The 144,179-nt window shown below is 39.0% G+C and overlaps 2 protein-coding genes across 2 annotated transcripts; one reads left to right on the top strand and one right to left on the bottom strand.

Annotated features, from left to right (window-relative positions):
• Positions 1-56,660: 56,660 nt before the first annotated feature.
• NHLRC2 (NHL repeat containing 2) lies at positions 56,661-108,819 on the bottom strand. The gene is made up of 11 exons (XM_068961700.1): positions 108,560-108,819; positions 102,170-102,322; positions 88,083-88,538; positions 86,279-86,400; positions 77,052-77,181; positions 69,209-69,308; positions 65,824-66,055; positions 64,909-65,031; positions 63,810-64,019; positions 62,564-62,783; positions 56,661-56,931 (listed from the first exon to the last, which is right to left on the bottom strand). Exons 1-11 carry the CDS (start codon positions 108,735-108,737, stop codon positions 56,675-56,677), a joined length of 2,181 nt encoding a protein of 726 aa, XP_068817801.1. The 5' UTR covers positions 108,738-108,819; the 3' UTR covers positions 56,661-56,674.
• A 1,591-nt stretch (positions 108,820-110,410) lies between these two features.
• On the top strand, positions 110,411-133,194 carry DCLRE1A (DNA cross-link repair 1A). Its single transcript, XM_068961576.1, has 9 exons — positions 110,411-110,876; positions 113,653-115,344; positions 116,958-117,091; positions 118,158-118,276; positions 121,491-121,631; positions 125,068-125,213; positions 125,986-126,140; positions 130,987-131,128; positions 132,671-133,194. The coding sequence occupies exons 1-9, from the start codon at positions 110,411-110,413 to the stop codon at positions 132,829-132,831; spliced, it is 3,156 nt and encodes a 1,051-aa protein (XP_068817677.1). The 3' UTR covers positions 132,832-133,194.
• Positions 133,195-144,179: the final 10,985 nt, after the last annotated feature.

Here is a 144,179-nt window from a genome sequence, read left to right as displayed (position 1 = left end):
GAATTTTCTTCAAATTTTAAAAATAGAAAAAATACTTTCTTATGTTGTGAAATAGCTTTGTAAAGCAATTTCTGTAATAATAATCTACTGTATAGATTTACTCATCTATTTTTACTGTTCACCTGTTACTGGACATCTGAACTTTATTAGTATTGCTGTTATATGTTAAGTAGCCTTGCTTATTAACTCTCCATATGAATCTTTTAAAATTCAAATTCATTTTTATTTTATATTGAGTATGGTTGATTCACAGTGTTGTGTCCCCATACAAATCTTTGTTCAAATTCCTGATAGTTTCCTTATGATGGGTTCCAAGAAGGGATCACAGGAGATGAGTTTTGCATTCTTAATATTTATTACCAAACTGCTACTATGGGGTGATTTGCACAAACCAGATGTGGTTTTTACTATAAAATAATTATGAACATGCTATAGGTCCTTCTACTCCTTAGATTTTATAATCCCAAACTTAAAAGAGGAAAAATCTTTATAAGATAATCAGAAACACCTGCATAATGTCAAAAAATTGACTACAAAAATTCAATTTTTTGTTATTGCATCTTGAAAATAACATTATCATTAAGCTTGTCTTACTCAAGATGCATATTAAAAAATTGAGTGTTTTATTTTCAAGTCTAGAATTTTAAATCCAGTCCAAAAGGAACAAGGAACTTTAGAAGCCACCTGCCAGCTTTATGGGTGACAGAATTGCAGGCTAGAGAAGTGGCTTTCTTAAGGTCATACGGTTACTAGTCAAAGATCTGGGGTTGGCAGTTGTGTCTCCTGAGTACCAGTCTTGTAACTCCTCTTACAAGGTGCAGGTTAAGGCAGTGAATAGCAACAAGCATATGATTTATTCTTAACGAGTTCCAGCAGAGCTATCCCTAACTCAGCTGCTCAGAAATGCCTTTCCAAGCACTTTCTGCTAATTGGTTAATTAGGAAAACAGTGGTTTTACAAAGAAGATTCTAAAATAAGGAGTATTTCTAAGTAAAAGGTACAATTGGAAATGATGGTCGTCCACTACAGAAACTACCATAGCTTCTTTATGGAGGAAAATGAGAACTTATCCTCCTTTAACTTGACTAACTGACTGGAGTCCTGTGCTTACCTCCCTTCTCGGAACTTTTGGAGCCAGTAACTAGCAAGACATAAGGGATTGTTCTTTCTCATCTTGCAGTCTGGGAAATGTGGATTTGAATATCCAAGGAAGATGCGCAGGGCAAAATATTAGTCTTCTTTGCTAGAATGTAGAGACTAGAAGTAATTCTAAGAAAATAAGAAATTTCCTCTCCCAGGGACATTCATCTTCCCCGGGAACTTCCTTCAGCTGAAAGAGAAAAGAAAAAGCACAATCCATAGAATGTAATGCGAGCCATATACATAATTTTAAATTTCCTAGTGGTCACATTAAAAAAGTAAAAATTAATTTCAGTCATCTATTTAACCCGATATATCCCTAACATTATCATGTCCACAGGTAATCAGTATAAAGCTTACTACTTTTACATAGTGGTCATATTAAGCCTTTGGAACCTGGCGCATATCTACAATTACAACTGATCTTAGCTTGCAGTCACTACGTCTCCAGTGCTCAGGAAACCGTATGTGGCAGGTGGCTTCTATATTGGATGGCGATTCTGCCCTATACAGCAGAATTCAGCCCCTGGTGGGTTCAGGCCTGCAGGTTTCATTATTAAAGTGAAAGAGGTGTCTCAGATTAGAAAAGATAGTATGGTCATTTTTATCTTTTTAAAACACATGGTCTAGCAGGCAATGTGTATAAGTTGTTATTAAAAAGTGGGTCTGGGAGAGAGACACAATGGCCTTGCCAGGGAGAAGAGTAGCAGGCGGGTCTAGAGCAGGATGCCGCAGTTGGCAGAGGGTTTTTCTTATCAGGGACTCACAGTCAGAGAAAGAAAATCTTCTTGTCCAGGGAGAGTTTCTTTTGTTTGCTTTTTCTTTTCTCTTTTAGCTGAAGGGAGTTCCGGGGGAAGATGAATGCCATTGGAAGCGGAAATTCTCTGCAATAAAGAAAAAAAAAAAAAAGGAAGCAAAAAGCTTGCCCAGGCAGACACTTGCCTGCCACCCTCTTCCAGCCCCAGCCCCAAGCGACAGTCCCAGCTTCAAAGGATTCAGCAAGTGTTCAGGCTCTGCTGCTTGGGGTTGCATGAGAGCCAATCGTGGGAGAGTTGGCCGGGGCGGCCAGTGTAGCCTATTCATTTCCCTTCCTCTCTCTGGGGCCAGCGCTGGCTGCATGGAGAACAACAGTGCCGCGTGGCCCTTGCTGATTTTAAAACCAGGTGTAAAATAAAAATTAAATAAATAAATAAATAAATAAAACCAGGTGTGACAAGGAGGGTCAGTGAGATCTAAGTGTTCTTTGTTCTGCAAGTAAGCAAGACTTAATCAAAAGTGAGATCGAGGAAGCTGGGAGAGGTCTGGAGACTATCATGCCCAGAGGAGGGTCCCAAGAGACAGAGGGCCCTTCCCCAAGGTACACATGCCTAGAGAGAGGCCAACCTGGGCCTGGGATGCGGTTCTGACTGGCAGCCCAACTGTCCTGCTTGCTAAATCACGTGGCACCTGGGCAGAGACGTGGCACCTTTTCTGCGCTTTACCTCTGAAGTGTGGCTGCGTATTTGTGGGTGCTGGGGGTGGGGGTATGGAGAGGGGAGATCTGTCCACCAGAAGCCACACCACCCAGACCAGCATATGGCGGTTCCCATGGCCACCAAAGGTGACACCGAATCCCAGATTTGCCAATTCATCATTCAGTACATATTTAGGTGCCCCTCCTGTGTGCTAGGCACTGTTCCAGGTTCGAGGGGTGAGGGGGTAGGACAGGACACAGCTGTGAGCAAGATGGGCAGAAAACCAGCCTTTGCCTCCCCACTAGTGAGGAGAACAGATAATGTGCAAAGTGAGTAACTTACAGGGTAGGTTAAAAGGTGACAAGCAGGGAAGGGAGACAAAGAATACAAAGAAGAAAAATTCCTGTTTAAATAGGGTGGTCAGGGAAGGCTTCATGGAGGAGCTGACGATTGAGTACAATCTTCCTAGGTATGAAATGTTGAGGCAAACTCCTTATTCTTTTGGATTCATAAAATAACAGCAGTATAGTAATAATAATAGATAAATCTATTTAAAGCGCTTCCTCTGTACCTTTTAAAGGTCTTTATACACATGAAACTCAAGCTCCATAATTCTATGAAAAAGGTGCTATCAATAACCCCATTTTACAGAGTAGAAAACAGAGGCAGAGGAAAGTGAAGTGGGTTTGCCTGAGGCTACACAGGTAACCACTTAGGAAGGCAGGTAGACTCCAGAGCCCACCCCTTTCTTGTCAGCCCTAAAAGGGGTGGTCTTGAACCAAGTTCTCTTCAGTCCTTCTCAGTTTCAATGAGGAAAACCAAGAGGAAGTGTCTGCAAGCCCGTAGCTTGTGATTTATCTGGGTAGGTTGCTCTTGCTGCTTCCATTTCTGTTTCCAAAGTTGAATGACTGAAAGCTCTTCAAACATCTGTTTCTGAAGCATCGTGCTGTACTTAGCAGAGAAGATAGAGCGGCATCAGATGTGAGTGTGTGTGCGTGCTCAGTCAGGTCAGACTCGCTGTGACCTCATGGACTGTAGCCTACCAGGCTCCTCTGTCCATGAAATTCTCCAGACAAGAATACTGGAGCAGGCTGCCATTTCCTACTCCCGGGCATTGTCCTGACCCAAGGATCAAACCCACGTCTCTTGCATCTCCTGCCTTGGCAGGCGGATTCTTTACCACTTTTCACCACCTGGGCTTCCCCACTGGATGTGAGGCCAGTCCTAAAAAGCAGCTCTTTTCTTTGGGGAGAAAGAAGCAAACTTGTTTTACAAGGTAAGCAGGACAAGATGCCACCAAAAGGCTACACGGCCCAAGTCCCAGGAGGTCAGACCCCTTGGGGTGTTTAGGGGATCTGGCAAGACTTGTTCACTGGCTTAGTGGGGCCTTTGGTAGTAGTGGGAGGGGGTGGGTACATTTCACAGATGAGGACAGCATAGGTATGAAGTGAGATGCAGCAAGGCATGCCAGGAGAGTGGCGAATTTGTGTACTTGAAACGCTATTCTGATGTCTGTTTCTCAGAGGCGTTGAGATTAATAAGTACAAAATTTCTTCCAATTCCTGACTATCTCTTCTAGTTTAGCGGGGTAGAAAGCTGAATAATCAATATCAACGAACCCGAAAGTAGTCTCCAGCTGGTTTGACTTCCTAATCACATTGGACGTGCATCATCTTGACCGGGTGGGAAACCATTGTGGAAGGCGAGCATGCACATGGTAGAGAAGGAAGAGCCTGGAAGACGGAGCACAGACAGGTGAGTCCTATATGCCTCGGTATCTAAACTGTGACCTTGGGCATAGCTTCTCTTTATCTTAGCTCCCACATTCTATAAATCAGCGGTCCCTAAACTTTATGGCACCAGGGTCCTGTCCTATGGAAGACAATTTTTTTCCACGGGGCTGGGGCAGGAGGGTGGTGTCAGGATGATTCAAGTGCATTACATTTGCAGCCTCACCTCAGAGGCATTAGATCTGACGGCTGGGAACTCCAGACGTAAATGGAGGTTGTATTCTCTCCTATCTCCTAGAGTTGTTTAAGGACCAAGCAAGGTAGCCCAGGTGTAGCAGACCTTGTCGGTGCTGTGCCCAGGCCTCCTTAGAGCCTTTTGACTGGTTCTGTGTGCCTATCCCCCAGTTGCTTAACGTTGTACTTCCAAAGGCTCCAAGCTGAGACCACCTTTGGAGAATGGCCCTTGGATTGCTGGAGCTGCTTCTCCCAGCCCCTGGCTGGTTTCTCCTGGGAGCATCTCCATTGTAAATCACTTGCCCATAAACCTTCTCCTGAGTCCACATCTGAGGGACCCCATTGAAGACAATTTATGAGCATTTTGAAAATGTACAAGTGAAACATAATGTGAGAAATTGCCATTTGAATAACTGCAGAACTGACTGCAAATCTTCCATCTCGGAAGTATTGGGGTCAGGACAGAACAAAAGTTCAAAAGGTGACCTGAAGCTAATTGTTCCATAACATACTCAGCACAATCGGCCCCCGTGTGCTGTCCCAACAGCTAGGAGCTTTCATCTTCCTGGGTCTCAGGGGACCTCCTCCACTGTCTGTCTGCTAAGTCGGCACCATTTTCCACCCAAGGATCATCAGTATGTTCCCACTCCACTCTCTGTGTGACCTTTCTCAGGGCTCCAGAAGAAAGGCAAAGTCCTGAGCTTAGGACAAGGACCCAGACTAGATTCCCTTTTGAGAGTTCTATCAGGATGGCACTTACTTTTGGAAACTGGCAGGGGGGTAAATGGTTAAACCAGATTTTTTAATCAACAAAGTGTAAATATAAACAAAGGCCATTTTGTTATATCACCAAATTTAGTACTTTTCACAAGGAACACATTTGTTGTTTTTCAGTCACTAAGTCATGTCTGACTCTTTGTGACCCCATGGACTCAGCATGCCAGGCTCCTCTGTCTTGCACTATCTCCTGGAGTTTGCTCAGATTCATGTCTAGTGAGTCGGTAATGCTATCTAACCATCTCATCTTCTGCTGTGCTCTTCTCCTTTTACCTTCAATCTTTCCCAGCATCAGGGTCTTTTCCAACTAGTTGGCTCTTCGCATTAAGTATTGAACCTTTAGCTTCAATCATTCCAATGAATACACAGGGTTGATTTCCTGTAGAATTGACTGGTTTGCTCTGGTTTGCTCCCCTTGCTGTCCAAGGGACTCACAAGAGTTTAATACAGTACCACAATTCAAAAGCATCAATTCTTCGGCACTCAGCCTTCTTTATGTTCCAACTCTCACATCCGTACGTGACTACCGGAGAAACCATAGCTTTGACTATACAGACCTTTGTCTCTGCTTTTTAATATGCTCTTTAGGTTTGTCATAACTTCCCTTGCAAAGAGCAAGCAACTTGGAGCACATACACACAGGCTTAAAAAACATGTCCTCAGAATTCAAAGTCTTGTTTTGGTATCTTTCCTATGGCTGAGTTTCCACACGTCGGTGAGATCCATCTGAGTCTGGGGGCAGGACCGACCCATCACCATGTTCAGATCCTCAGTTTTCATCTTCATTAAGTGGGTACATTTCTACTCCCTTTCAAATCACTTTAAAGACAGTAATAAATAATCAAACTCACCTCAGGAGACCCAGCAGCCTTGTTTTTCTAGTTGCCAAGTTTTTCACTCTGTGTCTTGTATGCCTCTCATGCCAATAACCAGAGAAATCACACATGTGCTTGCGTGTTTGTGTATGTCAGGACTTCTTTAAGTCATGGTGTCCAGCCTGGACCCCTCGGCTTCCATAAGACAGAGTGGGATTAATCTGGAATTAAACCCATCCAGGGGGCTGAAGGAATGGGAGCAGTAGAGGGGGCCAGGCAAAGCTAGCTGAGACCAGGAGGGAAGCCAGAGAGAGGGTGAGCCTAGTGGTTCCCAATCCTGATGGGACCTCAGATTGGGAACCTGCATGTACACAGGTGTACAGACTCTGAACCACCATGTGCTTCATTTCAACCCAGCCAGGTGAGGCTTTGGCACCAGAGAGGTCTAGTCTAAGATTGTTCCTTGTTCCCAGAGGTTGGCAGGACTTAAGGGCAGGGGATCCAGAACCCAGCTCTTAGGACGTCTATCACAGACAGGGTTGTGGGGAAGAATGAGTGAGTGTTCAGGGTAGAGCAGAGCAAGGAGCCTGGTAGATGATGCCGAGGGCACAGAAGAACAAAGCACAGATGCCAACCTAGGAAACAGGCAGTTGGCACAAGTCAAAGCTGAGAGCCCAGGGCAGAGCTGCTTACATCCCTCCTGGCTTCTATAAGCCAGGCTAAGACTGAAGCTTTCCAAGGGAGCCAGGCAGGGATGGACCAGAGCCACACTCAACCCCAGGTCCCCCTAACTTCTGGTTCAACGGCTCCATTAACTGAAGCCACCAGAATCAAATAGCAGAAAACTCTAATTCTCATCTGCTGCTCAGCCTCAGCCTACCTTAGGGAACCAGAAGGTATTGGTCAAGTCAATCTTTTCTGGGGGCCACAGAAGCAGAAGAAATGGGCTAGATGTTTGTGAAACATTTACCCAGCATGAATCTGATAAAGGAATACTCAACTGGGCAAACTCAATAAACAGATCACTTATATAGAAAAGTCAAAGAGCATCTTTCTCCTACTGGACACATACAACACCATGAAAGGAAATGTCAAAATCTCTAGGTTCTGTTGGAATGCTGACATAGCAAATACAGACTGAAATTGGTGGGCCTCTAACAGGGTCTATTCCATGTTTTGGTTATCTGGAAACCCGGCTGAATTGTAGTGAGCAGATACAATTTTGGATGGGGGCCAGGGAGTCAGGAGGCCTGGCTGGGTTCCAGTCCCATCTCTGTTACCAGCCAGAAGGTTTCCTTCAATGACCCACTTCAACTTACTGCTGTAGGATGAGGATGTTGTCCTAGAAGATCTCCAGGATCCTTTCTAGCTCTAAGAATGCATGATTTTATAACATAAATGGGGCACTGTGGCTAAAGCCAGCTGATGTTCCTTTGAACTTAAAATCATTCCGATGGGTGTTTTCAGGCTTGGGAGGTGGCCTGCCATGCACTTGCCAGAACCAGATTGCCCTCTTCCAAACCCCAAGTCCACACGAGCTTTGTGGCCTTGGGGAGTCATTTAGAGTCTCCAGGTTGGGCAGATGGTGCAGAATTTGGTGCCACTGACAATAAAGTTTGGTTGGTATCTGGCTGGACCTTGCAGTAAAGAACACATTAAGTATTTTCTTTCCCTTTTTAGCTGGATGGAGCTCAGTTCAAACACAGAGATGGAAACTCCAAATGAAGACATGAGTATTTTAATAGTCTGTCAAGAACATTAAAACTCCTCCAAAGGGTGCTTCAGACCTGGAACTCCTGGCATCAGCCCGAGTCCGAGCTGTCAGAACAGCCTCTGAAACCTGGCTTTGGAGACTCTGGGGAGAAGCAGGACAACTCCCATGTGGGAACTGTCTTGTGGAAAAACTGGTTTCTGGCAGCAGCATCTGACCCCACATCAAATGTTTGCTGCTCTCCTTCAGAAAAAAAAAAAAAAAAAGGGAGGGGGTTTGGGGAGAGAATAAAGTAAAAATAGTTTTTCTTTAAAAAAAAATATTATTGGACTATAGTTGATTTACAGTGCTGTGTTGGTTTCATGTGTCCTGCAAACTGAATCTTTTATACATATACCTATAGCCACTCTTTTTTGGATCATTTTCCATATAGGTCATTACAGAGCATTGAGCAGAGCTCCCTGTGCCAATTATAGGTCATCATTAGTTACCTGTTTTGTATCTAGTGGTGTGTATATCAATCCCAGTCTCTCAATTTATCCCTCCCATCTTACTCTCTTATAAGTTTGTAGTATACATGCATTATTCTATTTCTGTTTTGTAGAAACAGAAGTTCATTTGTAACCTGTTTTTAGATTCCACATGTTAGCAATATATATTTGTCTTTATCTGACTTTGCTTAACATGACAATCTCTAGATACTTCCTTGTTCCTGCAAATAGCATTATCTCAGTCTTTTTCAGTTCAGTTCAGTCACTCAGTCGTGTCCGACTCTTTGCGACCCCATGGACTGCAGCATGCCAGGCCTCCCTGTCCATCACCAGCTCCCGGAGCTTACTCACACTCCTGTCCATAGAGTCGGTGATGCCATTCAACCATCTCATCCTCTGTCATCCCCTTCTCCTCCTGCCTTCAATCTTTCCCAGCATCAGGGTCTTTTCAAATGAGTCAGTTCTTCTCATCAGGTGGCCAGAGTATTGGAGTTTCAGATTCAGCATCAGTCCTTCCAGTGAATATTCAGGACTGATTTCCTTTAGGATGGACTGGTTGGATCTCCTTGCAGTCCAAGGGACTCTCAAGGGTCTTCTCCAACATCACAGTTAAAAGCATCATTCTTTTTGATGGCTGGTTGATATTCCATTGCGTGTAAGTGTTGCATCTTTATCCGTTCATCTGTTTCCAGTTTGATATAGTCCCACTCGTTTACTTTGCTTTTGTTGCCTTTGCTTTTTGTGTCAAATTCAAAACCAAAACCATTTCCAACATCAGTGCCAAAGAGTTTACTGTCTACGTTCTCTTCTTTATGGATTCAGGTCTTCTATTAAAGTCTTTAACTGATTTTGAGTTAGTTTTTGTGTATGGTGGAAGATAGTGGTCCAGTTTCATTCTCCTGCATGTGGCTGTCCAGTTTTCCCAACATTTTTTATTGAAGAGACTGTCCTTTCCCCCATTGTATATTCTTGACTCGTTCATCATAAATTTATCATGTGTGTGTGAGTGTGTGTGTATGTATAGGAAAATGTTTATTTCTGGGCTCTCTCTATGCTGTTCCATTGGTGTATGTGTCTTTTACGAAAATACTATACTGTCTTGATTTCTATAGCTTTATAATACAGTTTGAAATCAGGACGCATGATATCATCAGCTCTGTTCTTTCTCAAGATTGCTTTGGTTATTTGGAGCCTTTTGTGGTTCCACACAAATTTTAAGCTTGTTTGTTCTATTTCTATGAAAAATGTTATTGGAATTTTGGTAGGGATTGCATTGACTCTGTAGATTTCTTTGGGGAGTACGGACATTTTAACAATATTCTTACAATCTATGAGGATGGAATATATTTGTTTATCTGTGCCTTCTTTGATTTCTTTCACCAATGTCTTATAGTTTCACCTTTTTGAAGTGAAGTGACAGTCACTCATTCGTGTCTGACTCTTTGCAATCCCATGGACTATACAGCCCATTGAATTCTTTAGCCAGAATACTGGAATGGGTAGCCTTTCCCTTCTCCAGGGGATCCTCCCAACTCAGGTATTGAACCCAGGTTTCCCACATTGCAGGCGGATTCTTTATCAGCTGAAACACAAGGGAAGCCCAAGAATACTGGAGTGGTCACTTCCTTAGTTAAATTTATTCCTGGGAACTTTATTCTTTTGATGCAGTTCTAAATGGGATTGGTCTCTTAATTTCTTTCTTTCTATAGTGTATAGAAATGCAACTGATTTTTGTGTATTGATTGAATATTTTTGTAAAATTGATTTTGTATCCTACAGTTTTATCTTATTTATTTATTCTAATGGTTTTTCTTTCTTTCTTTCTTTTTTTTTGGTGGAGTTTTTAGGGTTTTCTGTATGTAACATGCCATCTGAAAATAGAGACAGTTTTACTTCTTCCTTTAAAATTTGGATGCATTTTCTTCCTTTTTCTTATCTAGTTGTCGTGGCTAGGACTTTCAATACTTTGTTGAATAAAAGTGGCAAGGGTGGGCATCTTTGTCTTGTTCTTGATCTTCGAGGGAAAGCTTTCAGCTTTTCATTGTTGAGTACATTAGCTGTGGACTTGTCATATCTGGCCTTTATTATATTGAGGTATGTTCCCTCTATATCCACCTTTTAAAGAGTTTTTAATTGTAATTTTTAAAAATTAATATGCAAAAATGGGTCTTCCATTGGGGAGGGTTTCAGTTCTGTGGTCTTTCATTTTGCTTGGACCCCACCCCATCTCCTTCCTCTTGTTTCTCGTTTGTTAATTGCTTTAATCAGCTGCATTGATGCGTCGGTCAGTTCTGGCTGCGATAACATAATATCATAGGTTGGGTGGCTTGTAAACAGAAATTTCTCACAATTTTAGAGCATTAGAATTCCAGGAACAAAATGCTGGCTGATTCAATGTCTGATGAAGGCCTGCCTTCTGGTTCATAGATGACTGTCTTCTTGGTTATGCCCTCATGTGGTAGAGGGATGAGGGAGCAGCCTGGGGTCTCTTTTAAAAAGGCACTAATCTCATTCATGAGGGTTTCACCCTTATAACCTAATCACCTCCAAAGGCTCCACTTCCTAAATACGTCTCAGTGGGGATTAGGTTTTAACATGAATTTTGGGGGGAGACAAAAACATTCAGCCCACAGTAATTTGTTATCTAAGGTTGTATAACAAGTTACCCCCAAGTTAGTGACTTTAAATAAATATTATTTCATAATTTCTGTAGGTCAGGAATCTGGATATAGTCCTCTGCTTAGGGTCTCTCATAGGCTGTAATCAAGGCGTTGGCCTGGTTGCAGCCCTCCCAAGGATAACTGGGGAGAATTTATTTCTAAGGCCGCCTAAGTGGTATTGGCAGGATGCTCCAATTTCTCACAGGCTGGAGAGAGGCCACCTTCAGTTTCTTGCCATGTGGGCCTCTCTGTAGGGCAGCTTACAATGTGGATCTGCCTTCCATCACAGGGAGGGCGTATAAAAGCAAGAGAGAGTAAGCAAGACAGAAGCCAGAGCCTCTTCATAACCTAATCTCAGGATTCACATCCCATCTCTTGCAAGATCCATTAGAAGGAAGTCACAGGTCCAGCCACTACACAAGGGGAGGGGATTACACAAGGATCTGAATTCTAGGAGGCAGGAATTACTGGGGACCGACCTAGAAGCCGCCTATCACCTAGAGTTCTGTGGCTTCTGGTTTAGCCAGCCTGGTGGTGGCCTTGGAGGCTGCTATTGCAACAAAGTACCTCTCACACCGCAGACCCTAGAAGCAGTATTATCTCCTTGGAAAAAGATTCCAGCCAAACCTCCCCAGTGTCTGCAGTAAGTCCAAGGGGTTTCTGACAGTGAGTCAAGATGCACAGCTGCCTTGGTTTAGGCCCCATTTACCAAGCCCCTGGAGGATCCATCTAGCGTTCAGTCTCCTGGTTCTTCTCTGGGGAGGGGCATCCTGTCCTCTCTAACTCCAGGCCAGCAGCCCTCACCCAGAGTTGGGGAGGAGACGGGACACAGTAAATAGGTTCTTTGCCTGTGATCTCAGCTGGTGAACATCACAGGACACAAGCATGGGTACGTAGGATTGTCTCCTTTCTTCCATGTGATAGGCCAAAGATTAAAATCCCTCTGCCCTTCTCCCCATCATATTCTTGAACTTGGATGGACTTGGAGCAGTTTGTTCACAGCAGCTCTTGTATATGTGAGTGCAGAGTTTTTGGTTGGCTCAGCTGCCTCGTAATCATGCCAGTTTATAATAAGCAGCAGAGGTCAGGGTTCAGCGGGAATAGAGGTGGCTGTGAGGAGGGGAGTGGCTGTGCGACACGTTCTGTGCATCCAAGTTGGCAGGTTCACACAGAGGAATCAGCAGCATTGTGCAAAGGAGAGGGAGGCTGAAAGGATGTTCTTCAGATTTAATGCCATGCGAGGGGCTCATGTTCATGTTTGCAGAGTCTTTGAACTGCAAGAATTTCAAAGGAGGACAAATAGCTCATCATGAGGATTATGATTAAGGCTTAAAGGTTGTCCTTAAAATAATGCTCAGAAATGATTGCCGCTCTCCAGTGCATCCTCTGGTGAGAGAAGCTGGGCCATTTGCATCCACAAGGGCCCAGTGGCTAGTAATTCACAATCTGTGATCCAAAAGGCTCTCAGGCTGCAAGGGACCTTATAGTGATCTAAACCTACTCACTTGGTGACAGAGTAGTGAAGGCCCAGAGACCCTCTTCAGCCTTCTCAACCTTTCCTGTCCTACCCCCAAACCAGATGCACCAAGGGCTCTGCTCTGTTTCTTGTAGTACTTGCCTCTCTGCTGTCTTCTTCTTAAATCCAATCTCCATTCCTACAGTACCTACAGTTTAAGCTGTGGGCTCCAGTGTGTGTAACCAGCCTTCCATCATCCATTCGTCCACCCATCACGTAACAGTTGAACAAACTGCTGTAAGGCTTCCACTATGAACCGTGGATGTGGAGATTATTAGGGCAAGAGTCTTGCCTAACAAGCTTATAGTCTTATCAGAGAGAGGAAACTTGTATGCAAGTAGCTAGACCTCCAGCAAGGCTCCTACAATGAAATACAGACTAGCTCCCCATCTATCAAATCATTTGAAGAAGTAGAGAAGAAATGGAGGATATGATAACTAGAGGACATGGTCTTCTATTAACCTATATTATATAAAAGTTAGTGGAATGTGTATTTATGTTTCAATTTTTCAAAGTAGCTCTGATTTTAAGTGTATTATTATCTTTTCAGTTCGTGTGTCTTAACTACTGGTCAGGAAAAGCTGGAGGTCATGTAGTCTAGAGTTTTCTCTACCTATCTTCTCTACCTCAGACAGATTCATTCTTTGAATTTCAATCTTGTTACAACGTATATGTCCTTGGAAGGGTAACACCCTAAACCATATATTAATATCAGGAGCACCTTCATCAGTTACCTGAAGCCCTGCTCTGGATGGAGCTTAAGGTGCTTAAGTGTGTCCAGGAGTACTGGGCTATTGGGCTGAATAGGATGGAATCTTATAAATATCAAGAAAAAGGCACCAACTGAACACTTGTGGGATATTATCCCTGAGACTTGGAACAAGTATTAGGGCTGACTGGGAAGGCACTGAGAGAGACTATAGGAAGTGAAAGAGAATCAGAGATTCTTCTGGCCATTTCATCACTTTGTCCCACCTCAGCTCTGTTGGACAGCTCACAGCCTCGGGGCATGGAGACAAAATGTTACAAGGGAGCATCTTCCAAGTCTTTGCACTTCAGTTTTATAGATAAAGTGCACCCTGCTCTCTAGGGCTTCCCTGGTGCCTCAGACGATAAAGAATCCGCCTGCTACGTGGGAGATCTGGATTCCATCCCTGGGTTGGGAGGATGCCCTGGAGGAGGGCATGGCAACCCACTCCAGTATTCTTGCCTGGAGAATCCCCATGGACAAAGGAGCCCCGAAGGCTACAGTCCATGGGGTTGCAAAGTGTTGGACACAACTGAGCAACTAAGCACAACATAGCTCTCTCTTTCCCTAACAGTTTAGAAAGAAAAATATATCAGCATTGCTTTTTAGGTGAGTGAAAACACCTTTTCTCTTTGTATAGGGACAAATAGCTCCCTGAGAGGCAAAAATTCACTCAATCATGGAAACACGTAACCAGAAATCAGGGAGCATGCCAGGGAATGGCCTCAAGGCATCAGAGCTTCCTCCAACCTGGCAGCCCTGACCCATGTCCCTGTGATGTCACAGTAGCCCCTTTCCCCCCAGAGACCTTGCTTACTGGGGATTCAACTCCAGTTGTCAAGGTAATTTTCAAATATGCTCTATAGCATGCATAGCTGAAGTGGATACACAAGCTTAGAATAGGCTTGTTATAAACATTTTCCCTCGAGAAAACCTATTTTGTTCATTTAAATATATTTTGGGCACCAACTGTTTACCAAACACAGATGTGGCTGAGAAGGCAAGAGTGACCAGTGTGGGTGAGTTGTGCCTTCTGGGAACAAGCAGGACTGGTGACTTGTCCTTGCTGGGGGGCGTTCCTTCTTTAGACCTCAAACTGCTCTATAAGACACGCCATCAATGCAAGCCGCCCAAGAGACTCCCTTAAATCCACGACAAGGAATCTAAGGTGTTGTCCCAACGTTCCTCGCCATCGATATTGTCTGAAACAAAGTTCAGAAAACCTCTGATTTATCAATGATATTTTACATTTAAATATTATTTGATTATTGGAGTAAAATCGCTTTACAATGTTGTGTTAGTTTCTGCTATATAACAACATGAATCAGCTATATGTATACATGTATCCACTCCCTCCTGGGCCTTCCTCTTATGCCCTGTTTTACAGTGTTTTGACTTCAGTCATCTGACCTGTCGCTTTCCCCCTCGGTGGTGAGCTTGCGTCTGTCTGCCCAGTCTGCCATTTGACTGTGGATTACAGGAAAGACCTTCGAGCAAAGCTCAGAGAAGCTCAGGACCTCGTCTGGTTAGACGGAGAGTGAGGCTGCCAGGCATGGCCTCCCACATAAACCAGTTTACCAGGCCATATGTTTACCTCGCCTCTGGCTGGGAAGGACCTTAGACGTTGTAGTCATAGCTATGTGGTCAAAAACTCTCACTATGTGTCAAAGCTCTCACTTTTCAGATATAGAAACAGACCAGCGTGGACTACGTATTGTTCAAAGCCATGGAACCTTATGCTTTCATTCACTTTCATTGTTTTTAATTGGAGGATAATTGCTTTATAATGTTCTGTTGGTTTCTGCCATACAGCATCACAGATCAGTCATAACTGAGCCCTCCTCCCTAGTAAGTCTCCCTCCCACCCACCCCCACTATCCTGCCTATTAAGCCTCTCTATTGAGCCTCCCTCCTACCCTACCCCCCACCATCCTGCCCCTTTAGGTCGTCACAGAGCACCAGGCTGGACTTCCTGTGTTACAGAGCAGCTTCCCACTAACTCTTTATTTTACACATGGTAGTGTATATATGTCAAAGCTGCTTTCTCAATTCATCCCACCCTCTTCTTCCCCCACTGTGTCCATAAGTCCATTCCCCTACGTCTGTGTCTCCGTGGAATCAGATGCTTTTAGAGATGGAAGACCCCTTTGGTCTTTTGTGATCTAGCTTCATCTCTCACCCAAAGGAGAAACACTTTCCACACGCTCTTTGCCAGGTGATCACTCAGCCTCTGCTTGAACACGTCTGGCTGTGGGGCGACACGATTTTCCCTGTCCATTCCATTCACAGACATGTTTAATTGTTGTCTCGCCCTTCTCTGTAATCAGAGGGCATCTACTTTCCTGCTGTGTCTGCTGACAGCTGCTTCCAGAGCTACCAGAACAAAACCCGGAGCCTTCTGTGTCCCAGGGCAGTTACCCTCCCTCCCTGCCTCCAACCCCCCTCTTCACCCCCCACCTCCCAACGAATCCCTTTACTGATTTGACTGCTAAGCTTGCCCTGCCTTAGTTTCCAATGAGGGTTAGGTCCAGAGAGACTTCCTTTAGTGTAGCTTAGCATGTTTATTTATTTTGCTTTTATGTATTAATGATAACCATTACCTTCTAAAAGTCCCACCCATTTTCCATTCCTTTCTGAAGTGCAGAAGGCTCTCATTAGAACATGAATGAGTTCACTGCACTCTTTAAAATTGGGCAACAACTAAAAGCTTGCATGTGCTTCCCCTGACAAGCCTGCTTAAATATAATCATAGATCTGTCACCAAATGTGCAGGCTTATGAGAGGTTGTCAAAGTCTTTGCTGAAGTGGGAGATGTTGGAGGGTGGAATTTTTTTTAAGTTAACTGGAAAGGAACAAAGAGGAACAAATCAAGGACCAAATAATTTTATGACAGTTTTGCATAGCTGCAATGTAGCAAGCTTCACCTGGATTCATGATATTGCAGAGGATTCCTAGAAGAGAAAAAAATGAAAGCTCTGTGTTGTGCAGGTAATTGGTCTTGACATCTCTGTTCTTTTAACCTAGGGAGGAAGCAGGTGAGGTAAAAGAACCAAGTGATCAATTTCACTCATTCAGATGCAACCTGTGGTACTGCCAGGAATAGACCACAGGGCAGCCACTGAATACACACTTGGGTTTCCTTAAGTAATGCCCTGTTCAAATGATTCTTATTATTAGTCGCATTTCACATCATGATGCCAGAGGGTGATGGGCTCTAAGGATTTCTTTAAAAAGATTTAAAGTTTTCCTTGTTAGGCCATTTGGATTTGCATCACAACATGAAGGGAGAACAGTTCAGATCTTTCTGGGTTCTGTAGATGGGATCAGTGGTTGTTGTTCAGTAACTAAGCATGTCTGACTCTTTGAGGCTTCTCTGGACCTCAGCACACCAAGATTCTCTGTCCTCCACTATCTCCTGGAGTTTGCTCAGATTTGTGTCCATTGAGTTGATGATGCTATCTAACCGTCTCATCTTCTGCCACCTCCTTTTGCCTTCAGTCTTTCCCAGCATCAGGATCTTTTCCGATGAGTTGGCTCTTTGCATCAGGTGGTCAAAGTATTGGAGCTTTAGCTTCAGCATCCTTCCAATAAATATTTAGGGTTGATTTCCTTTAGGATTAACTGATTTGATCTCCTTGCTGTCCAAGGGACTCTCAAAAGTCTTCTCCAGCACCGTAATTCCAAATCTAGCATCATAATTCAAAAGGATCAGTGTTTCAGCACTCAGCCTTCTTAATTGTCCAGTTGTCACATTCATACATGACTACTGGGAAAACCATAGCGTTCACTTTACAGACTTTGTTTGCAAAGTGATGTCTCTGCTTTTTAATACGCTGCCTAGATTTGTCATATCTTTTTCCCCAAGGAACAAAACATCTTTTAATTAAATGGCTGCAGTCGCCATCTGCAGTGATTTTAGAGCCCAAGAAAATAAAATCTGTCCCTGTTTCCACCTTTCCCTTTATATATGCCATGAAGTGATCAACAGAAGCTGTTCTAATTTTCTTCATTTTGGGGGGCTGCTTCTTTGAGGTCCTGTGGGCATCACCCAGGGTTTCTAAATCCCAAATGGATTCCTCTCTGGCCTATGCATTTAGTTGTTTCGAGGGCTGGTGTAGACACAGCGCCACCTTGTACAGTTGTTACAGGAGAAACGCCCACTGAAGAGGGGCATGTGACTGAGCTGGTGCATGGGCTCCTCTGTGTCTGTCAGGCTTTTCCATGGACATTCCTGCATCCTTCCCTCAGCTTCCAAAGCTGAATCTCCCAGGCACTCTGTTTGGCAATGCCTCAGCAGAAATAAGATTTCAGAACTCTGCCTAGTTTTAACATGTACTTTCCACTTTCTCACGAGCCCACTGCTCTGACATGCCTTGCCTTGAATGAGAAGTCATCAGCAGGAAACCTCGCAGTTCTCAGACTGCTCCAGTGGCATATTTCTATCTAGTTCTCCAGAGAACTTCCCCTTCCTTCTTCATGCAGCCAGGTTAAATGAGGGCATCTCATTCAGACATGGCTAGAATGCCCTGCCCTCAAAACAGCATCATGAAAATCTGCTTACCCTTTCCTCCAAAGACAGCAATCCCACTCTTTTAAGCTCCCAGGAGTGATTGGAATGAGGATTATGAACAAGCGCTGCAGATATCAATTTCATTTGTAAGAACGCTATCCAGTACCCTAACCCTAAGGGTAACCCTAAGGGTAATAAGTAAGTGTTAGTCGCCCAGTCATGCCCGACTCTTTGCGACCCCATGGACTGCAGCCCACCAGGTTCTTCTGTCCATGAGATTTTCCAAGCAAGGATACTGGAGTGGGTTGCCATCTCCTTCTCCTGGGGATCTTCCAGACCCAGGGGTCAAACCCAGATCTCCTGCACTGCAGGCAGATGCTTTACCAACTGAGCTGATAGTCCTTCTTCGAAGGGTAGACTAGAGCAGTCTTATTGGAGGTGGTTTTCAAAGCCAGGCTGATGATGCCTGGAATTAAGTTATATCTGCACGTGCAAAGGAAAGGGACATCAAAGAAAGAATGGATTTGGATAGCAAACAGAAAGAAATATGTGCCGGGTGTAGACACTGAAGACATCTGGCTTTTCTGGAGCCTGATGTTTATTTCTTGAAAGTGAAAGTGTTAGTCGCTTAGTCGTGTCTGATTCTTTGTGGCCCCATGGACCCACCAAGCTCCTCTGTCCGTGGAATTATCCAGGCAAGAATACTAGAGTGGGTAGCCAGTCCCTTCTCCAAGGGATCTTCCCAATCCAGGGACTGAACCCCCGTCTCCTGCATTGCAGGCAGATTCTTTACCATCTGAGGCACCAGTGAAGACAATTAGGGACTTTTTGTGAGAGCTGGGTGTGGCTTTGTAATATCCTCTAATTTTACTGTAAGCCTCTTTCTGAAACCTTTTTTTCTGGGCACCAAGGATGTATCAATTGTCTTATTTTGTTACTCTTTAAAACTTGTTCTTGTACCTGAACAAGGAAAGTAATCTTTCAGATGAGAAGTCAAGGTTCTCCTGAAGAATGCATACAAAGTCAGGGTCAGGTTATTATCAAGGAAATGCAACTTCCTTACACTCAACCTAGAGAAACAGCAAATCACTTGGGAGAGGGAGGTCTTTAGGGGAATTGCTCAAATGAAAGAATAACAAATATTTGTAATTAGGGACTTCCCTAGGGGCCCAATGGTTTCCACTCTGTGCTTCCACTGCACAGAGAGGGCAGGGGTTTGATCCCTGGTTGGGGAACATGCCATGTGGTGCAGCCAAAAAAAAAAAAAAGATAATTAATGTCATTTGTCCTTTTTATGGACTTTGTGTTTTGGAATTTATTCTCGGATATAATTTTAATGCTACCTCCTAAGATCTTTTTATACTTTCATTTACCTATCTAAAATGTGTCAGATGCTAAATTGACAGTGTTTCAATAAAAAGGGTTTTGTTGCCCACTATGAAGCTTTATCAGCAGCTGCAGAGTTGCACAGACCTAGGTTTGAATCCTGGCTTGGCAGCGTTGCCCAGGTGATGTTGGGGGCGTGACTCTAAGGCTCCAAACAGTAAATGGGGGATAAAAACAGCCTCACTTCCTGGAGGTGCTGTGAAGGGTAGGATGACATACTGTACATAGTCACTGATACCAGGGCTGGGCACCTGATGTCAAGAACATTAACTTGTATCCAGGGATTTCAGGGGAGAATGGGACTGAAAGTTTATGACTCATCAGGCAAATTCTTGCATCTGTAAATGTCTCTGCTCTCTGCCACCCTTCCTAGGACCAAACCAGACAGCCAGAACCTCCTGGTTGTGCCCAGGTTTAAACCCTAAGTAAATATCAGATATAATCTCACAGGGAGCAAGAGCATTTTGTTATGGGTACAGAAATATTTTATCAGTTTTCAGACAAATTAAACAGGAGATGAAAGGGCATCATTTTTTCCAAGTTTTCTGATATATAGAGTGAGAAAATACCATTATGAGAGTCTCAGCAGCCTTTGGGGCATCTGGGGTATGGTAAATAAGACCATGATGGTGTTAAGTGTAATGGCCTTGCTAGATGCCTAGGTTCTAAGCCCAGTGCTGCCACTAACAGTAGGACTGTGTTAAGTCACAAGCTCCGTGGGTTTGATTTTCCCTGAGAATATGATGGCTCAGCTAGTGGGTCTCCATGGCCCTGTGAACTTGAGTCCTCATCAGCTCTCCCAGGGTGTCACTTCCCACTCTGGAGGTCAATAAAGGCACTCTATAGAGCCGTAGAAAAAGGCTCAATGCAAGATGTGTTTTTCTTCCCAGATAAATGAGTCCAGGGAAAGAGACTCCTCCCCCTGCCTCACTATGCTCTGGGGTGACACAAGGCAGCCCAGCCAACACCTCTCATGGGGGTCTACTTGGGGGGTCCTTTCAGAGTCACCCCCCAAGATGAGGCTGGTGGGAGCCATAGTTAAACAGAGGCATCTCCATTTGGAGAAGAAACATCTTTAACTGAAGCCGGCAACGATTAACCAGATGGCCAAAAAAATCTACCCCGTCTCCACTAGTGTGATGGAAGGTCTTCACAGGGAGTTTTAGGACTTTCCATATTTAGTTCCAAACTGCATGTCCTTGTCACCATTCTGCAAGCCGGCCAGCTGTCTCTCAGTGGGAGTGCGTGCTGCTGTTTCTTCCTGACGTGGGTTTGCTTGACACTGTCGTGCTTGCTCTGTTTGAAGGCAGAGTCCACTGGCCCTTACCAGAAGAGCTGGAAAATCCAACACAGATCTCTGTGGTTCACAGATGCGGGGAGCAGCCTTTTGTTGGACAGTGGGCCACTAGTTCAGTCATGTGTCTGGTTTAATTGCTCATAACTTGTCGAAGTATAGATATCCTTTTCAAGAGATAACATAAGCACCATAAAAGCAGAATTCACACAAAGAATGCCTTGTTTCCCATAATTCAGTCCCCGAGTAAGTTGTTTACTATCCATCAACCGATCAGCTCCAGTGACATCCGTAGTAAGGGTATCATGAAACAGGCTTTGCTGCCATGATGGGTGGGCTTGCTTTCCACAAAGTGAGTTGACACTCTGGCTGTTTGCTTAATTATTTTTTATTTTCATTCATGACATAAATGAGTGAGTCAAGTTTAAAGAAAAAATGGCTTATTTAATCAATCATATTTTAAAAGCAAAGTCTGGTACTGAGACTCAGGGTTGAATGTGTGGTTATGAGGGGCACACTGATATACTGGGTGAAGCAAAGGGTAGGATGTTGGTGAATAAAGAAAGCGATGAACTTGAGAAACCATCCACAAATCAGTGAATGCTTTCCACCCAGACTGATGCTGGTACATCAAGCGAGTTAATCATTCTTTGACAAAGACCAATTTTATGCCCTTGCTTTAATCTTTAATCTGGTCACCATATGTTGTTTCTGAAGAATTAGTTAATTAAAAGACCTTATTTTGAGGACAAGCTGGATTGGCAGTGGCAATATGCTGGAAAAAAAGAAAAAAATTTCAGAAATGTCTGCAAAAATGCCTAATGATTTCTTTTATTAATAAAATTTTTGAAAACTTAAGCTGGCCTGGACGAAGAACATAGATTTTATTCCAAATTCTTGAGCTTTTAACTCACGAGAAACAAATGCCCACGATTCTTTTAAAACACACAATTAAACGTCAACTGATAATAGTAATTTGACAGTGCCCATGGGGTAGAGACACCTCTAAATTAACTATATCTATGAGGTAACATTTAAACCAGTAAGAATTCTACCTTGTTAGAATTCAGTATTGCTTTGTTGTTATTTTTTTATACAATAGTAAATATTTGTATAGAATTAATTTGTATCAGTTTCCTAAGGCTGCTATAGCAAAGTACCACAAACTTGGTGGTGTAAAACAAGAGAAAATTTTCTCTCCCAGTCTGGAGGCTGTAAGTCCAAACTCAAGATGTTGACAGTCCAAGGTATTGACAGGACCATGTTTCCTCTGAGTTCAGGGAAAGATCTATCTCATTCCTCTCTCTCTAGCCTCTGAGGGCTTCTGGCAACTTGTCGTGGTCTTTAGTTGGTAGGTACATTACTCCAGTCTCTGTCTTTGTGTAGCTTTATCTCTGTGTATCTCTGGATCTCTATGTCTTCTCATGGTCTCTCTCATGCGTCTGTGTCCAAATTTCCTTCTTTTTAAAAGGACACTGGTTGTTGGATTGTGTTGTGATATGCTTAGTTGCTCAGTCTTGATTGATTCTTTGTGACCTCATGGCCCATACCCCACCAGCATCCTTTGTCCATGGGGATTCTCCAGGCAAGAATACTGGAGTGGATTCCCATGCCCTCCTCCAGGGGATCTTCCCAACCCAGGAATAGAACCCAGGTCTCCGGCATTGCAAGCAGATTCTTTACCATCTGAGCCACCAGGGAATCCCATGAATACTGGAGTGGCTAGCCTATCCCTTCTCCAGCGGATCTTTCCAACCCAGGAATCAAACTTGTATCTCCTACATTGCCGGCAGATTCTTTACCAGCTGAGCTATCAGAGAAGCCCTGGTTGTTGGATTCAGTTCAGTTCAGTTGCTCAGTCGTGTCTGACTCTTTGTGACCCCATGAATCGCAGCACGCCAGGCCTCCCTGTCCATCAGCAACTCCACAGTTCACTGAGACTCATGGCCATTGAATCAGTGATGCCGTCCAACCATCTCATCCTCTGTCATCCCCTTCTCCTCCTGCCCTCAATCCCTCCCAGCATTAGAGTCTTTTCCAATGAGTCAACTCTTCACATGAGGTGGCCAAAGTACTGGAGTTTCAGTTTTAGCATCATTCCTTCCAAAGAACACCAGGACTGATCTCCTCTAAAATGGACTGGTTGGATCTCCTTGCAGTCCAAGGGATTCAGTTCAGTTCAGTCGCTCAGTCATGTCCGACTCCTTGCGACCCCATGAATCGCAGCACGCCAGGCCTCCCTGTCCATCACCAACTCCCGGAGTTCACTCAGACTCATGTCCATCGAGTCAGTGATGACATCCAGCCATCTCATCCTCTATTGTCCCCTTCTCCACCTGCCCCGGATCCCTACCAGCATCAGAGTCTTTTCCAATGAGTCAACTCTCCACATGAGGTGGCCAAAGTATTGGAGTTTCAGCTTTAGCATCATTCCTTCCAAAGAAATCCCAGGGCTGATCTCCTTCAGAATGGACTGGTTGGATCTCCTTGCAGTCCAAGGGACTCTCAAGAGTCTTCTCCAACACCACAGTTCAAAAGCATCAATTCTTCAGCGCTCAGCCTTCTTCACTGTCCAACTATCACATCCATACATGACCACAGGAAAAACCATAGCCTTAACTAGACGGACCTTAGTTGACAAAATAATGTCTCTGCTTCTGAATATACTATCTAGGTTGGTCATAACTTTTCTTCCAAGGAGTAAGCGTCTTTTAATTTCAGGGCTGCAGTCACCATTTGCAGTGATTTTGGAGCCCAGAAAAATAAAGTCTGACACTGTTTCCACTGTTTCCCCACCTATTTTCCATGAAGTGATGGGACCAGATGCCATGATCTTTGTTTTCTGAATGTTGAGCTTTAAGCCAACTTTTTCATTCTCCTCTTTCACTTTCATCAAGAGGCTTTTTAGTTCCTCTTCACTTTCTGCCATAAGGGTGGTGTCATCTGCATATCTGAGGTTATTGATATTTCTCCCGGCAATCTTGATTCCAGCTTGTGTTTCTTTCAGTCCAGCGTTTCTCATGATGTGCTCTGCATATAAGTTAAATAAGCAGGGTGACAATAAACAGCCTTGACGTACTCCTTTTCCTATTTGGAACCAATCTGTTGTTTCATGTCCAGTTCTAACTGTTGCCTTCTGACCTGCATACAGATTTCTCAAGAGGCAGGTCAGGTGGTCTGGTATTCCCATCTCTCAGAATTTTCCACAGTTTGTTGTGATCCACACAGTCAAAGGCTTTGGCATAGTCAATAAAGCAGAAATAGAGGTTTTTCTGGAACTCTCTTGCTTTTTCCATGATCCAGTGGCTGTTGGCAATTTGATCTCTGGTTCCTCTGCCTTTTCTAAAACCAGCTTGAACATCAGGAAGTTCATGGTTCACGTATTGCTGAAGCCTAGCTTGGAGAATTTTGAGCATTACTTTACTAGCATGTGAGATAGGTACAATTGTGTGGTAGTTTGAGCATTCTTTGGCATTACCTTTCTTTGGGATTGGAATGAAAACTGACCTTTTCCAGTCCTGTGGCCACTGCTGAGTTTTCCAAATTTGCTGGCATATTGAGTGCAGCACTTTCACAGCATCATCCTTCAGGATTTGAAATAGCTCTACTGGAGTTCCATCACCTCCACTAGCTTTGTTCGTAATGATGCTTTCCAAGTCCCACTTGGCTTCACATTCCAGGATGTCTGGCTCTAGATGAGTGATCACACCATCATGATTATCTGGGTCATGAAAATCTTTTTTGTGCAGTTCTTCTGTGTATTCTTACCACCACTTTTTAATATCTTCTGCTTCTGTTAGGTCCAGACCATTTCTGTCCTTTATCGAGCCCATCTTTGCATGAAATGTTCCCTTGGTATCTCTAATTTTCTTGAAGAGATCTCTAGCCTTTCCCATTCTGTTGTTTTCCTCTATTTCTTTGCATTGAATGCTGAAGAAGGCTTTCTTATCTCTTCTTGCTATTCTTTGGAACTCTGCATTCAGATGCTTGTATCTTTCCTTTTCTCCTTTGCTTTTCGCCTCTCTTTTTACAGCTATTTGAAAGGCCTCCCCAGACAGCCATTTTGCTTTTTTGCATTTCTTTTCCATGGGGATGATCTTGATCCCTGTCTCCTGTACAATGTCACAAACCTCATTCCATAGTTCATCAGGCACTCTATCTATCAGATCTAGGCCCTTAAATCTATTTTTCACTTCCACTGTATAATCATAAGGGATTTGATTTAGGTCATACCTGAATGGTCCAGCGGTTTTCCCTACTTTCTTCAATTTGAGTCTGATTTTGGTAATAAGGAGTTCATGATCTGAGCCACAGTCAGCTCCCAGTCTTGTTTTTGTTGACTGTATAGAGCTTCTCCATCTTTGGCTGCAAAGAATATAATCAATCTGATTTCGGTGTTGACCATCTGGTGATGTCCATGTGTAGAGTCTTCTCTTGTGTTGTTGGCAGATGGTGTTTGCCATGACCAGTGCATTTTCTTGGCAAAACTCTATTAGTCTTTGCCCTGCTTCATTCCGCATTCCAAGGCCAAATTTGCCTGTTACTCCAGGTGTTTCTTGACTTCCTACTTTTGCATTCCAGTCCCCTATAATGAAAAGGACATCTTTTTTGGGTGTTAGTTCTAAAAGGTCTTGTAGGTCTTCATAAAACCGTTCAACTTCAGCTTCTTCAGCATTACTGGTTGGGGCATAAACCTGGATAACTGTGATATTGAATGGTTTGCCTTGGAGACAAACAGAGATCATTCTGTCGTTTTTGAGATTGCATCCAAGTACTGCATTTTGGACTCTTTTGTTGACCATGATGGCTACTCCATTTCTTCTGAGGGATTCTTGCCCGCAGTAGTAGATATAATGGCCATCTGAGTTAAATTCACCCATTCCAGTCCATTTTAGTTCACTGATTCCAAGGGATTAGGGCCACCCTAATACATTATAACTGCATCTTAACTAACATTAGCAAAGACCTCCTTATCAAATAAGGTCACGTTCTGACAGTTACCATTTCATTGTCTCCAAGTTTCCATCCATATAGTGGGAGTCATATTTCTGGTTCGTGTTTGGTTTTAGGGCAGTGGATGTATTATTAACCATTCTCCAATAAGATCTATTCTTTGAGTCTTACTCCTGAGGTCTGGTAAGATGGGAAGCCAAACTTCCTGTGGAATTATTTTCATGGAACGTGAAAATTATTAAGCGAGGAGTCTTTTCTCATGTAAACTCTTCAGACTTGGATTTCCTAGAACACACCTTGAGGAAGATCAATTTAAGAATTTTGTCCAGTTAAAGGAATAAAACTAGAGATGTAGGGATGTGGTCTTCATGTTTATGTCTTTCCCAACACCCCTCATTCATATATTGAAATCCTAACCCCCAAGGTGATAGTATTAGGAGGTAGAGCTGTTGAAAGTTGCTGAGATCATGATGGTGGAGCCCTGGTGAAATGGATTAATGCTCTAATAAAAGAGACCCAGAGAGTTAGCTCCTCCATTGCATCATGTGAGGACATGTGAGACACTGACAATCCAAAAACTAGGAGAAGGCTTTCACTTGAACCCAAGCATGCTGGCACCCTGATCTTGGACTTTCAGACTCCAGAACTTGGAGAAGTTGATATTGTCTACAAGCTACCTAGGATATGATGTATTGTTGTAAGCAGAATAAACAGATTAATTTCAGTTCAGTTCAGTCGCTCAGTCATGTCCAACTCTTTGCAACCCCATGAACCACAGCACTCCAGGCCTCCCTGTCCATCACCAACTTCTGGAGTCCACCCAAACCAATGTCCATTGAGTCAGTGATGCCATCCAACCATCTTTCTCTGTCATTCCCTTCTCCTCCTGCCCTCAATCTTTCCCAGCATCAAGGTCTTTTCCAATGAGTCAGCTCTTTGCATCAGGTGGCCAAAGTGTTGGAGTTTCAGCTTCAACATTGTCCTTCCAGTGAACACCCAGGACTGATCTCCTTTAGGATGGACTGGTTGGATCTCCTTGCAGTCCAAGGGACTCTCAAGAGTCTTCTCCAACACCACAGTTCAAAAAGCATCAACTCTTTGGTGCTCAGCTTTCTTCACAGTCCAACTCTTACATCCATACATGACTACTGGAAAAACCATAGCCTTGACTAGATGGACCTTTGTTGGCAAAGTAATGTCTCTGGTTTTGAATATGCTATCTAGGTTGATCATAACTTTCCTTCAAAGGAGTAAGCGTCTTTTAATTTCATGGCTGCAATCACTATCTGCAGTGATTTTGGAGCCCAGAAAAATAAAGTCAGCCACTGTTCCCACTGTTTCCCCATCTATTTCTCATGAAGTGATGGGACCCAATGCCATGATATATTAGTTTTCTGAATGTTGAGCTTCAAGCCAACTTTTTCACTCTCCTCTTTCACTTTCATCAAGAGGCTCTTTAGTTCTTCATATCTTCAAGTCCTAATCCTTCACACACACACACACACATTGAAGCACTGAATGCCACTTTGAGCTTTTGGTTTTAGGAGACTGTTTTGGAATTTCTACAAGTACTGTATAACATTTTCATGAACTTTTGAGTAAAGGCATTTAAAAAAAATCTTTTAAAAGATTCACGATGACTTTGGAGATGGCTGCTGTTGACAGTTATAATGGAAGAACAATCTCATGAGTGCAAGGCAGGGAATGATGGTCCTTGCCTGGAATACAACCCAAGAGGATGGGGGAGAGGAGGTTACCCTGTGGCAAGATGGTCCGTAGAGCTCAGCTGACTCACTCTCCGAAGAAACCAGTTAAAATTATAAGAAAGCAGCCATTAAAACTTCTGGAAATGGTCTTCAGAACAAACAGTAATGAAGAATAATCTACACAACTCAGAAATTCAATGAACTTCAAGTAGGATAAATACAGAGAGATTCACAAATAGACATATCATGGTAAAAATGGTGAAAGACAAGGGAAAAAATCTTGAAAACAAGAAAAAACCAAACTTGTTACATTCAAGGGCATCTCAATAAGGTTAACATCTGACTTCTCAGCAGAAATAATAGAGGCCTGAGGTTGGGGAATAGCATATTCAAGGTGCTCAAAGATAAAATATGTCAACCAGACAGAGTTGCTATAGACCTCAAGTTGAAGGGTATGGTCCACAACGAGATTGAGCCTATGTCAGATCAACTGACTACAAGCCAGAAGGGTTCAATAACTTACCAGAACAAGCCACAGAACTCAGGACAACACCACAGTTAACCTGCAAATGAAGATAGAGGTAGTGCGGGGTCTGGGAGGATCCCAAACACAGAACTTCAATGCCTTCTCCCCAGGGAATCAGTACATGTCCCCCTTCAGGCACACTGATGTGTTTGCTAACCAAGAAGCTCCATCAGTCATGCCTAGAGTTTTTATTAGGTTACCATTGCATTGAGGAGAAGGCAATGGCACCCCACTCCAGTACTCTTGCCTGGAAAATCCCATGGACGGAGGAGCCTGGTAGGCTGCAGTCCATGGGGTCGTGAAGAGTCGGACACGACTAAGCGACTTCACTTTCACGCATTGGAGAAGGAAATGGCAACCCACTCCAGTGTTCTTGCCTGGAGAATCCCAGGGATGGGGGAGCCTGGTGGGCTGCCATCTATGGGGTCGCACAGAGTCGGACACGACTGAAGCGACTTAGCAGCAGTAGCAGCAGCATTGCATTGAACATTGGCCATGTGAACTCTTGTCTCCAGCTCTTTCCTCCCCTCTCTTCCCTGAAGATCAGGAAGTCAGGCTGATATCATGTGGCTCAAAGTTCCAACTCTCTAATCACAGGGTTCTTTCCAACATGACCAGTCTCCATCCTGATGCTAATCAGGGGTTCACTGTGAGTCAACTCATTGGCACAAACTTAGGTGTAATCCAAGAGGCTCACAAATAACAAAGGTACTACATCACTCAGGAAATTCCATGCCAGGAACCCTGGGCAAAGAACAGACAGATCATTTATTATACAACAATCATCATGTGCCATTCTTTTTATATTAATATGTTCCTACATTCAATTTGTTGGTATTTTTAATTGAGAATGTTTGCATTTGTATTCAAAAGAGATATTGGTTTATAGATTTCTTTTATAGATGTCTTTGTCTTGTTTTTGGTATCAGGCTCATAGGATGAACTGGGGAGTATTCTGTTACTTTTTGGAAGAGTTTGTGAAGAATTAATGTTAATTCCTCTTTCAACATTTGGTAGAATTTACCAGTGAAGTCATCTATTCTTGGAAAAATTTTTGTGAGCAGTTTTGCAATTAATAATTCAATCTATTGATTTTCTTAAATCTTTTAAGACTTTCTATTTCTTCTTGAGTCAGTTTCAGTCAGTTTTGTCTTTATGGAAATGTGTCCATTTTATCTAAGTTGAATTATTTGTATTTTTCATTCATAATCCTTTTTTTAAAAATTTTTGTATTTGTAAGGCCAGTAGTAACACCTCTCTTCCATTTCTGCTTCTTTGTACCACTGTTTGGTAATGAGGATACTGCCCTTTGTTTTTGGAGTGACACTCATGGTTCATGAGCATGGCGGTGGGCAGGGTGGTAGCCTCTGGTCTTCTTGGCTTGAGTTTTATGCTATAGAACCTCTGCCAAATGAGTGAGGTGGGATGAGCGGCTCAGGCCGCAGGGTTCTTGGCTTGCTGTACCTGGAGTAGAGCCATCACTGTATAAGTGAGGCTGGGTAAAGGAAAGAAGTCCATGATCTCTTGGCTACACTAACCTGTAATTTCAACAGAGGCCGGTGGGGTAGGCAAGATAGACATGCAGGCAGCCTGCCTGCCTGCAGAACCACTGCAGGTCTTTTTGGGAACTAGGGAGAGGTGCTTCAGTCTTCATGGACTGCCAGAGTGAGCCTTCTGTCACACTGATCTGGGGCAAAGGCTGCAAGAGTATGGGTCATAGCTCTAGTGCCACAGATTCTTGACATTTAAGTAGATTTTCTTGGTTCAGTATTTCTGCCTTTGCTGTATGCAATTGGACAATTTACAGAGATGGTTATTTATAGATAATTCCACCAGTTAAGGTTGTTCACTGGAAAGAGGGTCCTCAGGACTCCTCACATGAAATTCTAGAAGTATGCCCAATCTCCAGCCTTGCTGCAATGCACTTCAAGTCTTGGCTTTGTAACTTTAGGTGGATGTGAACAGTTCAGGGAAGGCTGACAGAAAATAGGACACAAAGACCACATAGGAGACATATATGTGGGGAATTAATATTGAATTGGAGAAAATGTTAAAATATGGAATAATTACGTTTGAAAAGTAAAGTTTAAAGTTGTGAAGAGCTTAGGACATGTTCACTGAGCAACAAAAAATGTGGAATGCTTGCAATGGAGAGCAAGACACATAACTTAGGCACAAATAATCTCTTTATAAGGTTGTTAAATAGCAGAGTGTGCTGCCCATAAATCTTGTAGAATAGCACTTTAAAACAAACTGGATCCTCAGATTTAGATGATTGATCTGAGTAAGTAAAACGCAGCTTCCCTATCACCACATTCATTACGGAAGAATTTGACAGAGGTACTTTATTAACATAAATTATAAAAATAGCATCAGTGTCGTACATTTTACCTGCAACATTCAGTCGGAGCAAAATAAAAATATTAAAAAAAATTTTAATATGTGTGTGTGCTCAGTTGTGTCTGACTCTTTGAGACTCCAGGGATTGCAGCCCACCACGCTCCTTTGTCAATGGGATTCTCTATGCAAAAATACTCCAGTGGGTAGCCACTCTCTTATTCCAAGGGATCTTCCTGACCCAGGGATCAAACCTGGGTCTCCTGCATTGCAAGCAGATTCCTTACGACTTGAGCCACCAAAGTTTTTAATAGCAAAGTGCAATTAAACCAAATGATGTTCTGGGCCAGACAGATGAGTATTTTGTTCTTCCTCCAGGAAGTTAAGGATTTCCCTGGTGGCTCAGATGGTAAAGCGTCTGCCTACAATGCAGGAGACCTGGGTTCAATCCCTGGGTCGGGAAGATCCTCTGGAGAAGGAAATGGCAACCCACTCTGGTACTCTTGCCTGGAAAATCCCACGGACGGAGGAGCATGGTAGGCTACAGTCCATGGGGTTACAAAGAGTCAGACATGATTGAGTGACCACTTCACCAGGAAGTTCAACAAATAAAAACAGCTATCTTTCCTTCTTGACTTCTGGCAAGGATGTTAGCTATGTTGCTGCCCAGACTGGTGCACAGGGTAAACAACCTCATTAGATGCCTGGCAATGCTTGGGTTCTTAGGGCATGTCAGCTTCCGGAACATGGGTAAGCTATTGTTTTTCCCTTTCCAGGATGAGATAAATCATACTTCAAATATTTATCCTCCATATCTTGCTTACTCTAGTAAGGCACTTGGTTGTGCTGTCATTTCAAATGAAATGCCAAATATAGAATGATTTCAAGTTAAAAATATATACATATTATTTAATGAGATGCCTTTTTGCAAGTTAAAATCTAAAAATCTTAAAGGAAATGCATGTTCTCACGTGTTGGCAAGATTATAGAACTTGGTCTTTCTTTGGGATCCTCCCACTCTTCCAGTGGCAGTTCAGTAATTTCTTCAATAAGAGGAAGAAGTAGCAGATACAGTGATGCTATCTGACAACTTCTCTTAGCAACACAAAGTATTCTGAACATATATTTAAATGATCATTTGCACAGTATGGTTAAAATGACTACTTATTAAAGTTGTGCTCTGGGATACTAGAATTTGACTGTTGAGTCAAAAAGGGAAAACTAGGAACTACAGTTGGTGAAATACACAAAAATTATATGTAAACTATGAATTATATATGTAATTTCATATGTATATTATGATTATATTCATATAGATATATAAATAGATATAGTGATCAATATATATTTATACTGAGTATTATAGCTCCCTGGTGGCTCAGATGTTAAAGAATTTGCCTGAAATGCAGGTGATCCGGGTTCTCTCCCTGGGTCAGTAAGATCCCTTGGAGAAGGAAATGGCAACCCACTTCCCTATTCTTGCCTGGAGAATTCTATGGACAGAGGAGTCTGGTAGGCTACAGTAGTCCATAGGGTGGCAAGGAGTTGGACACGACTGAGCAAGTAAGCCTTTCACTTTCAATTCATAGAGCTAAAAAGCTAAATTCTATCTGAGCTAAAAGAAAGTCAACTTAAAGTGCTTTGATGAATAGCAAAATGAAGTATAATACTCATTAATGTGAAAAAAATTCTCATCCTAGTTCACTAAAACCTAATGATTTAAAAGGGCTTCCCTCAAACTCTTCCAGAAAATTGCAGAGGAAGGTAAACTTTCAAACTCATTCTATGAGGCCACCATCACCCTAATACCAAAACCTGACAAAGATGCCACAAAAAAAGAAGACTATAGGCCAATATCACTGATGAACATAGATGCAAAAATCCTTAACAAAATTGTAGGAGTCAGGATCCAACAACACATTAAAAAGATCATACACCAAGACCAAGTGGGCTTTATCCCAGAGATGCAAGGATTCTTCAATATCTGCAAATCAATCAATGTAATACACCACATTAACAATAAAAGCCATATGATTATCTCAATAGATGCAGAGAAAGCCTTTGACAAAATTCAACATCCATTTATGATAAAAACTCTCCAGAAAGCAGGAATAGAAGGAACATACCTCAACATAATAAAAGCTATATATGACAAACCCACAGCAAACATTATCCTCAATGGTGAAAAATTGAAAGCATTTCCCCTAAAGGCAGGAACAAGACAAGGGTGCCCACTTTCACCATTACTATTCAACATAGTTGTGGAAGTTTTGGCCACAGCAATCAGAGCAGAAAAAGAAATAAAAGGGACCCCAATTCAAAAAGAAGTAAAACTCTCACTGTTTGCAGATGACATGATCCTCTACATAGAAAACCCTAAAGACTCCACCAGAAAATTACTAGAGCTAATCAATGAATATAGTAAAGTTTCAGGATATAAAATCAACACACAGAAATCCCTTGCATTCCTATACACTAATAATGAGAAAATAGAAAGAGAAATTAAGGAAACAATTCCATTCACTATTGCCATGAAAAGAATAAAATACTTAGGAATATATCTACCTAAAGATACTAAGGACCTATATATAGAAAACTATAAAACACTGATGAAAGAAATCAAAGAGGACACTAATGGAGAACTATACCATGTTCATGGATCAGAAGAATCAATATAGTGAAAATGAGTATGCTACCCAAAGCAATTTATAGATTCAATGCAATTCCTATCAAGCTACCAACGGTATTTTTCACAGAGCTAGAACAAATAATTTCACAATTTGTATGGAAATACAAAAAAACCTCGAATAGCCAAAGCAATCTTGAGAAAGAAGAATGGAACTGGAGGAATCAACCTGCCTGACTTCAGGCTCTACTACAAAGCCACAGTCATCAAGACAGTATGGTACTGGCACAAAGACAGAAATATAGATCAATGGAACAAAATAGAAAGCCCAGAGATAAATCCATGCACCTATGGACACCTTATCTTTGACAAAGGAGGATTAAAGACAACCTCTTTAACAAGTGGTGCTGGGAAAATTGGTCAACCACTTGTAAAAGAATGAAACTAGAACACTTTCTAACACCATACACAAAAGTAAACTCAAAATGGATTGAAGATCTAAATGTAAGACCAGAAACTATAAAACTCCTAGAAGAGAACATAGGAAAAACACTCTCCAACATACATCACAGCAGAATCCTCTATGACCCACCTCTCAGAATATTGGAAATAAAAGCAAAAATAAACAAATGGGACCTAATTAAACTTAAAAACTTCTTCACAACAAAGGAAACTATAAGCAAGGTGAAAAGACAGGTATCAGAATGGGAGAAAATAATAGCAAATGAAGCAACTGACAAACAACTAATCTCAAAAATATACAAGCAACTCCTGCAGCTTAATTCCAGAAAAATAAATGACCCAATAAAAAAATGGGCCAAAGAACTAAATAGACATTTCTCCAAAGAAGACATACAGATGGCTAAGAAACACATGAAAAGATGTTCAACATCACTCATTATCAGAGAAATGCAAATCAAAACCACAATGAGGTACCATTTCACACCAGTCAGAATGGCTGCAATCCAAAGACTACAAGCAATAAATGCTGAGGAGGATGTGGAGAAAAGGGAACCTTCTTACACTGTTGGTGGGAATGCAAACTAGTACAGCCACTATGGAGAACAGTGTGGAGATTCCTTCAGTTCAGTTCAATTCAGTCGCTCAGTTGTGTCCGACTCTTTGCAACCCCATGAATCGCAGCACACCAGGCCTCCCTGTCCATCACCAACTCCCGGAGTTCACTCAGACTCACGTCCATCGAGTCAGTGATGACATCCAGCCATCTCATCCTCTGTCGTTCCCTTCACCTCCTCCCCCAATCTCTCCCAGCATCAAAGTCTTTTGCAATGAGTCAACTCTTCGCTTGAGGTGGCCAAAGTACTGGAGTTTCAGCTTTAGCATCATTCCTTCCAAAGAAATCCCAGGGCTGATCTCCTTCAGAGAGATTGGTTGGATCTCCTTGCAGTCCAAGGGACTCTCAAGAGTCTTCTCCAACACCACACTTCAAAAGCATCAATTCTTCGGCGCTCAGCCTTCTTCACTGTCCAACTCTCACATCCATACATGACCACAGGAAAAACCACAGCCTTGACTAGACGGACCTTAGTCGGCAAAGTAATGTCTCTGCTTTTAAAAATGATATCTAGGTTGGTCATAACTTTTCTTTCAAGGAGTAAGCGTCTTTTAATTTCATGGCTGCAATCACCATCTGCAGTGATTTTGGAGCCCCAAAAAATAGTCTGACACTGTTTCCACTATTTCCCCACCTATTTCCCATGGAGTGATGGGACCGGATACCATGATCTTTGTTTTCTGAATGTTGAGCTTTAAGCCAACGTTTTCACTCTCCTCTTTCATTGTCATCAAGAGGCTTTTTAGCTCCTCTTCACTTTCTGCCATAAGGGTGGTGTCATCTGCATATCTGAGGTTATTGATATTTCTCCCACCAATCTTGATTCCAGCTTGTGTTTCTTCCAGTCAGCGTTTCTCATGATGTACTCTGCATAGAAGTTAAATAAGCAGGGTGACAATATACAGCCTTGACGTACTCCTTTTCCTATTTGGAACCAGTCTGTTGTTCCATGTCCAGTTCTAACTGTTGCTTCCTGACCTGTATACAGATTTCTCAAGAGACAGGTCAGGTGGTCTGGTATTCCCATCTCTCTCAGAATTTTCCACAGTTTCTTGTGATCCACACAGTCAAAGGCTTTGGCATAGTCAATAAAGCAGAAATAGAGGTTTTTCTGGAACTCTCTTGCTTTTTCCATGATCCAGTGGATGTTGGCAATTTGATCTCTGGTTCCTCTGCCTTTTCTAAAACCAGCTTGAACATCAGGAAGTTCACAGTTCACATATTGCTAAAGCCTAGCTTGGAGAATTTTGAGCATTACTTTACTAGCATGTGAGATGAGTACAATTGTGTGGTAGTTTGAGCATTCTTTGGCATTGCCTTTCTTTGGGATTGGAATGAAAACTGACCTTTTTTCAGTCCTGTGGCCACTGCTGAGTTTTCCAAATTTGCTGGCATATTGAGTGCAGCACTTTCACAGCATCATCCTTCAGGATTTGAAATAGCTCTACTGGAGTTCCATCACCTCCACTAGCTTTGTTCGTAGTGATGCTTTCCAAGGCCCACTTGACTTCACATTCCAAGATGTCTGGCTCTAGATGAGTGATCACACCATCATGATTATTTGGGTCATGAAGATCCTTTTTGTACAGTTCTTCTGTGTATTCTTGCCACCTCCTCTTAATATCTTCTGCTTCTGTTAGGTCCAGACCATTTCTGTCCTTTATTGAGCCCATCTTTGCATGAAATGTTCCCTTGGTATCTCTAATTTTCTTGAAGAGATTTCTAGTCTTTCCCATTCTGTTGTTTTCCTCTATTTCTTTGCATTGAATGCTGAAGAAGGCTTTCTTATCTCTTCTTGCTATTCTTTGGAACTCTGCATTCAGATGCTTATATCTTTCCTTTTCTCCTTGGCTTTTCGCTTCTCTTCTTTTCACAGCTATTTGTAAGGCCTCCCCAGACAGCCATTTTGCTTTTTTGCATTTCTTTTCCATGGGGATGGTCTTGATCCCTGTCTCCTGTACAATGTCACAAACCTCATTCCATAGTTCATCAGGCACTCTATCTATCAGATCTAGGCCCTTAAATCTATTTTTCACTTCCACTGTATAATCATAAGGGATTTGATTTAGGTCATACCTGAACGGTCTAGCAGTTTACCCTGCTTTCTTCCTTAAAAAACTGGAAATAGAACTGCCTTATGACCCAGCAATCCCACTGCTGGGCATACACACGGAGGAAACCAGAATTGAAAGAGACACATGTACCCCAGTGTTCATCGCAGCACTGTTTATAATAGCCAGGACATGGAAGCAACCTAGATGTCCATCAGCAGATGAATGGATAAGAAAGTTGTGGTACATATACACAATGGAGTATTACTCCGCCATTAAAAAGAATACATTTGGATCAGTTCTAATGAGGTAGATGAAACTGGAACTGATTATACAGAATGAAATAAGCCAGAAAGAAAAACACCAATACAGTATACTAACGCATATATATGGAATTTAGAAAGATGGTAACGATAACCCTGTATACGAGACAGCAAAAGAGACACAGATGTATAGAACAGTCTTTTAGACTCTGTGGGAGAGGGAGAGGGTGGGATGATTTGGGAGAATGGCACTGAAACATGTACAATATCATATACAAAATGAGTCGCCAGCTCAGGTTCAATGCATGATACTCGATGCTTGGGGCTGGTGCACTGGGACGACCCAGAGGGATTTTACGGGGAAGGAGGAGGGAGAGGGGTTCAGGATGTGGAACACGTGTATACCTGTGGCGGATACATGTTGATGTATGGCAAAACCAATACAATATTGTAAAGTAATTAACCTCCAATTAAAATAAATAAATTAAAAATAATAATAATAAAAGTGCTTCCCTTGGTGGTTCAGTGGTAAAGAATCTGCCTGCAATGCAGGAGACACAAGTTCCCACCCTGTTATCGGGAAGATCCCCTGTAGAAGGAAATGGCAACCCACTTCAGTATTATTGCCTGGGAAATCCCATGGACAGAGGAGCCTGGTGGGGTTGCAAAAGAGTCAGACATGACATATCAACTAAACAACAGCAACAATCGATTTAAAACCTGATTTGAAGCAATCCTGTTTGTTTATTTTGAGGGGTTTACCCTCCTTGGAAAATAGCTGCACTGACACCTCATGGATACTGACAAAGTGTTGTTCACCTCATTTCAGTTTAGTTCAGTCACTCAGTCATGTCTGACTTTTTGAGACCCCATAGACTGCAGCATGCCAGGCTTTCCCCTCCATCACCAACTCCTGGAGCCTACTCAAACTCATGTCCATTGCGTCGGTGATGCCATCCAACCATCTCATCCTCTGTTGTTCCCTTCCCCTCCTGCCTTCAATTGTTTCCAGCATCAGGGTCTTTTCCAATGAGTCGGTTCTTCGCATCAGGTGGCCAAAGTATTGGAGCTTCAGTTTCAGCATCAGTCCTTCCAATGAATATTCAGGACTGATCTCCTTTAGGATGGACTGGTTGGATCTCCTTGCAGTCCAAGTGACTCTCAAGAGTCTTTCCCAGCACCATAGTTCAAAAGCATCAATTCTTTGGTGGTCAGTTTTCTTTATAGTCCAACTCTCACAATACATGACTACTGGAAAAACCATAGCTTTGACTAGATGGACCTTTGTTGGTAAAGTAATGTCTGCTTTTTAATATGCTGTCTAGGTTGGTAATAGATTTTCTTCCAAGGAGCAAGTGTCTTTTAATTTCATGGCTGCAGTCACCATCTGCAGTGATTTTGGAGTCCCCAAAATCAAGTCTCCACTGTTTCTATTGTTTCCTCATCTATTTGCCATGAAGTGATGGGACCAGGTGCCGTGATCTTAGTTTTCTGAATGTTGAGTTTTAAGCCAACTTTTTCACTCTCCTCTTTCACGTTCATCAAGAGGCTCTTTATTTCTTCACTTTCTGCCATAAGGGTGGTGTCATCTGCATATCTGAGGTTATTGATATTTCTCCCAGCAATCTTGATTCCAGCTTGTGCTTCTTCCAGCCCGGCATTTCATATGATGTACTCTATATATAAGTTAAATAAGCAGGTTGATAATATACAGCCTTGATGTACTCCTTTCCCTATTTGGAACCAGTCTGTTGTTCCATGTCCAATTCTAACTGTTGCTTCCTGACCTGCATACAGATTTCTCAGGAGGCAGGTCAGGTAGTATGGTATTCCCATCTCTTTAAGACTTTTCCATAGTTTGTTGTGATCCACACAGTCAAAGGCTTTGGTGTAGTCAATAAAGCAGAAGTAGATGTTTTTCTGGAACTCTTGTGCTTTTTTGATGATCCAGAAGATGTTGGCAATTTGGTCTCTGGTTCCTCTGCCTTTTCTAAATCTAACTTGTACATTTGGAAGTTCTTGGTTCACATATTGTTAAAGCCTGGTTTAAAGAATTTTGAGCTTTACTGTGCTAGCGTGTGAGATGTGTGCAATTGTGAGGTAGCTTGAGCATTCTTTGGCATTGCCTTTCTTTGGAATTGGAATGAAAACTGACCTTTTCCAGTCCTGTGGCCACTGCTGAGTTTTCCAAATTTGCTGGCATATTGAGTGCAGCACTTTCACAGCATCATCTTTTAGGATTTGAAATAGCTCTTCTGGAATTCCATCACCTCCACTAGCTTTGTTTTTAGTGATACTTCCTAAGGCCCACTTGACTTTGCATTACAGGATGTCTGGCTCTAGGTGAATGATCACACCATCGTGGTTATCTGGGTCATAAAGATCTTTTTTGTATCATTCTTCTGTGTATTCTTGCCTTCTCTTCTTAATATCTTCTGCTTCTGTTAGGTCCAGACCTTTTCTGTCCTTTATCTAGCCCATCTTTGCATGAAATGTTCCCTTGGTATCTCTAATTTTCTTGAAGAGATCTCTAGTCTTTCCTATTCTATTGTTTTCCTCTATTCTTTGCATTGATAACTGAGGAAGGCTTTCTTATCTCTCCTTGCTGTTCTTTGGAACTCTGCATTCAGATGCTTATATCTTTCCTTTTCTCCTTTGCCTTTACCTTTCACCTACTGAAAGGCAAATTTCAGATTGCAGGAGCTTGGAAATAAATTTGCCTGTCATTTCAGTATCCAAGTTCCTTGATTTTATCTGCTCCTAAACAGCTGACTAGATAAGAATTGAGCACAAAACATTATGAATGTCTTGATGTATCCCATGTATCGTCAAAAAAATAATCACAAAATAAAGAGCAATATATTTTTTGGAAAGCAGTTAAGATCAAGGTCACAAATCTGTAAAACAGCACAATTAGCCCATGACTTTCTGTAAACCTTCATTTTAATGTATTTTAAAAATACTCTAAGTAAGGTTTTACGTACATAAAGGATACTTAAAATATTTATTGTGGTGTATTCATAAAGCAAAAGGGAAGTTATACAAAATTATTTATACTAATAACATTGCATTGGGTTATCTATAAGTGTTTTAAGTAATTTTCTGAGTTCTATTAAAAATCTGTGTATCTTTAAGTGTACTAGTATTTGAGTTGGTTTATAGTATGTATATTTCATTCTAAAAAATGTTTTAAAGTCCTAAGGCATAAATAATGAATTGTTATTATTTTGAAGTAAAAGTTAGCAGAATTTTCCATATGTATTCCAAATCACAGGCTCTTCGAGTGATTCAGAACTTGAGGTCATCTGGTTTCATTTACCACCCACTGTGATAAATACTGGATCTTACAACCTCTATCTGAAGACATTCATGGGCAGAGAACTCAGTGCTCTTGGCACATGAATGACTCAATGTTGGAGCATGGACTAGTTGTTAGTCACTGGGCTAAGTTCTTTTCTAATGTTATCATAAAATAATTCTGTGAGGTATTAATAGTTTGACAGATGAAGAAGCAATGTCAGAGGTGAAGTTACTTGCTCAAGGCCATTCTGTTATTTAGTTATAGTGTCAGGTCAGTTGACACAAATTCAGTGTTTTAGACATGCCACTATGCTGTTGACAAACTCACTCTCACTCTACGTGATTTCTCTTCACATATTCTAAGATAACCATCAGAGGCTTTCCTGACCCCTACGCCTCCAACAAAGAGTTTCTTATTCAGCACTGTTTCTCATATTATTAATACTTCTCAATGTTCTGGTTACCTTTAACAGGATGCCAATTGTGGGAAACAGAATGAGATTTTGGGAGACAGACGTGACCTTTTTCTCACTTTCATTTGCCCTCAAAGCTATAAATATTAATTTGCAAAAGATCAAACAATAGAAAAATATTTCAGGTCAATAAATACTAGTCCTTACCTATCCCCTGTATTTAACTCTATATTTTGTTGCTGTTTTTAAATCACTCAGTCGTGTCCAACTCTTTGTGACCCCATGGAGTGCAGTATGCCAGGCTTCCCTGTCCTTCGCCATCTCCCAGAGTTTGCTCAAACTTATGTGTATTGATTTGGTGATACCATCCAACCATCTCATCCTCTGTCATCTCCTTCTCCTCCTGCCTTCAGTCTTTCCCAGCATCAGGGTCTTAACTCTGTATAGTTAATTAGGAAATTATTGTGTCCCTTCTATTATCTATTTCTTGTTTCTTTCTATATTCAAGGCAGCCCTTGCTTTGAACAGTTCTGGTGTGCACAGTTTCAGGGACTACAGTTTAAATACCATCAGTTGCCCAACAGCACAACTTCAGCGTCAGTTATCATGGTATATTAGCTGTGAGTAATTTACCTATAGACAGATGCATCCCATGACCAGTGACTCATAATGCCAGCTTCAAAGCCTATTAGTGACTGGTCACTGTCCATGTTTTTAGTTCATGCACAGACTGCAAACCACACAGTTGTGCTGCCCTCTGGGTTTCTAGTCACAGAGCCATGTGACATTTTACAAAAGTGGAAAATCAAAAGAGGGAATTGGCCTTAAATATGTACAGCAATGGAACGAAAAGTGAAAACAGTGGAAGTGAAATTTGAATGGAATGTAAATACAGTTTCAGAGAAAATCACTGCCCGGGAGAATGTCTGATGGACTCTAGGTACACAACCAGAGAAGCTTTGTGAGGGTGAATTTAACATAAGTGAGGAAAGTGAATGTAATGAAAAGAATTCACTGTCTCAGAGGAAGTGACTCTGGCCAAAAAAAAAAAAAAAAAAAACACACACACCACGTTAAAGGAACTCTGAGAGAGAACACCGCACTGAAAGCACAAAGGTTAAAATGCTGGTAGCTGATCCAAACTTAGAAAGGAGCGTGATGGTTTGCCAGGGCAGAGAAAGGACACCTACTCTGTCTCATAAATTTGTGATGAGAAGAAAGCAAACACTGTTCAAATAGTCTTGGTAAGTTTTCTGCATGAAGAAATAAAAAGTTTAACTCTCAATATTTGTAAAGTTTTAAATTACAGTGTGCTAAATAAATAAAAAATAAATTTAGCTTCATTTAAAAATTTTCCCCATACATGTATAATCAACATGAACGTTTTTAATATTTTAATTAACAAATAGTTTTAAAGATCGTGGACAAATAATACTTTCTTGCATTGATTATCAAGATTGCTTGGTAGTTCCAGCTTGCATGCATGGTCATTTTTATAATCTTGCATTGCTGTACATAGCAATGACCCTTTATGTAATTTGTGTCTGTGTAAACAAAAAGTTATGACCAACCTAGATAGCATATTCAAAAGCAGAGACATTGCTTTGCTGACTAAGGCCCGTCTAGTCAAGGCTATGGTTTTTCCTGTGGTCATGTATGGATGCGAGAGTTGGACTGTGAAGAAGGCTGAATGCTGAAGAATTGATGCTTTTGCACTGTGGTGTTGGAGAAGACTCTTGAGAGTCCCTTGGACTGCAAGGAGATCCAACCAATCCATTCTGAAGATCAGTCCTGGGATTTCTTTGGAAGGAATGATGCTAAAGCTGAAACTCCAGTACTTTGGCCACTTCATGCGAAGAGTTGACTCACTGGAAAAGACTGACTCTGGGAGGGATTGTGGGCAGGAGGAGAAGGGGATGACCGAGGATGAGATGGCTGGATGGCATCACTGACTCGATGGAGACGAGTCTGAGTGAACTCCGGGAGTTGGTGATGGACAGGGAGGCCTGGCGTGCTGCAATTCATGGGGTCGCAAAGAGTCAGACACGACTGAGCGACTGAACTGAACTGAACTGAAACAAATGTGTGCCTCTATAGAGCTAGTTGTTTATTTTTAAGTAGAACTTAATACCTTTTGACCCTTCACCCATTTTGCCTCTTCCTCACCTCCCCACCGCCTATCCATTCTCTACATCTATGAGCTCAGATTTTTGGTTTGTGTTCTGTTCTTAGATTCACATGAAAGTGAGATTATATGGTATTTGTCTATCTGACTTAATTTTGCTTATTCTAATGCCCTCAAGGTCCATTCAAGTTGGTGCAAATGGCAAGATCTCCTTTTTTATGGCTAAATAATATTCTACTGTATATATTCATATATACACACATATATACATATACTATCCACACATACATGTATCACATTTTCTTAATCCACTCATCCATAAATGGACACAGGGTCTTTTTTTCCCCTCATATCTTGGCTGTTGTAAATAATGCTGCAATGAACATGAGGGTGTATGTATCTTTTCAAGTTAGTGTTTTCAATTTCTTCAGATAAATAACCAGAAATGAAATTACTAAATCATATGACAGGTCTATTTTTAGTTTTTTTTAGGAACTTCCATGCTGTTTTCCAGGGCTTCCCAAGTAGCTCAGCTGGTAAAGAATCTCCCTGCAATGCAGGAGACACCAGTTTGATTCCTGGCTCTGGAAGTTCTCCTGGAGAAGGGATAGGCTACCCACTCCAGTATTCTTGGCTTCCCTGGTGGCTCAGACAGTCAAGAATCCACCTGCAATCGGGAGACCTGGGTTTGATCCCTGGGTTGGGAAGATCCTCTGGAGGAGGGCAGGGCAACCCACTGCAGTATTCTTGTCTGGAGAATCCCCATGGACAGAGGCGCCTGGTGGGCTATAGTCCATGGGGTCACAAAGAGTTGGACATGACTGAACAACTAAGCACATAATGTTTTCCATGATTCCATGATGGCTGCACCAATTTACATCCTCACCAACAGTACATACACAAGGGTTCCCTTTTGCTACATTGTCACCAACAGTTTTTTGTTTTTGTCTTTTTGGTGATATATGTAGTTACAAAAACATAATAGGATATTTACATTACCACATTCTGTTGGCGGACATTTAGGTTGTTTTAAGTTTTTCACTATTAGGGTTGCTGACATTCTTTTGTCCACATAGGCAAGTACTCTAATGAATGAATTTCTGGAAGTGCAACTACTAGGTCAAGACATTTATGCATTTAAAACTTTGATAGACATTGCCAAATAGCCCTTGAAAGAGATGTATAATTTATATTCCTTTAAGCCATTATAAAAGTGCCCATTTCCATGTGACCTCACCAAGTCTTCTTAAATCTTGCTAATTTCATGGGCAAAAAAGTCAAATCTACCAGCAAATCTTAATGGGTTTACTTCCATGTGTCAGTTCTATCCAGTTCTCCCATACTAACCCAAATCATAATTAACTTTTCAAAAAAGTTTTAAAATACTTATTGGAGTATAGTTGCTTTAGTTTCTACTGCACGGTAAAGTTAATCAGCTATAAGTGAAAGTGAAAGTGAAGTCGCTCAGTCGTGTCTGACTCTTTGCAACCCCATGGACTATATATAGCCTACCAGGCTTCTCTGTCCATGGGATTCTCCAGGCAAGAGTACTGGAGTAGGTTACCATTTCCTTCTCCAGGGGATCTTCCAGACCCAGGAATCAAACCTGGGTCTCCCACATTGGAGGCAGATGCTTTAACCTCTGAGCCACCAGGGAAGCCAATCATTTTTGGATTTCCTTCCCATTTAGGTCACCACAGAGCACTGAGTAGAGTTCCCTGTGCCACACAGGAGGTTCTCATTAGCTGTCTAATTTATACATAGTAGTGTATATACATCAACCCCAACCTCCCAATTCATTCCATTCCCCCTTTCCCCACTTCATATCTGTATGTTCTCGATGTCTGCATCTCTATTTCTGCTTTGTTAATAAGATTGTCTATACCGATCTGTGCAGATTCCACATGTATCTGTTAAAATACAATATTTGTTTTTCTCTGACTTACTTTACTCTGTATGAGTCTCTAGGTCCACCCACATCTCTACAAATGACCCAATTTCATTACTTTTTATGTTTAATATTACTATTCCACTGTATATATGTTGTTGTTGATTAGTTTCTAAGTCGTGTCTGATTTTTGCAACGCAGCAGACTGTAGCCCGCCAGGCTCCTCTGTCCATGGGATTTCCCAGGCAAGAATACTGGAGTTGGATGCCATTTTCCTCTCCAGGGGATCTTGCCCACCCGGGGATAGAACCCACATCTCTCGTGTTGCAGGCAGATTCTCTGCCGCTGAGCAGCTGGGGAAGCCCCTGCATTTATGCACCACATCTTCTTCATCCACTCCTCTGCTGATGGACATTTAGGTCATTTCCACGTCCTGGCTATTGGAAATAGTGCTGCAATGAACACTGGGGTGCGTATCTTTTCGAGTTATGGTTTTCTCTTGGGTACATGTCCAGTAGTGTGATCGCTGGGTCACACGGTAGTTCTATTTTTAGTTTTGAAAGGAACCTTCAGACTGTTTTCCATTGTGACTGTATCAATTTACATTCCCACCAACAGTGCAAAAGGGTTCCCTTTTCTCCACACCCTCTCCAACATTTAATGTTTGTAGAATTTTGTGACGATGGTCACTCTGACAGGTGTGAGGTGATACTTCACTGTAGTTTTGATTTGCATTTCCCTAAGGGATAGTGAGCATCTTTTCATGTGTCTCTTGGCCATCTGTACATCTGTTTCAGAGAAATGTCTATTTGGACCTTCCACCCTTTTTTATTGGGTTGTTTTTGTGATATTGAGCTGCATGTTTGTATATTTTGGAAACTCATCTTTTTCATTTGCAAATATTTCCTCCCATTCTGAGGACTGTCTTTTTGCCTTGTTTATGGTTTCCTTTCCTTTCCTTTGCTGTTTATGGTTTCCTTTGCTTAAAAACAAAAGTTTTTAAGTTTAATTAGGTCCTTTTTATTTTATTCTCATTACTATAGGAGAAAGATCAAAGAAAGATCTTGCTGCGATTTATGTCCAAGAGTATTCTATGCTTTCCTTTAAGAATTTTATAGTGTCTGGCCTTACATATGGGCCTTTAATCTATTTTGAATTTATTTTTATGTATGGTGTTAGGGAGTGTTCTAATTTCATTCTTTTACATGTAGCTGTCCAGTTTTTCCAGCACTACTTATTGAAGGAGGCAGTCTTTGCTCCATTGCATGTTCTGGCCTCCTTTGTCATAGATTAGGTGATCACAGGTGTGTGGATTTATCTCTGAGCTTTCTCTTCTGTTCCACTGATCTGTATTTTTGTTTTTATGCCAGGACCATAGTGTCTTGCATAATTAACTCTTTATTGCTTGGACTAATAGCATTCTAACTGCTTCCTCTCTCTTGGCCCCATTTCTCATAAGCCGTTTTTCACATAGCAGGCACAGAGATCTTTAAAAACAAACTAGCTTACAGGACTTCCTGTTAAAAATTCCTTAATGGCTTCTAGCTTATTGAAATGCTAGAGGATGCACATCACTGAGTTTTGGCTGCCCCCTACCCTCTTGACATTGTCCCCATCCTCCTGACTCCCATCTGGTGCAGCAAGTTTGTACCAGCCTCACTGCCTTCTCTTTTTTAATGGAATGAAGTACACGCAGCTGTATTATCCATAACCCCTGGTTTTAACCTCTCTCCCTAAAACTCCTGAATCACTTAACACAAAAGCTAGGATCATATGACTCACATCGGTTGGTCACCCTCATCTTGCCTCCCTGCCTCCCCCCACCCAAACTAAGCACTATTTTTAATCTGGATGATAGGATTCCAAGCAGTAAGATGATCTCATGGTATACTTAAAACAGCATAAAAAAGAGAAACATAGCTTTAGAGGGAAAATATTTAATCTATTTCATGAAAAAAAATGTACAAAGCTTTAGAAAAGAGGCATTAGGTTTCAGTGTACAGTATAAACACATTCTGGTTTTCTATAATCACATGTATTATACACTTCTTTTGAGTTGGTAATGAAGGCCACTGCGCTCTCATTCCAAACCATCTTCTCAACACATGTACTTAAAAAGTCACTGAAAACAGACTTGAAATAAATGTAGAAATACAGTGTTGTACAAAAATATATTACTCTATCTACATGAAATGCTTACAAACGCAGACCAAGTCAATTCTTCTAGAACTCAACTAAGTCTAATACATGATCCTGTAAACTGGATTTCAACTGCATTTTTTATCTTTGAAGAAAAAATAGATATAATCAAATTCTTGGAATGACAGAGATGAAGTCAGCACAGCAGACCAACTCTATTCTCAAAGATAAAACCACAACTTTATAAACACACAAGAGGGGAAGAGTCTGAGTTTTTAAAACTTGACAAATTTATGAAATGTTACAATTTGAAAGTGATTGTGTGTATATATATGTATATGTGTATGTATGTGATATATATGTATCACAGCACACTTGATTAATCCATAATCCATATGTAAATGACAGCAATTAAAGCATTTCTAAACTGGCTCTCAATGCATCCTAACAGTGAAAACTTCAAACTTTTACAAAATATTAACCTATGTATAACATAATTAGAAACATATACCTCCAAGTAGAGTAAAATTGATTTTAAAGTCATGTAGCACAATGTTCTCCTTCTTCAGAAACTGACATATTAAGAATTTTAGAAAAAAATTTTACCACAACAAAACCAATCTGCTGTATCTGTCATTTGTGGAACCATATAGTTCCTCATTGAAACTTCTACAGACACTACTGTTTTCAGAGAGGGAAGTCTAAGGTGTGGAGAGGATGTGGTTGTGTATTTCTACAGGTAAATTTGGGTGATGAACATTAGAGGCACACAGAGAAAGTACATTCCAACTCCACACACACACACACTTGTTAGCATCTGAACATGTAATGAACACAACAGGTAGCCCATTCTGCACATGCTCACAGAACGAACACATTTCTGGAGGGACTAAGAATAATGATGACAAAAATCTAAAAATAGAAGATAGTTCCTAGACTGAGCCCTTCTTCATTTTCAGAAATTAATGTGTTGACTTCTACCCTTCACTACCATAAGCGCGGGCTGCTGCGACTGGCGCACTAAGCACGGCGGAGAGGAGCTACCCCACGTCCGAGGTCAGGGGCAGAAGCCGGGAGGGCCCCATGCTCGAAGGGCGGAGGCCAAGAGGAGTTACCCCACGTCCAAGGTCAGGGGCAGCGGCTGAGTGCCAGGCTGTGACAGCGCGGGAACAGCCGAGAGGAGCTACCACGCGACCGAGGCCAGGGGCGGCCGGGAGGAGCCACCCTACGCCCAAGGCCAGGGACGGCTGCCGGGAGGAGCTACCCCATGTCCGAGGCCAGGGGTGGCGGCCAAGAGAAGCTACCCCGCGTCTGAGGTCAGGGGCGGCGGCCGGGAGGAGCAACCCCACGTCCAAGGAGCGGTGGCTGTGCCGGCGAAGGAGGGCCTAGAGGAAACCATACTCACAGAAAACTAGTCAATTTAATCACACTAGGACCACAGCCTTGTCTACCTCAATGAAACTAAGCCTTGCCGGTGGGGCAACCCAAGATGGGCGGGTCACGGTGGAGAGGTCTGACAGAATGTAGTCCACTGGAGAAGGGAATGGCAAACCACTTCAGTATTCTTGCCTTGAGAACCCCATGAACAGTAAGAAAAGGCAAAATGATAGGATACTGAAAGAGGAACTCCCCAGGTCAGTAGGTGCCCAACATGCTACTGGAGATCAGTGGAGAAATAACTCCAGAAAGAATGAAGGGATGGAGCCAAAGCAAAAACAATACCCAGCTGTGGATGTGACTGATGATAGAAGCAAGGTCCGATGCTGTAAAGAGCAATATTGCATAGGAACCTGGAATGTCAGGTCTATGAATCAAGGCAAATTGGAACTGGTCAAACAGGAGATGGCAAGAGTGAACGTCGACATTCTAGGAATCAGCGAACTAAAATGGACAGGAATGGGTGAATTTAACTCAGATGACCATTATATCTACTACTGCGGGCAGGAATCCCTCAGAAGAAATGGAATAGCCCTCATAGTCAACAAGAGAGTCCAAAATGCAGTACTGGATGCAATCTCAAAAACAACAGAATGAATTGGGCAAGCCATTCAGTATCACAGTAATCCAAGTTTATGCCCCAACCAGAAACGCTGAAGAAGCTGAATGGTTCTATGAGGACCTACAAGACCTTTTAGAACTAACACACAAAAAAGATGTCCTTTTCATTATAGGGGACTGGAATGCAAAAGTAGAAGTCAAGAAACACCTGGAGTAACAGGCAAATTTGGCCTTGGAATGCAGAATGAAGCAGGGCAAAGACTAAGAGAGTCTTGCCAGGAAAATGCACTGGTCATAGCAAACACCCTCTTCCAACAACACAAGAGAAGACTCTACACATGGACATCACCAGATGGTCAACACCAAAATCAGACTGATTATATTCTTTGCAGCCAAAGATGGAGAAGCCCTATACAGTCAACAAAAACAAGACCAGGAGCTGACTGTGGCTCAGATCATGAACTCCTTATTACCAAATTCAGACTCAAATTGAAGAAAGTAGGGAAAACCGCTGGACCATTCAGGTATGACCTAAATCAAATCCCTTATGATTATACAGTGGAAGTGAAAAATAGATTTAAGAGCCTAGATCTGATAGATAGAGAGCCTGATGAACTATGGAATGAGGTTCATGACATTGTACAGGAGACAGGGATCAAGATCATCCCCATGGAAAAAAATGCAAAAAAGCAAAATGGCTGTCTGGGGAGGCCTTACAAATAGCTGTGAAAAGAAGAGAGGTGAAAAACAAAGGAGAAAAGGAAAGATATAAGCATCTGAATGCAGAGTTCCAGAGAACAGCAAGAAGAGGTGAGAAAGCCTTCTTCAGCGATCAATGCAAAGAAATAGAGGAAAAGAACAGAATGCGAAAGACTAGAGATCTCTTCAAGAAAATTAAGAGATACCAAGGGAACATTTCATGCAAAGATGGGCTCAATAAAGGACAGAAATGGTCTGGACCTAACAGAAGCAGAAGATATTAAGAGGAGGTGGCAAGAATACACAGAAGAACTGTACAAAAAAGATCTTCATGACCCAGATAATCATGATGGTGTGATCACTCATCTAGAGCCAGACATCCTGGAATGTGAAGTCAAGTGGGCCTTAGAAAGCATCACTACGAACAAAGCTAGTGGAAGTGATGGAATTCCAGTAGAGCTATTTCAAATCCTGAAGGATGATGCTGTGAAAGTGCTGCACTCAATATGCCAGCAAATTTGGAAAACTCAGCAGTGACCACAGGACTGGAAAAGGTCAGTTTTCATTCCAATCCCAAAGAAAGGCAATGCCAAAGAATGCTCAAACTACTGCACAATTGTACTCATCTCACACGCTAGTAGTGCTCAAAATTCTCCAAGCCAGGCTTCAGCAATACATGAACCGTGAACTTCCTGATGTTCAAGCTGGTTTTAGAAAAGGCAGAGGAACCAGAGATCAAATTGCCAACATCCACTGGATCATGGAAAAAGCAACAGAGTTCCAGAAAAACCTCTATTTCTGTTTTATTGACTATGCCAAAGCCTTTGACTGTGTGGATCACAAGAAGCTGTGGAAAATTCTGAGAGATGGGAATACCAGACCACCTGACCTGCCTTTGGAGAAATCTGTATGCAGGTCAAGAAGCAACAGTTAGAGCTGGACATGGAACAACAGACTGGTTTCAAATAGGAAAAGGAGTACGTCAAGGCTGCATATTGTCACCCTGCTTATTTAACTTCTATGCAGAGTACATCATGAGAAACACTGACTGGAAGAAACACAAGCTGGAATCAAGATTGCTGGGAGAAATATCAATAACCTCAGATATGCAGATGACACCACTCTTATGGCAGAAAGTGAAGAGGAACTAAAAAGCCTCTTGATGAAAGTGAAAGAGGAGAGTGAAAAAGTTGGCTTAAAGCTCAACATTCAGAAAACGAAGATCATGGCATCTGGTCCCATCACTTCATGGGAAATGGATGGGGAAACAGTGGAAACAATGTCAGACTTTATTTTGGGGGGCTCCAAAATCACTGCAGATGGTGACTGCAGCCATGAAATTAAAAGACGCTTACTCCTTGGAAGAAAAGTTATGACCAACCTAGACAGCATGTTCCAAAGCAGAGACATTACTTTGCCGACTAAGGTCCGTCTAGTCAAGGCTGTGGTTTTTCCTGTGGTCATGTATGGATGTGAGAGTTGGACTGTGAAGAAGGCTGAGCGCCGAAGAATTGATGTTTTTGAACTGTGGTGTTGGAGAAGACTCTTGAGAGTCCCTTGGACTGCAAGGAGATCCAACCAATCCATTCTGAAGGAGATCAATCCTGGGATTTCTTTGGAGGCAATGATGCTAAAGCTGAAACTCCAATACTTTGGCCACCTCATGCGAAGAGTTGACTCACTGGAAAAGACTGATGCTGGTAGGGATCAGGGGCAGGAAGAGAAGGGGACGACAGGATGAGATAGCTGGATGGCATCACTGACTCGATGGAGTTGAGTCTGAGTGAACTCCAGGAGTTGGTGATGGACAGGGAGGCCTGGCGTGCTGCAATTCATGGGGTCGCAAAGAGTCGGACATGACTGAGCGACTGAACTGAACCATAATTTTCAACTGTTTTGCCCTGTATACCTTAACACATATTTATGAGCATAGCACACTAGATAATCAAAAATACTATTTAAACTGGTTCTAGTCAAATTTGAGGATTGCTTTTTCCCCTCTTAGTATTATGAGGCCTCATTTCAAACATAAATATGCAACTCAGTATATTAAAAGCAAAAGGCAATAAATTCCACTGTCCCTTTAACTCATAAAAAAATCTGACAATTTTGCTTAATTCTGTATTACTGAAAAACACCAGGTCTGAAAGTTGCTCCTTTAAGGGGAAGGCATTTGTACCAAGCACTGACATGTTCCAAAAATGCCTGCAAGTGTGGCTGTCTAGTGCTTCACCATGTTTGTTCAGGGCTTTTCAGGATATGGTTGGTACAGGCCAGGAAGTAGATTTGGAAGTACTTACAATTCTTTCCTTTTGGTCACGGGGCTTTCTACAGAATAAAATGTCCTTTGGTCCACTTGAGAGCGACACGCCAGTGTGGAAAAGGGACATCCCAAACAAGGAATAACTATAGCCAGGCTAAGAGTCCACAGGTATCTAGGGTTCCACTTTCCAACTCCAACTTTTGACAAAAACTAAACCAAATCAGCACACTGAGAAACAAAGGGGATGCGGTCAGAGAAGCCGAACACGTTGCCCCGTTCTGCTTTTCCCAGGCTGTGGTCAGACCGGCAGCCTTGGCCCAAAGCAGCTAGGCTGACCCACAGTCTAATAATAAATGAAAGAGCCAAGCTGTGCAGGGCATGGAATACACACAGGAGGTTAGTCCAGCCTCTAGCTCTTAATGCCATGCTTTCTATTATGCTACTGCAAGGAAAAGAGGGGGGTGGAGACACACTTTTAAATATTCAGGACTAAATCATGATTTATGGTTACTATGAATTCATTTAAATAAACTGTGTGCCACTGGAGGAGGAAAAGGGAGAAAATCTTGGTGATTAACAGTTAATTCTAATTGTAAAGGCTAACACTCCCATCTCTTAAAGTTGATGTACATTTCCTGATAGATTTCTGATTTGGAATTTTATAACAATGTTAAAAAATTCTAATATTTAAATTAGCAGATGATAAATGAAAACCATTTACATTCTTGTATCTGGATGCTCCTGAATCATAATCAACAGTAGGCAGCATTCTACGTCATATCTTTTAATAGAAACAAAAACTGGAATAATAGGGTGATCTGGTGAAAATTTACTAGAATAGAATTGCATAGATCTTGAGTCTTGGGGGGCAGGGTGGGATGAGGTCTATATACTGCAGTAGTTATGAATCAACTAGGCAGATAATTCTGTGTGTTAACAGATGGGCCGAGTATTATGTTTCTATAGCTCACTTTGGTCATTAAAAGTTATTTTCTTAAATATGAACAAGCTTTCAAAGGTTTGAGACAGTCCTGTACTAAGAATCAAGTTATACTTGTGACAAGGTCTTATAATTACCATCTGAAGACCAATTAAAATAACATTGTTGAAACTAATACTGAATGGCTAGTTAATTCTTTAATACGTCCACCTGCCAAGAAAAACTCTTGATAATATCCGAATTTAAGAAAGAATGGTACATAAAATCTTCTGGGAGAAACAATTATACAGACTGTTCCAAACCCTGAAGGATAACTATGTATAATGAAAAGTCCAAAAAGCTGATATTAATTAAATGGATTTACTTTAAACTTCAAAAACAATCACTACTAGGACTTTTGAAGTTCTTTGGGTTGATTAGTTACTATATATAACTATGGACGATTTATGCTTAAAAAAACACACACACACTTTTAAAGGCAGGCATCCAAGCATGGTAGTGGAGTTCGGCACCCAGGTTCGGCCAGTTCTAAATGTCTGATCTCAGTTACGCTGGTCTAACTGCTTACCGCTTCTTTGTGTCTGTTTCCTCATCAGAGAAATAAGGAAAACTAGAACCTCCCTAATAAGGTGGTTGTGAGGATTAAATTAGTTAATACACAGAAAGCACTTAGAAAAGTGCCAGGCACACAGTTAGCACTGAATAGATTTAGCTATTATTCTTATAACTTTATTCAAATACTGCAAAGGCTTAAGAAAGCATTCACAAAAATAAATACTCTTAATCCCAGTTTGTTTTCACTCTACGTCTAGGAGTAGAGCTAGAAATTAGTAGGAGATCTGTGTTTAAATAAAAGATCCATCACCCACTAGTCACTCTTAACCATTCAACAAAACTGGCTGAGCAACTGCCTGCACCGGGCACCTCTCCAGCATCAGGCATTATTCGAGGAGTGCTGAACTTGAGACATGAAGCCAGCATTCTGAAGCTGCTTCCTCATCTGTAAAATGGACATAACATCTACCTGTCTGATTCGCAAGGCAAAATGCATGAAGGCACTTGGAAGGCTTGGGAAAGCACCATCAGTGGATATTCCAGGAACATGGTTTAGGGTATGTCTGGACTCTCTCAAAGGAAGTTCATCAGTAATCATTACAGGTCTTAAAAAAGTTCTTAAAACTGTAGGTTTGTTTCTTTATAACATCGTTTATAAAACAGTAATATATTTATTATAAAACTATTTCTCTTCTTGAATCCCAGCAATGCAGAGAGTATTAACATACCACACAGCTGGTAGAGAATAGTTTCCTTTAGAAACTGCGGTTGCAAAGAAAAGTGTGAAGCCATATGTTTCATGGTCATAAATTATTATCATTATTATTACTAGACCAATAACTGGCAGTTTCAGTATCTACTAATTGCTATACAAATACTATTTCACTGAGCCCTTACAGCAACCCCATAAGGCAGGTATAGTGACCCCATTTTATAGGGCAGAATCCAAGTGACTGCAAAGTCTGTGTTCATAAACATTACACTACATCACACAATAAAAACACTAGCAGCAAAAGCCACAATTATTTTTGTCTCCACCAAATCACAACCTGAAGAGAACTGGTAGATCAAAGAGCTCTAAACTGAGTTCTGATCTTTCGTGATAAAAGTGACTTCAGAAAAAGTTATTATGTAACAAGTGCTTACTGTTCAGTTCATTTTTAAGTCTTTAAAAGCATATTGCCATTTTTTTTAAATAACCCATTGCTCAATTAAAAGAAAAACAGAAAAAGTAGATAATATTCACAACTCCACAATTTAAAAAAAAAAACAGAAAAAGTAGAAAATATTCACAACTCCACAATTTAAAAAAAAACAGAAAAAGTAGAAAATATTCACAACTCCACCATCCCTAGTCCACCATATGACATAGTCCCTCTGCATATATTTTCATGCAATTCATGAGTTAAGAAATTTAGTTTTTGATGACTGTTCTTATGTCAAATATAATGGTTAGACTAATACTAAATGTTGGGCAAGTAGAAAATTACTTTATTACAGAGATATGTATTGTTAATGTCTTCCCAAATTTTCCAACTATGAAAAAGCAAGTAGAGAGCAACTTATCTCAGTGGTACTATCTCCAGAGTATACTGGCCATGTGAGAAATTTAGTTGATCTTTGTATCTCTTTAAGTATATAGACACATACATTCATCGACATATACTAAGATTTTGGGGGGCTGTAGTAAGATTTATAGCTTTCTGCAGGCCTGATAATACCATAATACTATAGGTAAATATATTATTACAATAGTTTAGGAGAAAGTTGCTTAGTCATTGAACTTTGCCAAAATTACACTTATGGGTGATTAAACTGTAAAGTTTTCCCTTGTGGACAGGTTAAATATTTGCTTGAGCATTTCCAAGATAACCAAAATTCTTTTCAGAGATATCCATCCTGACTATAAATTCAGAAAAGAAAATTTTACCATTTGTGAAGTGATATAAAGAATGGTGGGAAAAAAAACAGTGACAAAGAAGCAGAATAATTTAGGGCAAATATTCCAGGTATTGTGTCTAAGTGTATGTAATGCCACATTACTGGCATTTTGATTATGGTGACTAACACTAAAACTGCTTTTCAAACTATCACTGAACATAACTTTTGCTTTTCTTCATGCCATAAATTTAAAAACAGAGTCAGGAATCACAAAAGTTTTTAAAAATGAACTTTTTAGTGCTTCCTCTTATGTAAGAGGTTTATTATGTTAGTCCTAAATTCTAAGACCCTATTTATATTGCTTAGCATGATTTACAAAAAAATCATGTAATCTGTATACATAATATTTTATATCTGAAAAACAATGTAGATTACTGGCTGGGTAAGAACAAGAATATTCAATAGAACTGTAGTTAAAAATCAAGAAGAGCTTAAGCTTAATACTAACAGAAAACTCTATACAGACCAAATGAACATTAATATATTCTAGAAATATTTTTGGATTTTAATGTACATGAAAATATATACTGTGTGTAAGTTCATGCACAATACTGAAAAAATAATTACCAAGCATTCCTGAATTAGCAAGTTAAAAGTGTATATATTTTCTTCACAGAGTGAAATTGTTTATGTCCTTAAATAGGAAAAAATTAAGCCAAACTATTTTTATTCTGTCCAGCTGGAAACGAGAAGTATAGTAATAAAATGAGATTTTAAAAATGACTATGGCCTATTCTCCATAAAAGAGAATGTCAATATTATACATTCTTTTATTACAGAACATTTTTTTTTATGGAGAGAAAAGGTTTATGAGGTATATATATATATAATTTTAAATAGAATTTCTTTTAACTTTACATTTATTCTTCTCTTTAAAAACAGCTTTAGGAGGCTACAAATTAAATAGTCATGATCTATGCATTCCCTTACTTCATATTTAGGTAATCTGAAATAGTATGTTCAAAACTATATTTCAAAAGAATATAAAGATATGAGCAGATGATTATGCTTAAAAAATTACAATTCAAACAGCACTGGTTTTTAAGCGACAAGGTGTCTATAAATATTTACTGAATAAGTATGATTCACCTGTTGTTTTTAAAATCTTGTAAGCTGATTAAACCACAAACATGTGGAATCAGTTTTAGTAAAAACAAGCAGAGTCTTTTAAAATAGTTATAAAGAGAAAGCATCACTGAAAAGAAAAACCTTTCCAATATCTTCTGGTGACTATTTCTTTTAAGGTTAGAAAAAATACACCAAAAACAGGATCATCAAGTCACTGTATGTTTCAACCCTAATATTGTAAAGTAATATAGTAAGATATACTTTATATAATGAAAGCATAAAAGTGCTTCATATTGAAATTTTCACCTTGAAGGCTTAACAGCTATTTTTTAAAAATTACAATAATGATAATTTAAATTCTCAATATGCGAACCAAGAAACCCCCAAACCGAGCAAATCTGCATTTAATGCTTCAACTGAAATGTAAATTTCTAGTACAACATACATACCCATTTGCATCGGACTTAGCTGTAACAATTAATTCTTTACCATTAAGTGGTGTCACATGCAGTAATGTGTTCTGAAGTTCCATTCTCTTTGAAAGTCCTAATATTTCTAAGGAGTCATTCATTACTAAAGACTGTTCATTCATTACTAAACACTGTTCATTCATTACTAAAACTGTTCATTCAGAAAAACGTTAAAAGGATATGTCCTTAGAGACTCTAACTTTCAGAAATATAGAAATATATTTTCTGTATATAGAAATATACAGAATATTTAACATACCATTAATAATGGTATGCTAAAATAGCAAATAATTTATAACCATAAATATATCTCAAATGAGAAAATCGCAGAAGAGAACAGGAATAGTTTTACCACCTACATGCTCTTCAAGCCACTACTGTGATGAAGACATTTTTCTTCTTGATCTAAAACAGACCTTACACCTTGAATGGCAGGTGTCCTTATACCAACAGGTGGATCTTAAGCTCTATTTAAAGTTACTGTGAAATTTATACATTCAGGTGTGCTGCTTCATAAAAGGTAAAAGTTAGTTAAAATATTTGGTATCATTATTGTTACCAGTATTCATTGAAAATTATCTCACGATAATATTCTTTCCTATAACATGGACTTAAGTCTTGTGCCAAGTAACAGCACAGATTACAGAATCATGGTTCAAATCATGGACAGTGACTTTGCTGGTACACAGCCAGAATGAAGGAATTTGTCTATAATAAATAATTAAATAAGGAGCAAACTTTATTTTAGTATCAGTTGCTAGAACTGAACAATGGGTTTCTAGGTACCCAGAAGCAGAAATAAAGTTTCTTTTCATAAATTACAGTGACGGTGAGGATCAAGAAGAGGTGGCACTGGGCTGCTAGCCAGCTTGCTAAAATATATACTTGAGTTCTACTGGAGGTATGCAGTCTTGCTGTGTATCAGTTATTTGTAAAGGCTGACTGAACGAAATTCCCTTCATCATACAGGCACTACTGTCTGCGCTACAGTAATAGAGAAACACGCTGATAGACAGAATGGCCTCAAGTGATAAACAATCTCCAGGAATCTGCAGTGAGATTGTTGGTTGATTGGAAATGCTCTCTATCTCTCCAGATGGTATCTGTCCTTGAAGAAGCCATTCATTGCCTAGAAAATAGAGAGATAAATTATTAAGACTGCATAAGAAATTGAGTAGGAAATCAGACAAACTTTACAAACACTAGATTTACTCAATTAACAATATTTACTGCTGCTGCTGCTAAGTCACTTCAGTCGTGTCCGACTCCGTGTGACCCCACAGACAGCAGCCCACCAGGCTCCCCCATCCCTGGGATTCTCCAGGCAAGGACACTGGAGTGGGTTGCCATTTCCTTCTCCAAGGCATGAAGGTGAAAAGTGAAAGTGAAGTCATTCAGTCGTGTCCGACTCTTTGAGACCCCATGGACTGCAGCCTACCCGGCTCCTCCATCCATGGGATTTTCCAGGCAAGAGTACTGGAGTGGGGTGCCATTGCCTTCTCCAACAATATTTACTGAAAGCCTCTAAATGCCAGGCATTGTGCTCTGTGTGAGGAACACAAGATATAAGAAGTCCCTAATTTAGTCATCTTGATATCAAATTAAAATTCTTTCTTTGAACACTGCAAACATAAATTAATTTTTATTGAAATCAAGATGAATATTACAAGTATGGTTATAGATTTAAAATGTGGTAAAATTAAAATGAAAATGTAGAAATGAAACCTATTAATAAGTCCTAGAAATAAACATAAGACACTTCAGAAAATAGTTAATTTTTACCAGATAAAAGTATCTAGAAATATAATATGCAAACTACAAAACAAGCTAGGGAATACAAACGTATGTACAACTCTGCAGTGACTTTCCATTAAAGACAGTGATGAATTATCGATTATCCAAAGGTAATAAAAAAATTGATTTTTTTTCAGAAACAAGTAACACTGCATACATTATTCCAATGGACTCACTGTAAAAGACAAATCTTTGTTTACTTCATTTTAATACATAAGACTCCTCTGAGACTTAAATATATAGATCATCTATACAACAAACATCTAAAAATCACTAAAAATCTGTCTTCTAGTATTAAAGTTTTTAAAACGTCTTCATTCGCCCAGTGCCTTCTCTCCAAAGGAAAGTGTATGTCACCCTGAGGAAGCACATACCTAGGCTGACAGCGTAAGAGGGGCTTAGCTACTAAGAGCCAGTATTTGGGAAATGCAGGGCATGCTTTCCAGCCATCTGAAATAGAATACACTGAACAAAATCTAATGACTTACCAACAACTCAGGGCTATCTGTACAACAACTGGACCATCTACTGAGCAGTGATGAAACTCTATGCCTGTCTTTTAGCTTCTCTTTCTTTTTTGACCTCAGGATGAGTCAACAGACTACAGCACCTGTCTCTACCTGTCCTCTTCATTTCTCCTTTAGTTTATTGCTTCTAATATTCTGTTGATTGAAAAATTAAATTTGAGAAAATTATATCAAGTAAGAGTAAGGAAACTGTGAAAGGTGAGACTCTAAAGAGTTAAAAGCAGAGCTTTTAAACATAATTCTTTTTAAAGTCTCTGGCCTTCTTTGCTTATTTCTGGACTGAGGAATATGTTTGATTTTGTTATACAGCAGATTAGTAAGGGAACTTCTTATATTTTAAATGAAAACAGGAAAATAATAAATTATGCTATTTTAAAGTGTTTCTGTAGACAATTTTCAGATACTTCACATGAAGGATTTGTGAAGCACAATATGCCCTTGGGGCTTTTATACTGCCATTTATTTATTAATTTATTGGCTTAAAACCTTCCCATAAATGCTGGCAGCTTTAAGATTAGACCCACCAAAATTTAGTTAAAAATCAGTGTTACGGTCTCTAAATAACAGGCCAAGAAGAAGTGTCCTTTAATCACAAGTTTACAAATGTATCCTATAAAATAATATACTCAAAGACTTAAATTATTAGGATTCTTGCTTGAAAGTTTGTCCCTATACCAAAAAAAAAAAAATTGTTTCCCTGGTGGCTCAGTGGTAAAGAATCTGCCTGCAGTGCAGGAGATGCGGGTTTGATGCTTGGGTGAGGAAGATCCCCTGAAGAAGGAAATGGCAACCCATTTTCCATTGCTTGGGAAACCCCACGGACAGAGAGGCCTGGCAGGCTACAGTCCATAAGGTCACAAAGAGTTGGACATGAGCTGGCAAGTAATGCATAACAATACAATAAAAATGGAACCAATGCCTTGGATAAGTGTTAAGATAACTAAGAATTTTCTCTACAGATTATTTCATTTTCCTTTAACACTACCTATATTTTGTATTCTAATAACTCAATATTAATATCATTAACTTGTGTAACTGACAAAGTAGAGTTAAAATAAGCATGTTAATTTACCAATATCCTACTTAAAAATAATGTTTAATTTCACGGAGAGAAATTAAATTAACATGATCTCCCAGTGATAAAATGCTTTCAGACTAATGGAACTAGGCAGAACAGCTGAACTGGCAGTCGAGGACTTGCTCTAAACTTACTGAGGAATGAATGGCCAGGGTCTGAGCTCTCTTCTGCCCACAAGGCTAGCTCCAAACATCCGCTAGTGCTGCATGGCTCAGAACCCTCCTCTGCAGGGAGTGGACGCTGGTGATCTTCTCACAAGCTCAGTCGGTCCCTCCAGAGCCAGCACACAATTTCTTCTGGCTAGCCTACCAAGGGCTCTCTGCTCTCTTGCATGGATTCTAAGTGGGCAGTTGCAGGACAATAGCTGCTGCCCTGAGAATGTACCAAGGTAAGAAGGCATATAGCCTGGATCTGGGTAATTACAAAAGAAAAGTGTGTGAGAGGGCATGAGGGAGGCGGAGTAGGCCAGGAAACCGAAACCTGAGTGAGAACATGTGCAAGAGTGTGGGAGGCTCGGACAGAAGAAGACACTAGAGACAAGAAGTCAGGATTCAATTATGGACGACAACTATTTCACTTTGGAATTACGGCCTACTCAGTTAGAGAGGCTGGAAAGCGCTGCTATAAGACAAGCAGTATACTGATTACCTGTAAATTCATGAAATAAGTTCACACTGATTCAAATACACACCCAAATCTTAACATAATTGACAGTAACTGAATACTTTGAGAATAGGCTCAAACAAGAAGTGTTCTTAGGCTAAAAGACCACAAATTAGACAGGACAAAGGCTCTGCCTGGATTCTAATCACAGTAATTCGTTTATATTCAATTACACATCCTCCTCCAAAAATGTTTTTTCTTCTACTCGAATGGCATACTTTTAAGCAATGGCTTTGGCATTCATTTTCTTGTAGCAAGCAAGTTAATGGGGCTCAAGTGCTACTTTGGGAATCTCTGGAGAAGAAAACACAGATTCAGGCTTAATAACTGGTTTCAATGGACATGAATCTGAGCAAACTCTGGGAGACAGTGAAGGACAGAGAAGCCTGGTGTGCTGTAGTCCACGAGGTCACAAAGAGTCAGACGTGACGGAGCAACTGAACGAGTCAAGTCTTGATACTACCGAAATAAAATGAACAGCAATTGAAAGCTGTAAAGTATTTGACAAGAAACTATCTGGAAAAGTGAAAGATAATAAAACAACCAAAGAACTGAATTAGAATCTGTCAAGTTATTTCAGTTAAAACCAAGAATAAAAAAATTTTTTTAAATCATACTCAAGGGGGAAATCTAATTCTTTAGAATGTGAGATTTAATGGTATAGTGGTAATCACAATTAATACTGGATCAGGACTTGAGAAAACTTCTGATTAAACTACTTAGTAACTACACTTCTTTTTTTAAAATTTATTTTTAATTGGAGGACAACTGCTTCACAATGTGTTGGTCTGTGCTGTGCAATGTGAATCAGCCGTAAGTAAACACATATTTCCTCCCTCTTGAACCTCCCTCCCAAGCCCCCCACCCCACCCCTCTAGGTTGTCACAGAGCTGCTCCCTTGTGCATAACCTTGGCTGGAGAAAAACCACTTCCTTGTGGACTAGACTGACTTTCAATTCATGACAGCCAGCCTCAAATGCAGCCTTTCAGCCGTTCAGCAGTCATACTGTATTTCCCTCACGTGGTTACCCTTTCACCCTTCAGACCCTCTTTCTTCAAACCTCCAAAACCTCCCCAATCCCCTTCTCACTCTCAGCTGATGGTCATACTCCCCAACATATTAATACTAAGAAAACAAGCATACAGAAAAACACTTCTGCAAGCATTCATCTCCACAACTTCCTATCCAGATCTCTGGGTCACACCTGGAGCCTTCCCTCCTCACCATGGAAATGCTGCCCACTTCCCTGGCAAAGACCAGTTTTCCACCTGTGCACTCGAGCCTGTCCTCTCTCGTATCTTCCTAAAGGATATTCACGGCTACCACACATCATCTTTTCTCTACTGATCTTTGCCATCAATAACAGCAAACAAACACACTGCTCTCCCAACTCTGCTTTCCCCTTCAAGCAACTGCTCTCTTTCCTGTTATCTTTCTAACTAAACTCAAAGAGCCATCTACATTTGCTTTCTCCAGTTCCTTTCTTCTTTTTTAATCTGCTCTCATCAGGCACCTCTTTCATCATTCTGAAACAGCTCTGGTGGAGGATATAAATTAACTATAATGTTGAATCAAAGATCAATTCTTAGCCCTTATATTAGCTCATCCATCAACAGCACTTGACACAGCTGATCACTCTCTCCTAAAAACACCTGCTCTAGAAAACCACCCTCTCTGAGTTTTGCCTGTACTTGCTTGCTTATTCATTCTCAGTCTCCTGGGAGGGTCCCTCTTCCCCTCCTTGATCTCTATGCTGTAATGTGCCCCCCACAAAAGTAGAGCCTATGGAAGGCTGTTGGTCCACAACACAATGTGTTAACTCAACACAGTGATGAGTTAAGTGCAGAAATAGAGAGTCACGTTTGGAAACTTCCGTAAAATCCAAATGTTTATAACTGGTGGCCTTGAATTTTATATGTCTTTAGAAAATTAAGTTCATTTCAAGCACTAGTAAGCCTAGAGCTAGCTTGAGATGGAGTGGCACAGTGGAAGGGCTTCCCAAGTGGCACTAGCAGTAAAAAATCTGCCTGTCAATGCAGGAGACGCAAGAGATGCAGGTTTAATCCCTGGGTTGGGAAGATTCCCTGGAGGAGAAAATGGTACCGCATTCCAAAAGTCTTGCTTGGAAAATTCCATGGACAAAGGAGCCTCGCCGGCTATAGTCCAGGGGGCTGCAAAGAGTCGAACATGATTGAGCGACTAAGCACGGACATGCAGCACAAAGAAAAAGACACTAAATTAAGAACAAGCAGAGCTGGGTTCAAATCTCATCTTTTGACCTAATTAAATATATGCCCTTAAGCAAATAATTTCATCTCTTTCAGCCACTAGCCTCCTCATTTATAAGAGGCTTAGAACAGAGGGTGTCTTCAGATGCCTTTCAGTTCTAATATCCAAAGACCTATCATTCTAAGACCACAACAGTCTGCTTCAGGTGATGAACCTGCCTAGGAGTAAATGGCAGCAATTATGATTAACTTTGGGTGAGTTACACAGTTATTTAATAGAGAGAAAGCATCTCAAAGACTAAAGAAAACTGCTAAAGTGGGGTTAGATCTGGATCTTTTTGTGTTATAAGACCCCCTTCAAATCCAGCCTAACTATACAGTTAAAGTATCACATAACAAATGAGAAACATTTCTAGATCAAACAACAAGAATTCATGAAATATTTGCATTTGCAAAGGTTATTGTCATACCTTCAGCTGACAGAAACCAGCAACTGGAAGCTCCCTCAGTTAGCTTTGTTCCCGAAGGGAGGTCTAATCTCAGCTTGAACTGAAGAGTCTGTCCGGGAGAGGCAGCCACAGGGGAGAGTCTAATGCCTGGAGCAGACTTGGGTAGCTTGGGTAAGGTCTTTGGTTTTTCTGCTAGACATGGACCATCCACCACAGCATTTTCAGATCTGAAGACTGGGAACTAAAAACAAGAAAATCTGTTTTCTAAAGCACAGGTACTTTACAGCACTGTAGACTGAGAGAGCTTATTTTCAGACTTCAGTACAAAAGTGAGGTTCAATGTCAAGGAAACTTGATTGCCATTTTCTTCTGAATCAGAATGCGTTTACTTAGACTTCCTCATGATTATTCTGTAGGTTCAAAAAAAACTTCACCCTGGCCAAAAGACCATCAACATTTATGAATGAAATGGAATGAAATTAATTGTTCAACATGTTTATAGAAAGCAGGAAATTAAAATAAAACTTTATCAATTTAAATACAGTGGATGTAATACACACCCTCTTATACTTTTCACTGCCACCTATAAGACATCATTCATCTCAAATCAGAGATCTATGTCAGGAGAAACGAACTTATGTTACGATGGCAATCTGTGTTTTTATTTTAAAACATCTTGGAAATTCCTAGAATTTTAGACAAAGAACTCCTGCATTTTCTGGACAAATGTGACATAGAAAGGGATAACTTGAAATTTTATTAGAGACCATGTCCATTTCTTTAAAATTAGAACGTATTTAAGTTTCCTCTCATCTTATTTTTTAGTCCTGAGAAATGTGGCTTCTAGACCTTTCTTTAAAGATTATTTGGTAATGGATTCACCATAGGAAACAAAGATTACACATTAGTCTGAGGCTTGTTTAAAAATTAAAAAAACAAAACACACTCGGTTAAACAATCCAACCCACGTAGTTTGTGTGTATCAGTATGCCCATACATTTAAAAACAGATGAGTCTTTTTTTCTCCTTTTCTGAAAGTTCATCAAATTCTCTCCAACTTCTAGTGTTTTTCTCAAACACTCTTGGCACAGATGGAATTTTTACTTTAAAAATGACAGGATATCCTTGGAAAAGGCACCCACTCGTTACTCTGTCTACATGCTTCACTTTTACCACTAGCGTTGGCCTAATCAAAAGCGCCTCAGCTGTTGCTAGGGATTTCAGAATCTTTCTTAAAATGATGCCCCTTAACTTAAAGATTACTTACCACGGACACTGTTTTGGTTTCTAAATCCAATACTTTAATTTGATGGTTATTGGTGTCTGCCACATATAATAATTGACCATTCTCTCCAATACACAAGCCTCCTGGTTCATTAAAAGTTGAGTCGGTAAAACTGGAACCGATAACATTACTTGCATTACCAGTTCCTGCTAATGTCGTACAGTTTTTTGTTTTTGGATCCACAACTTTAATCTAAAAAGGACAGAACAAAAATTTATTTATCTGAAGCTCAGTTTCACATTTGTGGTATGGAAGAGTAACATATTAATAGGGAAGGCAGAGAATTCCTGATTGCTATGAGTATTCTTAATAAAGATCAGAGAAAGAACAGATACTTTCATATTTTCTTGAACAGCCAAATCAAATTAGTCTAACGGGAGATATTTCATCCTGAGAACTAAACACTATAAAATCCCTAGTTATAGCCTGTCTTCTAGAAGAAATCTTTGAAAAAAAATGATTTCATGTTATTCTTTTCCCTCACAATGAGACACAGCTGAACTGACTTCCTTCTTAGGGATATCTACTACCGGCTGAGGATTGGCTACTTACGTTAGACGCTGTGATTCCTGTGTTTCAATTACATTAGATTCATAAGCTTCTCATCACAAAATACTAATATTTATGTTCCAATGATTTTATTTTAAAAATGCAAAGTAAAAAAAAAAATAGACAAAGAAAACAGAAACGTTGATGAAAACGCATTATCTGCTAACAGGCATGGCAATTATGCAAAGGCTCAAAAATGTTCATTTGTTAACTGACATATTAATTTCCCTGTTACCTGCCTTCTCCTTATTTCCCGAAGATCTTACTAAACAGCTTTAGTGGCTTGCAATTCCCAATTTTGGGCTATCGTCATTGGGAATTTGTTTAGTCCTTTCCCCAGCTCAGAGTACTATCACATCATTTCTGCAAAGAACGGACCAAAAAAGGAACAGAAAGGCTTATGTACAGTTGTCAAAGACTGTTATTCCTCTCTACATTTTAGAGTGGCAGTTGTAGGAGGCTCACAGATCTTTCAGCATTTTAAATACCACAAGTGAAAAGCAGGGTATTATATAATTCTGTCAAGACTCACCTTGTGATTGTAAGAGTCTGCCACGTACAGTAAATTCCTTTTCTTGTCCCAAGTTACTCCAAGTGGGTGCTGAAGCCTTGCATTGATTCCTACTCCATCAACATCACCAAAAGCAAATAAATTCTTTTTTTTTTTTTTTGAAAAGAAAAGAAACAGCATGTATTAAAATTTTTTCACAGAACTTTTTTAGGGTATAAAGTGAATATTCAGATGGCTGTACATGCTACTTAAGTTAAAGGGGGAAAAGTCTGATTTCATATAAATAGGGTTGGGCATTTGACTGAAACTAGAAAAAAATGACAGAATTCTGAACCTGATTTTTAATTTGTGGGTCTAAGGAATCTTATTCACAAAAATGACACACCTGATTCAGGTCTACTACCCTGGAGCTCTTTCCACCCTCCTGCTAAATATCTACTCTTCATTTTTCCCCTTGCTCAGTAATCACAGTTTTATCCTTCCTTTCTCTCGGAAGCCTTGACATTCATACAGAATCAAATCAGATCAGTTAACTTCTCAAAGGTGGTTTTGTTACTTGTGCTTCTTTATAGTCACATTTCCTTTGGTTTGACTTCCATTTTAACATGGTAAGTCCACGAATTTTCTCCTTCCTATGTCTTACTAGGGCTTCCCTGGTGGCTCAGAGGTTAAAGTGTCTGCCTGCAATGTGGGAGACCTGGGTTCAATCTCTGGGTCGGGAAGATCCCCTGGAGAAGGAAATGGCAACCCACTCCAGTATTCTTGCCTGGAGAATCCCATGGACGGAGGAACCTGGTGGGCTACCGTCCACGGGGTCGCAAAGAGTCGGACACGACTGAGCGACTTCATTTTCTTTTTTATGTCTTACTAACGTCACAATTCAGCAAATCGCACGCTCGCTCAGCAGGCACATGGCGTAGAGGCGCTCTTCATTACCGTGGGGTCTCTCTCTCCTCCCACGAGGGGTCTCACTGCTCCGTCTTTCAGCGAGACGGCTCTCACCGTGCTGCTCTCGCTGTCTGCCACGAACAGGCAGCTCCAGGGGTCCTCTGCGGCCAGAGACAGGCCTGAAGGCTGAGCAAAGCCTGCCTTGTGAGGGTATGCATTATTCCGATTCTCTTCATTTCCACTTCCAGCAAACCGAAGGCAGGTTCCTTTTTTTAACTCACTGAAGACGACAAATTCACAGGTGAAGTGTCAACACTGTTACACTGACCCAATTTAATTACTAAACAAATGAATGTAAATGAAGCCAATGGTGATAGCATTATATATTTTTTTAAAAATCTGCTAATCTTGACCTAGTTAAATTGTGCAAATAAGCTTTCATTGTAGTTTTTCTAATCATTAACTTATTCACCCACTGTAGAGGGACCTTTCTATCTTTCTTTTTTTAAAACATACACAAAAGTGAAACTATTCTCAATGATTAAACAGGAGATCCCCGACAAAGTGAAAAATACATGAATAAAGATCACATCACTGATGGGATAGTTTTCCTCCAAATGATCAGAGGCAGGTACAGCTAGATCCCACCTTTACATCCTGGTCTCTTCTTAGTTTCATGCAATATTAGATTCTGAAAGGGGATTAAAAAGATCTAGGTAATCTCTTCCAGCTTGTGATAGTTCTGAGCTTAAATTTTCATTAAAAATGTTTTATTTTCTTGTACATAAGTAGAGACCAGGCTTTCCTGATGGCTAAGTGGTAAAGAATCCACCTGCCAACCAGGAGACGTGGACTCAATCCTTGGGCTGGAAAGAGCCCCTGGAGTAGGAAATTGCAACCCACTCCAGTATTCTTGCCTGGAAAATTCCATGGACAGAGGATCCTGGGTGGCTACAGTCTATGGGGTTGCAAAAGAGTTGGACATGACTTTGTGACTAAACAACAAAAGATATAAGAAGAGACTAGCAAAAAGAATTAAAAGAATCATTTGTGAAAGATGGGTGCTCATTTTAAAGTAATAATATGATTTCGCTGCTTTAATCAATTGCACAAATCCATTTCCTATGCATACTAGGGAAATTTCTATTTAGAGGACTATTGTAATGACTTGTAATAATTTGTAATATGGAGAAAGTTTTATACCTTGGTTTCTAAGTTTATGTCAGAGGAACTGTAAGGAAGACATGCTAGTGTCTTGTATCGAGGGGAGGGAAGAAGCTGACTTGGGATACAAAACAATGAGAGACTCTGTATCATTTTCTAATACTGTAAAACATGCAAAAAAAGTCTAAAATAACCATCAGTCACTTACTGGTTAATATCATCCCAATGCTAACGTACGTAGGGAACAAGGAGTGGAAGCAAAGGGATAGAAAATGTATAAATACAGCCATTTATTCAAGGCCTATTTATATGTAATAACAAATATGCCAAACAAAGGAGTTATAACAATTTTACAAAGGAGCTCTCTTAATAAAAGCTAGAAATAGTGGGGAGAAACAGTAACTTCTAAAAGTTCAGGAGTTATTACCACTTGAAGGTCAGTGACAAATAATGCATCCTTGAAATTGTAATACAAGTCAGTGTGATCAGACTGGACACTTTTCTATTGTGAATGAGTGACAACTCTACTTAGTGAAATTTAGACCACTCTTGACCGTCTAGGTCCAAAACAGTCATCATTGAGAACAAGGTAGTCTGGTCATCTCTGCTGCTGCTCTTTTCCTCATCTATGTGGTTGGTCACCTCACTATTCAGCTTCTGTCAGCTCTGGCCTGGATAATAGCAGTAGCCTCCTCCTTGAACCTGTCTGTAGTAGTGCCACACTCCAAATGCTACCAGTGTTCTTTCAAAAACACAAATCATATGATATCACTTCCCAGCTTAAAACTTCCCATAATGTCATGTAGAATAACTTTCAAATCTCTTAGAAAGATTCTAAGGATCTGGCTTCTACTGACATCACAAGGGTCATTTCTTGCCTGGGAAACCTCTACTCTTCTGAACTCCTTCCTACCCTCTGTCAGGTTCAGTTAGTAGCTAAAAAGCAGCTCTTAGTTAGTAGCTTCTTCCAGGAAGCCTTCCTTTAATACCTCAAATTTTATTTATATTGGATGTTCCTCTGATTTATGTAAGAGACCATACCATTTCATCCCTACTGCAAAGCATAGTGCCTTGTTTGCTTAAAAAGTATTTTTCAATGGATGATTAAATGCTGCTAAACATCTTATAAAGCAACACACACCCAGTTCAGAATATCTGATATTCTGGATATCCTCTCTACTGATAAAGGTAACTGAAGTGACTGGCACTTACTTTCTACAGTGATTTGATAGTCTTTATGGTCTATGAATTTCATTCATTTACTTCCACAGACCTTCACTGAGTTCCTGTCATGTACCAGATACTGTGCTAGGTGCAGGGGACAAGAAGTGAATGAGAAAGGGTCCTTTCCTTAAAGAGGCAGTCTAGTGGGAGAAAACAGCTTTGTAAACAAATAAGTGCAAACAAAAATACAGAAGTTAAGAGAAGAGGGGAGGATGGTGCGGTGAAGGGTGAGAGGGAGGGAAGAAGGGAAACATGGGAGGGGAGGGGAAGAGAAAGGCTGGGGTGTTAGAGGAAGAGGAAAGGCTTTACAGGAAAAATACAAGAAACTGTGTAGAGACACTACTTTTCCATCTTTATACCCCTGACAGTGGCAGCAATGCTACTTACATTCACTGCACAGGCCAGGCACTAGGCTGAGCTTTTCACACATATTAATTCTCAAAACAAAACCTATGAGGTAGATATAAATAAGGAAAACTGAGGCTTAGAAAGTTAAAGTGACTCTCCTAAGGTCATGTAGATAAGAAGTGGTGGAGCCAGGCTCAATTCCAGGCCTGACAACAAAACCAGAGCTATTACCCATTCTCCCATGCAGTCTTCAAATATCTGAATTGATCAGGGATATTAGAAATATGTGTTAAAAGATGTTTCCAGTTCTCTTTGTGAATGCTTGATGAAACTGCTCTTCCTAAGCTACTCAAGGTTGGGTGTGGTCCTAAGACATACTGGAGCTGATGAAACGTAAGTAGAGGTGATATGTCACTTCTGAGCAACAGTTTTAAGAGCCAGTGAACACCTCACCACCTCTCTCTCTCTCTGCCAGGACAACTGGCAAAGCTTCAGATGCTGCATCAGCTTGGGTGGCAGAGTAGTGCTCCCCCTGCAAACAAACCTTGTCTGAAGCCACCAAGAACCAGAGCTGTTCCTTATGGCAGCATAGCCCCGCATAGCCTGTCTAGTACAGTGGATGTTACAAAGACAGAGACTTTTGGAAAAGGAATTCTGTGAACTCCATGTTTACCCAAACTGAGATGTTACCACTTACTTTTTCTTTGGTAATCTGCCACAGTCCAACAAGAGTGCCCATATTTGATGAGTCCCTGCCATGGCTATCCACAGAATGTTATCTCTTTGGACCTCTGAACCTTTATGAAAAGAAACAGTAATTATCATATATGCATCTGATTAACAAACACCCCTAGTTGTTTCAGAAATTTAAATTAAGGGAGACAACAGTATGTTTATAAATCATCTGATAGAAGGAAGTAAAAACATTTGCAATGTTTTAAGTCGTTTTGGAAATTTTTCCATTTTCCTTGCGTAAGGTTTACTTCTTTAGACTCAAAAATAAAAATATACATTCACAGAAATCCAAAGTATTCTCAATAGCAAAATGTCCCTCTACATCTCTGGGCACAATGTTTTTAAACATTTGATTTCTTATTTTATGTGACGAGAAATGGCTTGACGCACGCGCTCCAAAGAAACATTGGCAGTTAAGAACCTAAATTACATGCTTTAAGAATACAGGAATAGTTCTTTGAACAATTTCTCATGGAAGAATTGTACCTTTTAATAGTTCAAGAAATGTATATTTCCACCACATATCAGCTTTTAGGCTTAGACTCACATCACTACTGCTATTTAAAAACCTACTGTTTAATTGCTGTGAACCTTTCTCAAAAAGATATAGTTGACATGTAATAAAGCTAAGAGTACAGTATATTATACCTGTTTTCTAAAATTAATAAATAATTGTTTTTTAAGACTGATATTATCACTTATTACAATGTGACAAGGCTCCATTTTGAAAATTAATTCTATTGGTAAAATATTTAATTATTTTAATTTAAACTGAATTCTGAGTCTACTTTTACATGTAGTTGAGATATTTTCACTAAAATAATTTGGTCAGACATATCTTATGCTAAAAGAAATATCTTGGTAAGATTATTTTCTTTTTACTTCTTTAAGTAAGTTGTGTCCAGAAGAAATTTTTCTTCATTAACCTGTATTATTTTCAAGTGTCTTTCACAGCAACAAAAATAATGGTGATGATCAACAAATTGTGGCACTGTATGCCAAGCACATTATAGAGAATATTACCCAAATCTTCTCAAAAGCCCCAGAAGACAGTGGTGTTCTTAGATCATTTTTACAGGCCCTTTAGAGAAGGTCATTTTTACAGGCCCCTTACAGAAGAAACTGAGGCTCAGAGAGGTCATGTAACTTGACAGGATCACAGAGCTAGTAAATGAAGGAACTGGAATCTGAAGCCAGGCAACCCAACAGAAAATTCTATTTAACATGTTGCTCCTTTCTCTGTTAATCGCTATCATAGAAATCTAAAGGATGACAGTTTATTTCAATTTAATTTTTCATAGTCAAATACTTTTATAAACAAAAACTGTATTAAAAGTGACAATGGCATCCATATGCTCTGGGGACTAGTTTCTGCTTAATCACTTTAAAACTAGATCAAAAGCTCTTCATTATTATATTCTTATTTTATTTTACCCCTGCCATGTGAAGACAAAGCTTAAAGGTGACCTTCTATAAGCCAGAAGAGAGCTCTCACCAGAAACCAATCATGCTGGCACCTTGACCTTGGACTTCTAGCCTCCAGAACTGTGATAAAATAAAATTCTGTTGTTTAAGCCACCCAGTCTGTGGCATTTTGTTATGGCAGCCCGAGCTAAGATATCACTCTGAGAATAGAAATGAGACAAGGAGATCTGCTATCAACACTTATTTAGCATCATATGAAGGTCCTACTTCATACAAGTAAGAAAAAGCAGCAAAAAGCATAAAGATTAGAAATAAAACTGTAATCACTAGAAGATGACATGAGTTTAAAGCCTCTCTAACTTGGCCAAAGAACTGTCTGGTTTATGCACGAGTAAAAGATCAAATCAGGTGTCCAACTTCTCCAAACAGGCCAGTCTAGTTCAACTAGGGTTGACTGTAAGAGGCCAAAGCTTCAAAGTAATATTAGTGTGAGCCTCTGTCTGTTCTTGGTTTCTGTGTACTTATTTCCATTAGAAGCTGGGGGTATGAAAAAGAGTGCAGAAGCAGAGGCTGTGTCAGATTGGGATTCAGGAGTTTATGATTCTACACACCAACTGATGAGGATAATGATGGGGGTGTGGTGGTGAAAACGATAACTATTCAGAACACTTCCTATTTTAAGGCACTGAGCTAATAATAAGCCCTTTACATGGATTATTTCATTTAATTTGACAACATTAGCAAGTCTTGTTATTATCATCTCTATTTTATAAAAAAACTGAAATTCAAAGGGGTTAAATAATTTGTTGTTATTCACACAGCTAAACCTGGAATAATAATATCTTAGTGAGCTCAACTCCCTAGTGGCTCAGATGGTAAAGAATCTGTCTGTAATGCAGAAGACCCAGCTTCAATGACTGGGTTGGGAAGATCCCCGGGATATGGGAATGGCTACACACTCCAGTATTCTTAGAGAAGGCAATGGCACCCCACTCCAGTACTCTTGCCTGGAAAATCCTGTGGACAGAGGAGCCTGGTAGGCTGTGGTCCCTGGGGTCGCAAAGAGTCGGACACAACTGAGTGACTTCACTTTCACTTTTCACTTTCATGCACTGGAGAAGGAAATGGCAACCCACTCCAGTGTTCTTGCCTGGAGAATCCCAGGGACGGGGGAGCCTGGTGGGCTGCCGTCTATGGGGTCGCACAGAGTTGGACACGACTGAAGCGACTTAGCAGCAGCAGCAGTCAGTATTCTTGCCTGTAGAATTCTACTGACAGAGGAGCCTGGCAGGCTACAGCCCCTGGGGTCACAGAGTTGGACAGGACTGAGTGACTAACACAGCAGCACGTAGCAGTGAGGCCAATCCAGATTATTAGTGTTCCGATCAGAATGAAGGAACTGCAGAAGTGAGCTTGTGCTTTGTAAACACCAAGTCAATGTGATAATATTCAGATACAAAAACACAACTGTTTTATTTTATTAAAATAAAAACACTCTAGTCACATTATATAAGATTTATTCCTCAAAAAACAATTCTGTTTTACCTGATTAGAAGATAAATGTTATTTTAGAGCATATTAATGGAAGTCAGAGAAGCATATTATCTAAGCTGTAAATTACCAGACAAGCATACTAAATAGTTGGATTTCAATCATTAAAGGTCAAATAAGTACAGCTAAATTTCTATCTAGGGAAATGCTGATTAAAGGGCCAAGGAAGGTTAATGGGATTCAGGCATACTATCTTTCCTTAAGTGATTTTAAATCAGGTAAAGTCTGAATTACTTAGAGACTAGCAGGGGTTACTGAAAAAATATTTTTTTATGATAAAAAATAATTCTTGGGTTATTGTCTTGTATGAGTAAGAGTCAGCACAGACTTAATATGCACATTAGAAACATGGCAATGTTTCTGCTGAAAAATGATTTTATTGGAGTTATTTTTAATTATTTTTAGTGGATGACAAAGTTCTGACCATATTTAGAGTGATAATCAAAAATAAAGATGAAAAAACTTTGGCATAAATGTTAATTATTTTCATGCTTTTATCACTGTAACAGCATAATTGGGTTAAATATTCAGGTACTATTTAAAATACAAACACACACATTTACATATTACATATATATTTAAAATAATCAGAGGTATTTCAAATCCCTTTCCTTAATATCTTCTTTAAGTATGTTGTTCATTACCTGAGTCTCTTAGGGGAATATATATTCAACTGTGTATTTATCTTTTATTTTCCATTCTCTGACCTATTTTATTTCCTTTTAAGATTTTCTTTAAATATGCATATGAATAGATAAGTGTTCATTATAAAGTTTAAACAGTAAGTAAATATCCATGTGCATACCACCAGCTCAACAAAAGGCAGTATCATTTGAAAACCTCCTGTAACCCTTTATGAATATATCCTCCTCCTCTCTACCAGTCTAAAAATGTTTTATTATATTCTTCAGCTTTTAAAAATTACCATGTTTGAATGGCTCTCTCATTGTATAATTAGTCTTGCTTGCTACTGAACATTCTACAAAAACTGAACATTTTTCTGCTCAACAGATTTCCTAATACTCATCCATGCTACTAAGTATAGCTGTGGGCTCTTGTTTGTACTGCACAATAGCTTAATATATGAAGATATTACAATAAATACAACCTATTTTTCATGTTTTCCTTCTGATAATTCCATCCTCTTTCATATTCCTAACTATGGTAAAATTTCAGAAACAGTCTATATAATTTTTAAAGTATTAAAGAAGTTAAGTGTTTACAAAAACAATTTTTCTTAACCACAATCCCTGTCAAATTGCATTTAATCCCACATCTGCTTAAACCAGTTCTACAATTATATAACTTAAATATATATGAATCAATTCAACATGAATGCAAAAGGGAAGCTATTTCTCTGAAAACAAAGTTAATCCTTTGGAAAGACTCAATAAAGGCAAGTAGCTAAGTCAAATTATTAGTGAACTAGATGTGGAAAGATAACTGGAAAGAATAGCTTTTAAAAATTTCAGCCCTCAGTTTATTTTGCAGGTGTTTAAAAAACTCGCATCATGGTTTAAGGAAACCAAAATAATACATTTTGAGTGGCCTAAGACTGTCAGAGGACACAATGTATATTTATAGTTCTTAAAGCATTTTCAGTTTTATGATTCTCAGATTTAACAATTTTTTTTCTCTATGGATCACTTATCATAACCAATCACTTCAATAAAGGATTCTACTGGATTTATTCACTTCCACTTTTATTTTACAAAGTATTAGGTAATTCACAAAGAAATAAACCCTAGTGAGATAAATAAATTTAAAATAATAAAAGTGAGCAATAGGTAAAGAGAGAAGAAAAAAAAGATGTAGCCATACTAATATTAAAATATGAATGTCATGTTTCCATTATACTTTGCTAAAGACAAACCTAAGTTTCCTAGAAATCAATATAACAATGCAAACACAATCAGTTAAGATATTTAAATTATCCAGGAGCTTAAAAATAAACTTGATACTGAGAAAAAAGTATAATTATCTATAACACAGAAAAGAAATTCTCTAGTAGATATTCAGAGAGGTTAAGACAGTAACTAAAATTAGCAGCAAGCCCTTACAGGAAAAACAGTTAACAGTCCCATAGGACTGTGTTTTGATGAAATATAAATATGAAACATATAAATAAAAATGAATGTAAGATACATTGATATGTTAAAATATTTTTAAATGAATGATATGATGCCAAGATATAGTTTAGTAAAAACAATTGTAAGCAGAGGAAGTAGTCTATGATCCAATTTCCCCATACCCTGACAAAATACATTAATCCAGGATTATATTTCAGAGTGATTTAAAGCAGTGGCTCTAAAAATGATTTTGGGTAACATACCACTTTGAAACTCTGATGAGAATCTGACCAATTCCCCCCAAACCTTAAGTAGAATTTCTGGGAAATTTAAGTACTTCACAAAGTCTAACCACAAATGCCTTGGGTATATTAAGTCAAGGTTAAAAACTCTTGTGGTTAAAAAAAAATGAAAACTCTTGTAGCCATTGTGATTACAGGACATTCCTACAGTATTTGAAAATCATTTACTCTTAGCATTTGAAAGGTGCTGAGCTTATTTAAGGTTATTTAAATTCAAGATTATTTCTCTTGCCAATTATCTGGAAGAGAAGTCACTTTAAGTTCAGTTCAGTTCAGTCGCTCAATTGTGTCTGACTCTTTGGGACCCCATGGACCGCAGCACACCAGACTTCCCTGTCCATCATCAGCCCCCAGAGCTTGCTCAAACTCATGTCTATCGAGTCAGTGACGCTATCCAACCATCTCATCCTCTGTCATCTCCTCCTCCTGCCTTTGATCTTTCCCAACATCAGGGTCTTTTCCAATGAGTCAGTTCTTCACATCAAGTGGCCAAAGTATTGGAGCTTCAGCTTCAGCACCAGTCCTTCGAACGAATATTCAGGACTGATTTCCTTTAGGATGCACTGGCTGGATCTCCTTGTAGTCCAGGGGACTCTCAAGAGTTTTCTCCAACACCACAGTTCAAAAGCATCAATTTTTCGGTGCTCAGTTTTCTTTATAGTCCAACTCTCACATCCATACATGACTACCGGAAAAACCACAGCTTTGACTAGATGGACCTTTGTTGGCAAAGTAATGCCTCTGCTTTTTAATATGCTTGGTCATAGCTTCTCTTCCAAGGAGCAAGCGTCTTTGAATTTCATGGCTGCAGTCACCATCGGCAGTGATTTTGGAGCCCAAAAATATAAAGTCTCTCACTGTTTTCATTGTTTCCCCATCTATTTGCCATGAAGTGATTGGACTGGATGCCATGATCTTAGTTTTTTGAATGTTGAGTTTTAAGCGAACTTTTTCACTCTCCTCTTTCACCACTTTCATCATTAGTAGGCTCTTTAGTTCTTCGTTTTCTGCCATAAGGGTAGTGTCATCTGCGTACCTGAGGTTATTAATGTTTCTCCTGGCAATCTTGATTCCAGTTGGGCATTTCGCATGATGTCCTCTGCATATACGTTAAATAAGCAGGGTGATAATATACAGCCTTGACATACTCCTTTCTCAATTTGGAACCAGTCCGTTGTTCCATGTCCAGTTCTAACTTGCTTCTTGACCTGCATACATATTTCTCAGGAGACAGGTAAGGTGGTTTGGTATTCCCATCTCTTTAAACCGTTAAGTTAAATGCAGAGCCACATGCTTTTAATGGTGCTTCGCAGGTGGCACTAGAGGTAAAGAAACTGCCTGCCAGTGGAGGGGATGCAAGAGATGTGGGTTTGATCCCTTGGTCAGGAAGATCCCCTGGAGGAGGGCACGGCAAACCTCACTAGTACTCTTGCCTGGAGAATCCCATGGACAGAGGAGCCTGGCAGGCTGTACTCCACAGGGTCGTGCAGAGTTGGACATGACTGAAACAACCTGGCATGCATGCATGCTTTTAATAATCTATTGAGCTAAGGTAGCACTCATTTCCTTTCTAAAAACTGAGCCTAATAAAGATATAAGCCTCAGCACATCACTCCAGTTGGAAGCTGAGAGTGTACTTGTCAACAGAGCCAATATTTTCCTTGGAAAGCAATTTGGGTACACTCTCAATATGAGATAAACAACCAGAAATTCCATGCCATAAAGTAGGACTGAAAAATTTTTAGCCTAGAAAAATATGTAAGTACTCTACTAAATGAATCCAACATAGTAAAGCATCTGGTAAAGTACACCCTATTTTTAAACAATATAAATTCTGATTATAGGCGAAATTAGACAGTATTTATCTTTCTCTGATATACTTCACGTAGTATAACACCTTCTAGGTCCATCCATGTTGTCACAAATGGCAAGATTTCATTCTTTTCTATGACTGAGTAATATTCCATTATATATAAGTATTATTATTTTTTTAAACTACTCTAAATAAGCTATAATTTTTAAATTAAAATTTTAATAATCTAAAAAAATCCCCAGTCATTTCTTGATTTGTTTTTCACATGGCAGTAAATAAAAAGGACACTGCATGAATAACCTTTTGAAATTTTGAAACTATAATCCTTCCAATTTAAGAATATTCAAAACTATCTTAACTGAAAACTGCAACTAAGATGAAATTCTTTAACATTAGAGAAATACATAATCTATCTCGTATATAAAACACGCATGTAATGTCACATGTTATATATAATGATATAGTTATCCTACCTTCTATATGTTATTGGTAGCTTTGCTTTTATACAATTAACAAATCCCAAGTCATGGATATAAAAGCATAAAATAACTAGTAACGATTAATCCAAATGAACGTTCCTATAATATTTTAAAAATCTTACTTTAACTGAGCAAAATTTACTTATTTAATATCAAGTTTACATACCTGACCTTCCAAAAACTACATCCCAAGGGGAACTAATGGGCTGTTCATCTCCTTTAGCTCCACCTTCTTTATCTGTACCTTGAATTCCAATGCCAGCCACAGTGCTCACCATCTCAGCTTCTAGGTCAATCTATAGAAATTAATACAGGTTTTATATAATATATCTATTTCCAATAAAACATATAGAAAACATGTGATTTATTTATATACTATGTGTGAACTTATTATATATTAAAAAAACTGAGTGGTTTTAGTATGTAAAATAAAAAAGGAAAAGTGCAACATAAATACTTAAAAAAAGCTTAAAAAAAAGGCTTATCAAGTACATGGTGATCTTGTTGTTAAAATGCATAAAACTTGGTCCTTTTCACTTCTCTATCCATCATCCATCCATTCCCTAACTTTCCTCTTACCCACTCGCCTTCATCATGCCTCTACCAAAACTGGTATTGAAGTCATCTCAATTATATTTTAAAAGAAGGTGACATTTGAAAATGTAAAGCAGCATCAAGAAAAACACGTCTTAAAATTAAATGTATACTTCAATTGTGCTTGGTTAGTAATTAACACATTTAAAGTTTAACATGTGGCAAGCACTGACCTCATCTATCCATCCAAACTCACATATCCCTACAATTGTGATTTTGATTATTGCAGAGGAAACTGAGGCACAGATCATTAAGTAAGATCCCAACACCCACAGCCAGGAAGTCCAGGATCTTGGATCTGAACCACTTCCAGCTCTACTACATGCCTCTGCTTCATAAACCAAAAAACTAACGCATTCTACTGAAAAAAAAAAAAAAAAGATACTCTGGTTTCATCTCCTGAGACTTTTCAACATCTTATGAAAATTTTCAAACACAGAGAAAAGCTGAAAGAATTTAACTAGAGTGCTTCATTTTTTCAGACCTCCGTTTTCCTTTTTTTGAGGCAAAACTTACAACAAAATGTACAAATCCTAAGTGTACCATCTGATAAATTCTCAAAGATACATAAACTTGTGTAGCCCCAATGTACATAAAGATACAGAATGGTACCGTCACTCCAGAAAGTTCCCTCACACCTCTTTCCAGTCATCCCCAACCCCAGTGGCAAACAGTATTAATTTTTTTTCCCATCATAGATTAGCTATAACTCTTTAGATAGATGAAATGATACAGTAATGAACTCTTTTTGTGAGGCTTCTCTCATTTAACATGTTTGAAATTTATTCATGTTCCTTTTGATTGCTGAATAGTATTCCATCAAAGGAATATATCACAGCTCATTTACATATTTTTAAAAAATGTATTATTATTTATTTGGCTGCACTGGGTCTTAGTTGAGGTATGTAGGATCTTAGTTACAGCATATGAGAAGTAGCTTCCTGACCAGGGATTGAACCTGGGCCCCCTGCCTTGGGCACTCAGAGTCTTAGCCACTGGACTACCAAGTCCCTCATTTATATATTTTCTTACTGATGGACACCTGGGCTATTTCCAGCTTGGGGACCTTTAAGTAGGGATGCCATTAATATTCTTATATAAGCCTTTTAGTGGACATGCTTTCACTTTTCTTGGGTATGTACACAGGACAATAACTGCTATGTTATAGGGCAGGTATATTAGCAGCTTGATATAAAAACTTCCAGAAGGCTATCTCCAATGGTCTATCATTTTCTATTTCTATCAATAATGTAAGAGAGTTCAAATTGCTCCATATCCTCGCCAAACTCTTGTATTGTCTTTTTTTTTAATTTATTTTTTAAATTGAAGGATAATTACTTTACAGAATTTTGTTGTTTTCTGTCAAACCTCAACATGAATCAGCCATAGGTATACACATATCCTCTCTGTTTTGAACTTCCCTCCAATCTCCCAGTCTTTTTAATTTTAATCATTACAGTGGATATACAGTGATATTTACTGTGGTTTGAACTCACATTTCCTCTCAACTTACAATGTTGACCATTTTTCTGTGGTTACTGTCATATCTTCTTTTGAAAAATGTTAAAATCTTTGGCTCATTTTTTATTGGGCTGTCATCCCATTTTTCAGCTGTAGAAACCTTTATATTACACGGATACTAATCCTCTTCATAGATGTATTTTTGTGACTATTTTCTGATAGACTGTGGCCTTTCACCTTATTTTAATTATTTTGTGGCCACACCATGTGGTTTGTGGGATCCTAGTTCCCCAACTAGGAGCTGAACTGGGCCCTCAGAAGTGAAAGCATAAGAGTCCTAGCCACGGGGCCGCCAGGGAATTCCCACGGCTTTTCACTTTAACAGTATATAATAATAAGCAGAAGTTTTATAGTTAGATAAATTTGAATCTACAGGTTTTTTTCTTTTCTGATTTTTGTTGCTGTGTCCTGTCTTTGAGAGACCTCTGCCTACATACAAGTCACAAAGACGTTCCTGTACGTTTTCTTCTAAAAGCTTCATAGTTTCAGCATTTACATTTAGGTCTGTGATGCATCTTGAATTGATGCTTGCACATGGTGTGTGAAGTAGGGGTCATGTTTATTTTTTTCCCCATGTGGGTATTTAGTTGTTCAAGCACAATGTGCAGAAATGACTCTCCTTTCTCCTGACTGCTTTGATGCTTTATAGAAAATCAAGTAATTGCATAGGTGTATGGTTACCTCTGGGTGCTGTTGTTTTCTTTTTTAACTGATCTATGTATCTATCCTTATGAAACTATCACATTGTCTTGATTAGTATATTGTATAGCATTAGTATACTGCATAGCATTCTAGGGTCTTGAAATCAGGTAGTACGAGTCTTTTAACTTTGTTCTTTTTCAACACTGTTTTAGATGTAATAATCCCTGGCTTGCATTTCCACATAAATTTTAGAACCCTTTTGTTAATATCTACCCAAAAAGTCTGAGGGTGTTTGGATTGGGACTGCATTAAGTCTATAGATCAATTTAGAACAAAATGAATTCGAATACTGAGTTTTGCAGTCCAATACTGAGTTAATTTTTCTCAGTTCAGTTCAGTTGCTCATGATGGACTCCTTGTTGACCCCATGGACTGCAGCACCTCAGGCCTCCCTGTCCAGCATCAGCTCCCAGAGCTTGCTCAATCAAACTCATGTCCTTTGAGTCAGTGATGCCATCCAACCATCTCATTCTCGGTCATCCCCTTCTCCTCCTCCCTTCGACCTTTCCCAGCATCAGGGCCTTTTCAAATGAGTCAGTTCTTTGCATCAGGTGGCCGAATAATTGGAGTTTCGGCTTCAGCATCAGTCCTTCCAATGAATATTCAGGACTGATTTCCTTTAGGATTGCCTGGTTTGATCTCCTTGCAGTCCAAGGGGACACTCAAGAGTTCACTCCAAAGACAGAAATATAGATCAATGGAACAAAACAGAAAGCCCAGAGATAAATCCACGCACCTATGGACACTTTATCTTCAACAAAGGAGGCAAGAATATACAATGGAGAAAAGACAATCTCTTTAACAAGTGGTGCTGGGAAAACTGGTCAACCACTTGTAAAAGAATGAAACTAGATCACTTTCTAACACCATACACAAAATAAACTCAAAATGGATTAAAGATCTAAACATAAGACCAGAAATTATAAAACTAGAGGAGAACATGGGCAAAACACTCTCCGACATACATCACAGCAGGCTCCGCTATGATCCACCTCCCAGAATAGTGGAAATAAAAGCAAAAATAAACAAATGGGACCTAATTAAACTTAAAAGCTTCTGCACAGCAAAGGAAACTATAAGCAAGGTGAAAAGACAGCCTTCAGAATGGGAGAAAATAATAGCAAATGAAGCAACTGACAAAGTATTAATTTCAAAAATATACAAGCAACTCCTGCAGCTCAATTCCAGAAAAATAAAAGACCCAATCATAAAAGGGCCAAAGAACTAAACAGACATTTCTCCAAAGAAGACATACAGATGGCTAACAAACACATGAAAAGATGCTCAACATCACTCATTATCAGAGAAATGCAAAAACCACAATGAGGTACCATCTCATGCCAGTCAGAATGGCTTCTATCCAAAAATCTACAAACAGTAAGTACTGGAGAGGGTGTGGAGAAAATGGAAACCTCTTACACTGTTGGTGGGAATGCAAACTAGTACAGCCACAATGGAGAACAGTGTGGAGATTCCTTAAAGAACTGGAAATAGAACTACCTTATGACCCAGCAATCCCACTGCTGGGCATACACACCAAGGAAACCAGAACTGAAAGAGACACGTGTACCCCAGTGTTCATCACAGCACTGTTTACAATAGCCAGAACATGGAAGCAACCTAGATGTCCATCAGCAGACAAATGGATAAGAAAGCTGTGGTACATATACACAATGGAGTATTACTCAGCCATTAAAAAGAATACATTTGAATCAGTTCTAATGAGGTGGATGAAACTGGAGCCTATTATACAGAGTGAAGTAAGACAGAAAGAAAAACACCAATACAGTATAAAACACATATATATGGAATTTAGAAAGACAGTAATGATGACCCTATACATGAGACAGCAAAAGAGACACAGATGACCTAGGTTCAATCCCTGGGTCAGGAAGATCCCCTGGAGAAGGAAATGGCACCCCACTTCAGTACTCTTGCCTGGAAAATCCCATGGACAGAGCAGCGTGGTAGGTTACAGTCCATGGGGTTGCAAAGAGTCGGACACGATTGAGTGACTTCACTTTCACTTTCTTTTCACAGAAACGGATAGGATAGTTTAAAAATTCCTCTAGAAAGCCTGGGCCTAGGTAATGTTATAGGAATTTTAATAAATATCCAAAAACCATTAATTCCTATGTGAGACAAATTATTCCCCCCAAAAAGAAAAAAACTCATTTGATGAGATCAGTATGACCTTGATTCCAAAATCAGGTGAGAACAGTGCAAGAAAATATAGAATTTATGAATATGAATTTCATAACATTGAATGTAATTTTGGATAATCAAATCTAATTTGGCTTTTAAAAAAATCATGATTAGGTAAGTTTTATTCCAGGGATAAAAAGATGATTCAACATCAAATACACCTAATAATATAATTCATCACATCAGTATACATATAGTTTTTCAAGTCACATGTATGGATGTTGAGTGAAGTGAGTGAAGTCACTCAGTCATGTCCGACTCTTTGTGACCCCATGGACTGTAGCCTACCAGGCTCCTCCATCCATGGGATTTTCCAGGCAAGAATACTAGAGTGGGTCGCCATTTCCTTCTCCAGGAGATCTTCCCAAACCAGGGACTGAACCCAGGTCTCCTGCATTGTAGGCAGACGCTTTACCATCTGAGCCACCAGGGAAGTAACATCAGTAAACTAAGGGCAAAAAACTATACAATTATTTCCATAAATACAGAAAATGCATTTAATAAAATTGTATAATAATTCTCAGTAACTAAGAGAAAATTTCTTTACTTCATAAATATTTTATTTCCCAAAGCTACAGAAAATGCATGTAAACTTCTGAAGAAAGTTTACTTGCATTCTATTTAAGACTATGAGCATGACAAGGTATCTACTATTAGCATAATGCTTAAAAGCAATATAATAAAAGGTAATGAAGTATAAAAATGAAAAGGGAAAAGATAAAACTGTTGTGTAGTTTTTTCAAACAATATATTCACATGAGAAAGAAACAGAAGTTTTTGCAGAAATGGATAAGTTGATCCTAAAATTCTTACAGAATTGAGAGGGATTCAGGAACAGTAAAAAAAAATGTTGACAAAGAAGTAAGTAGGAAGACTCATACTTTCTGATTGCACAACTTATTAAGTTATGGCAATCAAAACAGTGTGATATTACCATAAAGACAAATAAACAGACCAATGGAATAGACATGAAAGTCTGGAAATAAACCCATGCATGTATGAATAATTGATTTTCTAAAGGCTGCCAAGACTACTCAAAGGAGAAAGAACAGTCTCTTCCATAAATGGTTCTGGGATAACTGGATGTCCACATGTAAAAGAATGAAGTTGAACCCTTAGCTATGACAAATCTAGACAGCATATTAAAAAGCAGAGACAAAGGTCCATCTAGTCAAAGGTATGGTTTTTCCAGGAGTCACGTATGGATATAAAAGTTGCACCATAAAGAAGGCTGAGCACTGAAGAACTGATGCTTTTGAACTGTGGTGTTGGAAAAGACTATTCAGAGTCCCTTGGACTGCAAGGAGATCAAACCAGGCCACCCTAAAGGAAATCAGTCCTAAATATGCATTGGAAGGGCTGATGCTAAAGCTGAAACTCCAATCCTTTGGCCACCTGATGCAAAGAACTGACTCATTAGAGATGACCCTGATGCCGGGAAAGATTGAAGGCAGGAGGAGAAGGGGACAACAGAGGATGAGATGGTTGGATGGCATCCCTGACTCAATGGACATGAGTATGAGTGAGCTCCGGGAGATGGTGAAGGACAGGGAAGCCTGGCGCTCTGCAGTCCATGGGATCACAAAGAGTCAGACTGAGTGACTGAACAACAGCAACAACCCAAAAGAAATAAAAATGTACGCCCACACAAAGCTTCTATGTGAATTATTTGTAATAGCCAAAAATTGGAAACACCCTAAATGTTACCAACTGGTTATTGGATAAAATGTGGTTTATACAAGCAATGGAATGCTCTTCAGCAGTATAAAGGAACTCCTGACATGTTACATCATCAGTGAACCTCAAAAACATTACACAGAATGAAAGAAGCCAGACACAAAGACCATAAATTATATGATTCTATTTATATAAATGTTCAAAAGAGGCAAATCTATAGAGATAGAAACTGGGGGATGGAAATGGGGATTAATTATAACTGGGTATGAGGGTTCTTACTAGGAAGATGAAAATGTTCTAAAAATGATTTATGATAATGGTTTCACAACTTGTTAAATTTACTAAAAATTCCTAAATTATATACTTGAAATGGGTGACCTTTATTCTATGGAAAATATATCACAATAAAGTTCTTAAAATACTACAGATTTTATAAGGTCACATACAAATAAAATACTACATATTTTATAAGGTCACAAACAAAAAGATGTGAATTAAACACATCAGAAAGACTGCCTATAGGTGTACTTATGTACAGGGAATGGCAGGGGTGACGGAAATGGAGATGAAGAGGAATTTACAAAAGTAAATAAATTATTTCTAACAAGAAACAGGCTGACTTGGAACAATGATGTTCATGAGGTATAAATATAGGAGTATGGTCCACCCTCTGCAAATGAGATCTTAAAAATGTAAAATAAACATCTTTATAGATTTAAAAAGAGAGGAAGAAAAATGCTACATCATTTCCATTTTTTGAAGATACTAAACTGTCATAAAATATAAAAAATGACTCCAAGTAACCTACATTTGTTATGATGATTATGCTATCAATACTCTAAAACCCACTAAGTTCTAAAGGAAGAGAAATTAACATGTAATCAAAAAAGGACAAGTATTCCCTCCACCTTGTGGGCTAAATACCTTACTACCTCATTATTCTCTTTGATATCTACGATACTATGATGAATTTTAGAAGCACAGACCTAAAAAAGATAATGATAAAGAAATACTGACCTTTAAGGAGCAACGTAAAACCACGTTTGCCCGAAGTACCAACGTTAAGTTATTAGTCCTATGACAAGTTCTGCTAAATAGAGCTTCTTGGTAAAGTAAGTTTAAAAATACTGCACTCATATCCCCCCACTAATGTATGCACAATATACTGGCATACTAAAATCTAAGAAATTCTCTAAGATATTTAAAAAATAAATCTGCTTTAATTTACAAAGCCACAAAATCTTTTTCTCATGTAACATCTTTTCATATTAGGATGAATATACACTTTAGAAAATGCTTCATTCAACAGATGTTACTTGCTCATAAATTTATTCAATAAATATCTATTAAATACACCTGCTGTGGGCCAGGTTCTGTTTTAGGTGCTTAGGATTTCAGTAGTAAAGAAAACAAATTTCACGCCCGTGTGGGGATTTACATTACAGTGATTATTATACGTTCTACATGTTTTTTCCTATTTTATGTATAATTATCAACCAAGTGGGAGAAGGCAATAGCACCCCACTCCAGTACTCTTGCCTGGAAAATCCCATGGAAAGAGGAGCCTGGTAGGCTGCAGTCCATGAGGTCGTGAAGAGTGGGACACGACTGAGCAACTTCACTTTCACTTTTCACTTTCATGCACTGGAGAAGCAAACGGCAACCCACTCCAGTGTTCCTGCCTGGAGAATCCCAGGGACGGGGGAGCCTGGTGGGCTGCCATCTATGGGGTCGCACAGAGTCGGACACGACTGAAGTGACTTAGCAGTAGCAGTAGCATCAACTAAGTATATTAGTTGACAATTTTGTCAATATAAATAGGCAAAAACATCAAGAGAGAGAAATAGTGAGAAAAGCAAGGGAAGTGCCTGAAATAGTATGTTCAGACAGAATGGGTTAGATGAACTTATTTTCCAAATAGATGGCATGTAAAAGACCAATAAATTACAGCCAAAATACTCATCAGTAAGAAATGCTTAAAATAACTAGGTGATACTATGCAGTCATATTCATATGACTAATATGGGAAAAAAAGTTAAAGAAGAATGCAAAAATTTTGTATATTCATTATGATTCCATTTGTTTAAAAAAGAAGATTCTCTAAAGACAAAATTAATTTGTGTATGAGTAGAAAACTTCTGGAGACACAAATTTTAACAGTGGTTGGTTACCACTAGGGCGCCCAAATAGATCACTGGGGACTTTTTAAATCTTTAAGTATTACATCATTAAAAAACAATTAGAACATATATTACTACTATAATGAGACTAAAAAAATATGTACGTCTAACTGACACATAAATATTCCCAGAGAAAACATAAGAGCTGAAGGGAGGCAGGAGTGTTTGTTTGCTTTTTTCCTAGATTTGAGAAAATTTAACTGAAAAGGGACAAAGCATCACTTTACAAACTGATTAAGAAAATACCTCAAATTGAGGAGCCTTAGGGTGATTAGGCACATGAGTTTGAAATAAAGGATTAAAAAAAGGACTTGATTTGTCCTCTGTGACAAGATACTGACACACCGAAAAACAAGTTACGTAAGAATAAAGTTAAAGCAAGTACCTCCGAGAAAAACTGAATGAGGATGATCTGAAATATTTAAGCAACACCCTCTCATTTCAAATATTTATGTAGCAAGTATATGTTTTTCTGATTAGAAGTACTAAAACTTTATTTAAAATGGAAAATTACCTTTCTTATAAGGTGATTTTCTGTATCTGCCACATATATGATATTATTCATTATGGCTACACCTTGTGGTGAGTTAAAACTTGACTCTGAAAAGATTCCATCTTTTCTTCCAGGGTTGGGTCCTAAAAGACAAAACAACCGTAAGAGAAAATTTTTCTTATCTCAAAGTAAAACAAACAAACAAAAACCCCCAAACAAAAACTTATATTTAAAGCTGGGATTTTAATATAAATGATACTTCTGCAGCCCACGGGGTCGCAGAGACTCAGACATGACTGAGCCACTGAACAACAGCAACAACCTAAAAACTAAACTGCTTCCCAAGATACCTGTTTTTCTCAGGAATAAGTTTTGCAAGTGAAAGGACTTACTAGATAATGGTTACTAGAACACTTCAGTAGTTTGTATCAGTAGAAATTAATTCAAAAGGCATCAATTACCTAGACTAGAAAGAATTAAAAATAATTTCAATCTTTCAGCATCTAGATGAATGATTTTTAACAATTTTGGAAGATAAACTCTTTTGATGATAACAATGAAAATTATGAGCCGTTCCCTTACAAAAATACACATGCCCATTAAATGTCTGGAGAAGGAAATGGCAACCCACTCCAGTACTCTTGCCTGGAGGATCCCATGGATGGAGGAGCCTGGTAGGCTACAGTCCATGGGGTCGCTAAGAGTCGGTCACGACTGAGCGACTTCACTTTCACCTTTCACTTTTATGCATTGGAGAAGGAAATGGCAACCACTCTAGTGTTCTCTGTTTAACAAAGGAGAATATCCATCTAAACTATTTAAAAAATTTTAGAAGCTATTAAAAAAACTTTTAATCATTTAAATGTAACTTGCTATAACACGTTTTTTTTTTTTAAACACATGTTTTTGAGTCACAATTCTCTGCCTGTTACAAATTAAAATACAAAGTTGCCAAAGCAAAATAAACAACACAGAACACACACATACTCTAACAGAAACAACAAATACCTTCCAGAGCTAAGGGAATATTATCTTGGCATAATAAGAACAGCCCCTTATGTACTAACAGTGCACGTGTGACTAAGTGAAGACTGCAAGGAGATGAATTACTTTTCTCTTTGACTAATATGTTGTTGGATGTCATTTCAGCCTGGAAGGGCAGGATTAACAGTGTACTTAGGAGATTTTATTAATTATGTAAGATGTCAGTAAGAGCCCTTTTTAGATACAGACCAGGGAGATACAGAAGAAAATGACCTATGCCTATATGAGACTTTTATTTTGCCACAACCAAAGGCATTGGATTCAAAAGTATGCTTAAGTTCTTATGGAAGGAGACAAAGGTGTAATGTTATACAAATCCTAGGTTATTTACTTTATAATCTAAGTCTCGAGTTCTTAGGGTATAATCTTGGTCTTAAAAAAGATATGGCTGTATTTTGATGGAAAGGGAAATATAATACTTCCATATAAAATGCCCCAAATCTAAAATGTATACAATATTTTCATAAGATACAATCAAGCGGCAGTTTTTTGAAAAAACAAAATGGGATATACAGATATACTTGAAAATTATACAAAAGATTTCCACCTTTTGATCTTACTGGATTTTCTGCGGGGTAGTTTTGGTTGTTTTTTAGGAAGTGAGAATGCATTAATTCAGATATCCCACATTAATTAACAAAGTAATTTCTGATGAAGTTAACAGTCAATGTACATTGCCCGTCTATAGTTGTTTATAAATTTCCATTTCAATACATCTCTCTGAATAATTTTCACATATGTAATGTAAAATATGTTATATTTCACAATCAGCAGACTTTACCTCCAATGCTGTGCTGAGTTTGTCCATTCATCCAGACGACCAAAATTCTATGGTGTCCAGTGTCTGCGATTACCAATCTGTTAGACACATGGTCCACTGCTATTTTGCCAGGAAACAGCAGTGGTGAAGGTGGCAAGGAGTCTTTATAGAGCTTTATTCCAATTTTATTAGCTCTGATCTGCCCCCTGTCTTTGTAATACTTTAAAGCTATTGAAGTATATAAAAATAAGTTCTCTTTATGTCCTTCTCCAATCAAAGAAAACAACATGTTTCCACGGGGTCCGAGTATGATCAGAGTTGGCCAGCAGGAAACTTCTAGTTCTTGCCAAAGGCTGGCATCTGCGTCATTAACCACAGGGTGGGTGATGTTGTATCGAAGAACAGCACTCCTAAGGTTATCCAGGACTTTTTCATTTGGAAACTTAGCCGAGTGGACACCAACAATCAGAAGACCATCTAAATGCGAAAAATTAAAAGTTAAGTATTAAAATTTGACTATCACCATCCATATATTAGGGTTAGGGTCATAAATAAGTATAAACAGATAAAAAAGAGAAAAGATAGGACTAAATTAGTACCTTCAACTGTACTTAAACTCATGAGTACAAAAATTAACATTTAACTCTAAATTCAATCTTGATAACTACATAAAAACGACATGTGATCAAAATCATGTAGCAACGTTAAGTTTAAAACCCTGTGTCCTTTATCTAGATAAAGCTTTAAAATAATTTATTTTATTAAAAAGACGTTGACATTTTGTAACCTTTTCCAACCGATTTTAAGCTCCTTTAAAATGCACAAAGACTATGATTGCTTTCTGCTGGTATTGATTGTCACATTATCTTCTTAAATTTTTCTCATCTAACTACATCATAGATTGACAGAATGAACAGGAACAAGATGTTTCCATAAGGTCCTTGACTTATTTAAAATTCTTACTGTATAGCGCTTAGAACAGACCATATTATAGACAGCAGAATTGCTGAAAACTAAAAACAACATATTTCTTTTACTTAATCAATACAGCATGTCAAGAAAATAATACAGAAAAAAAAAGTATAAAGTTTTAGGCTAGATTCAGAGAAAAACTCAGTACTGACTACCAAGGTGATAGAGGTAATAATAGCCATGTAAATTAGAATCTCTCAACATATTCATTAAAAACTATACAAACCAGTATGAAGAAAAAATAAAACCACACAAACTGGGAGGTCTAAGTACCAGACAGCCCATCCTTCCATTACAACTAGTAACTCCAAATCAAAACACATACACAAACACGTGCCTGATGACTGAGAATAGTAAACAAAGGCAGGTAGACTGTTAGAGAGGGGTCAGAACTTGGAAAAGCAAATTACAGGAGGGCGAGTTTTCAGCTGTATTTTGTTTCCCCTTTCACAGCTTTGCATTGAGAATGGGCCCCAGTGAGCCCGTGGAACAGCTTCAGAAGGTCTACTGTACATGCAACAGGAATCTTAGAGAGGAGCTAGAGACTGGGGCAGGAAAAATACATAACACCAGAGCTTTCAAAATGTGACTAAAGATATAAATGCACAGAATTCAAGAAGGTCACTATACCGTAAAGAAGGTAAACTAAAAGAAAACCATGCCTACACACATCATTAAGTTCTGAAAACCAAGGATTAAAAAAAACCCACAAACGTCTTGAAAGCAGCGGCAGAGAAAAAGACACAGTGATGAGGGACACCTTGAAGAACCAGGTAGAAGGGCAGTGGGGAGGAGTGGGAAGGCCTGTACACTTAAAACACGCTGTATGCCAAATATGCAGCAATAAAGTCCTTAAAAAAACAGAACAAGCTCCCTGAAGTCACATTCTGGCTTTACTACTCGCTGAGTTACCTCGGGCATGGCACGAAATCTCTCTGTGTATCAGTTTTCTTATTTGTAAAATGGGAAAATGAGAGTCAATTGCCTCACAGGTCAGCTTTGAGGATATAAAGACAATCTGTATAAGACATTTAGCATAGTACCTAGTACACTGTAACACTGTAAAACCTCAACAAATGTGCACTATTATTATTTTTTTAAGTTATAAGTACAAAGATAACCAATAAAAGAGAACTATAACATTTTCTATGTATCAAAAGAAATTAGTAATGTAAAATAGAAAAAAAGCATATGTTGAGAAACAACAAATAAAAAACCTAATATACAAAATAACACATAACTATACATATAATACTTAAAAATAAATGTGAATGGGTTTAATTCATCTATTAAAAAGATTTGGACACATTCTGTACATCAGAGACACACTGAAAACAAAGTGAACCAGAAAAGCAAAAAATAAAGATATGGGAAAACATATGTGGGCAAATGAAAGGATAGGAACAGAAGAGTGTAATTCTGGTAATTAGGATATATCCTGGGAGAAGGCAATGGCAACCCACTCCAGTGTTCTTGCCTAGAGAATCCCGTGGACAGAGGAGCCTGGTGGGCTGCTGTCCATGGGGTCACACAGAGTCGGACACGACTGAAGCACCTTAGCATGCATACACGCATTGGAGAAAGAAATGGCCACCCACTCCAGTGTTCTTGCCTGGAAAATCCCAGGGACAGAGAAGCCTGGTGGGCTGCTGTCTATGGGGTCGCACAGAGTCGGACACGACTAAAACGACTTAGCAGCATCAGTAGGATATCTCTGAAAAGGTAGATGTCAATCCTCACAGCATTAAACAAAGGAAGAAATTTTTTCACGTGAAAAGCATTTACAACAAAGATAAAACAACTAGGAAGACCCCCAAGCAATGAAGGAAGCAACTTGATAAAGCAGAGACACTCCGATAATAAACACTTTCCTCTCCAGTGTACATGGGATATTTATAAATACTGATCACAAAGAAAGGATTATAAAGGTTACGTTCTAAACCACAATACAGTAAAACTGGTATTATTAACAAAAAAATTGTTTTTTGTTTCACAAAAACTCCACTCTTCTGGCATGTTTCTCCTTTACTCCTACACCAATGCCACTTACAACACTGCCGACACCAGATGGGTGGGTGTTTCCCCCACACTAGGCAACGGTTTGCGACAACTTTTGGGTGTTCTCAATTCTAACACAGGGACAGTCACTCACAAGCCTGCCCTCCCACTTCTGATGACAACAGCAAGTCATAGGTCCCCAAGCTACCCACACTTCTGTTCAACTTGGCTACAAATCAGATTTCCATGACCCTTCCCTTGGATTAGATTATTTGCTACAATAAGGGAATCCAGAGAAACACTTATGCTTTACTGGTTTATTGTACAAGAGTATGATAAAACATACAGCCAAACATCCGGATGGAGGAGTGAACACAAGGCGAGGTATGTGGGAAGGGGTATAGAGCGTCCACGTGCGCTCCCAGCCTGCCACTACCCCAGCTCCTCCTGTGTTCACCAACTTAAGTTCTTTGAGCTCTATACCCTTGGAAATTTTAAAAAGGCTTCATCACAGAGGCATGGTCCATCATTAGCTCCATTTCCAGCCTCTTCCCCTCTCTGGAGAAGAGGGATGGGAGGTGGGGTGGTAGGGGCCTGAACTAATCAAGCTTCTAATCATGGCCAGGAAAAGAAAATAAATCAAAAGAAAGTAAGTAATAAAGACAAACAAGAAATTCAGGAGACACAAAATTTTTTTTTAATTCAGCATTCACTCCTGACAAAAAAATATAAAAAACTGAAAAACAGAAAATAGGAACTGATGGGTATTTTCTTTCAGTAGGAAAGTTAACCTTAATCACATTTATTGATGTGGTTTGTTGATCAAACCTTTTGTATTTCTCTATACTGTAATTACTGTATATTGTGTTACAGTGTGTTTTCTCTATTTGGTGTGCCCATTTTTCCTTCTTTTTTAAGATTTTTTGGGGGATTTTAGGAAGGTCTGTATTTTTGTTCCAGTGGCTATTTTCTATTAATATTTTTTTATCATATTATAAAAGTATTTATTAATTCCCATTTTTATAATCTTTTCTGATCTGGTCTATCATCTTTAAATGGTATCTTTTAACTGATTACCTATACAATTATCAATAGTCTGTTTCCCCACTTTCCCTTTTATTTCCATTTTTCTTTTGTTGCATTCTTTCTAATTCTGTCAGAACATATGATTTTATATTATTCTTCATCTCTTGGGTTGTATTCTGCTGATTTAGCTGGGTTGGAACTCTTCCAGCAGTCATATTCCCTGTCTAGTTCTGGCTTATCCTGGACCACGAGATATTGTGTGAGAGAACTGGAAGGTGTAAAAGGCAGCAGCAGCCCGATCCTCTCGGTGGGAAGGCTGGGGCAGGGCACCGGGCACCAGGGCACCAGTGTACACACTCTCCTCCTCTGCGGGCTCACCCGGAGGGCTGTGGGGGAGCGGCGGGGCGCCCGGCAGCTGCACCAGCTTTGGCCAGATCTCCTCCCTCGGCGTGTCCAACTCCTGGGCCAGGTTAAGCTGTTAGCTCCGTGATGAAGTGAACAAACATATTCTGCTGGTCAACTCATTACTTACACTGGACGCTTACATGGGCTGCAGCTCATCCTTAAGGGGATTCCAGTTCAGGCATGTAGGTTGTAGTTTGCCCTTCTCCCCTCCTTCATATCCATCTTTCCTTTTCAACTGCCTGACCTCCCGACTTCGGGTAGAGCCATCAGACATACAGGCAACAGCTACAGGTAGACTAACTTATCAGCACAAAATGTATCCACAAGATTATTCACTGTTTGTGACTGCTAAATATTAGAAACAATGTATCAGCCTGGTGCTGCAGTCCCTGAGGTTGCAAGGAATCAGACACAACTTAGCCAGTGAACAACAACAAGGGTCACTACACAGGACAGGAGAGTAGCTGAATAAATTATGGCACGTGCGCGTGCGCACACACACACACACACACACGCACACACACACACACACACGCATAAACTACTACGCAGCTATTAAAAATAACCGGGAAGTTTTCTATAAATTTATATGGAGTGACTGCCAGGAAAACTTACATGATAAAAAGTAAAGTGCACAAAAATGTCAATGGTATGTCACTTAAAATAATATAAAATATTAAAAAAAGAAATTTAAAAAAGAAAAAGAACAGGACAAAAAGAATGAGAAGGTAAGAATAAGAAGAGATGGGTGGATGGAACTATATTTTCTGTGTGGTTCTGACTTTCAGATCAAGTTATAATTCTTCACGAAATAGTGAAAGTGTTAGTCACTCAGTTGTGTCCAACTCTTTGTGACTCCATGGACTGTAGCCTCCCAGGCTGCTCTGTCCATGGGGTTCTCCAAGCAAGAATACTGGAGAGGGCAGCCATTCCCTTTTCCAAGGAATCTTCCTGACTTGGGGCTCCTGCATTGCAGGCAGATTCTTTACTGTCTAAGCCACCAGGGAAGCCCATAGTTTTGCATACTTAAAACCAAACAATATCAAACAAAAATGGGGGAAGGGGGGCTAAAAATACAAATAAAAACAAATGAATCTAGCTGTACTTCAAATTAATAACATAATCTCATGGGGGTGGGGAGTGGGAGGAACTAATTTAAATAATTTTAAAATTTAGTTGAGAGGGACTGGAAGCAAAGACACCCCAGTAGCAACAAGCACATCTAGTGTCCAGATCTTATTTTCTCAAAATCATTCTCAATATTCAATACTAAAAGGAATCAGAGGCTCCTTGGAAAAATGGCTGATTCAGAGACAGGGCTGGGAAAGTACAAGACAAACCTGGAAATATTTTGTTATTGACAAGAAGTGCTCAGAGAATGATTAAGGACAAAAGGACACAGGTGATAGAATAGCTTGAAGGTGATCCTATTAGTCAAATAGGAAAACTGTGAAAATCAAAATAATGACAGTGATGCTTTATAAAAACAAATAAGAATTCATGAGCTGAGTCCAAATATATTATATATCATATATATATTACATGAGATGGTTAGATGGCATCACCGACTCCAAGGACCTAAGTTTGAACAAGCTCAAGGAGAGGGTGAAGGACAGGGAAGCCTGGCATGCTGTAATCCATGGGGTCGCAAAGAGTCGGACACGACTGAGCAACTGAAATGATATTATATTACTTCAAAAAATGTATTTTTTTTTCTTCTGGTCAATATACCCCAATACTTCTTCAAAAAAGTGATGAGTCAGGGTGAGATTCGAAAGACGAGAAGATGTTAACTGTGTTAAGAGAGCAATGAAGGAGATTCCAGGGAGAAAAAGTAACGCACACGAAAGACCCTGAAGGTCAGTGACTAAACACACGGAACAAAGGGGCGCACTGGACAAAATGAGAATAAACCTACAGACAGGGACATTCTCGTGAGTCGTATTAACGACTGAGATCTTCATTCTTAAAAACAACGGAAGTCAGATGAAGAAAGAAGTGCAAGTCTCAAAGGTACTCCAAACTTGTCCTTCCTACGGCATTTCCTGTCACAGAACGGCACCACCATCTGTCCAATCATACAAGCCAGAAAACTACCTAGGATACCTCGGGCATGACCAACCAGCCCTCTATCATCACCCAACGGTGATCCACGATTTTATTACCTAAAACCGACTTCAAGCTATCATCATGTCTCAGGGGGAACACAACAGCCTTGTCACAGGTTCACTCTTCTCCACTAATTAACAGTTACCCGCCCAGGAGAGGAATGGATATTCACAAAACACAAATCTGATCACATCACCCTCTGGCAGAAAACCCTCCATGGGCGTTCCATTGTTCTACACACAAAAACCACATGTCTTGTCCTCAGCATGTTTCTTCCACATCCACCTCTCCCTCCCTCAGTGCTGTAGCAACCAGGACTTTCTTCTGCACCTCAAGAATATCATTCATTATTTCTCTTACTTTAAAGCTTTGCTACAGAGCGTCTCTACGTCTGGAATGCTCTTACCTAGTAAAGTCATACCTGTCTTTCCGATCTCAAGCTCCATTTTTTCTCTTGGCTTTCTTGTTTTCATGAGGTACATGTGTCCTTTTGAATTACAGCTTTCTCAGGGTATGTGCCCAGCAGTGGGACTGCTAGGTCATATGGTAGTTCTATTTTTAGTTTTTTAAGGAATCTCCATACTATACATAGCTAGTAAGATAGACAGATAGCAGGGATCTAGTAGCTAGATATCTAGCTACTATAGATAGCACAGAAGCTCATCTGGGTATTCTATGATGACCTAGATGGGTGGGCTTGGTAGTCCGGGAAAGGAGATCCAAGACAGAGGGGATATATGGTTGATTCACTTCACTGTACAGAAGAAACTAACAACACATTGTAAAGCAAATATACTCCAATAAAAAAGGAAAAACTTTCTATTCTTCCAGATTACTGTAATTTCCTTCTTAGCACTAATGAGAAATTATAAAAATATTTATGTAGTTATTTAACTTTTCTCCTTGTTAGACTATAATTCCTATTAATTATTTAGGGACCATACACTGTTTTATTATTTACCAACACAGTGCCTAGTACAAAGTAGGTAATGAATGGACAGGGTATAAATGCTAAAGAAACTTTTTTGTGTGCAATAAGCCATATTATATTGACAAAAGAGGATATCTATATTGATCTATATACAAGAACAACTGCCAAATAACTGCTTCTAATTTTTTTCAGTGTCAACAACCCTGAAGTACATATACAGAGATTTTTCTTAAAATATTTCGCTTGTTCTGTTAATCACACACAAAAAATAAAACAGGACATAAAAGACCCTTCCCTTTTGGATTTTTTGCCATCACATGGATCAAAACTACTGCATTTAAAATAAAATATGGAAGGAAGAAAAGGAAGAGAGGGAAAAGGAAGAAAGTGAGAAGAGAGGGAGAGGAAGAAGAAAGGGAAAAAAGGAAGGTGAAACCAAATAGAGAGTAACAGCTTCTAAAATGTTAGAAATAAAGTTAAGTTTTTAACTCATCATTGACTGGAGGATTTTCGTAGAAGCAGTCAATAATGTGTTAAGACTTTAAAAAAACTTTTAAGGTCTTATTTTTGTGAAATGTACAGACATATAGATTACAATTATATATAGCAGTATATATATTATATATTTATAATGTGTGTGTGTTCAGTTACTCAGCTACGTCTGACTCTGCAACCGCATGAACTGTATTCCACAAGGCTCCTCCGTCCATGGAATTTTCCAGGCAAGAATACTGGAGTGGGTTGCCATTTCCTATTCCAGGGGATCTTCCTGCCCCAGGGATCAAACCCGTATCACTTGTGCCTCCTGTATTGGTGGGCAGATTCTTTATCACTGCACTGAAAAGCCTCATATATTATGTATATATAGTATACAGCAGACAGTAAAGTTTGATCACAGGCAGTATAATAACTTAGTTCAATGCAAAAACTAAAAATAATGGGGAGTTTTACTGTTACAAAAACTGTAAACTGACACATCTTGAGATCTAGGCAAGAAAGGATCCTATGGAGCAGGAAATAGCAACCCACTCCAGTATTCTTGCCTGGGAAATTCCACGGAGAGGAGCCTGGCAGGCTGTAGTCCACGGGGCCGCAAAGAGTCGGACACAACTTAGCGACTGAGAATGGATACTCAAGAAAGGATGAAGGCAGACAAGGGAGGTTAGAAGACCCTGAGGGAAAGCAAGAAAGGTGTGGAGAGAGAGGATTTTAGGTTTTATACCAAGAGCACTGAAAACATGAGGTAAAAACAAAATCACAATCACTGAATACTAAATTAAAGCAGAGGCCAGAAGCAAATTTGAATGTTTTTTAAATTTCAAAAACTGACATGTCCCTGTGTCCACATTAAACACTCTGAAAGTTTACCATAAATTGGCCAACATTTTCATCATACTTTAGGAACAAAGAATAATAAACATACGGGCTGCTGCAAAAAGAAAATATGAAGTGCGTACAAAAAGAGAGTTAGCACAGCAGGCCCCACTGCTGTTCTCTCAAAGGTCTGCTTACAGGGCTGGTCCTTGCCGGGATTTGGGGAGTGCTCCCATCATTCCCAGAACTGATAAGAGTGGCACACAAGACCTAAACTGTTTGTACAAACACTATGGTTTATGGTGAACACTTGCTTTCCTTCTGGGAGTCTGGAATTTTGGTACATGGCGCCAGGCAGAAGATGCCTCTGTGGCCAGCCCCCAACAAAAAACCTCGGGTGCTGTCTCTAATGACCTTCCCTGGTTGGCAACATCTCAAACGTATCCTAACAACTCCTTGCTGGGGGAATTAAGCGCACCTTATGTGATTCCATCAAGAGGCGACTCTGGAAACTTGCTCCTGGTCTCCCCTGGACTCAGCCGCATGTGTCTTCTCCCTTGGCTGATTTTGCTTTGTATTCTTTTATTGTAAAAAACTGTAGCCACGAGGAGTACAACTCCATGCTGAGTCCTATGAGTCCTCCTAAAGAATTGACCTGGGGGTGGTTTTGGGAACCCTGACAGAGTAAACTCATCAAATAATGACTCATTAAAAGTTTCATTTCCCAAAGAAGACATACAGATGGCTACTCTGTTCTTGTTGTTTTCCAGTATTTGGTAGTATTCCAACCGACTCCTTGTGACCTCATGGACTGCAGCACGCCAGACTCCCCCGTCCTTCACCATCTCCTGGAGTTTGCTCAGACTCATGTCCATTGAGTCGGTGATGCCATCCATCTCATCCCCTGACACCCTCTTCTCCTCCTGTCTTCAATATTCTCCCCACGCCCAGGATCAGGGTCTTTTCTAATGAGTCAGCTTTTCACATCAGGTGGCCAAAGTATTGGTGCTTCAGCATCAGTCCTTCCAATGAATATTCAGGATTGATTTCCTTTAGGAGTGACTGGTTTGATCTCCTTGCAGTCCAAAGGACTCTCAAGATGGCTAACAGGCACATGAAAAGATGCTCAGCATTGCTCATTATTAGAGAAATGCATATCAAAACTATAATGAAGTATCACTTCACACCGGTCAGAATAGCCATCATCAAAAAGTCTACAAACAATAAATGCTGGAGGCAGTGTGGAGAAAAGGGAACCCTCTTGCACTGTTGGTAGGAAAGAAAACTGATACAGCCACAGTGGAGAACAGTATGGAGATTCCTTTAAAAACTAGGAATAAAACTACCATATAACCCAGCAATCCCACTACTGGGCATATACCCTGAGGGAACTTAATTGAAAATGACACATGTACCCCAATGTTCACTGCAACACTATTTACAATGCTAGGACATGAAAGCAACCTAGCTGTTGATTGACAAATGAATGGATAAACAGGTTGTGTTACATACACACAGTGGAATATTACTCAGCTATAAAAAGGAATGCATTTGAGTCGGTTCTAATGAGGTGGACGGACCTAGAGCCTATTATACAAAATGAAGTCAGAAAGAAAAAAGCAAATCTTGTATATTAACACATATACATGGAATCTAGAATGATGGTACTGATGAAGCTATCTGCAGGCCAACAATGGAGATGCAGATATAGAGAACAGACTTATGGACATAGTCGGGGAAGGAGAGGGTGGGATGAATGGAGAGAGCAGCATGGAGATATACATATTACCATATGTAAAACAGGCAGGCATTGGGGATTCGTTCTATGACTCGGAGCTCAAACTGGTGCTCTGTGACAACCTAGAGGGGTGGGGTAGGAGGTGGGAGGGAGGTTTAACAGGGAGGTTTAACGTATGTATAACTATGGCTGATTCATGTTGATATATGGCAAAAACCAACACAATATTGTAAAGCAATTATCCTTCAACTAAAAATAAATTTTTTTAAAGTTTACTTTCACTGTAAAATCAGAAGTATATACTTCTAATGTTTAAAAAGTATGAAACAGAAAAATAGCATATACTACATAATAAGAATACCAGTGGTTACTCAGAAGTATTATGGAATTTAGATTTTTAGAGTCTGATTTAACTATATATTAACATTCACCTAGTAAGCACATTTAAAAGTATGCCAAATTTTCCTACCAGATGTTTTCTTATAAAATCAGTGCTTTTCCTTAGATAGCCACTGTGCTAAATTTGTGTGTTATGTAAAAATATACTATTAACATATCCAGTATAAAGAGGTTAAAAAAAAACTAGAAACCCTCAAGGAGAAAAGGGAAAAAAACCAGAGGTACCTGTCAATGTAATACAAATATATGCTAACTCATTACGAATTAATAACAAGCTCAGGGCCCAGCTACATTCTTAAAAACTGTTTGAACATCAGAACCATTCACTACTATTAAGTATCTTTACTTTTGCTTTAGATCGTTGACATTTATAATTTCTTGTATGCTACTGTGAAAGTGATACTGGTCACCATTACAAACCTGATTCTAAAAGTTGTTTTAAAGAGGAAGGAGACTAAGTATTAAATTGGCCCTCTTTCAGAGTGTTTTTAAATTAAAATCCACTTACTTACTCAGCTGAGCATTTCTGGCTTACTGATAAACAAACTCAAATTCCATGAAATAAAAACAGGCTACTGAAAGCCTCTTCAAGGACATAAATAACATGGCTGCAGATACATTCATAAATATATCAGATAGTACTGAGATAAGACACAGCAGCGTGATTAATTAGGAGACTAGAATTAACATCTACACACTAATATACATAAAATAAATAACAAGAACCTACTATAAAACACAGTAAATTCTACTCAATATTCTGTAGTAACAATCTATATGAGAAAGGAATCTGAAAAAGGATATATATACACATATGTGTGTGTGTACAGCTGATTCACTTTGCTGTACCTGAAACTAACACAACGTTGTAAATCAACTATATTCCAATAAAAAAATTTTTTTAAACTCTTAGCAGCAAGAAAGCAAATTAATTTAGTGCCAGCTTATTGAACTTTCAAATGATAATTCTGATTATGCCTGCTTTTGTGAATATGAACTGAACTTATCTTCTAAGCAATATAAAATTCTACGTTACCAGAATTTTAATACAGTAGCATATTACTGAAGTATTATTTCTTTGAAATTACAATGTTGAAACCAGTTACAAAGTATTTTACTTTTCAGAAGTGTATTTATATGTAAAAATTATTATTATTTTTTGTCACAATGTGTTTTAAAATATTTTCAGTAAACTGGTAAAGAGATTATAAGGATCCATTCTAAGAAGCCTCAGAATTTGCTTCAGATAAAGGTTAAACAACTGAGTTAACCTAGGAGTTTATTAGCAGTGATATGAAGCAGGAAATGGTTAACTTTGGGATTTTTAACCCAGTCTGTAAATACCATCCTGAAACACAAATCATATTGTCATTCTCCTATTATGTAAATAAAACAACCTCAAACGTCTCTGTATTTTCAATGGATGAAAAAGCGTATTAACTTAACTATTAAGAAGGTTATACAAAGCTCTTCATAGTGAGTCTGAACCTAATCTACCTTCCTCTCCTTTCACTTTTCCAAGGAGCCCCTACAGTCTTGCCACAGTAAACTATTTTTCACTCCCCAAATCTACTCCTTCCATTTGGTATCTAAAAGAGATGAAAATGTTTGCAATTTCCTAGGAGGATTGTAAGTAAAGCGTTTCATGGACATTTCTAATCTTTGACTATATGAATAGAGTATCACTGTTTAATTGTTTTATTGTAAAATTTCCTAATTTGAGTAAATGGATCAGGGGAATTAATTGCCTCTTATATTAGCTATAAATCTAACTTAAATTTAATTTTTAAGATGCTTAATCTTTTTCTTTTAAAATTTTTATAAAAGCATTTTATATACAGGTAACCATATGGCAAAAATTCAAACAGAAATATTAAATGTAATCCAAGTCTTCCTCCTTCAACTTTAGTCCTTCTTTGCTTCCTTGCTTGTTTACCTGTTACTTCCTCAGCCAGGAGTGTCCCTCCTGCCCCACTGTCATTTTCAGCTACACTTCTGCTCATTTTCAAGTTTCAACCTAATTGTCTCCTCTGAGAAACATCTTCCAAAGCTTTTAGGCAAAGTGAGTCACTCCTTTCCCCACTGCTTTAATTCAACTTTGTTATATATTTCCTTAGCAGTTGGAGTATCCTGCACATAATACATACTCAATAAATGCATTTATTACATGGACCTGAACAAGACACACAAGCATCTAAAACCTAGGAGACAATGAAATACTCTTATTTCTTAAATATGGATGAATTTTTAAAAACATGATTTAATTACTGGGAATATGTGAGTTTTTGATAAATCTCATTAACAGGCATTTCCAATATAGTCTATTCCAAATTAAAAATATCGGAAGTTTCACTTGCACTGAAGATTTTATTCAACATTTCCTTTTTTTTTACAACTAAGTTTCAAGATACCCTTCATTTTTGTACATGCATACTCTATTCTCATTTTTACTCTCACAAGATCAGTGACCACTTTTTAGTCACTGCAGAGAGGACAGCTTCAATTAATTTAAGCCTAATCAAATGGAGCCTTTATTTCATTTACTGCACATGTTCTCTTTTTATAGAAAGAAGTAAACAAGAAACAAAATCTGAAAAATGTCAAAGTTTTACAGAAAATACTAAGCATAATCTCTTGTTAAAATTTCAAAATTTGTAATACCATAAAAAAGGATTTCCTAGTGTGTGCTGGAAAGCCTTAACCTTTATAAATAAATAAAGCAGGGTCAAAGAAAAAGTATCTGTTATAATACTCTGCCTTCTAAAATATTAGTAGTAGTTTTAGGTCATTTGAAATTAAAAGAAGCCTAGTTATATTTCCTAAAAAGAACTTTAAACCTTTTTATCATAGTGAGAAGAGTATAAAATTAGTCATGCATTTTATTTTCTCTTTTTCTCATGGAACAAATTTAGGTAAGTCCAGATGTACAAAATGACGTTTTTAAAATACTTGATAATGAAAAAAGTAAACTATATCCTTATTTTTAAAGAAAAATCATATACTAAATGCTGGTTCTTTAGCAAGGCAAACCATTATCACTAAGCTTAACTCTTCACAAAAAGGTACATGGAGTTCTTAATTCACAGATTAGAAATTACTTTCAGAATCACTGCAGTCTTGCCAAGTGTTCATTCTCCTATGAGCAAAATGAGTCAGCCACTCTCCAATGACTATGCCAGGACAATCTGTCAGAAACCAATTAAAAAGAGCAGATACCTTTATCAGAGTATGTGTGTTCTAATGCATGAAGATCAGGCAACAGGTGAATACAGTTTATGCAGCAGTAGGTGAAGAAATCAAGGACGACCACTTTTCCACATAGATCCTTATAGACAGAAATAGGTTCTTCCGTATTCAGCCATTCTAATCCTGAAATTTACACAAAATAAATAATGATTAAAGGAAACAGTGAAGATAATTTATCTAAAACTTTCCATTAAAATGTGAATCATTAAGAAAAGATGGGGGGACAGGAAGGGAGGGGGGAGTTAATACATAGATAGCTACTATTACGAGGCAGTCTGCAAATATAGTTAAGAAAAAGCTACTAAATTCTCTCAGAAATAGCACATTAGTCTGTGTGTGAAAGGAAGATCAACATATTTGGGTAAAATATAGGGAGAAAGAATCACTATTAAAAGGACTTAAGTACATGATTAGGTACAAATGAGCTATTGAAAATGAAAATCAACCTTAAGAATAGAATAAATATAAAAAAGGAACAGTGTTAAACTTTAAGGGTAAACATGCTGTTGTGAAGTCCTTCAGTCATGTCCAACTCCTTGCGACCCCACGGACTGTAGTACATCAGGCTTCCCTGTCCTTCACCATCTCCCAGAGTTTGCTCAAACTCGTGTCTATTGAGTCGTTGATGCCATCCAAAAGTCTCGTCCTTTGTCGTACCCTTCTCCTCCTGCCTTCTCTCTCTCCTAACATCAGTGTCTTTTCCAATGAGTCGGCTCTTCGCATCAGGTGACTAAAGTATTGGAGCTTCAGCTTTAGCATCAGTCCTTCCAATGAATATTCAGGGTTGATTTCCTTTAGGATCAACTGGTTTGATCTCCTTGTTGTCCAGGGACTCTCAAGAGTCTTCTCCAACACCACAGTTCAAAAGCATCAATCCTTAGGCACTCACCCTTCTTTATGCTTCAGCTATCATATCTGTACATGACTACTGGAAAAACCATAGTTTTGACTATATGGACCTTTGTTAGCAAAGGATAAACATAAAATACCTAAGCCAATTTCATAAGAGAAAGAGCTAAAATGCTCTGGATTCAAATGAGACCTTAAATACAAAATATTTTAAATGAAAAGCTAAGCAAAACACAGTTAAAGATTTAATGAAAGCAATATTAATATCAATGAAGAGCATGTTCCCTTCTCTCCAAAGAAAAGAAAAATAAAATCTCATTAATCTGTGCTTTCATAAATCAGAATTTATAATTACTAGACCATGATTTACAACTTTAACTACACACTATGAAGAAAAATTTTGTCAAACAAAAGTAGATTAGAAGTCCAGCATCTCTGTTACCAATTTAAGAAACAAAGATAATGAGTTTGTTGCTAAAAAAAAAAAGAGTTTGTTGCTTATAAGTAAATAAATGTACCTACTAAAACCATTAATTATACCTTGAAGCTTGGAAATAAATAATTTATAGAAACTGAAAACCAAAGTTGGGTGGAACAAGTGAATAATAACAGTTAACAACTAATAACGGCAACTGGAGTTACTCAAAACAAAATTAAAAAAAAAAAAAGCAAATCAAACTAGTATTTCTGTCAACAGTCCAACCTAGTGAGGTTTTGGTTTCCCTGGTGGCTCAGACAGTAAATAATCTGCCTGCAACGTAGGAGACCTGCGTTTGATTCCTGGGTTGGGAAGATCCCCTGGAGGAGGGCATGACAACCCACTCTAATATTCTTGTCTGGAGAATCCCCATGGACAGAGAAGCCTGGTGGGCTACAGTCTACAGGGTCACAAAGAACACGACTGAAAGACTAAGCACAACAGTGAGGTTTCCGAGTACAGTAAGGTCTTAATTATCCACTTTAATAAAGTGTTAATTATATACCTGATTATATATCAAATTATATATCAAATAACCATATAAAACATCAAACTAATTAATGTGTATTTCATAGTCCCTAATTTTAAAATATTTATGAGTCTCAAATATATTTTTTATAAATAATCAGTGATTTAGATTAGGGAAGTAGGGAAAGTATTATTATATATGTCAGTTATTGTGCTAGGTGCTTAGCAGACTTAATAATAATGCATTTTATAATAAAAATAACAATGAATACAATTTTAAAAGCTGCTAACATTTACTGAGCTCTCATATGAAGCAAGAACTTTAGCTATATTACTTCCAAGCTGCATAATAAAACTGAAAAGTAAATACTGGTTCCATTTTATAAGTGAGGAAAGTAAGGCTTGGAGAAGTTAAGTAACTTGCTCAAGATCATATAACTAACAAATGGAAAAACTGGGATTTAATTCCAGGTCTGTCTGAATCCTTCATTTATATCATGCTGCTTCCCATAAAACATGTTTCTTTTCAGAAATGAACAAAGCAAAGTGTTTTTGAGAGAGTTATGACTTCTTCATTACCATAATTGATAAACCAAGAAAAAACTCATATCCGGTAATCTGTCCTCAGTAATTATGTTAAAAACAAAGACTGAGTATTTTGTTATTATATTATGTATGAGTCATGGAGATCAAATCTCATGGTAATAAAATACACTCACTGTAAATACCAACAAGAAAATAAAAGCACTGGGCAAAAGCCTAGCTGCTGGCATGCTGGTTTATGACAGTGTACTATATATAGCTGATTTTGGTACTAACAATTTGGTGATGTCTATGCATACAGTCATGTCTTGTGTTGTTGGAAAAAGGTGTTTGCTATGATTCCTGTGTTCTCTTGACAAAAGTTTGTTAGCTTTTGCCCTAATTCATTTTGTATTCCAAAGCCAAACTTATCTGTTACTCCAGGTATCTCTTGACTTCCTACTTTTGCGTTTCAATCCCTTACGATGAAAAAGACATCTTTTTAAAATTTTATTTCTAGGTCTTGTGGGTCTTCATAGAATCGGTCAACTTCATCTTCTTTGGCATAAGTGTTTAGGGCCTAGACATGTATTACTGTGATGTTGAATGGCTTGCCTTGGAAACAAGCCAGTATCATTCTGTCATTTTTGAGACTGCACTCAAGTACTGCATTTCGGACTCTTGTTGACTATGAGGGCTACCCCATTTCTTCTAAGAGCTTCTTGCCCACAGTGGCAGATGTAATGGTCATCTGAATTAAATCCACCCATTCCGGTCCATTTTAGTTCACTGATTCCTAAAATGTTGATGTTCATTCACTCTTGCCATCTCCTGGAGTTTGCCCACTTCCAATTTACCTTGATTCATGGGCCTAACATTCCAGGTTCCTATGCAATATTGTTCTTTACAGCACCGGACTTTACTTCCACCACCAGACAAGTCCACAACTGAGTGCTGTTTTCACTTTGGCTCAGCGGCTTTATTCTTTCTGGAACTATTAGTAATTGCCCTCTGCTATTTCCTAGTAGCATAGTGGACACCTTCTGACGGGGGTTGCAGGGGGGGAGGGGGGGCCGGTGTCATCTTCCAGTGTCAAATCTTTTTGCTTTTTCATACTGTTCATGTTCATTGGGAAAACCACGATGATGTGGTCACTCACCTAGAGCCAGACATCTTGGAGTGTGAAGTCAAGTGGGCCTTAGGAAGTATTACTACAAACAAAGCTAGCGGAGGTGATAGAATTCCAGCTGAGCCACTTAAAATTCTAGAAGATGATGCTATTAAAGTGCTGTACTCAATACGTCAGCAAATTTGGAAACTCAGTAGTGGCCACAGGACTGGAAAAGAACAGTTTTCATTCCAACTCCAAAGAAGAGCAGTGGTAAAGAATGTTCAAACTACCATACAATTGTACATGAACCAAGAACTTCCACATGTACAAACACAGTTAGAAAAGGCAGAGGAACCAGAGATCAAATTGCTAACATTTGTTGGATTGTAGAGAAAGCAAGGGAATTCCAGAAAAACATGTACTTCTGCTTCGTTGACTATGTGAAAGTCTTTGATTTTGTGGATCAAAACAAACTGTGGAAAATTCTTAAACAGACGGGAATACTAGACCACCTTACCTGTCTCCTGAGAAACCTGTATGTAGGTCAAGAAGCAACAGTTAGAACCTCATATGGAACAACTGATGGGTTCAAAATTGGGAAAAGAGCATGACAAGACTGTATACTTTCATCCTGTTTACGTATCTTATATGCAGAGTACATCTTTTCAAATGCTGGGCTGGATGAAGCACAAGCTGGAATCAAGACTGCTCAGAGAAGTACCAACAACCTCAGATATGCAGGTGATACCACTCTAAAGGCAGAAAATGAAGAGGAATTAAAGAGTCTCTTGATGAGGGTGAAAAAGTTGGCCTAAAACTCAACATTCAGAAAACTAACATCATGGCATCCAGGCCCATCACTTTATGGCAAATAGAAGGGGGGAAAGTGGAAGCAGTGACAGATTTTCTTTTCCTGGGCTCCAAAATCACTGCGGAGAGTGACTGAAGCCATGAAATTTAAAGATGCAGGCTCCCTGGAAGGAATGCTATGACAAACCTAGACAGTGTATTAAAAGCAAAGACATCACTTTGCCAACAAAGGTCTGTACAGACAAAGCTATGGTTTTTCCAGTACTCAAGTATGGATGTGAGAGCTGAACCATAAAGAAGACTGAGAGAATTGATGCTTCAGAACTGTGGTGCTGTAGAAGACTCTTTTTTTTTTTAATTTTTATTTTTACTTTATTTTGCTTTACAATACTGTATTGGTTTTGCCATACATTGACATGAATCAGCCATGGGTGTACATGAGTTCCCAATCCTGAACCTCCGTCCCACCTCCCACCCCATATCATCTCTCTGGATCATCCCCGTGCACCAGCCCCAAGCATCCTGTATCCTGTATCGAACATAGAGACCCTTGGACTGCAAAGAGATCAAACCAGTCAGTCCTAAAGGAAATCAACCATGAATATTCATTGGGAGGACTGATACTGAAACTGAAGCTCCAATACTTTGGCCATCTGATGCGAAAAGCTGACTCGTTACAAAAGACCCTGATGCTGGCAAAGACTGAAGGCAAAAGGAGAAGCAGGTGGTAGAAGATGAGATGGTTAGATAGCATCACCAACTCAACAGATATGAGTCTGAGCAAACTCAGGAGATAGTGAAGGACAGGGAAGCCTGGCATGCTGCAGTTCATAGGGTCGCAAAGAGTTGGACAAGAATTAGCAACCAAAGAACAACAACATGTATATAAACTTTTAAAGTTTCTTGGATAGGATAAGCACTAATGCACCCAATTCTTTAGACAGAATTCTACAATAATTCAAGTCCAGTATAGGATTAATAACAGAAAAAAATAAGCACTTCTGAAGGCCAGAGCAAAAGGCTTGGAAAGACACGAGGCTGTCATCAGGCGCAGGGTTCCAACAGACCTCCCATGAGACACTGAACCCTGCCACAGCCAACCAATTAACTATACATGTGGTTTCAGTGTCATGCCAGGAGACACGCCAACACCACCAGGCAAAACAATGCCAGGCCCAACCAAAGAAGGTAACGTTCAGTTCGTTTATCATAGCAAGATGAGCTTCACAAATAGCACTGCTGGGAATATCAGTTCTCTCATGCTCCAAACATTGACAGCAACAGGATTCAAACCTGGAGATGGGCCATAATTGAGTCAGTTAAAATGACAAATTTCACAACTTTGAAAGGAGTGTGGCCCAGTTAAGAAACCGGCCTGATGTGGGAGGCAGTGTCTGTATAATCCAACTTCAGCATTTCTTAGTTGCCAGGCCCTAGGCAAACGACTCTGTTCCCGTGCCTCAGTTTCCCAACTGTAAAACAGAGCTGACAAGACCACCTTGGGATTCTCTGGTGGCTCAGAATTCGCCTGCAATGCAGGAGACCTGTGTTCGATCCCTGTGTTGGGACGATCCCCTGGAGGAGGGCATGACAGCCCACTCCAGTATTCTTGCCTGGAGAATCCCCATGGACAGAGGAGCCCGGCAGGCTGCAGTCCATGAGGCTGCAGAGTTGGACATGGCAGAGCGACTAAGCACCCACGCAGTAAGACCACCTCGGTGGTTTGCCAAGATTAAATTACAAATACTTTGTGTTTAGGACTCTGTGTGGCCCACAAGTGATCCGTAACCGTTAGCCTGGATGATGCACAAAGATGATGATGATGATGGGCAACCAGACTAAGAGGACAGGGTGGCGTGGACACTGGAATCACTGCCAACGGGGGCCACGAAACTTTAGAGTTAACCCAAGGCCCGGGCAGAGCCGGAGGATAGAGACGAAGGTGCAGGTTCCCGTCCTCCACAAACCCTCGTTCGCTGCCGCCTGGGGACAGAGCCGGCTGGGCGAGGCGTCTCTCCGCGGCTCGGCTGTACAGCCGCCTCGCCCACCGCTTTAGGGGAGGGCGCGGTCCGCGAGAAAGGGGAGGTTCCGGAGGGGTCCCACCCCGAAGCCAGCCCCTCACCTTCCGGAAACTCCGGCACCGACAAGTCCTGCTCCCAGCCGTCCACCTTCTGCAGATACTGGTAGACCAGGCCGTCCTTCTCCTCCTGGGTCACGGCGTCGAGCAGGGCGTACTCCAGCGAGGTCTGAGCCGGGAGCAGGCCCGAGAGGTTGCAGCTCCGGGCTCCGGGCGCCGCCATGTTCTCTCCGGATGGTCCAGGGGCCGCCCAGCCCGCGGGACGGTCTCGTGTGGAGAGAGAGGAAGCGCTTTATTGTTCTTTGGTTTCCAAACCGCACATTCGCCTCCCTTTCCACCAGCCCCACTCCACGCTAACGGCACTTTGTTCAAAGGCTAAAGTGTAAATCGGCGCAATTCCCAGGCACGTAACTAAACTACCTTCCCAAGCTACCCCGCCCCTCCTAAGTCTTCTCGCCCCAGGGGAGCCTGGACATTCGGAACGCCAGATTCAACAAGGAAAAGGCCCCTGGGCCGGCGTTCTAGAAGCTCCAAGAGAACAATTCCCGCCCTTCAGTTTGGAAATTAGCAGGTTTTAGAACTAAAATAAAATAAATCTGTAGAACTTAAAGGGCCCAAACTTTTTTTTTTTTCTTTTCAAAGTTCCCCGTTTTAGACCGGGAACAGCCGATTCGACACAGCGTTGGTCACGGGAAGCTGTTCCCGCCACGACATGAAAGGTAAGGGAGCAGGCTTTTTTAAGTTGGGAGGGACTAGCCAATGGCTTGGCTTATACACCAACGCCGCGTTTTATTACCAGGCAGTGCAGTGAAAGTGCAGGAGCGAACACGGGGACCAGGCGGGCGAGGGGTGTCGGGGGTGGGGGGGAGCGGACGCAGCTGGAGCTCCTCGCAGCGGGGTGGGGGTGGTGAGGGTGCCAGGTGGGCGTCTGCCCTCAGAAGAGGGGTGGGGGCACCGGTGGCTTTTGCGGAGCGGGCTGTGTTGGCAGCTCCCTCACTCCCAGCCCTGGGAGTGGGGAGGGGAATGAGGGCCCCCTCCACTGGCCTTGCCGCCTCTAATGCCCAAACAGGAGGTCGAGCCGGTGGGTGTCATCAGGCAGGTGAACCTTGGTTTTTGAGGCTGGTGGGAAAGAAAGCTGATCACTCGCAGGCAGATCACCTCTGCGACCTGAAGTTAGGCGTGTGGGTGTCCTCGGTGCAGGTCCAACTTCACATACTTGAATTTTGTTTGTTCATTGTGCAGCCTTTGTTCACTGCCGCTGGAGGAAGATACTGGACTGACCCAGGAAACCGAAGTTGTTGAATGTCCTGGAGTCACGGATAAGGGCTGTTACTTTTCTTTTGCCAATCACACACATTTGATTATGGTATGACTAGAGTTACTAGCAAGCTGAAGTAGCCTTTAAGTGTTTGGAGCACCTGCTGAGTCAGTTGCCTAGGGACTGTGGTTGGATTTGTGATTTGGACAGTTGTCCAGCTGAAAAAGAATTGACAGGAGCTTTATAAGGATTTTATAAAGCTCCTTCTAAAATTAGTCTGTTAAACCTATGATTTCCATTAGGACTTGGTATTCAAAGTATTACTGATTCTTGTTTTTATGAATCAAGTCCTGGAAAAAGCCAAGAGACCTGAATGAAGTATACACAATGGAAAACTCAGATGCTACCCCTGTTAATTTTACTGTGCCATAAATGAAACAGCAAGTGTTCTTAGGTAAAAGGTTTGTGGTTTCCCAATATATTCAATACCAGAGCTTTAGAGTCCCATGAAGTTAGTAAGTTTTTTGTCCTTTTTTTTCCCCTCAGCAAAATAATTCCCTTTAATAATTTTGTAACAAGAAACAGACTGTCAACTTACTTAAGATTAGTGCTTTTTTAATGATCAGAATCATTTTGCCATGTTAGAAGATGCTTTTTTGGAAGAAGACATCTGGGAATACAAATCCAAAAGAAAACCAAAACGAGTACATCCAAATAATTGCTCTGAGAATATTCCAGATTTTGTTGAAAAAGCAACAGATGGACAACACCAGTCAAAACGAAACAGAAATAAAAAAAGGACTGTAGAAACTAAAAAGAAGGTCAAGACCCCAGAAACGTGCCTTAGAGAAACAGACAGTCAGACTTCTGTAGCTTCCAGTCAGAACTCCATTTGTGGAGATGGTATTCAACAGTGCCGAGACACAGAGGTCACTCCAGAAAAGCGCTGTAGGACTCACAAAAACAAACACATGTCTCCAAAGACACGACCGGTTTATGATGGGTACTGTCCCAACTGCCAGATGCCTTTTTCCTCCTTGCTAGGTCAAACACCTCGATGGCATGTTTTTGAGTGTTTGGATTCCACACCAGTCTCCGGAACAGGTAAGATTCCAAAAAAGATAGTGGGCTTGAAATAGTCAACAAGACCTGAATGAGGCCAGACTTATCAATCTGGAAGGAAGGAAGGAAACCAGATAAGTAGTAAACCGGAAGTGACATGAGATACTCTTAAGTAAGAATGACTCATCTTTGAAGGAAACAAGATAATGCATTGTGACCCTTCTTGTGAGGATAAAAAGATACTAGTCATTGGTATAGCTGTAGAGAGTGTTGCAAACCTGAAAACACTTTGAATGGGGAATTCCCTGGTGGTAAGTGGTTTGGGCTCCTTTCCTCCACTGCAGGTGGAATGGGTTCAATCCCTGGTTCAAGAACTAAGATCCTAGAAGCCACATGGCCAAAAAAGAAAGTTTGGATGCATTTTATTATTTCTTAAGAGTTCCAAAACATCTGTGATTTTTCATAAATGTTAATTGAGCACATATTAGGCTACTTTGACCTGCATAAGGTAGGTGGTGTTGACATCTAATGGGCTTCCCAGATGGCACAGAGGTAAAGAATCCACCTGCCGGTGCAGAAGCCATGGCTGGGTTGGAAAGATCTCCTGGAGAAGGAAATGGCAACCTACTCTGGTATTCTTGCCTGGGAAATCCCATGGACAGAGGAGTCTGGGGGGGCTACAGTCCCTAGGGTCGAAAAGAGTCAGACATGACTTAGCAACTGTGCTGTGCTTAGTCGCTCAGTCATGTCCAAACCTTTGCGACCCCAGACACTGCAGCCCTCCAGGCTCCACTGTCCATAGGGATTCTTCGGGCAAGAATACTGGAGTGGGTTGCCGTGCCCTTCCCGACTTAGTGACTAAATAACAGCAATTGATATCCAATAGAGGTGAAGTGAAGTTGCTCAGTCATGTCCAACTCTGCGGCCCCATGGATGTAGCCTGCCAGGCTCCTCTGTCCATGGCATTTCCCAGGCAAGAATACTGGAGTGGGTTGCCATTTCCTTGGCCAGAAGATCTTCCTGACCCAGGGATAGAACCCAGGTCTTCCTCATTGCAGGCAGACTCTTTACCATCTGAGCACTTAGTGTTCTTAAAAGTTGAACAATTTGCCCATTTTATCTTTTATGAAACAGACTTTTAGAGAAGCATGAATGTAGTCCACAGGAGTCTTGAAGTCAAGAATGCCATACATTCTTAATGTACAGAAAGAAGAACTAGGAAGGAGTGTTAGTTTATTAAGATTCTAGTAAAGAATTGTGCCAAATGAGAACTGAAGTAATATTACATTTTTGTTATCTTTTAAACTATATAGTAAATGTCATGTTTAATGTGTAGAAAATCCTACCTATAGTATATGGAGAATAAGTTGTTATTGATGATTTGTTGTGTATATTTTGAACTTATATACCATATATAAAGCTTTAAATCTCAAAGAATTGAAATTCAATAACATAAAAGTAATATTCAGTATGGCTTTCATGTTAACTATGATTCAAAAGACATTTTGTTATTAACCTCTAGCTGTCATTTTAAAGTACTGCAAAGATGCAAAATAACAACAACAACAAACAAACAAACAAAAACTGGCACTAGCCTTTCCTGTAAAAGTGAAAGCCTCAACAGATGCTAGTAATTTGGTTTTCAGTGGCTTGAAAATCAGAAATCGAAGTCCCATAATGATCCCCTCGGTGAAATGTCTTACAGATGAAGCCACCTCAAAGAGTTTTTCTCTTTGCTTTTCACTGATAAACTCCTTTGAACAGATCTCAGATGGATTGTTCTTGAGTTTTTAACATACACTTTTATGAGGTAGTTTTAAGCAATGAAGTCTTCCAATTTAATGTAATATCTTTTTTGGAGATGAAAGTGAAAGTCGCTAAGTCATGTCTGACTCTTTGCGGCCCCATGGACTATACAGTCCATGGAATTCTCCAGGCCAGAATACTGGAGTGGGTAGCCTTTCCTAACCCAGGGATGGAACCCAGGTCTCCCACATTGCAGGTGGATTCTTTACCAGCTGAGCCACAAGGCTGGCCCTTTGGAGGTGGAGGGAGTCATTTTTTGATAGGCCGGGAAAGTGACATACAAGGGGGAGGTTATGCCAAGACGGTTTCCATAATGTTTCTCAATCATAATAGTATGCCAGGGAAGTTTCCAGATTACTTAAGCCTTATTAACCAATTTATCAAATTAAATTGCAAATCTTACAATATACTCTAAAATGTTTAGTATATGGACAGCTCTGATTAAGATTGCTATTATTGTTTTTGTATACATTGTGAATATTAAATAATGGAACCTAATTTGGTACTGCAATTGTCATACATCTGTGTTGCCTGATAAGACACAAATTGGAGTAGAATTTTAGTCTGTGGAATTTTAAACTTATGATACAGACATACCAGCTTTCTCTATTCTTTTTTTTTTTTGCCTGAGCAATAGAGATGTAGTGAAACTGATGGGATCGATTTCTCGTGCAAACATGACATGCATTTTGGAGGAGCTCATCCTTCTGAAAGTGGGGAGAAAAAGGTGTTAGTCTTAACTTTTTTTCCAAGAAAAGAGTATTTGAAAGGAAACTTAAAAGAATATTTGACTTAGAAATAATAACTAGCACCTTGTAAAACCATACTTGATTACTAATAATTGTGTGTTGATTTTTTGTTGGTATAAAGATAGCTATTGTCCTAAGACTGCAAAGTAGGGCTGATTATTTACCTGTTAAACCACTTACCTGTTAATTTATAGTGCTAGTACTGTCAGAGCTTAGTCTGTGCTTTGATCCAGTAATACTTTTTTCTTTATTAAAATTTTCAGAGTGTCCTGATGGCCTTCAGTGTTCCTCAACAATTCCTTCTCATTACCGGAGATACACTCATCTTCTGCTAGCTCAAAGCAGGGCTGGTAATAGTCCTCTCAGGGATCCTTCCCATGGGTCAGGGCGGAGTTTCAGTGAGACTAATTCAGACTTTCTTTGTAGCCTTAAGGAAAGATGGTCTCCACATCAGAAACAAACAGAAAACTTAAAAAATGTTTCAACTGATCCCTTGTTAGTGACCCAGTATCTAAAAAGCTCTCAGTCTCCAACTGAAACCGATAAAAAGATTTCCTCTTCGACAAATAGCCAAACTTCCCAACAAGTCCCACAATTTACAGGACATGTTAACAGTGACAAACTGGTAGGAGTTGGTTTGCCTCTTGCTGAAGAATTAGACAGCCAAAACAACCCAGAACACAGAAGTTTGCCATTGCCAGAAAATGACTTTAGCAACTGTGATATCTCCTATTCTCCGCTTCAAAGTGATGAAGAAACTTACGATACAAATGATAAACTGGATGACTCACAACAGGAACGATTTTTCATGGAAAGCTCTAAAGATGGCAGTCTAGAAGAAGATGGCAGCAACTCCACCTTGTTTAAAAAACTATATGACCTCTTACTGGAGGACCAGGAGGCCTGCCCCAAAGTGGATAGCTTCTTAATGCAGGATAAATACAATGAAGAATTGTATGAATGCAACTCTCTTAATGATTCGTCTCAACTTACTTTCCAAAATAAGAGAATTGTTTCACATGGTCATCCAGCATATACTGATGATGATTTTATGTTGCTTCCACCTGCATTAGCAGAGAGGTTTACTTCTCCTAGTTACCAAGGCTCTAAAGCAAAACCTGATGAACCAGAATTTTGCTCATCTCAATCAAATAAAGAGAAACAGGTGATTGAAGAATCAGCTGTTTACAATCAAAATTCCCTTCCATTACTTAAGAGTAAAACGTCAAAACGTTTTGAAAACCAGGGAGGAGGATGTCATTCTTTCCACCCAACCCAAAGTAAAACTAGAGAATTATCAAATAAGAATTCCAATGCTAAGAACAATGCAAACTCAACATGTTTCTGCAGAAAGGCATTAGATGGTATGCTGGACAATAAAGTTCCAGTTTTAAATTCAGAAACATTTTCTAGTACACCTACTGTTGCTAAGCCTTCGAAAATGTTACCCTCTGGCCCTAAGTGTCATGCAACACAGCCTTCTACTAAGGTAATGAAGCAGATGGATATAGGTGTGTATTTTGGACTGCCACCCAAAAGAAAAGAGAAATCGCTGGAGGAAAGTTCATTAGAAGGGATGAACTTCAATACAGCTGTAAGTCCTAATGAAAAGAGGTCCCAGCAGCGCAAGAGGAAAGCAGAAAAATCTTTAAGTGATTTAGAATTAGAGGTAAAGAATTTAAGTGAAAGTCAGCCCTCTGTGGAGCTTTCTGATAGGGGGTCACAGCGTCAAAGAAAGAGACTTAAAAAGTCAGATTCATTGCAGGAAGGAGGACATCAGAAGAATCCAGGTCACCTTAAGAAGACAGTACCTGGAACAGTCAATTTAAGTAAAGACAAAGCCTTTGTAAAATCAGCTCATGGCAGAGTGCAGAGAGAGAACAGGAAAATCTCAGAGTCATCTAATGCAGGAGAATTAAGGAAAAGGACATGTCCATTCTATAAGAAAATACCTGGTAAGTCAAAGTATCAATGCTTAATATATCTACAAAGATGCAACTTCTTTAAACTTCATGTTCATTCCTCATGTTGTGTGCATGTGAAACAATTTTTTGTTTCCCTTATTTTTTATGTAACAGATTTTTTTTTTTTGCCTATTTACTCTTTTTTTGCTCCATTTAGTTCAGCAAACTTCTACTAAACATATTCTGTATACAAAATGGGGCTTCTCTGGTGGCTCAGACAGTAAAGAATCTGCCTTCAATGCGGGAGACCCAGGTTCCATCCCTGGATGGGGAAGATCCCCTGGAGAAGGGAATGGCAACCCACTCCAGTATTCTTGCCTGGAGAATTCCATGGACAGAGGAGCATGGCAGGCTACAGTCCATGGAGTAACAAAGAGTTGGACACAGCTGAGTGACTAACACCACCACTATATACAAGATACTGTACTAGTTATATAGATATTACAGATTTGACAAAAATTAGTATAGATCAGCTTAATACGGAGGAAGGAAAGGATTTCTGTAAGTAACCATAGTAACAGACAGCCTCTAAGAACTTAAGAAAAATGCAAAGTACTAAAAAGCTTCAAAGAAGGAAAATGTCATGGGATACCCAGGTCAGAATAAATGCTAAACATTTTTAAACCATATCATAACTTAGTTTTGTAATCTTTTCTTATTTTTTTAATTTCTTGTGCCTTCATAGAAGAGCTAATAGAAAAATGTGTAGTAAAATGAATTTTATTATTGAAGAAACCAGGCATCCTTCTGAAAAGAATATAAAACTGCCAAAATGCACTTGGTTTCAGGGAGATTATTTAATGTGCTTTTTTGATACTATAAATGTATAATTTGCTCAAAATATTTATGTAAAGAAAAGTATTTATGCACATTTTGATTAAATTTATATATTTAAAGTGAGCCCAGAAAAGTGAGCCCAGAACTAGTGGGCCATGTGTGGATAGGCCTCTGTAGAATTGTGGAGGTATGCTTATTTACCTGCATATTTTAGAACAGCTCAATCTTTTTTTTTTTTTTTTTCATAATTGCTGCTCTCTTGAGCCTTTTTAGGCTTTTTTTTTTTTCTCGTTTTCCTTTCTCCTCCCCACCTCCCACAGTGAAATTCAAACACTGTGGATATCTATTTACCTGTTGTTATTCTGTGACTCTTTGGAGGGCCAGTGAGATCATTTGGGTCATCAACCATCTTTCTCCTGCCAGAAGCAGGTCAATGTCACCCCTATTGAGATTTCATGTTTTAGAAGAAAGATAGCATTCTCCTTTTGCTGTTTCACAGAAGTAAAGGATTTTTAGGTGCCTAGTAAGTATCATGAAAATATTCAGCTAGCCAAATAACTGGTTTGTAGATTAGCACTTTTTTTTTTTTTTTGGCAAAGTTATTCTTTAAAAAGACTATACTGGGTATATTTAGTGTAAACTTACAAGACTCATTTTCATCCCTAGGATCATCCTTTGATGAATTTATGCGGTGTAGATTTTTAAATTAAATTGTAAAGTTAAGTTGGACATGAGATGTAAAGGTGTAAGAGGGTTTGCTATATAAGCAAATGGGTAACTTTTACTTCACTCTTGCTAAAGCAGCTGCTTTGGTGTTTTCGTTATAGGAACTGGCTTTACGGTTGATGCCTTCCAGTATGGATGGGTTGAAGGTTGCACTGCCTATTTTCTCACTCATTTCCATTCTGATCATTATGCTGGATTGTCTAAAAACTTCATGTTTCCCATTTATTGTAGTGAGGTAAGTTCTAGTATTCTAAATTCTGAATTTGTGGAATGCAGTGAATTTCTAAGCAGTCTGGTTAAAAAATAATTAAAATTGTAAGATCATTTTTCTGGAAAATATATGAAAAAGCAGATTCCACATTTTGGACTCTAAAATCAAATGAGTTATTGTCGATAGTTACAATAGATTTTTTAAAATATACTTTATTTTATGGAGACAACAGATAAGCTAGTTCATGATGTACTGAAACATGTTTCTTTCAGTAAATATTTACTGAATGCCTAAAAAGATACTCATGGCAAAATACCTAACTTCAGGGAGTTTACAGCCTACACATTCACCAGTACTCCAGTGGGCGCTCTATTTGTAGTAGAAAAGTAAATGGAATGCCTAGAAGTAGGAAGTCGGGGGCTGTACTGTGTCCTAGGCTAAGGTTAGAAAAAGCTTCATGGTGAAAGAGACACCTCGAACTAATTATTAAAAGGTGAGCATTTTAATGTGTACTGCTAAGGACTTTGGCTAGAATTTGATTTAATCCTCAAGTATTCTTGAATTATCCTCTTTTTATTAGTGAAGCAGCTGAGGCTTGGAGGCTTAAGTAGCATGCCCCAAGTCACAGAGCTAGTAATGACAGACACAAAATTTGAATACAAGTCTGTCTGATTCCAGATCCAGGCAAAAGAAAGAGAAGAGAGCTTTCCGGGTAGAGAAGAGTTTGTGTAAAGGAACAGACACCTGAGAAGTATAGCCATTCCAAGAAACTCAGCTGCGAAAAACAAACTAAGGAATAACAGTAGATAAACCCGCAGAAATGGGTAGGGACCAAATCATGAAGGATTCTGTGTGTCATGCTGAGGTAATAGCCTTTTTACAGGTGAGGGAGAAGTCAGAGATAGTGTTTAAGCAAAGCTGTGATGCAGTCATTTTAGAAAGTTCTTCCTGGCATTCTGGTAGGTTTACATGAATATATAAGTGAAAGAACAAGGAAATTATTAAGATGCTTGAGTTCTTAAGTAGATATGAAATAAAAGACTTATTTAGTGTTTTAATGTATTGGCAATAAGCACATCCTGTTTTGCAGATAACTGGCAATTTGTTGAAGAGCAAACTTCACGTACAAGAACAATATATCCATCCATTGCCAATAGACACTGAATGTATAGTGAATGGTATCAAGGTTATTTTGCTAGATGCCAATCAGTAAGTATTAAAGTTACTTTACTGACAACCTGTTTTTAAATATTCAAAAGGAAAACACATTGCATGGTTATTTAAGAACTTTTTATTGAAACTATTATGTTTGATATTTCTTAAAACAAGTAAAATGTGTTTCTTCTTTTGGAAAAACAAAATGTACCCAATACAGAAACAAAGATTAAATGTAGAGAGATTCTCTAAGTGTTCTCTAACCCTTTTTTAATACAGTTTAATTACTGTGCTTTACATATGAGACTCTCTTATTTTTTTTTAATCTTTTAACATATTGCTGCTGTTCTTTAAGAGATAACCTTTTGCCATTTTCTTTAATATCACTTATATAAATTAACAACTGGTACTCCATTCAGATTCTAGAGGACTTCTTTTTTTCCTTTAAGAAATCCTTTAGGTTTTTGATACTAAAGACTTGGAAGATTTTTTTCTTGAAAGAATTTTTTCTTTTTTGCCTCATTTTTTAAAATGTTAAGTACTGTCAGGATTCACAGTGCCAAAATACAACCGTCAGTCAGCTGCGCATCTTTACACTTTCCGTGGAATGTTATCCTTATGTACCTTAGCGATCATAGATACCTAGAGAATTAAAATTAAGACTAAACCAAGGTCTCCTAAATTCCAGGTCAGAGCTGTTTTTTTCAGATTGCCTGTGAGATTTTATCTGCTAACTTTGCTGCTGTTTATTTTTTTAATCACCAATTATAACAACTCCAGTTCTGATTGGTTTTGTTTTTTTTTTTGGTGAACTTTATTGAGGTGTAATTTACACAAATAAAATGGACCTATTTTAAGTCTTTGTTGAATTTTGACAAAATTACACACCCATGTAATTCCCACCACAATAAAAATGTGGAAAATATTCCCTACCACAGGAGTTTTCCTTGTGTTCCTTCCCAGTCAATCCCAAACCCCAACTTGGACTCAGAAAACCTTGTTTTCTGTGACTGTGGATTAGATTTGTCTTTGCTAGGGGTTCATCTGAATGAAATCATATGGTAACCCCTGTTTTGTATCTGGCTTCTGTCCCGGGTTGTATTTTTGAGATTCATCCATGCTGTTATGTGTTCCTTTTTGTTACTACGTAGTGTCTACTGATGACATAATACAATTATTTTATCCATTCAGTTCTTGATGGACAACTGATTTTTGTCCTTTGACTTTGCATCCTGAGACCTTGCTAAACCTGATCATTAGTTGTTGTAGGTTTTTTTGTATTAATAGATTCTTGAAAATTTTCCATATACATCTACAAATAAAGATGATTTCGTTTTACTTCTTTCTTTCCGTTTAGAGTGGTATTTTTTTCTCTTATTTATTGTACTGGATTAGACCTTCAGATAATGTCAAATCTAAGTGGTGAGACCAGACATGTTCCCATGTTCTTAATCTTAAGAAGGATGTATTCAGTCTTTCTCCATTAAGTATGATGTTAGCAATAGGTATTTCATAGATGCCTTGTATCAGTTTTGAGGAAAATCCCCTCTGCTGGAAGTTTGGGATGATGAAAGGGTGTTGAATTTTATCGGATGTTTCTTTGGCATCTATTGAAATTATAATATAATTTTTCTCCTCTATAATGTTAATGTGGTAAATGACAAAGATGGATTTAAACCAGGCTTATATTACTGAGATAAACCCCGCTTAGTCTTCATGTATTACCCTTTTTGAAAATTTATAGGTGGATTTGATATGCTATTTTGTTAAACAATTTTGTCTATTATACAATGTCTATTGGTCTACAGGGTTTTTTAAATAATACTTTTGTCTTACTTTGATATCAGAGTAATACTGACCTCATGAAGTATTCCCTTCTCTATTTTCTGAAATACGTCATATAGTAATTATTATTATTTCTTCCCTAAATCTTTCATATAATTCCCCAGTGAAGTCACTGAGGTGTGGATTTTGGGTTCAGGGAAAGGGAAGTTTGTAATTATTTCCTGCTGTTGCTAAGTCGCTTCAGTCGTGTCCGACTCTGTGCAGCCCCATAGACGGCAGCCCACCAGGCTCCGCCATCTCTGGGATTCTCCAGGCAAGAACACTGGAGTGGGCTGCCATTTCCTTCTCCAATGAGTGAAAGTGAAAAGTGAAAGTGAAGTCGCTCAGTCCTGTCTGTCTCTTTGCAACCCCATGGATTGCCTTGCCATTGCCTTCTCTAATTATTTCCTGTGTTTTCCTAGAATTTAAGAGTCTGACTCGTAGCAACCCCATGGGCTGCAGCCCACCAGGCTCCTCCGTCCATGGGATTTTCCAGGCAAGAATACTGGAGTGGGTTGCCATTCCCTTGTCCAGGGGATCTTTCTGACCCAGGGATCGAACCAGGGTCTTCTGCATTGCAGGCAGATTTTTTACCATCTGAGCCACCAGGGAAGCCCTAACCACACGTGGGACCTGTGACCAACCAGGGAAGCTCAGCTGAGCCTTAGTATCCAGGGATTTTATTGAAAGTCAGAGTGTATAATTCTGGAGAAGGCAATGGCACCCTACTCTAGTACTCTTGCCTGGAAAATCCCATGGACGGAGGAGCCTGGTGGGCTGCAGCCCATGGGGTCCTACAAGTCAGACTCGACTGGGTGACTTCACTTTCACTTTTCACTTTCATGCATTGGAGGAGGAAATGACAACCCACTCCAGTGTTCTTGCCTAGAGAATCAGATGGTGGAGCCTGGTGGGCTGCCGTCTATGGGGTCACACGGAGTCAGACACGACTGAAGTGATTTAGCAGCAGCAGCAACAGCAATGTATAATTCTAGCACCCCTATGACTGACCTCAGTACTCAGACTCCAGTTCCACTAAAGCAAAAAACAAGTATTCACCGCTGTTAGTAACTATCTGATCAAACTGGTAACATGTAGCCGATTGGGTGCAGCATCCAAAACACTCTTAGCCCGCAGAATGCTCCAAGGACTCAAAACTCATCTCCCAAGGACTAGTCCCAAAGACAGGCCTTTCTTGAGGATGTGTGGAATTTTACCAGTCTTGGCCTGCTGAATTAACCTTTTCCTGCACACCATTTTTTGTGTGTGTGACATAAATTCCCTTAAGTTAAAATGCTACGCTTCTCTGTAGTACAATGCTGTATCATTGTGGTCAGTTAATAAAGTGTGTTAACTTGTTGATATGGAAATGAATACTCTTTCTTTAGATGCTTTGTGTAAATAATCTGTGTAAATAATATTCCTTTGAAATGTTTGTGTTCAGCTGTCCAGGTGCTGTCATGATCCTTTTTTATCTTCCTAACGGCCATGTCATACTACACACGGGAGACTTCAGAGCAGACCCCAGCATGGAACGTTCTCTACTTGCTTGCCAGAAAGTCCACACACTTTACTTAGATACAACGTAAGAGAAGCTTTGTTTCTGTGCTTCTTTTTTCCACTGACAGCATTTCGCTGTATATTATGAATAATTTGAGCTTGTGCTTAGGTAATCAAAGCGATGACTTATTGTCAATTATCATTTTAAGTATTTATCAGAAAGATGGTTGATATACTTACTTAGGACAGATCTGGGATTACATGTCTTAATTGACTCCAGCTCAATTTTTTTTTTTTTTGTAATATCCCTTTGAAAATATGGTTTATATGAGAATCTTGTTGCTGAAAAAAGGAAGGAAAATTTGAAATTTGGGAGCAAACTTTAGGAAAACATCCTTTAAGGTTATCCTCTTAAAGTATCTGTGTAACAATTAAGTGTGATTATGAAGAAAAGAAAACAGAGAATGAGGTCTATGTCTGAATATTCAGAATTACATTGTTCCTTTCTCCAAAAGGTAATCTATAAGCAACAGTCTTGAATTCCCAAGTGCTATCAACATAATAGTATAAGCCATTGTTTTTTTGAGTGCATGCATGCTAAGTTGCTTCAGCTGTGTCTTTCTGTTTGCAACTCCATAGACAGTAGCCCACCAGGCTCCTCTGACTAACAGGATTCTCCAGGCAAGAATGCTGGAGTGGGTTGCCATTTCTTCCTCCAGGGAGATCTTCCCTACCCAGGATAGAACCCATGTCTCTTGTGTCTCTTGCCTTGGAGGGGGGTTATTGACTACTAGCGCCACCTGGGAAGCCCCATTGTCTTTTTCAGTTCAGTTCTGTCCCTCAGTTGTGTCTGACTCTTTGCGACCCCATTGACTGCAGCACACCAGACCTCCTTGTCCATCACCAACTCCTGGAGTTTATTCAAACTCATGTCCATTGAGTCAGTGATTCCATCCAACCATCTCATCCTCTGTTGTCCCCTTCTCCTCCCACCTTCAATCTTTCCCAGCATCAGGGTTTTTTCAAATGAGTCAGTTCTTCCTATCAGGTGGCCAAAGTATTGGAGTTTCAGCTTCAGCATCAGTCCTTCCAGTGAATATTCAGGACTGATTTCCTTTAGGGTGGACTGGTTGGATCTCCTTGCTGTCCAAGGGACTTTAAAGAGTCTTCTCCAACACCACAGTTCAAAAGCATCAATTCTTCTGTGCTCAGATTTCTTTATAGTCCGACTCTCATATCCGTACATGACCACTGGAAAAACTATAGCTTTGACTAGATGGACCTTCGTTGGCAAAGTAATATCTCTGCTTTTTAATATGCTGTCTAGGTTGATCATAACTTTTCTTCCAAGGAGTAAGCGTCTTTTAATTTCATGGCTGCAGTCACCATCTGCAGTGATTTTGGAGCCAAAAAAAATGAAGTCTCTCACTGTTTCCATCGTTTCCCCATCTATTGCCATGAAGTGATGGGACCAGGTGCCATGATCTTACTTTTCTGAATGTTGAGTTTTAAGCCAACTTTTTCACTCTCCTCTTTCACTTTCATCAAGAGGCTTTTTAGTTCTTCTTCACTTTCTGCCATAAGAGTGGTGTCATCTGCATATCTGAGGTTATTGATATTTCTCCTGGCAATCTTGATTCCAGCTTGTGCTTCTTCCAGCCCAGCATTTCTCATGATGTACTCTGCATATAAGTTAAATAAGCAGGATGACAATATACAGCCTGACGTACTCCTTTTCCTATTTGGAACCAGTCCATTTTTGCTAGCATGTGAAATGAGTGCAGTTGTGTGGTAGTTTGAGCATTCTTTGGTATTGCCTTTCTTTGGGATTAGAATGAAAACTGACCTTTTCCAGTCCTGTGGCCACTGCTGAGTTTTCCAAATTTGCTGGCATATTGAGTACAGCACTTTCACAGCATCATCTTTGGGGATTAAAATAGCTCAGCTGGAATTCCATCACCTCCACTAGCTTTGTTTGTAGTGATGGCCCACTTGACTTTGCATTCCAGGATGTCTGGCTCTAGGTGAGTGATCATACCATTGTGGTTATCTGGGTCATAAAGATCTTTTTTGTATAGTTCTTCTGTGTATTCTTGCCACCTCTTCTTACTATCTTCTGCTTCTGTTAGGTCCATACCATTTCTGTCCTTTATTGCACCCATCTTTGCATGAAATGTTCCCTTGGTATCTCTAATTTTCTTGAAGAGATCTCTAGTTTTCCCCCATTCTATTGTTTTCCTCTATTTCTTTGAATTGATTGCTGAGAAAGGCGTTCTTATCTCTCCTTGCTGTTCTTTGGAACTCTGCATTCAAATGGGTATACCTTTCCTTTTCTCCTTTGCTTTTCACTTCTCTTCTTTTCACAGCTATTTGTAAGGCCTCCTCAGACAGCCATTTTGCCTTTTTGCATTTCTTTTTCTTGGGAATGATCTTGATCCCTGTCTTCCTGTACAGTGTCATGAACCTCTGTACATAGTTCTTCAGGCACTCTGTCAGATCTAATCCCTTGTCTTTTTATTATTATTTAAATACCTCTCATCAGTTTTTCAGAAATGATGTTAACTATTTCAGTCTGTCTCAATAAGACCTGAGTTTGGATTGCATATTTTAGTAAGAGATGATCTTCCATATCCAGTTTTCTAACACTATAGCTTGCTTTTCCATTCTTCTATATGTACTTAAATACTAGGTGAATTAAGAAAATAATGTTTTAAAATAAACCTTTTTGTTGTTACTTTAGTCTACATACCATTCTGAATTTCTTTGTGGGTTTTTATAGGAGAGAGGACTGAGTTTTTTGTCTTCTCTTATAGCTGGCCAGCAAAGAGTATATTTCTTTGATGTTTATACTTTATGAGTTTTTAGTGGAAAAGTGCTGAACTTTCATGTCAAATATCTATAACTAGTAGTGTTCGGGTTAATACTAATAGTAGTATTTTTCATTGGCTGTTATTATATTGAGGTAGACACAACTAGATCTGCTATATTCCTATAATATTATATATATATTTCTGTATCTTCTAAGAGAGAATAACAACCATGTGAATATTAACTACTTGATTTAGTGATAATTCATCAAATTCATGTTCAGTTTCATTATTAAAAATATATGTTTTTGATAAAGCAGAATTCTTTAGTCCATAAAAATAATCCCTATCAATAGTATTTTCTTTGATAGGGGTTGGGGTTAAAAAAAGAAGATATTAAGGTTTACAATTCATAGCTAAAATAGCTAGTTAGAAATATTCTTGAAGGAAGAAAATGCAGTTTCTTTATTTGAGAGTGATAAAAGAAATATAATGAAAAAGGTATATTGAAAATGTGTAATTCCATCATAAATAATCAATAGCTGTTAACAAATATTTTAACCACAGGCACTGGTGAGGTGACTGCGGTGATGTTAATACACTATACTGCTCTTGAATGTAATTTTGATAAAGCTTCTTTTGTAAAATAACATCCGACTTAATGCTATGGCTTTCTTGTTGTTCTTTTAGTAAGACTGTATTTACATATTACAGATATTGCAGCCCCGAATACTCGTTTCCATCTCAGCAAGAGGTTATCCAGTTTGCCATCAACACTGCCTTTGAGACTGTAACTCTAAACCCACAGGCTCTTGTTGTCTGTGGCACTTACTCTATTGGAAAAGAGAAAATCTTCCTAGGTGGGTGATAGCTATAGCTAATTTACATTGCTGTATTACAAGGATCAGAAATTCTTTTTGCATAAAGCCCTTTCAGGCATCGTTCTTGTGCTTGATATTTATTTCCTGAAACAGTTCAGTATTACCTTTGAAGCTGAAGAAAAATTTGATAGAGTTTAATTCCTTTAAACTTTGAAAAACTTAATGGAAACATTTGATAAGTGTGTTTATGGTAGCCTTTATATCTACAAAGTGTTTATAGAGCAAAAGTCCATGCTACATTAATATTTTAGCAGACTGAGAGATGACTAGAGCATAGTTTCACTGCATTTTTTGATGATAACTATCAATTAATTATTTTAGAGAACAGGTTTAGTTTTTGTTCCTAAATGATTTCTGGAAATGCAACTGTAATTTTTCTAGATAGTATGGTACTACTTTGCAAAGTATTTTCCATTTCTTCTTAACTGTAGTCCCATAATGTCAAATACTAAGATGTAAAATGATAAAGTCAGGGTTTTAACACCTGCAAACTTATTTTTCCCCCTCCCTCAACCCCTTTCCATCCATCTTTTGCAATTTTGAAAGACTAGTTCTTTAAAAATAAGTTATTGGATTTCTCACAATTTATTCCTTATGGTTAACCAAGAAAATCATTCAGCTTTTTTGAGACTATTGCAAAAGTGTGAAAGTTTTGAATTTCTATTTGGTAAATTCTGATTTTAAAGTTGATTAAGTTGTTGTTTAATCTTTTCCTGAACTATAACTTACTATTTTTGAACTTTTCCTGTAGCCATTGCCGATGTTCTGGGTTCAAAAGTAGGCATGTCCAAAGAAAAATATAACACATTACAGTGCTTCAATATGCCAGAAGTCAGTTCCCTCATCACTACAGACATGTGCAAGTCACTGGTTCACCTTCTCCCAATGATGCAAATTAATTTTAAGGTAAGCATTCAAGAGATACGTCTTTAGGATGAACTAGAAAAGGCAATCTGATGATTGTAAACTAGAATGCCATTTTACTTGCATTTAAGGTAGAGGAATTCATTTACAATGGAGTCAAAGCAAAGTTTGCCCTAGAAAATCTTTCAAGTGGAATTTGAAATGTTTTTAAGTTTTTCTGATGCAGCTGTATAGAGTGATTCATACGCTCACCAGGAGTTTAGGAGCTAGGGAAGGAAGAAACAAAAATAGAAAAAAGTATGCATCTCTCTGGTCATTCAGACCTTCTGTTTGTAAGATTATTTTCCATTTCTTCCTGGATGAGTGGGGAAATGAATGAAGAATTCTAAGGCATTCTTACTTTTCTTCAGGTCTATTCTGTATAATATTAAGCCACTATACCATTGATATATGTTGAAAATATATATGTGAGGATTAAATGAAATAGTATAAGTATATTTTAAAAGAAAGTTCTAGTGTTAGTTCTGAGGTATAAATTAAGATACGTATGATGTGACCTCCCTGTAATTTATGGGGGTTTGTTTGTCAGATTTATTCAGATACTAAGATTCATTCCTTTTTACTAACATTTTGACACCTTGCAAAGGAATACATCAAACCTGTGTATTAAAAGCAATAAAGAACATGATGTACACCAAAAAATATATTTTTAATTTTGTTATAGTATTTATGAAACAATGTTATGAAGCCTTTTGAAATAGCTTAGTATGTACTGATTACTATATCTGTCATAAATAAGAACACTGATATAGTATACTTTAGTATTAGTATTTTAGTTCTATCCCTTGAATAAGAAAATTTTCCTCTTTTCCTGAGATTATGATAAATCCTTTTGGCACCTATTTCCGTGAGTGTATAATTCATAAAAATGTCAAGGATAATCAAGTCATAGTGTTGTCCGTTAGTATTTAAGCCAGCTTTGCAAACATATGTTAAATTTGAGAGGCATCCAGTTTGCATGGAGGCTAATGAGAATGTTGCTTAATCAGAAAATGAACACTGATATCCTGAGGAGGGTATAACATATGTTTATGATTTTTATCTTACCGTCTTATTTCTTGCTTAGTTTGTTTCATTTGAACAAATGATCCATTTAAGGGGACAAAACGGGTAGGGGAGTCAGAATATTATGGAAGTGAAGGGGCTAGAGTTTTCAGGGAAGAATGTTTATGAGTACCTTGTGCTGTGGAGAGGCCATGTAAGGAAGGGTGACGTTCACAAGGACTATTTCAGTGAAGTAATGTTGGAGGAAGCCAGAGGCAGCAGAGGGCTAAGGAATGAATGAGAAGGTATACAGATAGCCAGTAAGCACATGAAAAAAAAAGGATCAGCACTGTTAGCCATCAGGGAGCTGTAAATCAAAACCACAATGAGATACCACTTTCCACTCACAGGGATAGCTGTAGTAAGAAAGATAGTGCCAATTGCTGATGAGGATATGGAGAAACTGGACCTTCGTGTATTGCTAATAAGACTGTTAAGTGGTGCAGCTGCTTTAGAAAACAGTTTGTTAATGTCTTTAAAAGTTAAACATGGAGTGAGTATATGATCAGTAATTCCATTCCTAGGTATATGCCTAGAATTAAAACATAATGTCCACACAAAAACTTCTATACAGGTGTTCATGGCAGCTTAGTTCATAGTAGCCATAAAGCTGGAAACAGCTCCAGTGTCCATTAAATGATGAATGGATAAAAAAAACTGTTATGTACATAAAACAGAAATATTCAGCTGTAAAAAGAAATAAATTACTGTTTCATTATTGTATGAATAAGCCTTAAGAACATGCCAAGTGAAAGAGACACAAAAGGCTACATATTTTGTGATTTCATTTATATGTAATGTCCAGAATAGGTAAATCTGGAGAGAGTAAGTAGGTTAGTGGTTTCCAGGGCTTGAGGGAGAGGAAATAGGGAGCAACTGCTAATGAGAACAGTGTTTTCTTTGTGGGGGTGGGTGGAGGTATTGATGAAAATGTTCTAGAATTAGACAGCAGTAATAGTCACACAACTTTGTGACTACACCAACAACCACTGAACTATATGCTTAAAAAAAAAACTGTCAGTTACCTGCTTTGAAGAAAAAAAAAAGAATATCTGAAATCTTTGTCTTATTTTCATTATTTGTTCTATGTTTTTGGTATTTTTCTGTAGCCTTTCCCCTTCTTCCATTAAAGTGACCAGATATTAATGACATTCTTCTTACAATTTCATATCTTCAAAATGCAGGTGGAGCAGAAGCAGATGGTTACCGTAAGGCTGCATTTTAGTTAGTACATAAAACCAATTTTTTAAACTAGGCAAAATAGTTTTATTGCATCAGAGATAGTGACTTTTTTTGTGAAAATGTTAACATGATAACAATTGTCAGGGTTTCTGAGGCAGGCTTGAAAGGCTTAGAAAGAACTCTTTACAGAAGACTGTAAATCAGGGATTCCCCGACCTTTTTGACACCAGAGACTGGTTTCGTGGAAGACAGTTTTTCCATAGATCGGGAGGTGGGAGGGGAATGGTTCAGGGATGGTTCAAGTGCATTACATTTCTCGTCCACTTTCTCTCTATTATTATTATATCAGCTCTACCTCAGATCATCAAACAGTAGATCCCAGAGGTTGGAGACCTCTGCTATAAATAGGAGCACTCATGCTACCTAGTTCAACATTCCAGGTTCATATATGTAAGAACTTAATTGACTACCACCCCTGATTTTAACCTGTTGATGGGATGTGGTAAACATTAGTTGTAGATAATTAATTTACATACCGAAAAATAACTTCAGTAGCATCTACTGAAGGCATTTTTATCACAAACTAGTTTCCAGTAAACAGAGAAACAAGTCATAGATCAGGGACTTTCTGTTAACTAAATCATAACAAAAGTCCTCATGATAGCAGTCCTCCAGTGGTGGTTAATGAATGCCTGGTGGTGGTTGCAGTCTTTCTTGTGTGCTTGGCTTAGATGATGATGTCCTATGTTTTTGTTTGTGGCACAAGTTAATGATGTTTTTGTGGTAACTCTAATTTGTCTCATGAAAAGCAGAAATTACTTCCGATTCAGTTCTCCTGAGTGTTTTTACAGAGACACATATAAGAATGGAAAAATTTGATGACCTATTTTTGAAAGTTGGGCTCTTAGTTTATGATATTACATGTATAATTGTTCTAAACCTGGCTCCTGTCATTTTCTTTTCTTTGTGAGAACAGGAAAAGAAGAGGATTCGTAATTAAGCAAACAGTATTATATTAGCTAGATCCTAGACTAAGCAAGACAAAAACCTGAACATTTGCAGAGCCAGGGATATGATAATGAAAACTTATATATCTGTAACTGAAACTTTTTTTTTGGAGGAGGGATAGTAGTTGGTAAGATATATGACCGTTTAATAGTAGGTGTACAAATTAGCAAAAGGTCATTATTTGATATAAAAGAGAAATCAAAGGATTATTATTAATTCACCAGTGAAATATTAATGTCTGATAAACACAATAAAATCATCAGCCTCTAGATAATAAGAAGAAAAAAAATTTTTAATGAAACACAGTGATGTGTTTGTCTTCTACCAAATAGGCATACTTTTTAAAAAGGTAGTATTCCTATGCTGAGATTCAGAGAAAGTGGCACTCTTCATCCACTTATAAGGGAAATTAGGGGCAAGTCCTTAGCTATTCCATTTCTAGGAGTTTATAAAAAAATAACTCCTTTCTGAAGAGATCAATCTAAGATTCTTAGGTGCTGATGGTGTAATAGATGATGAGAGTTTTAAAAAGAAAGAACACATTGTTTCCATTAAAAAAAAGAAAAGGATTCAGAAAGTGGTGTTTATAGAAGTCTTCCTCTTATGCTGTAGGCTTCCAGAAGGTGAAGGCTCTGTCTCATTGACCACTCGAACATCAGCCCCTGGAACAGATACTGAATGAATGAATGAGTAGGTAGATGAGTGGATTTGTCTTTATGATTTCTTCAGAACTTCCTGCCAGCATCTTTTTAAAATTCAGTAATTTATATGTATGGTTAAAGAAGAAAAAGGAGATTTCTGGAAATCCAAGATGACACTATATACTATTTAGGTTTTTTATTGTTTTAAATAAAACTAGGATGTTATTATAAATTTACACTAAGCCTTATGACACTCTGGGTTTAGTCTTTAACCAAAAAGTATTAGATTTTTTTTTTTTAATATCCCTTATGCCATTTTGCCTTTATCTGGGTTTTTCTTATCTTTCGAAGGTTGAACCTTGGTCATTGATTTTCTAAGAATCTTACCCAATGTCCTCACTAGTGACAACCTTCGTTTGGAAAGTTCTATTCTACTCAAAATGTATTAGCGTTTTATTTCTAATTAAAGCAGCCTGAGAAGTTTTGCAGTTATTCTGGTTCATGTATAAAGGGTGAAAAGGAGTGAACATTTGAAAAGAGCCACTGTGCATCTTAAAATGTATGTCTGTGCTGAGTGTGATGCTGTTATAAAGTTATTTCCATCTTTATATCCACCCGTCAGTCCTCTGTTGGTATAAATGCATGGAGAGTATGGACTCACATTTATCAGTGTTAGTATCATACCTCTAATAAGGGTTGCAGAAAGTCAGACACGACTGAGCTACTGACACACACACACACACACACACACACACAACTTAAGCAAAGGGGAAAATTTTTGTTTTTCAGTTATTTTGTTTTCTGGTGGGGAGCACAGCACTAGGTTTTCCAATGCTCACCAACTGAAAACTCCCCCAAACTGTGCCGATGCAACATTTTAGTCATTCTATGTTATTCCACATTACCCATCTTCACCAACCATTAAATAAATATCTCTTTTTTTTTTCAAACAGGGTTTACAAAATCACTTGAAGAAATGTGGTGGGAAATACAATCAGATTTTGGCTTTTCGACCTACAGGTTGGACGCATTCTAACAAGTTAACCTGTCTAGCAGATATTATTCCCCAGACCAAAGGAAACATTTCAATATATGGTATATTCATTTTGCTTTTACTCTTAATATTTGTAATTAGTTTACATTTTTTTTTTAAAGCAGTAAAATTAAGATCCAACAAAAAAGAGGCACCAAAGGATCTTTAAGAATTTAACAGGTGAAAATTGCTCCTCACTTTCTAAACCTGGCTTCCCTGGTGGCTCAGAGGTTAAAGCGTCTGCCTGGAATGCGGGAGACCTGGGTTTGATCCCTGGGTCGGGAAGATCCCCTGGAGAAGGAAATGGCAACCCACTCCAGTGTTCTTGCCTGGAGAATCCCATGGACGGAGGAGCTTGGTGGGCTACAGTCCACGGGTCACAAAGAGTCGGATACGACTGAGCGACTTCACTTTCACTTTCAAACTCATATAAAGCAGTACAGCTAGTAGACAGTGACTAATACAGAGGAACGCATGTGTGTTATCAGTGACGTGTCGGGGAGATTGTAGAACTTCCTGGCCAACCCAATATACTACTCGAAAGGAGAGACGGGTGGTACCACTGTGTTTTAAATGATGCTGTGGCACTGAGAATAGGAAGACAGTGCCAGATGTGGTGGCAGCAAGAGTTACAAACTTGACTTTAATTTTTTTCATCTTTGGAGTACGTTAACCATTTCTGTCCTTAGAAACTGGCTTATGAATAATGGCCAATGAATAACTGGCTTATGAATAACTGGCTTTTTGGACCCTAGTTTACTCTAACCAGGACCCTTTCTCTGTGGTATTTGATCTTCAGTAAAGAAGATAATAAGATTTTGAATACTTAATCTTTTTTTTTTTTTTTCCTTTTTATGTGTACAAAGCTTGGGGATGGAATTTGCTTACTTGCTCTGGAAATCAAGAATCTTTTGCTTGTTACCCTTCAGGTTTTACTCATATTTCATCTAGAATTTTCGTGAAATCAGTAGCTGGGCAAAGTGCTTAAGGGAAGAATTGTTTAAAAAGAAAAAATCTGTTTACAAATAAGAATCTATAGAAATGCACATTATTAAGTATCTACATAGAAAAGTAGAAAAGACCTAGGGATTGAACCCAGGTCTCCTGCATTGGCAGGCGGAATCTTTACCATCTGAGCCACCAGGGAAGCCCATGTAGAAAAGTAATAGCATTTTTTAATGTTCAAAAGTGTTTATATAATTTTAATCTTTATTATTTGTAAAAGACGGTTTCCCTGGTGGCTCAGTGGTAAAGAATCCGCCTGCCAAGGCAGGAGACATGGGTTCGATGCCAAACCTGGGAAGATACCCTGGAGCAGGGCATGGCAACCCACTGCAGTATTCTTGCCTGGAGAATCCCATGAATAGAGGATCCTGGCATGCTACAGTCCACGGGGTCGCACAGAGTCTAGCACGACTTAACGACTGAACAAAGGAAAAACAGTTTGTAAAAAATACTAGCAAATTTTGTTATCAGAAAAAAAAAAGCACCAAGGAGTTTTTGGCAAAAATACTTGGATTGCTTTCTTTTTCTTTTATTTTATTTTGGGTGTGTGCAGTTTTCTTTAGTAGTTCGTTTACTGAGCACTATCTTTTGTGTTGCAGGGATTCCTTACAGTGAACACAGCAGCTACCTAGAGATGAAACGTTTTGTTCAGTGGCTGAAGCCGCAGAAAATCATACCTACCGTGAATGTGGGCACCTTGAGATCTAGACGCACAATGGAAAAATATTTTCAAGAGTGGAAACTGGAAGCTGGATATTGACATTACCCCAAAGGGCTCAGAAATAGTTAAATAACTTAGACCTCGCTTGTTAGTAGTTAAATCTTCAGTGATAATGAGGTACACTGTGTGAAAAACCTCATGAAGGTCACTCATTCTGCTTAAGTTCTCATTTACATTTGAGTAATATGTTCATAGTGCTGACTGTGGAGAGCATCTTAGCATGTCCATGATAATTGAGACTGGTCAGCCTAGTACCTTTGTTTTTTGCCCCTTCTTTCTGGGGCTATTGTATTCTGCATCCAACAGAAGGAGGGGAAACACAGGCAGATTCAGGAACCAAAGAATTCAAGATAATGAACTATATTGAAAGCATTATATATAAGTAATTACACATCTTTAAAATTATTTAATATGGGGCATATTTTTATGATAAGTTTATATGATATGCATACTTAAATAAATTAATCTTAAATATGCTATAGTGTCATTTGTTTTTTAGGATTTATAATTGATGTTTATGTAATTTTATAAAATTTCAGTGATAGTAATTGAACATTTGACTCTGAAGATGACTCAGAGAGCCTAGATAATTACCCAGTAAAGGATGGAGAAAAGCTTGCATGAATAATGTTTATCTGGATGGTTTGCTCAAGACATCAGAGAACTAAAAGTTTAGACTGCAGTTTTTTAAGTGAGATTATGTAATTTATTTATGAATCTTGATCACCCCAACAGAGATGAAGTAGCTGATCCAAAATGAAAATTTGGGGTAATGCATGTTTTAAATGTTTTAATGGAGTTTAAATAAGAAAATATATTTTTGAATTGGGCTTCCCTGGTAGCTCAGCAGTAAAGAATCCACCTGCCAATGCAGGAAACGTGGGTTCAATCCCTGGGTGGGGAAATCCTCTGAAAGAGGAAATGGCAACCCACTTCAGTATTCTTGCCTGGGAAATCCCATGGATAGAGGAGCCTGGCATGCTACAGTCCATGGGGTCATAAGAGTCCTACACAAGTTAGCAACTCAACAACAACAACAATTCTTGCATTTCCTCTAACAATGAAATTAATTTAGGTATTTCTTAATAAATATTTGAATAGAAAATTATTTTCCATAACAGTTTTAGTCACTAGAAGGATGGTACTGCCAATGAAGTTTGTTTTCATAAGCTTGGATTTTACTTTGTTATGGAGGTAATTGTTAACAGGGATCACATTAAGGGAGGAAAAGCTTTGGGGGCCCAGTAGTAATAAATCCAGTGTAAGTATGTTCTTAGTTGACTTCAGTTACATATGTAAAATATTTTGACTTGTTTGGGCTTGGTGTTTTAAACTTGTTATAAGTTATTAAAAGTTATAATTAGAAAGACTATAGTCTACAAATAAAGGAATTTTTAACATGGGAGAGACAGTATAGTTATTTAAGGTTATTACTTATTATTTGAGTAATAGTTTTTTCCTAGAATTGTATTTTTCATTGGCAAAAAAATTTTTTCATGATTTTGAATGTTTTACTTTGGAAATCCAGGCGTGTTATTTAAGAGCAGCCTCAGCTGTCTCATTTTCTAGTGCAGAAACATATTTCTACACAATAGTCCATTTATGGCAGCTTAGAATGATTTTGTTTTGCTATTATTATTGTAGAATATGCACAGCCTCATTTAGAGACCATCCAAAAATGGGATTTATTTTATAAATAAGTCACAACAACCAAACTTTTCAAGGCGCTGTTGAGAACTGTATATGAAATTCTTAGTTCTAATAGCCTAACAACCTAATTTGGTAGGTAAAAATTTTCAGTTTTAAAGTAAAACAAAAGAAGCAAAAAATTAAATGGACAGCAGCTCTTTAACAGGAATAGAGAAGGAGAAATAGAATTAAGCCAATGCAGGAGGAAATGCTTTACTACAAGTTCATGTATTTGGGACTTTTCAGAAAGCTCCTTTATACTCTGACACTGAAGATTCAATTACCAGATACAGTGATACATGACAGGTTGTTTGCAAGTTCTCATGACTTTGATTTAATAGGAAAACCTTTTCTACTTGATGTCAGAACCTTTTATTTCCAAGTTATTTATCACTTTCCCTGCGTTTTTTAATGTCCTTAAATATGAAACTGGTTTTCAGAAAAACTAAATTATTGGCTTTCTTCAGTTATTGAGTTATATTCCTGTGAACCAAATACATGAAGAATTTACTTATTTGGTCCTGAATAACCATCTGTACTCCAGGAGATAGTGAGGGACAGGGAGGCCTGGCATGCTGCTGTCCATGGGGTTGCAAAGAGTTGGACACAACTTAGCAACTGAACAACAGTAACAACAACCTATACTGGACCAGGGAGCTTCAAGTACTAATATCTAAAATTATCTGTCTTGAAAGACTATTGATTTTGCCTTGTAACTTTTCTGCTGGTTTTATTCCTGTTCATTCAGTTCATTTGGTATTGATATTAGAAAAACTCCAAATAAGCAGTTATTTGAAATCAGCAGAATTATAAGTTAATGGTTATAGATAATAATAGAAAGATCTAGTAAGAGAATTCATTCTAATGTGATTAGATAGAAGCTTTTAACTTGGAAATCATTTTATATGCTAAATATGTCTCATCTTTCCATTAGTATCTACCCCTTCTCCAGAAAGTAGACATACTGTCTTTTCTTAGGAACTCAGTCCTTCATGATTTCACATTTCTATTTTTGGTAAGCTACAAATAATTTATAAAACACTTGTTATGGAGTAGACCAAATATACAACACCAAGTATAACACAGAATTATTCTTTTGTTAAACAGTCATAGCTGGGCCAGAACTAGGGTGAGGCAGGAGAGATGCCTAGGGTATAAGATTTAAAAAGGCAAAAGTTGAAAGTCTTAATTTTAAGGCTGTCCTCATGCTCACATGACCCTGAGAGTATCTTCTTAAACTCAACACTAGTAAATCTCTCTTGCCTCACACTAGTTCTAAGCCTTGATTCAGTTCAGTTCAGTTCAGTTGCTCAGTCGTGTCCAACTCTTTGCAACCCCATGAATCGCAGCACACCAGGCCTCCCTGTCCATCACCAACTCCCGGAGTTCACCCAAACTCATGTGCATCGAGTCAGTGATGCCATCCAGCCATCTCATCTTCTGTCATCCCCTTCTCCTCCTGCCCCCAATCCCTCCCAGCATCAGAGTCTTTTCAAATGAGTCAACTCTTCGCATGAGGTGCCCAAAGTATTGGAGTTTCAGCCTCAGCATCATTCCTTCGAATGAACACCCAGGACTGATCTCCTTTAGGATGGACTGGTTGGATCTCCTTGCAGTCCAAGGGACTCTCAAGAGTCTTCTCCAACACCACAGTTCAAAAGCATCAATTCTTCAGCATTCAGCTTTCTTCCCAGTCCAACTCTTACATCCATACATGACCACCAGAAAAACCATAGCCTTGACTAGACGGACCTTTGTTGGCAAAGTAATATCTCTGCTTTTTAATATGCTATCTAGGTTGGTCATAACTCTCCTTCCAAGGAGTAAGCATCTTTTAATTTCATGGCTGCAATCACCGTCTACAGTGGTTTTGGAGCCCAAAAAATGAAGTCTGACACTTTTCCCACTGTTTCCCCATCTATTTCCCATGAAGTGATGGGACCAGATGCCATGATCTTTGTTTTCTGAATGTTGAGCTTTAAGCCAACTTTTTTACTCTCCTCTTTCACTTTCATCAAGAGGCTTTTGAGTTCCTCTTCACTTTCTGCCATAAGGGTGGTATCATCTGAGGTTATTGATATTTCTCCCAGCAATCTTGATTCCAGCTGTGCTTCTTCCAGCCCAGCGTTTCTCATGATGTACTCTGCATAGAAGTTAAATAAGCAGGATGACAATATACAGCCTTGACGTACTCCTTTTCCTATTTGGAACCAGTCTGTTGTTCCATGTCCAGTTCTAACTGTTGCTTCCTGACCTAATTGCAAGCCCCTAATTGTGTTTTTTTTATTTTTTTGCTTTTTTGATAAATCCAAAATGGCTTTCTAAATAGCATATCACTATAGGTTTGTTTTTAATATATACTATTTATATGTATATATATATATCAGAGAAGGCAATGGCACCCCACTCCAGTACTCTTGCCTGGAAAATCCTATGAACGAAGGAGCCTGGTAGACTGCAGTCCATGGGGTCGCTAAGAGTCAGACATGACTGAGCGACTTCCCTTTCACTTTTCACTTTCATGCATTGGAGAAGGAAATGGCAACCCACTCCAGTGTTCTTGCCTGGAGAATCCCAGGGACGGGGGAGCCTGGAGGGCTGCTGTCTATGGGGTCGCACAGAGTCGGACACGACTGAAGTGACAGCAGTAGCATATATACATATACCTTTATATACACTTTTAATATCTATGTAAATACTGTAATCTGAATTTAGAAGAGTATATTTTCAAGAATTTCCAGATTCACTGATATAGAGCTAATTATACCAGCACCAAAACCCAGATTCCTTTGCTATTCTTCACCTGGGGTATTATAAACACTTTCAGGGCAGGGCTCATATCTTACTCATTTTATCATCTAGTACCTTTTTCAGTGTCTTGTCTGGTCCAGAGACAGTTCTAACAGATGGTAAATGCTGGAATGAATCTTGAATAAACAGTGAAAAATCCATCTATATTATAAGAATTTGACTTCCAAAACTCTTTTATGTGCTTTCCTCAGGTGAAAATAGTTTGATTCCAGAAGAACCACTAAAAATAAAAATACATTGAAACTGTTCAGTTGATTGTTTTTTTTTTGGTATATTAAAATGTCTGTTACTTCAGTACATGATCAATTTAAAGAATACACTTTTTTTTTGTCAAGTTCTATCACTTTAGTTTGTCACTAAAATCAGTCATTGAGTATTTGAATCCTCCCTCCCAGAACTTATACTCTATCAGCCAGCATTAGTTGTTGTTGATTGATAGCTGCTTGTGCCCACACTGTTTTTGGTGTCATGGGGAAAGTGAGACTAATTCAATCGAATAAAGATTTATTGAGTGATTATTTTGTATAAGGTGAAAGGGATACAAATATGTTCTTTGTCCAGAAACTCATACATAAATAAAACAGTCTTCAATGTAAAAAAATAATATTAGGAGAGAAAGACATGTCTCCAGGCACCATGTAAGTCCAGCCGTGATAACTGATGTAATACCAAACACTTAAAAGGGAGAACTTAATTCTGATAAGAAAGAGTCCATAGAGAACATGACTTTTTACACAGCCCTTAAAAGATCAACAGAGTTCTCATAGGCTGGAGAGAAAACTAAGAGACAGTGGGATCCTGGAAGTATGACAGTGTAAGGCAGAGGTCTCCAGCCTCCCAGATCAAATACCCAGTGATCCGAGGTGGAGCTGGTATAGTAATAATAGAAATAAAGCATACAATAAATGTAATGCACTTGAATCATCCTGAAACCATTCCCCCTGCCTCAGTGTGTGGAAAAACGTTCTTCCACAAAACCAAACCCTGGTGCCAAAACGGTTGGGAACTGCAGATGTAAGGTGCGGAAGACGAGCTTTGAGCAATTGGTATGTTGGCACGTGAAGCTCAGGCTAGAAAGAATAGGTGGGGAAGATGGCAAACAACTCTGATATCCCTACTGAGGAATTTGGAGGTTATTCTGAAGAAAGTTGAAAGTTTTTGAGGATTTGGGTGTCACCAGCATATACTAATGTGTAGGAAATGAAGTAAAAGTGAGATAGATATTGATATATATACACACATATATTAATACATATATGAATAATATATACAGCTTGACAGGAGAACTGGGCTAAGCGTCAACCTTGAGAACCATTATAATTATGGGGTATCTGAGATGTTGACATTTAAGACAAAATCCTTTTCTTTGAGGAGCTTAGCATGTCCTCAGGGGGCTGGAAAAGAAAGCTAACATATGTGAAATAATTATTAAGAGATAAATTTATGTAGCTTTATATCTTGAGAAAGGAGATTGGGGTAGGTTGGAGTTATATGAGCTAGCTGATGAAATAGAATACACGTGAAACTAATTTAGAAACAGTATGTAAACAGTTCATGAGTGATCAACTGAACAGGTCCTTAACAAGCTTATTTAAATCAAATTTGGTTTATATAAGTACTGCTCTTCTATTTGGACGGCATTTTGTGGTTTAAATCCTTATCAAGCTATTGTAGATTACATAGGGATTTAAAAACAGCTAAGAACACTATTTGCTTTGTCCTAAATATGATAGATTTTTTTCCAATGAAAAAAGAAATTTCAAAAAGTCAAGTTACATTATCTGTATAACTCCTTCTGCTATTTCAAAATAGAAAGCAAGGAGCTTAAAATTATAAAGCAATGCTCAAAGCAATGCTTTAATACACTATCAGATAATGTTATTAAGCTGTTTTTTTAAGTTTGTTTGAAAAACTGTTGTAGACTTCCTTCCGAGGCTCCGGGCTCTGATTACATATCACACAGGATAAGAAGATAAAACTGTAAATGAACTAAAAGCAACAGTGTCTGGAAGGGGATTAAAGGCCAAATACCCTTGTTTTGTTAAATCAGCCAATTTTTTTATTAGTGTCTTTTATCCATGGAAAGAGTGCTGAATTCTGTTTTGTTTTTTTTTTAATAGCTTTATTGAGTTATAATTCACATACCATATCATTTACCCATTTAAAGTGTACAATTCAATGGATTTTGGTATACTTACAGTGTTGTTCAAACATTGCCACAATGAATTTTATATTATCACCCCCCCAAAGAACTCCATGCCCATTAGCAATAACTCCCTAGGCCTCTGCTCCCCTCCCCCCACCCAATGATTACCACCATCCTGTCTTCCTAAGCAACAGCTAATCTTTCTGTCTCTGTAGATTTACCTATTCTGGACATTTCATATAAATGAAATATAATACATGGTCTTTTGTTATTGACTTTTTTGATTTAATATTTTCAAGGTTCATCCATATTATAGCATGTATTAGTATGCCATTCTTTTTATGGCCAAATAATAGTCCAGTGTTTGAAAATACATTTTGTTCATCCAGTCATCAGCTAGTGGACATGTGGGTTATCTACTTTTTGACTATTATGAACAAACTGCAACTAACATTTTGTCCAAGTTTTTGTGAGAAAGGTTTTATATCTTTCTCTTGGGTGTGTACCTAGAAGGGAATTGCTGGGTCATATGGCAAATCCGTTTACATTTCTTGAAGAACTCCAAATTGTTTTTCAAAGTGCTTCACCATTTTACATTCCCATCAGGAATCTATGAGGATTCCAACCTCTCCAACATTCTCACCAACACTTATTATTGTCTGCCTTTTTGATAACTACCAGTAGATATGAAGTGGTGTCTGGTAGTGCCTTTTATTTGTATTTCCCTAATGACTAATGATGTTGAGCAATTTTTCACTAACTCTATCTTGAAAGAGTACACTGTTCAGAAAGATTACTTAACTGGTTGTTGTAAAATGTGTTAGTTACGCCTAAGTAAAACAGTCAGTTTTATAGACTGTGGCTTTGACTTGCTAGAAGATGATGATGTTTAGTAAAAACAGGTGTAAAATGTTGGTCCAATGAGAATTACTTAAATTAATAACAAATTTAAAATGCATAACAGCATTCCGAATACCATAAAGTGGTTATATGCAACGCAGGTATCACAGACTTCCTGCCTCAGTCTGCAAAAAGGAAGCAAAATGATCTTCATAATTATACGTTGGAAAGGAAGACTTGAGATAGGAAGACAGGAAGTTTTCAAATATTGTGGTCTATAACAGCAGATCATATTGAATAAGGAATGCAATTTATAAAAATGGCCAACAAGTTGATGTGAATATATAAATGTAAATCTTTATCCAATTTTTAAACTCTAAAATTGCAGCATGCTATTTAAGATATTTTGTGAAGGCTAGATAATGAAATAAACAACTTACTTGGGTCCTGTTTAGTCTTAAATCCTCTAATTATATAATTCCTGGTTAACATCCAGGTTTTTTTTAAGTACATAATAAAAGCACAGTGTTTTACACAGTTCAGCTATTCACTTGTCATGAGAATAGATAATCAGCCAAGAAACTTATCTTTTTGTTTTGAAGCTGTTGACATTTATATAAGAACTCTTTACTTATCCCAGGTTATGTCCTAGTAATTTATTCATATGTATTAAAATTTTTAACAAGTTTGTGACAAAGAACAGGTGAGATGAGTCAGGAGTCATGAGAAGGTCAGCATAAAGTTCTTTTTGTCACCATATGAAATCCCCAGACAAGAGGAAACAGATGGGTTTGGTTACATTACCCTTGCTGTGCCAAATAAACAATTGAGGAAAATGTTAAATATCCTTTTGCTACATGTCTGTGTCTAGGCTAGGAATGGTGCTTGACGTTAACAATGCTGGCTTTTCCAGCTGTTCAATATTTAATGGCAGAAACTTGAAAAATTTTTAACACATAGCATGAAAAAGTTCATTTGAATCCTCATTAGTTGACTTAGTTTATTCATTCAGGAGTCATTTACTGGATGTTAATTATATGTAAGACACTGTGTTGGGCAAGGGAAGGAGCTTGGATTCCTTAGGGAGGTCTTCGGGGACCAGGTAGCATTTAAAGTAGATTTTAAACAGCTATGTTTTTTCCAGTAGTCATGTACGAATGTGAGAGTTGGAACATAAAGAAGACTGAGTGCCAAAGAATTGATGCTTTTGAACTGTTGTGCTAGAAGAGACTCTTAAGAGTCCCTTGGATGGCAAGGAGATCAAACCAATCAATCCTAAAGGAAATCAACTTTGAATATTCATTGGAAGGACTGATGCTGAAGCTGAAGTTCCAATACTTTGGCCACCTAATGTGAAGAGCCAGCTCATTGGTAAAGACCCTAACGCTGGGAAGATTGAAGGCAAAAGGAGAAGGAGGCAGCAGAGGATGAGATGGTTAGATAGCTCACTGACTTAATGGACATGAATTTGAGCCAACTCTCGGAGACAGTGGAAGACAGAGGAGCCTGGTGTGCTACAGTCCATGGGATCTCGGAGTCAGACATGACTTAGCAACTGAACAACAACCATTGGGATACTGATAATAGATAAAAGCTCAGAGTGACAATTATATCTTAAGGAAAAAAAAATCAAAGTTGGTTGTGAGTATAAGTTTCCACTCAAAGAAGAGGTGAACAGCATTCATACATCCAAGAAACATTTAAATGTCCACAAAAGTTCAGGCAATAAACAGAGCAGTTCAAAAGCAGTCAAAAAGAGAGAGATACCTGCCTTTTAGGAAGTAAAAATATATTATCTGGGAAATAAGATGGTAGGGGCAGAGATAGTGTCCAAGTTGGTTGACAGAGGAGGAGTATGGCCCCATTAAAGCTGAGCCCCTGGCATCTAGACACATTCAAGGGAACAATTAAACAAAAACATATTGGAAGACTTTGAATCTTTCCTATAGACTCACAAAAGTGTCAAAAGGGGAGTCTTATTTTCAATGTGTATTTCCAAGTTAATAGTTATTGTAAAAGGAGATAATTCTTAAGGTAAAATGTTAATGGAGTGTCAGTTAAATTGATGGATATTTTCCTCCTCTCTGTCCCAAGATTCATTAACATGGTAGTAAATGTATTAAAAAGAAATAGATACATAAGAGTAATCCCATGGTGGAGGTCAACTGGGAGATTGGGATTGACATATATACAGTACTATGTAAAAAATACATAACCAAGGAGAATCAACTGTATAGTTCAGGGAACTCTACTCACTTGGTGACCTAAATGGGAATGAAATCCAAAAAAATGGGGGTATATGTATACTATGTATACATGTAGCTGATTTACTTTGCTCTATGGCAGAAACTAACACAACATTGTGCAACCACACTCCAGTTAAAAACAACAAAAAATGAATAATCCCACCAGTGGGTGAAAGATTTCAACAAGAAATTTCCGGCAGACAGAAAAAAGTCAGCTGGACAGAATAGATGACAGATGGTATGATATATACTTTGGAATGAGTTGAAACTGTGTATTTGTGTACATATGTGTATAATTAAGTAAGCTAAAACCAAATTATATTACTAGCATTAGGCAAACCAAAAGCTATACAAGAGATCAAATGGAAGCCCAGTTATACTACTTGGTTCTGCAGTGAGCAATATTTACATATCATGAGGACAGGCTTCACCAATGGCTCAGTGGGTAAAGAATCCACCTGCAATGCAGAAGACACAGGAGTCGTGGGTTCAATCCCTGGGTCAGGAAGATCCCCTGGAGGAGGAAATGGCAACCCCTCCAGTATTCTTGCCTGAAGAATCGCGTGGACAGAAGAGCCTGGTGGGCTATAGTCCAAAGGTGTGCAAAGAGTCAGACGTGACCAAGCAACTAAGTACATAGGCAGGATGATATGAACGGTGATGATGATTTCATCAAAGTCAGTTTTATAACAGTATTAAGGAATGGAACAGAGGAGGATGTGAGAGAGAATGGTTAAATCAGTTCCCTGCTGAAAAGCCTCCCGTGGGTTCCAATTGCACTTAGAGTGAAATCCTCACCGTGGTTTTAAAATCCTCACATCCTCTGGTCCCTGTCTATCTCCCTGAACCCACAGCCTCTCTCCCCAGCTCTTGAACTGTCATTCAGTGACATTGGCCTTCTTTCTCTTCCTTAAACAAGTCAAGGTCTTTCCCACCTCAGAGCCTTTGCCCTTGATCTTCCCTGTATGTAAAATATTCTTTTGTTGGCGAATAAGTTGATCCCTGTTACCCATTCTCTTCTCCCACAGGAATAGAATTTTAGCTCAGCACATGGCTGCCCAGAATAGAAACCCCATTTCAAGTTTCTCTTGAAGCTAGCTGTGTCTCTGTGACTAAGTTCTGGCGAAAAGAGTGTGAGCAGAAGAGATGGGAAATTTCTGAGTTGTGTCCTTACAGAGAAAGGATGTACCCTGCTCTTTCTTCCACCTTGCCGTGTGGAACATGAATGTAGTGAAAATATCTTGGCCCTTACAGATGAAAAGCAAGAAAACAGAAGGAGCCTGGACCACTGGCTGGCCTACCCTTAGGCTACGATATAAGGCAAAAAATAATCTTCACTTGTTTAAACTGTTGTCATAGGGCCTGTTACATGCACCTTACCCAGATCCTAATTAATACCATTCTTTCTTACTCTAGATCTTCAGAATACAGGCTCACCTCAAATGTCATTTCAGAGGAACATTTCCTTTTAAAAAAATTTTTAATTATTAGGTTTTGCTGCGCTGAGTCTCTGTTGCTGTACTTGGGCTTTCTCTGGTTGTGGTGAGCAGGGGCTACTCGTTGCAGAGAAAGGGCTTCTCATTGCAGTGGCTTCTCCTGCTGCAGAGTACCAGTGCAGGCCTCAGTGGTGCATGGGCTCGGTTGCCCCCACGGCA

Source organism: Capricornis sumatraensis, chromosome 23 (genome assembly GCF_032405125.1).
Source record: "Capricornis sumatraensis isolate serow.1 chromosome 23, serow.2, whole genome shotgun sequence".
Lineage (NCBI taxonomy): Eukaryota > Metazoa > Chordata > Mammalia > Artiodactyla > Bovidae > Capricornis > Capricornis sumatraensis.
Note: the sequence above shows the minus strand (reverse complement) of the source record. Positions and strands in the feature narration are given on the sequence as shown.

What these genes read in the sequence shown, in the direction of transcription:
- NHLRC2 (XM_068961700.1), bottom strand. Translation starts at nt 108,737, where the DNA reads ATGGCGGCGCCCGGAGCCCGGAGCTGCAACCTCTCGGGCCTGCTCCCG. An exon ending in AACTCAGCACAGCATTGGAG is followed by an intron (nt 86,401 to 88,082) that starts GTAAAGTCTGCT and finishes TTTGTCTTTTAG; the next exon opens with GACCCAACCCTGGAAGAAAA. An exon ending in CTGGTTTCTGTCAGCTGAAG is followed by an intron (nt 56,932 to 62,563) that starts GTATGACAATAA and finishes TCTATTTTCTAG; the next exon opens with GCAATGAATGGCTTCTTCAA.
- DCLRE1A (XM_068961576.1), top strand. Translation starts at nt 110,411, where the DNA reads ATGTTAGAAGATGCTTTTTTGGAAGAAGACATCTGGGAATACAAATCC. An exon ending in TTCCCATTTATTGTAGTGAG is followed by an intron (nt 117,092 to 118,157) that starts GTAAGTTCTAGT and finishes CCTGTTTTGCAG; the next exon opens with ATAACTGGCAATTTGTTGAA. An exon ending in ACACTTTACTTAGATACAAC is followed by an intron (nt 121,632 to 125,067) that starts GTAAGAGAAGCT and finishes TACATATTACAG; the next exon opens with ATATTGCAGCCCCGAATACT.